The sequence below is a fragment of the Rhinatrema bivittatum genome, chromosome 18 (genome assembly GCF_901001135.1).
Source record: "Rhinatrema bivittatum chromosome 18, aRhiBiv1.1, whole genome shotgun sequence".
Taxonomy (NCBI): Eukaryota; Metazoa; Chordata; class Amphibia; order Gymnophiona; family Rhinatrematidae; genus Rhinatrema; species Rhinatrema bivittatum.
The window spans coordinates 58312510-58447515 of record NC_042632.1 but is presented as its reverse complement, the minus strand read 5'-3'; the positions used below and the strand labels follow the sequence as shown (position 1 = coordinate 58447515).

At 46.7% G+C, this 135006-nt stretch overlaps 2 protein-coding genes across 2 annotated transcripts; one reads left to right on the top strand and one right to left on the bottom strand.

The window, feature by feature from the left end:
* Window positions 1-42280: 42280 nt before the first annotated feature.
* GRK6 (G protein-coupled receptor kinase 6) lies at window positions 42281-94385 on the bottom strand. Its single transcript, XM_029583367.1, is given in 17 exon segments — window positions 42281-44466; window positions 45410-45544; window positions 45707-45844; window positions 45931-46068; window positions 46425-46633; window positions 48483-48572; window positions 48654-48691; window positions 49903-50093; window positions 51981-52121; window positions 54248-54311; window positions 64635-64727; window positions 72765-72865; window positions 73894-73971; window positions 74276-74388; window positions 86094-86189; window positions 94167-94187; window positions 94190-94385. Coding segments are annotated over 17 exon segments (1725 nt in total). The 5' UTR covers window positions 94218-94385; the 3' UTR covers window positions 42281-44415.
* A 5319-nt stretch (window positions 94386-99704) lies between these two features.
* F12 (coagulation factor XII) lies at window positions 99705-129781 on the top strand (the record flags this gene model as incomplete). The annotated part of the gene is given in 15 exon segments (XM_029583369.1): window positions 99705-100273; window positions 101875-101911; window positions 102009-102108; window positions 102769-102839; window positions 109866-109973; window positions 110143-110274; window positions 113027-113130; window positions 115917-116058; window positions 116061-116091; window positions 118628-118737; window positions 118828-119094; window positions 121990-122127; window positions 123435-123578; window positions 127638-127786; window positions 129746-129781. Coding segments are annotated over 15 exon segments (1623 nt in total), but the record flags the coding sequence as incomplete, so codon positions are not given.
* Window positions 129782-135006: the final 5225 nt, after the last annotated feature.

Sequence of the window (135006 nt, the reverse complement as noted above, 5' to 3'; positions counted from 1 at the left end):
ATACACAACAACACACACATATATAAATATATATATATACATACATATATATATACACACACACACATATATATATATACACAAACACATATATATATATATATACATATATACCTACATATATACATATATATATATACGCCTAGATGTTTAGAAAGACTTCATTCCTGAATGGTGAAGCATTCCATATATATATATATATATATATATATATATATATATATATATATATATATATATATGGAATGCTTCACCATTCAGGAATGAAGTCTTTCTAAACATCTAGGCGAGAATTCTAAGTTTTCTACTAACTTCAAGTATATATATATATATATATGGAATGCTTCACCATTCAGGAATGAAGTCTTTCTAAACATCTAGGAGAGAATTCTAAGTTTTCTACTAACTTCAAGTGACAACTGCAACAAGACCAGTTACTGGACCAGCACTCCCAGGCTTTGATGGAATTACTGTCATCTGTTTTGCAAGAGACCAATATTTCCCCAATCAGGACAAAAACCTAGGAAGTTTGAGAAAATCACAGGAAAGATTATTCATCTTCCTAAAGTTCAGATCTTGTCTCCTATTGAGCTGTTTAATAAACATCTTCAAGATGTCCTGAAGTTTCCAGGATGCTATTCTGGCTTGGGTTAAAGCTTATTATTTGCCAACTCAAGCCAAGAGGAAAATATGGCCTTAGGGGCACAGTGCTAGGACTCAGGCCCTGCTGGAGAAGCTGGTAGGGTTACGCTTGCTTTTGATATCTCTATTGGATATTTCTTCATCTTGTTTTGACTTTGATTTCTCATCCATACAGGGTGAGCTTACAAAAATTTACTCTAAAATACAATATAAAATATATTAGAACAAAGTTCTGGAAGGGTAGGTGATGCATGGTTAATGCGAAGTCTCATAATGAAGGGGAACACCATCTCCTTGGAATGTTAAGTTTGCAGTAGTAAAATGTGTTGGAAATATTGATAATGGTTAATAAAATAATCAATAAAATGGAAACAGATTTGAACTGCCTTATGTAAACAGGGAGCTGGTATAGCATTCTTACAAGAAACCCACCTATTGGGGAAGGAACATAAGAAATTAAAAGAGTAGGCTAGTGAATGCCCTAGGAGGGCTGGTGTGGCTATCTTATTACATAAATCCTTGGCAATTACAGAACAAAAGGTGATAAAACATAAACAATGAAAGATAGGTTTTCTGGGTGGGTCAGATATTTGGGGAATACATAGGAATTGGTTCAATTTATGTGTCTAATATGTATGATCAGTTTTTTCTCTGCATTAACTTCCGTAGTGAGGGACTTGGGGGAGGTCCCATTAATATTAGGAGGTGACTTTATTTTTTTAAAAGTATTTATATACCGTTTTTCAAAAGCAAAGTTTTTTGTCAAAATAGTTTACAGAACTAAAAATGAAAATAAAAAATTAATTAATTAAAATACATAAACTGGTATATACCTAGAAGGTAACAGTATTAACAAAAAAATCTACTAGTAATGGAGCTGGGCCGTAGGTCACTTTATAATCATGGGAAGGAGGGGGGGGGGGAGGATTGGAGATGGAAAAAAAGTATAAGCCTGCAGGAGTGCTAGGGAGGGGATAAGGGAGTGAAGTGATGTTGACTAATGGAGGTTGAATGGTTTAGAGGAATGTTGAATGCTAACTGAAAGAAATATGTTTTCAATGATTTTTTGAATTGTTGAGAATTGGATAGTAAACGAAGAGGATTAGGTATAGAATTCCAGAGGGAGGGTCCTGCTACTGAGAAGGCCCTTCCTTCTGGTGATATCTAGTCTGGCCTGTCACGATGAAGGAATATCTAATAGATTTTGGGTTAATGATCTTAAATGTTGAGCGGGTTTGTAAGTGCGAAGTAGAGAGCAAAGCCATGTGGAGGATGAATTATGTTTTAAACTGTGGATGATAGTGAGAACTTTATATTTTATCCTGTATTTTATAGGTAACCAATGGAGAGATTGAAGAATGGGAGTAATGTGTTTTCGAACGGGAGTACCTGATAAAATGCGAGCTGCACCTTTTTGAACAATTTGTAGAGGATGAATTACAGAATCAGGAAGTCCTAAATAAAGAGCATTGCAATAGTCTAAGCCAGAGAAGATTAAAGATTGGAGAATAATTAAAAAATCATGATAAAAGAGAAGAGGACGAAAACGTTTTAAGAGTTGTAGTTTGTAAAAGGATTTTTTTTATTAAGAAAGAAGTGTGTTGTTTCATTGATAGATCCGTGTTTATGATAACTCCTAAATTTGTGGCATATTGTGTTATTGGGATAGATATCCCGATTATTGTCAAATGTGAGGGTGGACCTATAGAGGTATCTGAGACAGATGATAGATGGACGATTTCAGTCTTGGATGGATTCAGTTTCAGACGGTTATGAGAGAGCCAGGAGTTGATGGTAGATAAGTAGAGAGAGACCATAGATAAAGTATTAGACCAGGATGTTTTATAGGGAACTAGGAACTGGGAACTTTAAGTATATAGCTGAAAATTTCCTGGAGAGGGGTAGTGCAGTGAGGGGACAAGAGCTAGGTCTGCACAAAGGGATTCCTTTCTTATGCAAACATTTGGATCTTGTGGATACTTGGTGCCTGCCTGCTGAATCCAGGAGTCAAGGAATTCACATACGTGTCTCAAGCATATTTGTGTCAGAACAGATGAGATTCTATGTTGCTATTGAGTGTTCATTTGGTTAAGACTGGGTCCATCACTAGATCTGATCATGCCCCAGTACAACTGGAATATATTTTCAGTAGATGGTATAGGACCTATAGATAGCGTCTAAACTCAGCACGCTCAACTAAATGTGGCAGCAAAATCTTTTTGCAGTAAAAATGGGAGAACTATGCACAAAAAAACCCAATATCAGAACAACCCACAGCTATCCTGGGAGGCAGCAAAAGCTGTTTCGGGGGGGGGGGGGGGCACAATATAATTTTCTATGCAATTAATAAGAAGAAACATGTGAATAAAGAATCAATCCTCAAAAACTATTGGAACAAGCAAGGAAAAAGTGGCTGACATAATAGATGAGAAAAGAGCCAACTTATTTAGTGTACAAGCTCAAATGAATTCCTTAATACATCAACACCTTATTGCATCAGAAACCTAGATTCTTTCGATATGGGAATAAGGTAGGAAGAGGCCATGCCTTTCTGGTAAAAACAATGGAGGAACCTCGGTTTCTACCAGTATTGTGCAATGACTTAGATGTTATTCTATTAAACAGATAAATGGATTTGACAACATTTTTATGCTCGGCTATACTCTAAAGAAAGCTTAGTCAACCTATAACTAAGGAAGAAATTCTCTATGCTATAAAAAATCTTCCAAATCTTAAAACTCCAGGTCCACATGGTTTTGTGGTGGAATTTTTCGAGATCCTGAAATTACAAGTAATGGGTCCACTTTTTGTTGAGAGTATAAAATTAGGATCTTTGCCAAGTTTGCTGACAAAAGCTTTTATAACCATCATTCAAAAAAAGGGGAAACATTTGGAATTATCTGCCTCTTATAGACCATATCAGTTCTAAATACAGGTGTGAAAATAAAGGCAAAGGTCCTGGTGAACAGGCTGTTGGATCTTTACCTGACCTTATTTCCCCAGAACAAGTGGGTTTTGTCAAAGGCAAATATGCCAAGGATATTGGCAAGTAGTTATAGAAACATAGAAATGACGGCAGATAAGATTCAAATGATCCATCCAGTCTGCCCAGTAAGTTTATGGTACTTTGTCCTGTGCTGTGTAGGTTTATTTATTTATTTATTTATTGTTTTTGTTATACCGAGTTTCATGATAGGCATCACATCAACCCGGTTTACAAATAACAAGGAGTGTAAAGCATAACGTAACGTAAAAAACAATATTTTCAATAAGAACCTTGAACTTTAAATACAGTGAATCAGAAAAGGGAGAGGGAAAGTTACAAAAAACAAGGAAAATAAACTTGGGATGGAAGGGGAGAAATTGAACAGCACAATATTTACATTTCAGCCTATTGATACATTAGAATAGCAAGTGAAAAAATAAAGACTATGAAACGGTACATAGGTAATCAAATGAATAAATATGACACAGTTGTGAATGGTAATAGTATGATAAATATTCAGCAGGAATTAGTGAGAGAGGGTTTGAGGTTGGTTGATTCGTGTTTACATTCCATGCCTATCTGTTTCTCAGGGCCCTCATTGGCTGTTGTTTGATGGAACTCAAACATTGCTCTCTGCTTCAATGGCAAGGCATAACAGCAATCAACCAGGGCTAACGTGGGAAACTGACAAGCACAGGGGTAGGGGAAATTTGGATTCAAAGTATCAGTCTTATTGCTTAAGGGTAGTAACTGCTGCATCAGCAAGTTACCCCCATACTTGCTTCCTCAGACCATAAAAGTTGGATCCCTCAGTTGCTAAATAAATCTAGACAAACTAGAAGAAAAACTTAAGATCTTGACTACAAAGACTGCAGTTCCGCAATGGAAGCATGGTTAGACACAACCAACAAAATAGCAAATTAATACGTAACAAAGAAACAAAACAAAACAATCCTTGGCACAACAAAAAGATAAAAGAAGCAAAGAGAAATCTCAGGAAAAAAGAAAGAGAATGGAGAAAGTACAAAACAACTGAAATGCTAACTAAATTTAGAAAACACCTAGCATTTTACAAACAATTAATCTTTGACGCAAAGAAAAAAGATACTACAGCAATAAAATAGAAAGGTTTGCTAATAATCCAAGAACCTTATTCACCATAGTATCAAATCTCACCAATGACAAAGCAGAATCACCTCAAAACCTACCAGAATAAAGATGCAACGAAATAGCAAAATTCTTCAGTGACAAAATTACAAACTTAAAAACCAAAATTACAAACACCACCAAGCAAGAAATTAAAATGCAAAAAAGAGACATAACACAATGGTCTTCATTTAATGAAATATCAGACCTGGAAGTAGAATCCATACTAAAAAACTTAAACCCTGCGCATCATATAATTGACTCACTACCAACCTTCAACATAAAAAAAAGCAGCCAACATTGTCTCCCCAATATTAGCTAAGATCGTAAACCTATCCTTAGAAGAAGGAACAATGCCAGATATATTGAAAGGAGCAATTATAAAACCAATTATAAAGAAAAAAAAACCAGTGATCCCCTTATCCTGAGCAACTATTGCCCGGTCTCAAATCTCCCCTTAATAGCTAAATTAATAGGAAAAAACCATACAGAAACAACTAGCTGAACACTTAGACAATAACAATATACTGTATCCATTGCAGCATGGCTTTTGCAAACACTATAGCACAGAGACAATGCTGCTCTCACTAACAGACAATATTCTAAGAGATTCGACAGCGGAAAACATTACATTCTTATAATGCTAGACATATCATCAGCCTTCAATACAGTAAATCACAAAATACTATTAAAAAGACTAGAAGAAATAGGACTACACAGCAACACAATAAACTGGTTCAGTTCATATCTAAACAATAGACTCTTTCAAGTTCAGATAAAAGACGTAATATCAGACAAATTTAATCTTGAAACAGGAGTACCGCAAGAATCAGCCTTGTCCACAACTCTCTTTAACATATACATGCTGCCTCTATGCCATCTATTAGCAGGACAGGGAATCACACACTACATATATGCAGATGACATTCAACTAATTCTACCGATTGATGACACAATTGAGAAAACATTAAACCTAGCTAATATGTACCTAGATATTATCAAACAGCTATTAAACCAAATGGAACTAGTTATTAACATTGAAAAAACAGAATTTATACACTTAGAACGGAAAAATATCGAGGTCATCCAAACCCCAATTATACTCAAAAACAACCAGAAAATAGAACTAGCCGAAAAGGTACGGAACCTCGGAATAATAATGGACAGAGAGCTCAGTCTAAAACAGCACATATCACTAAAAGGTTACGCAAAACTCATGATTCTCAGAAAACTAAGCCCTTACTAACACCTGCAAATTTTTGAACAGTGCTCCAGGCACTAATATTCTCTAGCACTGACTACTGTAATGCCCTCTTACTAGGACTCCCACATACAATGTTAAGACTACTTCAAATACTACAAAACACTGCAGCAAGAATATTGACTGGTAAAAGAAGAAGGGACCACATCACTGAAACTCTAGCAGAGTTACACTGGTTACCAATAAAACATAGAATACAATACAAAACTCTATGTACAGTACATAAATTAATACACGACAAAAAGGCAGACTGGCTGAACACAGTACTATGGGTACATGTCCCACACAGAAACCTGAGATCAGCCAACAAAGCACTCCTAACCATTCCTTCAGTCAGGACATCGAAACTAACCCAAGTTAGAGAGAGGGCATTATCCTTAGCAGGCCCTACACTGTGGAACACAATGCCACTAGAGATCAGATTACAAAGAGACCTCAAAACCTTTAAAAAGAGTTTAAAAACCTGGCTTTTTAAACAAGCTTTTTACAAAGAGAATGGAGATTAGAAAGTATGCAAGATCAGGCAGAAGATCACCAGCACACAGCATTGTTCTCAACATGTGCATTGTAGTAATTCACTAGTTTATCTCACAGCTAACTTAATATAATTAAACAGAGCATGAGAATTATACCTGTAAATAAGTAACTTACAGGTATATATGGTCAAGATTTACCTCACTCAACAAATAAGATTTATTACAACATGATGTAACCGTACCTTATTGGCACTCATTAGAATGTACCTCCGTACACATTTACCAACTTTAATTTATGTGCCTATATGTAAACCGTTGTGATGGTATATAACTTAACGACGGTATAGAAAAGATTTTAAATAAATAAATAAATCCGATTTCCTTTTCCTCCTGCCATTGAAGCAGAGAGCAATGATGGAGTTGTATCAACTGTATCAAGGTTTATTGGTTAAGAGTAATAATAACTGCTGCACCATCAAGTCACTCTATGCACTCTTTTCTTCATTGCCATCCTTTAGCCTTTAGGGATCCACAGTGTTTATCCCATGCCCTTTTGAATTCTTTCACTGTTTTGGTTTTCACCACCTCCTCCGGAAGGGCATTCCAGGCATCTACCACCCTCTCTGTGAAGAAATATTTTCTGACGCTGGTACTGAGGTGTCCTTGGAGTTTCATTTCATGACCCCTAGTTCTGACTTATTTCCAATGGAAAAAGTTTGTCATTTGCACATCATTAAAAGATTTTAGGTATCTGAAGGTCTGTATCATATCACTCCTGTGCCTCCTCTCTTCCAGGGTATGGTGTACATATTCATATCTTCAGTCTCTCCTCATAGGTCTTCTGATACAGACCCCACTCCATTTTGGTAGCCCGTCTCTGGACCACCTCCATCCTGTCTCTATCCCTTTTGAGATAAGGACTCCAGAACTGAACACATTACTCTTGGTGAGGCCTCACCAAGTACGTGTAAGAAGGGCACTTTCTTACTGGTTATTCCTCCCAGCATTTTTCTAGCTTTAGCTCTCGCCTTGTCACATTGCATCGCTATCTTCAGATCACAAGAAACTATCACCCCAAGATCCCGCTCTTGGTCCATGCACATTAGCCTCCCCCCCCCCCCCCCAATCTTATACTGTTCTTTTGGATTGCCGCATCCCAGATGCATGATTGCATTTCTTGGCATTGAATCCCAGCTGCCAAATCTTTGACCACTCTTCAAGCCTTCCTAAATCCCTTTTCATTCTCTCTACTCCTTCAGGTGTGTCCACTCTGTTGCAGATCTTGATATCATCAGCAAATAGACAAAATTTACCTTCTATCCCTTCTGCAATATTGATCACAATAGGTTCCATTCACCATTACACTCTGTCTCCTATCAGTCAACCAGTTTTTAATCCCCTCCACCACCTTGGCGCTCACTCCAAAGCTTCTCAGCTTTGGGTGTGAGCGCCAAGGTCAGACTAAGGGTCCATCTGCATGGCTTGATGGACCCTTAGTCTGACCCAGCATGGCCATTTCTTATGTTCTTATGATTGGTCAAATGCTGTTAGATACCCAAAATTAAAAGAAAAGTATGATTTGGATAATAAGGAATTTTAGTAGCAAGTATGCTATTATATAATGTCCTTGATGCAAGGGCACGAAAATATTTTTTGAGGAACGAAATTTTGAACAAAAAATTGTACAAGTTATCCTACAGTTTGGACTCTTGTCTCAGCTCTATCATAATTTAGTCAATGAATGGAGTGAAGATCCTCTGTTGGGATTAACGGATCTGGGTTTGACTTTGGAAGAGGATGACTTGAGGTTCCCTATAGAGCAGTGGTTCTCAACCTTTCTAATGCCGTGACCCCGCAATACAGTTCCTCATGTTGCGGTGACCCCTCGCCCCGCCCTCGCCCCGTGAGGGTGGGGTGAGGGCGGGGCTTTGGTCATATGGGGGCGGGGTTATGGATGGGGTTGGATTTTAGTGCACACTTATCATTTAATTATGACATTTATAATGTGAATGTAACTCAACTCACCATAGGTTCTCACATGCATGGCACACTGACCCATGATCGTCACTGGGCTACATGTAAAAGTACAGTTTGTATCCACAGGAACCCCCCTGACCCACAATAATGGATGTAAAGCAGAATTATGACATTCCCCATACAACTCACCCTACAAAAAAGATATTCTGGTTCTAGTGACATTTCAGTAACAGCAACTCAAACTCCTTCTATTTCCAGGCTCAATAGCCCTACTTATGAAAAGACAGCAGTTTACCACCAATGCATGTCCTCTGAGAAAACACAACAAATAAGACCGATACAAACGCTTACATGCTAGCAAAATATCTCATCTCGGTAACAGACACAGAACCGACCTAACATACTCCCAGGATCTGTAGTAATGCACATAAACTAATCCGCACACAGTTACACCTGTATTATGGAATACACTCAAACAGGAGCAACCCTATCTATGAAAAGGCAACACTACAAATATTAAATCAGGTCCTAAAAACCAATACACCTCTTATTAGGAAAACAGAACTAGCAAGCAGCTATAGATCTCCACACAGAAATAATTGTAAAACTATACTAATAAGCAGAATAAATGTTTCAAAACAGCTATGAACATCCAACAATTAAAAACGCATAAAAACTATTAAACATTCTCCAAACACCAATAAAATATTTCAAAAAAGCAGACATCACACAATTAAAATGGCAGTCAAGAAAAATAAACTTAAAAAGCCACCTTTACTTACCCCCTCCAGCAGCTCTCCTACTCCCCTTCCCTGCAGGCCGTGGCACTCACCAGAAGCAGCAGTAGAAGCTAAGCTCTATACTTATGGTCCTCTTCCTTAGTGCCCATGTCTCTCACACACACACACCATACCAGTCATGCCCCCATGACCAGTTTCTGTCTCTCACACACCAATCATCTCCCAAACAGTCTTTGGCACACACACACCAGTCACCTTCCTGAACAGTTTCTCTCATGCCATACACACACACAGGCTTCCCACTCCCGTGTTCTACTTACATATACGGGCTTCTCACTCTCATAATTACTTTCTCACACACACACACACCAGTCACCTTCCTGAACAGTTTCTCTCATGCCATACACACACACACACACACAGGCTTCCCACTCCCGTGTTCTACTTACATATATGGGCTTCTCACTCTCATAATCACTTTCTCTGTCTCTCTCTCTCTCTCTCTCACACACACACACTCACTCACTCACCAGTCTCTCACTCCCATGCTTGTTCTCTCCACATGCACAGGCTTCTCATTCCCATAATCACTTTCTCTCTGTTACACACACACCAGTCTCTCTCATTTCCATGCTCACTCTCCACGTGCACAGGCTTCTCATTCCCTGAATCACATTCTCTCACATTCACACACACACACCAGTCTTTTTCTCTCACACACACCATCACCTTACCAAGCAGTCTCTCTCTCTCATGCATGCACACTCACCCTGGTTTCTCACTCCCATGCTTTCTTTCACCCCCACAACACCAGGCTTCTTACCCCATGCTTTCTCACATACCCAGACTTCTCCCTTCCATGCTTTTTCTCTCTCTCACACACACACATCAGTCACCTCCCTGACTAATGTCTCACACTCTCACACACACATCAGTCACCTCCCTGACTAATGTCTCACACTCTCACATACACATCAGTCATCTCCCTGAGCAATCACTTTCATTGTCCCTCACATACACACACACATCAGCTCTCTGACCAGTCAATCACACACAGGCTGGCTGGCTGCTTCTCTCTCTTTCTCTGACTCACTTCCTCTTCTCCCCCGAGCACAAATGGGAGCTGCAGCAGCCTCCGCTAGCCAAGAAAGAAGAATCCCATCGGCCGCGGGAGGCTCGTGCTGCTCTCTCCTTTCTCCATTACCGGCTGCTTCAACTGCTCGGGGGCCGATGCTGCAGCCGCCGCTGCTACTTTTTCGCGCGGCGCGGCTCTCTCTCCTTCCCGCGCACCACGATTCACTTCCTGTTCCGGGTCACGGGAGGGGGGGGCAGGCGCAGGAAGAAGAAAAGGCCCAGCCGCGGGTGCAGAGCTTCTTCTAGCGCCGCTGCCGTTCCCGCTGGGCTTGAACGTGCTGACAGCCCGGCGGCAACGGTAGCGGGAGAGACCGGGAGCGCGTGACCCCTGCGTTTTGGGCGTTCGACCCCCGCCGGGGTCATGACCCATAGGTTGAGAACCGCTGCTATAGAGGGTACATGGAAGTTTCTGGTAAATGCCAGCTTGCAAGAAATGCAATTTAAGATCATGCACAGACTGTATTATTCCCTGCAAAGAGAAAAATGTTTTGGGATAACACTTAGATGGGAACTGTCCTAATTTAGATCTGTGGAGGGCACATTGATACATTGTTTATGGCAGCGGTTCTCAACCTATGGGTCGCGACCCCGGCGGGGGTCGCGTGCTCCGGGTCCCTCCCGCTGCCGTTGCCGCCGGGCTGTCAGCACGTTCAAGCCCAGCGGGAACGGCAGCGGCGCTAGAAGAAGCTGTGGCACTTGTGGCTGGGCCTTTTCTTCTTCCCGCGCACCCCCCCCCCCCCGTGACCCGGAACAGGAAGTGAGACGCGGTGCGCGGGAAGGAGAAAGAGCCGGCCCGTGCCGCGTGATAAAGCAGCAGCGTCATCGGGCCCCGGGCAATCGAAGCAGCCGGAAATCAAGAAAGGAGAGAGAGAGCAGCAGGAGCCTCCCGCGGCCGATGGGTTCTACTTTCTTGGCCTGCGGGGGCTGGAGGAGGAGGAGGCTGCAGTTTCCATTTGTGCTCCGGGGGGGGGGGAAGGAAGTGAGTGAGAGAAAGAAGCAGCCAGCCTGAGTGTGAGTGAGAGAAACTGGTCAGAGAGCTGATGTGTGTGTGTATGTGAGAGACAATGAAAGTGACTGCTCAGAGAGATGACTGATGTGTGTGTGAGACATTAGTCAGGGAGGTGACTGATGTGTGTGTGAGACATTAGTCAGGGAGGTGACTGGTGTGTGTGTGTGAGAGAGAGAGAAAAAGCATGGAAGGGAGAAGTCTGGGTATGTGAGAAAGCATGGGCGTAAGAAGCCTGGTGTTGTGGGGGTGAAAGAAAGCATGGGAGTGAGAAACCAGGGTGAGTGTGCATGCATGAGAGAGAGAGACTGCTTGGTAAGGTGATGGTGTGTGTGAGAGAAAAAGACTGGTGTGTGTGTGTGAATGTGAGAGAATGTGATTCAGGGAATGAGAAGCCTGTGCACGTGGAGAGTGAGCATGGAAATGAGAGAGACTGGTGTGTGTGTAACAGAGAGAAAGTGATTATGGGAATGAGAAGCCTGTGCATGTGGAGAGAACAAGCATGGGAGTGAGAGACTGGTGAGTGAGTGAGTGTGTGTGTGTGAGAGAGAGAGAGAGACAGAGAAAGTGATTATGAGAGTGAGAAGCCCATATATGTAAGGAGAACACTGGAGTGGGAAGCCTGTGTGTGTGTGTGTGTGTGTGTGTATGGCATGAGAGAAACTGTTCAGGAAGGTGACTGGTGTGTGTGTGTGTGTGTGAGAAAGTGATTATGAGAGTGAGAAGCCCGTATATGTAAGTAGAACACGGGAGTGGGAAGCCTGTGTGTGTATGGCATGAGAGAAACTGTTCAGGAAGGTGACTGGTGTGTGTGTGTGTGAGAAAGTAATTATGAGAGTGAGAAGCCCGTATATGTAAGTAGAACACGGGAGTGGGAAGCCTGTGTGTGTGTGTGTGTGTGTGTGTGTGTGTATGGCATGAGAGAAACTTCAGGAAGGTGACTGGTGTGTGTGTGCCAAAGACTGTTTGGGAGATGATTGGTGTGTGAGAGACAGAAACTGGTCATGGGGGCATGACTGGTATGGTGTGTGTGTGTGAGAGACATGGGCACTAAGGAAGAGGACCATAAGTATAGAGCTTAGCTTCTACTGCTGCTTCTGGTGAGTGCCACGGCCTGCAGGGAAGGAGAGTAGGAGAGCTGCTGGAGGGGGTAAGTAAAGGTGGTTTTTTAAGTTTATTTTTCTTGACTGCCATTTTAATTGTGTGATGTCTGCTTTTTTGAAATATTTTATTGGTGTTTGGAGAATGTTTAATAGTTTTTATGCGTTTTTAATTGTTGGATGTTCATAGCTGTTTTGAAACATTTATTCTGCTTATTAGTATAGTTTTACAATTATTTCTGTGTGGAGATCTATAGCTGCTTGCTAGTTCTGTTTTCCTAATAAGAGGTGTATTGGTTTTTAGGACCTGATTTAATATTTGTAGTGTTGCCTTTTCATAGATAGGGTTGCTCCTGTTTGAGTGTATTCCATAATACAGGTGTAACTGTGTGCGGATTAGTTTATGTGCATTACTACAGATCCTGGGAGTATGTTAGGTCGGTTCTGTGTCTGTTACCGAGATGAGATATTTTACTAGCATGTAAGCGTTTGTATCAGTCTTATTTGTTGTGTTTTCTCAGAGGACATGCATTGGTGGTAAACTGCTGTCTTTTCATAAGTAGGGCTATTGAGCCTGGAAATAGAAGGAGTTTGAGTTGCTGTTACTGAGATGTCACTAGAACCAGAATATCTTTTTTGTACGGTGAGTTGTATGGGGAATGTCATAATTCTGCTTTACATCCATTATTGTGGGTCAGGGGGGTTCCTGTGGATACAAACTGTACTTTTACATCTAGCCCCGTGACGATCATGGGTCAGTGTGCCATGCATGTGAGAACCTATGGTGAGTTGAGTTACATTCACATTATAAATGTCATAATTAAATGATAAGTGTGCACTAAAATCCAACCCCATCCATAACCCCACCCCCATATGACCAAAGCCCCGCCCTCACCCCACCCTCACGGGGCGAGGGCGGGGCGAGGGGTCACCGCAACATGAGGAACTGTATTGCGGGGTCACGGCATTAGAAAGGTTGAGAACCACTGGTTTATGGGCTTGTTGAGTGATAAAGCACTTTTGAGGGCAGGTTTTTTCAGCTATATCATCATGGGTAGAAGATACGGTCTCACTAAATACAGCTTGATTTATTGGATAACTGTGATGTGTCTGATAAACATTTGGTATTATTGGTGTGGAAATCAATGCTATATGGTAAAAAAAAAAAAAGTATTATGATGCAATGGTTAGCTGTAGATCCTCTCACATTAAAGATGTGGCACAGTCAAATGCATAATCTGTTGATAATGGAAAAACATGCTCAAGAGTATGGTAAATACACAAGAAAATACACAAAAGAGTATGGTAAAACATCAATAATGATTTTTGAAAATGTGGTGTCCATTTCTTAATTCATTGAGTACTTGACTCCATAGTATGATTATTAATTCCTTAAGGATATGAACTGACATGACCTTTCCAGTAAGGGGAGGGATATCAGAAGGGGGGAATATGCCGTGTGATGATCTATAGTTGTGCAGAATTTCTATACGATTGTTATAATTGAAGTTGCATTCAAGCAAAGATATGTTTTATGTTTTGAGATTACATGTATGCCTTGTGAAATGAATAAACAGATTTTCCCATAAAGGTCTGCATGAGCCATATGGTCATTTATTTATTTATTTATATCCTGCACCCTGCACAGTTCGAGACCAGTTACAATTATACATACAAAAATGTTTACAGAAGACAATGTTCTGTGTTTCTATAAAAGTACATACAATCATATACTTAGCACTCACTAATACAACTGTAACTAAAATATACCTCACTTTTTTTTTTTTTAACTTTCTGGTTGTTTGATTTTCAGATATTACATCTAGATCAAGAAACCTTGATATACAAGAGCATATCATAGTATATGATAAGCAAAACATATTAATATAAAAAACTAATATAAGCAAAACAAAATATATACCTGCCATTATTTGGGGGGGGGGGACAATAAAAAGAAATATAATATAGAAAAAGTATAAGAGACTGCTATTGCTACTATGGCAATTGCAAGAAGTCGTGTATGGTCCTATCCAATCCATTTCTATTCTGTAGAAAACCTTCCAGCTGTACTGGATGAAAAAAGAAATCTAGCAAAAGCCTCATCGCAACACTCCGATGCCGAGTTTTCTAAAATCCTAATCATTCTCCATCAAGCACAATTCCTCTTCCAGACATTAGGGCCTAACAAATGGAAAACTGTATCCCTGGTCTCAAATAATCAAATCTCTTTCACAGATTGCAATCCCTGTCCTACCTCCTCTAGGAAGTCTTTAAAATCTGTTTATATTTAAATGTCTTTATTAAGAGAGAAACGAGATCATGCCGGAAGCCAACATCTGGAATATAACATGAAACATGTTCTCTGAGACTGATAGAAATGAGGACAGTGAGCAGGGAATGTGTTTGTCCCACTTCAAATCAAGCTTTTTGGTTTTTTAACCCTTAGTTTTCACCCTGCCTTACCTAAACCCATAATACTCAGATTACCTTTACCTCCATATCCTAACCTGGATGGTTTCTTCTGGTCCAGCCAGACATCAATAAATATTCTAGTGCCCCAAGTTTTGAACTGTCCCATTCCCCCTCCAACCCATCCTTTAGTATCCAAGGGTCAAAATACCCAAGTGTCATTTCAAGTCTTTCCTATAAACTATTCAAGAGCAAACTCCTGCTTCTGCTAGGAAGACTCTGGATATATTTATCCCAAGTAGTCCAAACCTTTTTCTTCTCTATGAAAGATGTACGTGTGGACATGGATTCCATAAACATCTTTTCACATAAAGCATTCCTCCATTGCCAGAACGAGGGTGCTCCGGCCTCTTGCCAGACAAGCAAGACAGAATCTTCATGGGGCAGGAGGGCTCCCCTGTCATTCCTGCCTGCCACTGCCGTAGTTTCAAATGAGGCTGCGGCCAATATAACTTTCTTCTCTACAAGATGGTGCCAGCATGAGTGTGGGCTCTATATCCAGCCACTAGGGATCGCTCTTGCATAATGACTTGAGGATTAGGAGAAAAAGGAGAAATTACTATTTACCTGCTCATTTCCTTTCGTCTAATGAGAGCAGGCCAATCCCACCAGTGGGTTGTGCACCTCTGCCAGCAGATGGAGACTGAATAAAAAGCTGATGTCATGAACATATAGTCCTGCCCCGACATCCTCTGTGAAAGACAAAGTGTAGAGAGACTGATTATACTTGAACATTATCATTAACAATCAACCACTCATGTTTCCAACCCAACGAGAATACCAAGTTCAGACAACAGAAGTAACATATTCACTAAAATAAGGGGCTAGATAAGCCACTTACCAGTTTTCAAAGTTCCCCCTGAAGAGGCTAAGCAAAACAGAAAAACACCGGCAGCCCAGGGCAGGCCCTCATTACAGGAAAGGAAATTAGCAGCTATTCAGGCAAGCCAGTCCTCACCAGTGGGATGCACCAAACCTAATCCTGAATAGGGCGGGAGGTTGCCAGCAGCCCAGTCAATGCCACCCACATGAACACAGTGTCCTCCCTAGCCCAAACATTCAAGCAGTAATGCTTGGAAAAGGTGCACAAAGATGACCACTTCGCCACTCGGCAGATCTCGGCAGGCAACAACAAATGAAGTTCCTCCCAGCTGAGCCCTTGTAGTATGTGGTCCAATCTGTTTCAGCAAAGCAACCTCAGGAGCCACAAAGGCGGCTGTAATGACTTCTTTAACCCAACGGGCTTTCGTTGCCTTTGTCACTGGTGCTCCCTGCTTACCATCAGCATGGAACACAAACAGGCGATCCAACTTCCATACACTGAGGTGGATGCACAATGAGACGTGCAGGTGCGCGCTGACGACATAAAAAAAAATGTGCAAACTAACTGCCACGGCCTACCACGTGCCGAAGCCCGAGAGCAGGGCCTGGCCAAAAGGCTGCTCAACCTCCCTCCACACCTCACAGAACTCCCCAGAGACGTGAGCAGGAAAGTCAAACGCTGAGAAACAGACCCGCTAGGAAAACTCCTCACTAACGAGTCCATCTTCTTCTTCTTTCTTTATATTAAAAGAAAAAAGTAAAAATTTTACCTGAGCTCAACCCTTTCTGGCTGAGAGCAGGAATGGGTCCCAGTTACGGGAGGAGAAGGTGAAAGCTTTCACTGCTGAGCCTCTCTCAGCCTACAACTGATAAAAAAAAAAAAAAAAAAATTAACTCCACGCCACCCAAGGCTACTGGACTGAAGGTGCTCTACTGAGGCAGAGACCGCACTGTATCACCTCAGGAGACATCTTCTTCTACATGTCATCTTTTTCTTTTTCACAGGCAATCCCCCAAAGGGAAATGCATGTCCACCATCTGCTGGAGACTGAGGGGCATGTGTGTATATGTGAGGGGTGTATGTGAAGGAGACATGCGCATGTGTATGTGTGGAGGTGAGTATATGTGAGGTACTAGGCATGCATGTATATGTGAGGAGTATGTGTAGTGTATATGTGAGGGGGCATTTGCATTTATTTGAAGGGCATATGTGTGTGTGTACGTGAGGAGGCATTTATGTGTATATGTATGTGTGATTATGTGAAGGCATTTTTTTGTATGTGAGGGAGGCATGTGTGTATGTTTGTATATGTGAGGGGTGCGTGTGTATGTATGTGTATATGTGAGAGGGCATGCGTGTACTGTATGTATGTGTGATGGAAGCATTTGTGGGTGTACATTTGAGAGGCATAGATGTGTGTATATGTGATGGGGCATGTGTGTGTGTGGGGGGGAGAATGAGAGGATTGCGAGCGAGTATGTGTGAGTGAACATGCAAGTGTTTCAGGTTGTGCGTGTATGAAGGGGAAGAAAGCCTGAGCTCACACCTCTCTACCTGCCCCACTGATAGATGGGAACCTCAGGGTGACTGGAAATCAGACTGAAGGACCTCAATGATGATCATTGTTGGGTTTTCTATCTTGCTATTTTAATAATTTTATTTATGTTCTGTTACCCACCCAAAGCTCTCTGTTGGAAGTAAATAACTTTACCTAGAGGAGAGAGGAGGGTGGGAGGGGGCAGTATGACAGAGGAGTTCAGATGCCTCAGGCACCAGAAGAAAAATATTAGCAGTGATGTTCCAGGGGGAAGACTTAGGAGCAACACTGGGAAAAATGTCTTTGCAGAGAAAGTGGTGAATGGGCTCCTGCAGGAAGTGGTGGAAACGAGAATAGTAACAGAATTCAGAAAAGCCTGGAGTAAGCAGAAAGGATCCCTAGTGGCAAAGATGATGATAATCGGCCCTGGAGTAACCTGCATGCATACACAATCTAAAGCAGCGTAACCTGCATGCATACACAATCTAAAGCAGCCAGGGTAACCAGCAAAGAGGGATCACAGTTAAAACCAAACCTGCACAAGGAAGTTGGGTTTTTTGGAGAATAGCCTCCCTGTTTTATTGGCTGGGATAATTATTACAAAACTTGGTAATAAAACATGGAAGGGTTCATGAGTGCTGGATTTAGCCACACTCCTGGGGGCTGAGGCAACGGCCTCGCTTCCATGGGTGTATGAAGGAATAAGCATGTTCTGTGATTAAGCATGTATGTGTGTGTGTGAGAGTATGTGTGAGAGAGTGTTTGAGAGCGAGCACATGTATGTGTGAGAGAGAGAGCATGGGTGTATGAAGGAATGAGCATGTTCTGTGATTAAGCTGTATGTGTGTGAGAGAGAGGAGAAAGTTTAGCCAAATTTTCAAAGCCCTGCACTTGATAAAATCGGGGGTTACATGTCTGGTTGGGCCTTGTGCTCGCTGTACGCATTTTAGAACCCCTGATACATGCACACGTACCTAAAAGCACAAGTGTATCCTACAAACAAGGAAATTAATTATACACCAGAAAAAAAAATCAGATCAGCCAAAAAAGTCCACGTGTTATCGATATGTAAATTCAAAATAAAAATCAAGAATATGTGAGGAAAAACAATGTAAACTGAATATGGAAGACACGTCCTGGTCAGATATACTGAACTGGGTCCCAGGCTATTTTACACCAGGACCGGCACAAGGATATTAGGCGCCCTAGGTGAACCCTACAGCCTTGTGCTCCCCCTCCCCCTACCACATACAATTATTTATATAATAACAGATTTTATATGAAATTCAGAATCCAGTCTTCTGAGGTAAAGCTATCACTTACAACAACATGTACTCTATGTTTACTCTACACGCACTGCTCTGCTGCCAACCAGAAAACCCTACAGAAAGAACCCATATGCTGTTAGGCCTATTGTAACACGAGTTGGGTGTGAGTAAACTGAATTACAAGTATAATGTAGTATAGTATACCACTCATAGCAAAACAGTAACAAGGCAGCACCACCAATATTACACCAGGTCCCAAACACCAATACATCTTATATTAGGAAAACAGAACAAGCCAAGCTGCTATAGATCCCTTAGTGGTTTCAAAATGCAAAGAATGTGCTTTTAGGTATATTTTGAGAGAAGATGACTACAATTGTCTGTTAGAACAGTCCTTCAGATAACCATTCCCTCCCCGCAAATGCACCACATGCTAGCAGAATCCCTCATCTCAGTCACATGTACAGAACACAGACAGACCCTCACCAAATACAGAATAAAGAGACCATAAAAGTACAAATAGAAACGTGCAAACTGAAAAAAGCCAACACAGAAACATCACTATTCCTCATAAACCATCAAATAAAATCAAGAAATACAGAGCACAAATCATAACAGTAAAGCATATTAATAAATATTTCAAAACCACCAAAAAAAAATATTTCAAAACCACCAAAAAAAAATATTTCAAAGATGAATAGACACAACAAATAACACTCAATAATAAGAACTGATAAATATAAAAAAAAATTCCCCACTCTCCATATCTGGGAATTCTTTTTAGTTTCAGTCATCCCTGAAGTGTCATGGATTAGTTGTTATGATTCCCACCATAGCTGGTGCTACGGGAGGCCTCTCACCTTTCTCTGGAGGCCGCTCCGAAGCCGGGGCCTTGCCTGATCTGGTTGCCCAGGTTTTGCTCCATGGCCTGGGAGGCCTTCGACGTCCTCAGGGCCTGCCTGAGGCCTGCTTCAGTATTCGCCTGGACTTCCTGGTTTGAGCCCCGCCCTTCTCCCTAGGGGCCGGCCCACAGCTCTTCTCTTCAGTTATAGGGCTAGCCAGGTGTGAGCCATCTGAACTCCTCCCAGGGAGTTGCTTGTTTCCTATCCTATAAAAGGACTTCCTTTTCACTCAGTCCTGGCTTCAGCATTGGGGCTATTCTACCTAGGCTATGTCTCCCTTGGACTTCCTGATGCTCCAGGATGTGGGACCCATGCCTCCGAGAGTTCCTGCTTGTGTTCTGAGTTCCTAGACTCTTGCTTCTGATTCCTAGTTCCGACTCTGGAGGACCCAAGGGGTTTCCACTACCCTGTGCTGAGTGACTTCCCGAGCTCCTCCCGCTCTTCTTGTGATCTGCGACCAGCTTCTGGGCTGTGTAGGGCATGAAGGAGACAGTGTGGTCCGCGACCGCCCATTGGGGCCACCCGTTGGCAATGGAATGGTAGGGTGCGTGAGGGTCCTGCTCATCCCTCTTGTTCCTGTCTTCATCCTGAACTCCTCTGTGCTTTGCTCCAAGTTCCAAGGCCTTGCCTTATCCGCTTCAGTCCTGTGCAGCCTGACCTCCATCCAGCCTGCCACCTCTGCTGCTCCCTGCGGCAGGTCCAAATAGTGTGGTCTCCCGGGGCATGTAGGTCGGCGGAGTGGCCAGGGCTTGGACCGTCTTCACCACCGCAAGGGCACTCCTTCTTTCTCTATGACAAACCTCGAGTGCTTGCTCGAGACTGATGCTAGCCATAACATTAGTGGTAAGAGGGGATGTGCACAAACCTTCTTCTGTCTCTCGCATACAAACTCTCTCACACATCTCACACAAGTCCTTAAAAAGCTCAAACTGCTACTCTTCACTCACGACTATCAAACAGTACTCCAATCCCTCATATTTTCCAAACTGGACTACTGCAACTCCCTGCATCCTCCACCAAACCCCTCCAACTCCTGCAAAATGCAGCAGCCAAATCTCTCGCAAACAGCAAGCGCTCATCACATATCACACCCATACTGAGAGAACTCCACTGGCTCCCCATAACCTTCAGAACACAATACAAAATCCTAACACTCCTGCACAAAACCATAAACAACAAACTCGAATGGCTAAAGGAAACCCTCCACCATCATGACTCCCAGAGAAACCTCCAATCCCAAAACACCAGCCTGCTCTCCATCCCTCACACAAAACTAGCTCACCTCAACACAACCAGAAAACAATCCATTTCAGTTATTCCCCTCCCTATGGAACAAGCTCCCTGCTCAAATAAGACTGGAACCTTCTACCCAGTCATTCAAAAAAACCCCTGAAAACCTGGTTATTCCAAAAAGCATACACACCTACAACCTAATTCACCCCCTCAACCTTTCCCCCTTCTCCCCTCTCCCTGTGATAAATTGCCCCTGCCTAATAATGCTTGATTTAATTATATTCCTGTAAATTAGTTATCATGTTACAATGCTTATAATGTTTGTTACAATGCTGCTATCTATTAATAACTTCTCACCTTAGCCTTAAGTTATGTTATTTATGTTACAATGTATCAATGCTAAGACAACTTAGTCTTACCAGTTTGACATGAGTTAAAATGTAAACAGATGTGATAGTGCCCAATGAATGTCTGTATATAAAAACAAACAAATAAATAAAAAATATCCTCATTCACACACTCCCATGCTCTCTCTCTCACACACACTCATGCTCTCGCTCTCTCACACACACACTCATGCTCTCGCTCTCTCACACACACACTCATGCTCTCACACACACACACTCATGCTCTCTCTCACACACTCATGCTCTCTCTCGCTCTCTCTCACACACACTCATGCTCTCGCTCTCTCACACACACACTCATGCTCTCTCTCTCACACACTCATGCTCTCTCTCGCTCTCTCTCACACACACTCATGCTCTCACACACACTCATGCTCTCTATCTGAAAACCAGGCTCCTTCTCTCTCACTTACATATGCTGTCCCTCAGGCCCAGCCTCTCCCTCACGTCTTCGGTTACCAGCAGAATGGACTCTGATGCCCAGAGTCCTCTCTTTTTCTTTGCCCACCAGCAAGCTGGCATCTCCCTAATCTTCAGTCATTGAGTCTGGGCTTTGCCGGCAGCCCTAAAACCTCGCCTTCCCTTTGGGCACTGGCAGGAGCCCCAGGGCCTCTCCTTGGTTGCCGCTGGTGGGATGGGCTCAGCTGGCAGACTCAGGGTCTTTTCTTTTTGGCCACCATGGGTTGAGCCCCAGCAGCTACCTCAGGGCATCAGTCTGCTGCCCCCTCTTGAGCTGCCACCCTGTGGAAGTGCACAGCTTGAATGATGCGATGTGCCATCCCCAAGTTAGGGGGTTTCACAAATTGGAATAGGGGCCTAAGGGTTCTGTCATGAGAAACAGAGCAATGTGTACTAGAAAACAGAATATGCCCACTGTCAGGCCTAAGAAGAAATAATACATCTGTCCAACATTAAAACAGAAGAGAAAAATGCATCAATGCTGCTGAACAAACACTAGGCTAAGACAATTCCTGAACAAGATGAAATGCCAGCATGGTCTTTGCTTTGTGACTCAACTCCTGGCTTGTGGTTCTGAAGGTTTGGCTGTGGGAGGCATATGCAGTTATTAATATTCTGCTAATTACACAGTACAGGTTTATCTCGCTTGTTAGCCACCATAGTCCTTATAGGACTGGGCTAAACCTTAAAAAAAAAAAGCCTTAGAAATCCTCACTCAGGATTGTGCAGTGAGGGGACGAGACTTACAATAAGAAACGCACACCCTCAAGTGCAGACTTAGATGAATTATTTCCGTTTCCAATTCTTGTTTGAAAAGCTAATAAAAGTAGTGAATCAGTTCAGTTTTAATACTTGGACTTCAAAAACTTTTCATGCATTCAAATTTGGATGTATGCTCAGGTTTTTGGAAGCAAAAACAGTAACACCACAAACTCTTAAGACAAAAAATAATTTTTAATAAGAGGTGACCTGTTAATTAATGCGAAAAGTTAATTAATATGCAGCAGTAACAGTGCAAAATAACTCATACAGCAAGAGAGGAAAGAGAAACAGAGGAAGGCGTTACCTGCAGCGAGAGGATAGAGAGAAACAGAGGAAGGCGTGACCTGCAGCGAGAGGATAGAGAGAGGCCGAGGAAGGCGTGACCTGCAGCGAGAGGATAGAGAGAGGCCGAGGAAGGCGTGACCTGCAGCGAGAGGATAGAGAGAGAGGCCGAGGAAGGCGTGACCTGCAGCGAGAGGATAGAGAGAGAGGCCGAGGAAGGCGTGACCTGCAGCGAGAGGATAGAGAGAGAGGCCGAGGAAGGCGTGACCTGCAGCGAGAGGATAGAGAGAGAGGCCGAGGAAGGCGTGACCTGCAGCGAGAGGATAGAGAGAGAGGCCGAGGAAGGCGTGACCTGCAGCGAGAGGATAGAGAGAGAGGCCGAGGAAGGCGTGACCTGCAGCGAGAGGATAGAGAGAGAGGCCGAGGAAGGTATTACCTGCAGCGAGAGGATAGAGAGAGAGGCCGAGGAAGGCATTACCTGCAGCGAGAGGAGAGAGAGAGGCCGAGGAAGGCATTACCTGCAGCGAGAGAGGAGAGAGAGAGGCCGAGGAAGGCATTACCTGCAGCGAGAGGATAGAGAGAGGCCGAGGAAGGCGTTACCTGCAGCGAGAGGGGAGAGAGGATGAGGAAGGCGTTACTTGCAGCAAGAGGGGGGAGAGAACCTAAGGAATGCATCAGATGCAGCGAGAGGGGGGAGAGAACCTAAGGAATGCATCAGATGCAGCGAGAGGGGGGGAGAGAACCTAAGGAATGCATCAGATGCAGCGAGAGGGGGGAGAGAACCTAAGGAATGCATCAGATGCAGCGAGAGGGGGGAGAGAACCTAAGGAATGCATCAGATGCAGTGAGAGGGGGGAGGGAACCTAAGGAATGCATCAGATGCAGCGAGAGGGGAGAGAGGATGAGGAAGGCATTACCTGCAGCGAGAGGGGGGAGAAAACCTAAGGAATGCATCAGATGCAGTGAGAGGGGAGGAAGGGACAGAGGAAGGTATCAAATACAGTGAAAGGAGGAGGTCCTAAGGTAGATATCAGATATAGCAGGAAGGGAGGGAGAGGCAGAAGAAGCAGCGGGGAAGTTTATGGTTTCTTTTGCGATTTGAATTTCTCAGATGTTTGGGATTGTTACACTAACAGTATTAAAGTTACTTACTTGTAATGTTAGTCCTTCAGGGTAGTGGTTTGCCCATAAATGCAGTAAACATGCAGCGTGCCAGTAACAGGTGTCACTGAAATACTCGCTGTGTCTTACTGCACCAGCACTGACCACCTAAAACAGCCCCTCACATACAGCTCAGAGTTCAGACCTTGCTGGACTAAGCAACACAAGATTCTGCTTAGTTCAAAAGGATGGACAGAGCATCACGGGTTTGTTTATGGAGAAACCCCTTCCTCAGAGAACCAAAGCTACAGAGAAGAAACTGCCTTTCCTTCACAGATTCTCCCACTGTACAACAGGGTTTGCAAAGCCTACGCACTGAAGACCAGGTGGCTGCCTTACAGATGTCTTGGACAGAAACAGATCTGATAAAAGACAAGAGATGTAGCATTTGTCTTCCCTGATTGAACTGTGTGGCTTCTGGAGTATGGGAGGGCAGATAGCAATGCATCCAACAAGCTGTGTGGATTTCAGGTCCAATCTTGGACCTGAAACTCACCGTCAACAACCAACTGCAAGATTTCCTACACATTGGTTGGATCTAGGTAGCCTTCCTCAGGTATCCCACTGAATCTCTTCCTTGCTCATGGATAGGATTGTTTTTTCCAAGGCCTGGTTTTCCTGAAGGCAGGCTTTCAGTCAGCCCAAAAATAAAACAGTCTGGTGATCTCTTCGGCTTGAACTGTACATAGATAATGCTGCAACTATGGAGCCATGGCCTTAAATTTGACTGGGGTTGAAGTCTGGTCCATCTCAATTTAGCTGAAATGGTAGTGGTTGTCGTCTGTCCTTGGGAGCTCAGTAGTGAGCCACCGGGTGTGACCCACCGCATTTGGTACATGTGTGTCTAAATCTACAGTGAGCTCACGTCCAGTACCCAGCATACTGTGTATATTGTAGTTGCCTTACACATTTGGGACTTTTCAGCTTGGAGAAGAGATGACTGAGGGGGGATATGATAGAGGTGTTTAAAATCATGAGAGGTCTAGAACGGGTAGATGCGACTCGGTTATTTACTCTTTCAGATAGTAGAAAGACTAGGGGGCACTCCATGAAGTTAGCATGGGGCACATTTAAAACTAATCGGAGAAAGTTCATTTTTAATCAACGCACAATTAAACTCTGGAATTTGTTGCCAGAGGATGTGGTTAGTGCAGTTAGTGTAGCTGGGTTTAAAAAAGGATTGGATAAGTTCTTGGAGGAGAAGTCCATTACCTGCTATTAAGTTCACTTAGAGAATAGCCACTGCCATTAGCAATGGTTACATGGAATAGACTTAGTTTTTGGGTACTTGCCAGGTTCTTATGGCCTGGATTGGCCACTGTTGGAAACAGGATGCTGGGCTTGATGGACCCTTGGTCTGACCCAGTATGGCATTTTCTTATGTTCTTATGGATTGGTCTGATGGGTGGGGCCTAGGTGGAGTCATTCTTAGTTCTTTAACCATTGAGCCAAGTTTAGCTTGGTCACCTTAGCGTCCTTAACCTCTGAACAGGAAGTTTCATCTACATTCTAGCTGAGGCCATTCCTGCAACTTTCAGGTAACTGTCGCCACTATCAACCTCCACCTGTCTTTAATTGAACAGCTCTCAATCCATTCCTATTACCCACCAACCTGTGCATTCTATAATGAGTGTGCATGAGGTAGATTGGCTCCCCCATTACCTCCAGGACAATAATAAAGTTATTAGCAGAATGGATGATTGCTTTGTGCTTTGAACCCATTAAAGTAGTGGGTCTCAACAGCTTTCTTCCTCATACATAACAGATTCGGGTTTCAGGATGTCTGCAATGAATATACAAGAGCTAAACTTACATCTATTACTCTTAAAGCTCTTGTATATTCATTGCAGACATCCTGAAACCCGAATCTATTATGTATGGGGAGAGAACTGCTTTAAGGGGTAGAAAAGCAGTCATGCATTCTGCCAATAACCTTCTTCTGCATCTTACTGCCTTGAACATGGGAGTCTGGGAGGTAATGGGAAAACGACCTCACGTACTTACAAGTCCTCGTACTCATGGTCGCAGGTGCTGCACGTATCTAATGGCAAGGCAAGCGATGGGACTGACTAAGCTTGACCACCAAAGGCCAGCATGAGGGATAAGCCACCAAGTCTTGCTTGTCACCTTCTGTTTTCCATGCTACCAAATGTCCTTAGAAAATGTATATAGTGCGCCTTTTAATAACAAGGGGGGGGGGGGGGGGGGGGGCCTTCTCCTCTGCAGCCTGGGCCAGATAATTTTCAGCAGATGTTCTGCTTCTGTTTTGCTGTCAAAGGTGGATTGCTAGGCTTCTCAAGAGCTTTCAGACACATCAGTCTGGCCCAGAAGCACACAACTGGCAGCAGAGATTTCTTCTTCTGAAATAATGTCTTTCTGAAGGAGGATTTTGGGCCCTCATGCTACATCTGGAGGACTGCACTCTAGGGCCAAAAAACTCTATTTTTCATGAGGGTGACACTGCTGAAAGTGCACTGAGATCATTTTATGGAACGTCTCCTTGATTTACTTTTCAAATTATCCTAAAACAAGGGGACAGTCCATGAAAATAACAAGAAGATTTAAAACAGATAAAGCTGTGGAATCTGCTGCCAGAGGACGTGACAAAGGTGCTAGCATCGCGGGGTTTAAGGGAGGTTTGGAAAAGTCGGAGGCTAAAGAAATAGAAATTAGATCTACTTTATGGGATCGGCCGCTGTCAGAGCCTTTGATCAGACCCAGCAGGGCATGTCTTATGAGATCACTGGTAAAGTGGATGGGGAACAGGAAGTCCTGAAGGGTCAAAGAGCTGTAGAGAGACAGAACATGGTCCTAGGATGATGTGCAGAGCGTCGTCGTCATCATGGAGAAGGTACGACCATTTGAGAGATGCTCTCTGCTAATCCTCTGCCCTGTGGTCACTACTGTTTATTTTATTGTCTATTATATTGTATTGCACATTGCTGTGATAAGTGGTCAAGCTATGGGATATTAAGAAATAAACTAAACCACTGAAGTCTTCATCTCTCCATTAGTACCAGATCCAGGACGATGCCAAACCTTGAATGTATCGCAGCCCGGCTGATAAAGAGCCAGGTCATCCTGGAAGCTAAGCAGCCCAACCGCCTGCCCTGCTTCAAGGAACATACTCCAAGCCTTACGTGCACTTTCCTGGAAGGAAGGCATTTCACCTGCCCCCTTGGTTATGGACAGTCCTGTAATTTAGACAAAACTGAAACTGGAGGCTGGCTTGGCATATTCCCTTGAACCAGGCCAAAGATATAAAAGGAAGCTATTTCTTTTCCTTGCATATTCATGGACATACGCAGACAAGATTAGAGAAAAACAGGCCAGGAAGAGTAATTAAGAAGTCATCTAGTGCATTCTCCTGCAGCTAGGCAGATCAACCATACCTAACCCATCCCAAATGTCCAACCTGCTCTGGAAAACTTCCCAAGAGAGAGATTTTATCACCTCTCAAGCAATCTGTTCCAGTGCATGTCAACCCTTACACTTAATAAGATTGTGGGTCAGTCATGGCAATCTTGACAGAAAGGGCAGAGGTCACTTTTGTGACCCTTGTATGTAGTGAGAAGTATGAACAGAAGTCAGCAAGGTGGTTTATAAATAATCAACCTAAATGGTCACATGGCCTAATATGGCTGCCCAGGAGGACATCAGACCAGAGCAAGAAGGAAAGCTGCTCCCTGCCCAGTTCTGAGGGCCCATGGGGAAGCAGCCAGCAACTCAGCTTTGGCTCACTGCCAGCCTCCCTAAAATGTGAAATTGCAAGCTGCAGTAGTTACCACTGGTACACGTAGGGTGCATGCCCAGAAGGGTCTGTGGTGACTGGAAAGAGAAGGGTGCATGCAGTACACGTAGGGTGCATGCCCAGAAGGGTCTGTGGTGACTGGAAAGAGAAGGGTGCATGCAGTACATGTAGGGTGCATGCCCAGAAGGGTCTGTGGTGACTCTGGAAAGAGAAGGGTGCATGCAGTACACGTTGGGTGCATTCCCAGAAGGGTCTGTGGTGACTGGAAACAGAAGGGTGCATGCAGTACACGAAGGGTGCATGCCCAGAAGGGTCTGTGGTGACTGGAAACAGAAGGGTGCATGCAGTACATGTAGGGTGCATGCCCAGAAGGGTCTGTGGTGACTGGAAAGAGAAGGGTGCATGCAGTACACGTAGGGTGCATGCCCAGAAGGGTCTGTGGTGACTGGAAACAGAAGGATGCATGCAGTACATGTAGGGTGCATGCCCAGAAGGGTCTGTGGTGACTGGAAACAGAAGGGTGCATGCAGTACATGTAGGGTGCATGCCCAGAAGGGTCTGTGGTGACTGGAAAGAGAAGGGTGCATGCAGTACACGTAAGGTGCATGCCCAGAAGGGTCTGTGGAGACTCTGGAAAGAGAAGGGTGCATGCAGTACACGTAGGGTGCATGCCCAGAAGGGTCTGTGGTGACTCTGGAAAGAGAAGAGTGCATGCAGTACATGTAGGGTGCATGCCCAGAAGGGTCTGTGGTGACTCTGGAAAGAGAAGGGTGCATGCAGTACATGTAGGGTGCATGCCCAGAAGGGTCTGTGGTGACTGGAAACAGAAGGGTGCATGCAGTACATGTAGGGTGCATGCCCAGAAGGGTCTGTGGAGACTCTGGAAAGAGAAGGGTGCATGCAGTACACGTAGGGTGCATGCCCAGAAGGGTCTGTGGTGACTCTGGAAAGAGAAGAGTGCATGCAGTACATGTAGGGTGCATGCCCAGAAGGGTCTGTGGTGACTCTGGAAAGAGAAGGGTGCATGCAGTACATGTAGGGTGCATGCCCAGAAGGGTCTGTGGTGACTGGAAACAGAAGGGTGCATGCAGTACATGTAGGGTGCATGCCCAGAAGGGTCTGTGGTGACTCTGGAAAGAGAAGGGTGCATGCAGTACACGTAGGGTGCATGCCCAGAAGGGTCTGTGGTGACTGGAAACAGAAGGGTGCATGCAGTACACGTAGGGTGCATGCCCAGAAGGGTCTGTGGTGACTCTGGAAAGAGAAGGGTGCATGCAGTACATATAGGGTGCATGCCCAGAAGGGTCTGTGGTGACTGGAAAGAGAAGGGTGCATGCAGTACATGTAGGGTGCATGCCCAGAAGGGTCTGTGGTGACTGGAAACAGAAGGGTGCATGCAGTACATGTAAGGTGCATGCCCAGAAGAGTCTGTGGTGACTGGAAACAGAAGGGTGCATGCAGTACATGTAGGGTGCATGCCCAGAAGGGTCTGTGGTGACTCTGGAAAGAGAAGGGTGCATGCAGTACATGTAGGGTGCATGCCCAGAAGGGTCTGTGGTGACTCTGGAAAGAGAAGGGTGCATGCAGTACAGGTAGGGTGCATGCCCAGAAGGGTCTGTGGTGACTGGAAAGAGAAGGGTGCATGCAGTGCACGTAGGGTGCATGCCCAGAAGGGTCTGTGGTGACTGGAAACAGAAGGGTGCATGCAGTACATGTAGGGTGCATGCCCAGAAGGGTCTGTGGTGACTCTGGAAAGAGAAGGGTGCATGCAGTACATGTAGGGTGCATGCCCAGAAGGGTCTGTGGTGACTCTGGAAAGAGAAGGGTGCATGCAGTTCATGTAGGGTGCATCCCAGAAGGGTCTGTGGTGACTCTGGAAAGAGAAGGGTGCATGCAGTACACGTAGGGTGCATGCCCAGAAGGGTCTGTGGTGACTGGAAACAGAAGGGTGCATGCAGTACACGTAGGGTGCATGCCCAGAAGGGTCTGTGGTGACTCTGGAAAGAGAAGGGTGCATGCAGTACATATAGGGTGCATGCCCAGAAGGGTCTGTGGTGACTGGAAAGAGAAGGGTGCATGCAGTACATGTAGGGTGCATGCCCAGAAGGGTCTGTGGTGACTGGAAACAGAAGGGTGCATGCAGTACATGTAAGGTGCATGCCCAGAAGGGTCTGTGGTGACTGGAAACAGAAGGGTGCATGCAGTACATGTAGGGTGCATGCCCAGAAGGGTCTGTGGTGACTCTGGAAAGAGAAGGGTGCATGCAGTACATGTAGGGTGCATGCCCAGAAGGGTCTGTGGTGACTCTGGAAAGAGAAGGGTGCATGCAGTACAGGTAGGGTGCATGCCCAGAAGGGTCTGTGGTGACTGGAAAGAGAAGGGTGCATGCAGTGCACGTAGGGTGCATGCCCAGAAGGGTCTGTGGTGACTGGAAACAGAAGGGTGCATGCAGTACATGTAGGGTGCATGCCCAGAAGGGTCTGTGGTGACTCTGGAAAGAGAAGGGTGCATGCAGTACATGTAGGGTGCATGCCCAGAAGGGTCTGTGGTGACTCTGGAAAGAGAAGGGTGCATGCAGTTCATGTAGGGTGCATCCCAGAAGGGTCTGTGGTGACTCTGGAAAGAGAAGGGTGCATGCAGTACACGTAGGGTGCATGCCCAGAAGGGTCTGTGGTGACTGGAAACAGAAGGGTGCATGCAGTACATGTAGGGTGCATGCCCAGAAGGGTCTGTGGTGACTCTGGAAAGAGAAGGGTGCATGCAGTACATGTAGGGTGCATGCCCAGAAGGGTCTGTGGTGACTGGAAACAGAAGGGTGCATGCAGTACATGTAGGGTGCATGCCCAGAAGGGTCTGTGGTGACTCTGGAAAGAGAAGGGTGCATGCAGTACATGTAGGGTGCATGCCCAGAAGGGTCTGTGGTGACTCTGGAAAGAGAAGGGTGCATGCAGTACATGTAGGGTGCATGCCCAGAAGGGTCTGTGGTGACTGGAAAGAGAAGGGTGCATGCAGTACATGTAGGGTGCATGCCCAGAAGGGTCTGTGGTGACTCTGGAAAGAGAAGGGTGCATGCAGTACACGTAGGGTGCATGCCCAGAAGGGTCTGTGGTGACTGGAAAGAGAAGGGTGCATGCAGTACATGTAGGGTGCATGCCCAGAAGGGTCTGTGGTGACTCTGGAAAGAGAAGGGTGCATGCAGTACATGTAGGGTGCATGCCCAGAAGGGTCTGTGGTGACTCTGGAAAGAGAAGGGTGCATGCAGTACATATAGGGTGCATGCCCAGAAGGGTCTGTGGTGACTCTGGAAAGAGAAGGGTGCATGCAGTACATATAGGGTGCATGCCCAGAAGGGTCTGTGGTGACTCTGGAAAGAGAAGGGTGCATGCAGTACATGTAGGGTGCATGCCCAGAAGGGTCTGTGGTGACTGGAAAGAGAAGGGTGCATGCAGTACACGTAGGGTGCATGCCCAGAAGGGTCTGTGGTGACTCTGGAAAGAGAAGGGTGCATGCAGTACATGTAGGGTGCATGCCCAGAAGGGTCTGTGGTGACTCTGGAAAGAGAAGGGTGCATGCAGTACATGTAGGGTGCATGCCCAGAAGGGTCTGTGGTGACTCTGGAAAGAGAAGGGTGCATGCAGTACACGTAGGGTGCATGCCCAGAAGGGTCTGTGGTGACTCTGGAAAGAGAAGGGTGCATGCAGTACACGTACGGTGCATGCCCAGAAGGGTCTGTGGTGACTCTGGAAAGAGAAGGGTGCATGCAGTACACGTAGGGTGCATGCCCAGAAGGGTCTGTGGTGACTGGAAAGAGAAGGGTGCATGCAGTACACGTAGGGTGCATGCCCAGAAGGGTCTGTGGTGACTCTGGAAGAGAAGGGTGCATGCAGTACACGTAGGGTGCATGCCCAGAAGGGTCTGTGGTGACTGGAAAGAGAAGGGTGCATGCAGTACACGTAGGGTGCATGCCCAGAAGGGTCTGTGGTGACTGGAAAGAGAAGGGTGCATGCAGTACATGTAGGGTGCATGCCCAGAAGGGTCTGTGGTGACTGGAAACAGAAGGGTGCATGCAGTACATGTAGGGTGTATGCCCAGAAGGGTCTGTGGTGACTGGAAACAGAAGGGTGCATGCAGTACATGTAGGGTGCATGCCCAGAAGGGTCTGTGGTGACTCTGGAAAGAGAAGGGTGCATGCAGTACACGTAGGGTGCATGCCCAGAAGGGTCTGTGGTGACTCTGGAAAGAGAAGGGTGCATGCAGTACACGTAGGGTGCATGCCCAGAAGGGTCTGTGGTGACTCTGGAAAGAGAAGGGTGCATGCAGTACATGTAGGGTGCATGCCCAGAAGGGTCTGTGGTGACTCTGGAAAGAGAAGGGTGCATGCAGTACACGTAGGGTGCATGCCCAGAAGGGTCTGTGGTGACTCTGGAAAGAGAAGGGTGCATGCAGTACACGTAGGGTGCATGCCCAGAAGGGTCTGTGGTGACTCTGGAAAGAGAAGGGTGCATGCAGTACATGTAGGGTGCATGCCCAGAAGGGTCTGTGGTGACTCTGGAAAGAGAAGGGTGCATGCAGTACATGTAGGGTGCATGCCCAGAAGGGTCTGTGGTGACTCTGGAAAGAGAAGGGTGCATGCAGTACATGTAGGGTGCATGCCCAGAAGGGTCTGTGGTGACTCTGGAAAGAGAAGGGTGCATGCATGCAGGGGATGGGGGAATGGTTAGAGCAATGGACCGAGAACCAGGGAGGCCTCTTCCACTCATCCTCTATTGCCTCCAGTACCAATGTGCATTGCAAGCCCTCTTGTAACTTACCCCCAGCTTAGGTTGAGAAAGATAAGTAACTAAGTCCAGGATGTAAAGATCATGCATGGGCACCCAATTTTACTCGCCTCCATAATGTCTCTCTCTGTAAGAGTTCCATCCCCCCAGATCTATCTTCTACCCACATAGTGTCTCTCCCTATCGTTCCCTCTCAGTCACCCCCTCCCTGGTGTTTCTTTCCTTCGTCCTCCTCTTTCCCAATCTGTCCATCCTGCACAGGGTCCCCCCTCCCTTGCCTCCATCTGCCCTCCCCAGTCTCCCACACGACGTCCTGCTTCTTTCTTGCTCTCACCCAGTCTTCCCCCATTTGTCTCGCTCATAATCTTCCGTCCTTTCATTTCAGAAAGCCCCCGTCTCAGCTGCCTTTCTCAGTCTCCCCTCCTCGCCTGCATTTCCACTCCTCTTAGCCAGCAGAATGGGGGTGGGGATGATGAGTGATGGAAGCAGCTTGCTAAATTATTTTATAAAAGAAAGAGTGGACGCTCGCTGGCTGAGATCTTACCTGCATTCCTGCGCAGTGGTGGCCACAGCTGGTCCCAGGCAGCAGGGAATCGCCCGGTCCGTACAAGCCTGGAAGAGAGAAAGACACTGCATCTCCGGGCTGGGGCTTGCAAGTGTCTTACAGCCGCTCCCTCCTCCCTCTGGGTTTTTCCTCTCCGTATCCCACCCCTCCTAGCATTCCTTCCTCTGAATATCCCCCATCTATTCTCTCTCCTCTCTCTTGCTCTGTATCTGCTCTCCTTCCTCCTCCCCCACACCTTGCTCGCTTAGTAACAGCATCACAATTTGAGAGCAGAACCAGTGGCTTTCTGCTAGGTTTGTCTCATCCAGAGGTGATTAATATTAGGATTAAAGCGCTGCTGACAGATGCTCAGTTCTTCCTCTTCTGCTCATACCAACTAGCTTGGTCCCTCCTTTCCATTCATAAAATATTTTTGCAAACCCTTTTCAAACTAAGCAGAGGTTTAAAGGTTTGCCAACGGTGTAGAAAGCACCAGTGCCAGAGAACGGGAAGGAAGCTGATAATGCTCCACTGTTTGCATGGAGCAGAACCGGAAGGTTTCCTCCCTTCTTTACGCAGCTGCCATGTGCTATGCAAAGCATTCTTTTATTTAAAATGTCGCCCATGCTATCCTAGATCCTAGGCAGGGTGCACAAAATATTCCGAAAACTAACTCTAGCAGTAATAACGGGATTAAACACATCCGCACAATGCATAAAGCAGCTGTAAGCAATACTGCCTGGCTCTTAATGTCTTCCTAAAAATACCACCCAAGACTCCACCCTCAAAGCATCTGGAAGCAAATTCCAAATTCTTGGACCCACTACTGCCAAATCACACCCAGATGCAACAGTCGCACCAACAGGTTGTCTAGCTCTTTTTTTTTCCAATTGCAAGGGAATGCAAATTCTCACAACTGCACTAATACTGAATGCATTCTTGTTAAGTCACGACACACACAAGCCAAAACGTAGTGCTGCAGTTTGGATAACTCCTAGCACTAACACTGACACTGGTAATGCTCAACTTTCTCACTTATGCCAAAATCAGAACAGTCCATGCCTCAATCTGAAAAAAGGGAGGGATGTTAGGATGGGCAAACGTCACAAACGTCCATTGCTTAATACATTCTGCTAACTGAGTTAATGCCTCTAACAGAGGTGGTCACTGGGATGGAGATTTGTATCTCATCTGCATATAAACAATATTCTCCAGTAAAACTGCAAGCATCCTACAGATAGGTCTTAAATAAATATTAAACAGGGTAGCAAACAAATTTGCTTTTTCTTTTAAATAGATGACATTCACCTGCTTCAACTGTTCCAGAAATATACTCTTGGTAAGAGTCAACAAATTTAGCCAATGGTTCTCCAATCTCCTTTCCAATTACTGTGGAACATGGTTTAGAGGGCCAGAAAAAGCTATTCATTGTGGCCAAGTATTGGATTAGTTCATCTACATATACCCATGAAACACTGCACCAGTCTCTATGCTCATTTCAAACTACAGTATGTCCTTCCCAAGACTCATATCTGCTGGAAGCTGGGCACAGACCTTCAGATACTTGAAAGGTTTTAATGATGCACAATCGACAAACCTTTTTTGCTGGAAAGAAACCAATAGAACTAGGGGTCATGAAATGAAACTCCGGGGAGGACGACTCAGAATCAATGTCAGGAAGTATTTCTTCATGGAGATGGTGGTGGACGCCTGGAATGCCCTTCTGGAGGAAGTGGTGAAGACAAAAATGGTGCAAGATTTCAAAAGGGCATGGGATAAACACTGTGGATCCCTAAAGGCAAGGGAGAGGGGAATGAAGTAAGAGGCATGGGGGTAACTTGCTGGTGTGCAGATATTACCCTTACAAATAAACCTTCATACTGTGATGCAATCCATCATTGCTCACTGCTTCAACAGCAGGGAAAAAAAGAGGAAAAGAGGAATTGGATTTAGACAACAGCCAACAAGGACACTGAACTGTACAGTCTGGGAAAACAAATAATCATGGGGGTAACTTGCTTGATGCAGTGGTTATTTCTCTTAACCAAAAAGCCTGATGCTACACTTCTGATGCAACTCCAACATTGTTCTCTGCTTCAATGGCAGCTGGGGAAAGGAAATTGGACTCAAACTGTAACCAACAAGAGCCCTGACCTTGGCCGTCTGAGTAACTGATAAGTATGGGAGCTTGCTGGGCAGACTGGATGGGCCGCAGGGTCCTTTTCTGCCATCACTTTTCTGTTTAAGTTTCTTGTGGCAGTATCTGCAGCACTGTGCAGGTTACCCTATGTTTCTCTTAAGGGTAGCAACTGCCGCTCCATGCAGTTATTTGATGAGCCTTCTTGAAAATTCAGACAGTGCTGATCTGTTTTGCTTATGGACTTGGCATTAGAAACAGTCCTGTACTTTTTCACTTATATCTGCAAATTAGTTCCTCAGACCGTAAAAGTCAGGGCCTCTGTTAGTGGTCTTCCGAATCCAATTCCTCTTCCCCAACCCCCATCAAAGTGGAGAGTGATATTATAGTTGCATCAACATCATCAACGTTTATTACTTAAGGGTAGTAATCCCTTGCCTTCTGTTAAGGGTATTAATTGCTGCTCTGTGCAGATTACCCAATGCTTATCAGTTCCCCAGACCATAAAAGTCAGGGCACTCATTGGTTGATGTCTGAATCCAACTCCCCTTTTACCTCTGCTGTTGAAATGGAGAGCAATGTTGCAGTTCCATCAGAAGTATCAAGGCTTATTAATTAAAAGTAGTAATTGCTACACCAGCAAGTTACCCCCATCCACCCTTGTCTTCATTCCCATCCTTTAGCGATTCACAGTGTTTATCCCATGCCATGTTGAATTCTTTGACCATTTTCATCTTCCCCACATTTTCTGGAAGGACATTCCAGGCATCCACCACCTTCTCTTTGAAGAAATATTTTCTGGTGTTGGTTCTGAGTCATCCCCCTGGAGTATCAATTTGTGACCCCTAGTTCCACTGATTTCTTTACAACGGAAAAGGTTTGAAGTTTGTGCATCATTAATACCTTTCAGATATCTGAAGGTCTGTTATCATATCTCCCCAGCACTACCTCTCTTCCAGGGTATATATATTTGGATCCTTTGGCCTCACCTTATAAATCTTTTGATACTGACTCCACAATTTTGTTCATCCTTCTCTTGACCACCTCCATCCTCTCTCTATCCTTTTTGAGATATGGTCTCCAGAACTGAACACATTACTTTTGGTGAGGCCTCACCAAGGACCTGTACAAGGGGATTATTGCCTCCTCTTTCTTACTGGTTATTCCTCTCTCTCTATGCAGCCCAGCATTCTTCTGGCTTTAGCTATCACCTTGCCACATTGCTTCACCGTCTTCAGACTGCTAGACACTATCACCCCCAGATCCCTCTCTTGGTCCATGGACATTAGTCTTTTACCTCCCATCACATACAGATCTTTTGGGTTACTGCAACCTGATCCATGACTCTGCACTTCTTGGCATTGAATCCCAGCTCCCAAATCTTCGACCACTCTTCAAGCTTTCTTTAAACCACTTTTCATTCTCTCTACTCCTTCTGGCATGTCCACTCCATTGCAAATCTTAATATAATTCGCAAATAGACAAACTTTACCTTCTGTCCCTTCTGCAATGTTGCTCACAAAGATATTGAACAGAGCCGGTCCCAATATTGATCCTTATAGCACTCCACTTAACATAGTTTTCTCTTCCGAAGAGGTTCCAGTTACCATTACACAGTCTCCTGTCAGTCAATCAGTTTGTAATCCACTCCACTGCCTTTGCACCAACTTCCAAGCTTCTTATTTTATTCACAAGCCTCCTCTGTGGGACCATATCAAAAGCTTTGCTGAAATACAAGTAAATCATATTGAGCGCTCTTCCTTGATCCAAATCTCTAGTCATCCAATCAAAAAAATCAGATTTGTCTGAAAGGACCTTCCCCTGGTGAATCTATGCTTGCCTTGGATGCAGCAGCTTACTGGATAGAAAATAGTACAGAATTCTATCTTTTATCAGAGTCTCCATTAGTTTTCCCACCACCGAGGTGAGGCTAACTGGCCTGTAGTTTCCAGCCTCCTCTCTGCTCCCACTCTTGTGAAACGGGACCACCACCAATCCTTTTCCAATTTCGTGGCACCACTTCTGTTTCCAGGGATCTATAACAGGTCCTTCAGCAGACCCACCAGCACATCTCGGAGATCCACCTCACCTGGCCCCATAGCCTTGTCCGCTTTCAGTTTGCCCAGCTCTTCCCATACATTCTGTTCTGTAAATGGTCTCATCAACCAGCAATGGTCTTTCTCCAAGGTCTTTTTTAGTGAACAACGAAGTGAATTATTTGTTTAATATTTCTACCATTTCTTCATTACTCTCCACCCATTGCTCATCACCTTTCAGTCTCACTATACCACTTCTGTCCTCCCTTCTTTCTCTGAAAAATGTTTTGTCACCTCACTTTACCTCTTTGGCAATCCTGTCTTCTGCTTGACCTTTTGCTTTCGTGATTTCTTTCTTCGTCTGCTTCCAGTATGTTATGTTAATTTACATTTATATACAGCCCTTCTTCAAGTTATGTCATGAATGGAATGTGTAAGCATTATGAATGAGATGGGATAGACACCAAAATACTCCCAAAGTATAAATAATGCATAAGACGTGAACCATTTTCATCAGAAAGGACAATCTAGAAGAAGGGATCATGGCAGGAGGTGAAAGTAGACTTATGGAAATATTTCTTCATAGAAAGTATGGTGGATATATGGAACAGAACGGCCTCCCAGTGCAGGAGATGGAAGCAAAAACTCGAGTGCTCACCTTAACAAGCAGAGAGGATGAGTGGAGAAGGGAAGGGAATGAAAAGTAGGACACTGCGTGCAGTTTGCAATAAAGAAAACAAGAGGCAGATCTGGATGCAGTCGCGCTCAGTATATGGTGGGAGTGTGTGATGAAATGTGTGAATGTATTGTACACCGTATGCAAATAAGTATACAAGGTTAGCGCAACGACGGCATGTATGCATAGAGCATGCAGACGTGGACAGTAATACCCTGCATGCACACAGCAGCACCAGCACTAGGAATGCTTCTGGTGCCCCTTCCTGGTCAGGCTCATGCTCAGACTCACAGACTGACTCAAAAGGGCAGCACGGCACAACTTCCCCCAGCTGTTTACCCACTCTTTGCAATGGCTCTGATGTAGTGTGTGTGTTTTATTTGCAAGGCTCTAATCCATGACTCTGGAAGACTCTGATATGCAATTACAGTAATCAGCTCATCAAAACCAGGGTCATGTTTGCTGACAAATGGCGCGTTTCCCCTGAACAGCAAAGTCCCAGAGATAGCATCAGCCATGGTGAGAGCGGCCCTTCTGCCTCACTGCCCAGGTGCCATCCCCTCTGGTACCACTATATCCCTTTTTCAGAACAAGACTTACAGCATCAAAAGGACAGGATCCCAAGCCTGGTTGCACCCTCCTGAGGGGAAGGAGGGAAGTGGCCCAGATTAGTTTACCCCAGTGTATAGGCCTTTCTTCCAGGTACTCGAGCCCTATAGTGGAGCCTTTTCTATATATGGCTCCGTACGAAGTGATTTGCTTTTTCTTCCTTGTTTCTATCAACCGGTATGCCCAAGGAGGGGGGGGGGGGGGGGTACGCAGTGCGGAATGCTATCAATCCGAAGCTCTATAAGCCTGAGAAGCTTATACTCTTTTAGTTGCGCAATTGCAATTTAGATAGACAATGTTCAAATGTTGTTGTATTATGTGGAAGCACATGATGTTCTTGCTTGTTACATTCTGTTTCGGATTTTGTGACGGATGTAAAATGATATGATGGAAATCATAATAAAATTTTAATTACAAAAAAAAAAAAAAGGACAGGATCACCTGTACCCACTAGTCGAGGTCTGGAAGAGCCACAAACAAGCCTGGTTTTCAGGATAGCCACAATCTGCATGAAATGTCCTCTAGAGACAGTTTCAAAGGGTAAATAACCATTCCCTAGTAACTTGTTCCACCCCACTCATGCTTTTATAAACCTCTGTTGCTTCTGCAAGCTGAAGAGCGCTAATCTGTTTAGCCTTTCTTCAGACTGGAGCTGTTATAACTCGTTAACCATTTTTGTTCTTTTTATACCTTTTCTACTACTACTGATCACTTCTGTAACGTAATTCAATGTACGCTGTGTTGTACCAAAAAACATATGAGATATTAGATTGTAAGCTCTATAGAGCAGGGACTGTCTGTATGTTTGTATAGCGCTGCATAGGTATGTAGTGCTAAAGAAATGTTAAGTAGTAGTAGTAACATGAGAGACAGTCCCTGATCAGTAGCGCTTACAATCTAATCAAGATAAATGTTCAGGGCTAAAGATATTTGGGGAATTTCATTTATTAAGACAATGGTTGAAAAATAATGAGGTTATAAGGAGAACAATCATGGGTTAAGATTTAAAAGCAGCCTAAAAAAAGTGAATTTTTAGACAGGATTTAAATAAGTCAAGAGAGGGAGCCTGACGCACCAGCTCAGGAAATCTATTCCAAGCACATGGTGCAGCCAGGGGGAAAGCACGGAGTCAGGAACTGACAGCAGAGGACTTGCCTGATGAGCTGAGTGCACAAGGAGGGGTGGAGAGAGAGATAAGAGAGGAGAGGTAGTGAGGAGCTGCAGAGTGAAGGTGCTTGTGAGTAAAAGGAGCCTGAATTGTAGATAGGAACAGAGAAGGATTATATGGGTGTAGCCACTTTGGCGGAAGTCATACAGCTGAATTTTGGAAGGATTGTAGTGTGAGAGATGGAGACTTGTGAGAAGCAGGTTGCAGTAGTCTAAGTGGAAGGTGATGAGAGTTCTGGTAGTGTCTTCAGAAAGGAAGGGATGGATTTTGGCACATTTTAGCAGTGTGGGAAGATGGGTGTAATAAAGGAAGGGAAATACCCAGGTAATCTGAGAATGAAGTCTCAAGACCCCAGATTCCCAGCACTGGTCAAAAGAAAAACAAAATACTACAACCATTGTCCTCTATATAGAAAGATGAAGGTAGAAAAAGCCCAGATGCCCTACCTAGTGGGTCCATGCACAATGCTCAGCCCTACAATCCCTAGCACTCCCCGAGAGATCAGGAATCTTGAACAAAAACGTTACGAGGCCTAGGAGAGAAGGTAAAGAGATGCCTGAGGGGGTGACAGGACAGCATCCATCCCGTATGTGCGAAGGGGCGGCGAGTACGATGAGACGTGCTCTCCATCTCTACTGTGGAAAGAGCACCAAGCAATGACAAATTACATCAGCAGATAATCTGGCTTAGATATTAAGGGGCTGGTAAACACCGACAGAGGTTACCGATGGGAGGGTAAGGGCAGGGAGACAGATATTTCTCTGCAATGCTTTAGGTATAGCGGGGCACTCAAGGTCCCTACACCCAGCCTCCCCACTTACCCTCAGGCTTTCAAATAACCTAAGCAGCTATCAAAACTAACAAAGCTTTCCCCCAAACTTCCAGCTGCCATGCCCTTACTGGATAGTAATAGATCACCACAACCTGCTGCTACCAGCCCAGTTGCTTTCTGGAGAGTTGGCGCGTCCCGATTTTAACTTGGCTACCCTCTGATTCTTCTTCTATCCAAATCACCTGTGCTCGAGGAACTGAAGGATGAGTTATTTCAACTACTACCACCCAATCCTGTATCCGGTCCTCATCTCTTATGCTTCCCAGCGCCTCTGCTCATAGCCTGAACCAGACGACTACCACCCACTAAGGCAAAGATGTATTTACTCACGTCGTCTCCGTCTTCCTCACTTCTACTTCTTACGAAGGATAAACTCACAGATCTCTCCGATATACATACAATCATATTTTTATAGGCAACTATGACAGCAAATGCAAAGGGCTTGCTTTATGTAAGTTATACTGTTAGCTTCCTAGAGCACAATATACCATCCTGGAATATAGCCTATAGGCTGCATCTGTAGAGTGATACACAAACATCTGCATAATTTCATATTTGGTCTTACACCTACGTATGGATGGAATTACTTTTATACCTCTCCGTTAACTAAAAGTCAGTAGGGTCCTTTTTAAACTGTAGGTCTGAATGGTTGATCACAGAGCAGGAAAGCTCCTCACAGACATTAGGAAGAGCAGTGCAAACATCACGATGGAACCACTCAGATATAAATATATATATATATACGGTGCAGACACTGATGCACTAAGTGCAAGCTAAATTAGCAAATCTGTTTTTAAATTTTAGGGTCCTCATATGTGAGGCGGGTCAGTGTCCTTTCTTCTAGAGCAGAATCGCCTCTCTCAGCACTGTCAGCTAGGACAGTCTGCTTTCTGCAAAGCCGACTGTGAATGAAAATTCATGGAATTGTCCTGGTAGCGGAATTCCAGTCTCACAGGGCCGTCATGGCAACCGTAACCAGGAAAACCGATTCTTACTGAGACATCAAAGAGCTGCACGCCCACACATCCTCCCTCCGGCATGTTCTCCCACACACATGCACACATCGGAACTGACAACATGCATTCACCCGCAATGCGCACGTCACGCATTCTCACACGCTGAAGTCCCCCTGCATGTCCTGCAGCTTGGGCTTAAGGAGAAATGCACCTGACGTCTGTGCCTGTAGAATGCGTACATATGCAAGAAACACGTATGCTAAAGCTGTGCAGTGAGAACACACACATGTGCTTCACATGTGATAAACATGTCTTCATGTTCACAGCACAAACCAGGCCCTCCCCCCCTCCAGCATTATAAATACACCCAGCACAGCAGCTAAGGGGAAGGGCAGAGATGCAGCCTGCATTACAGGCATTTACCATAAAACGCTCTTACCTGTTTCACGCCACGGCTGTGGAGTCCAGTTGCTCTCCCTGTCACCTTTCAGTCCCAGCACACACACAGAGACAAAATGCATTTGTAATCTCTTCGCTCTCCTGTGCTGAACAGAAGCTAAGACATAATGGGGGATTATTCCCAGGGTATCAGGCTCTGCTTTTCAAAACTTTCCCCCACTGAGCAGCTAAGCTTATCTTCCTATATTCACAAACAGGCCAGAAATCGCAGCTCCCGAGGCGGCTTAGGACTTGATTTTCAGGGTTAGGCAGGCAAATGCAGCTGCACAATACCAGAGCCTACTCTAACCAGTCAAACGCTGACCAGTTCCCCCCAAAAATGAGCAGCTGTTGCAGGCTTCAACTGAACTAACGCCCAAGGCAAACACTGATGGACTTGGTTGAAAGGACGGCAGGAAAGCAGAAGAGGATTTGGGAATTTCTCAGATTTAGCACTGCCAGAGGCCCGTCTTTAACGGATAGTTAAACGTGCACCGGGAAGCAATCCCCTGCGGGTAGCGGGCAGACCCAGTCCTGCCAACCTCCTCTGAAGCATTAAGCACCTGTGAAGGATAACACCGAGCCACAATAGCAATCCTGTGTATTAGTTACAGTCCAAGCTTGGCTCAGAGATACAGTACAACTATACAATCCCCTTACAACCAAATATACAAGTTATTGCTAGAAACTTAAACAGACAATTTACAACTGTACAACACACCATGGAATGTGCACAACATAGAGAGAAACCAACAACTTGCAACCTGACGTGAGAGAGGGGAACACGAAGGAAGAGAGCAGTCAGCACCATGGCTCTGGCCACAGGCACCACCCCACCCAGCAATCATGAGGGGTCAGCGAAGGCGCCATCAGTAAGGGGCCCTCCGAGAAGTTACAGCAGGGAATCAGTGCTGGCAAAGCGAAGGGCAGCAGCTGCAACCTGAGCCCAGCATGGAAGCAGGGGTCATGAGCAGCGGTGTATTTAAGATGTAACCCCCAAAGGACTAGCTCGCTGCCAAGGGAGCCCCCCATTCCCTGCTTACTGGTGAGGCTATGCTTGCACCAGGTCCATTTGGCACTGCTGTGTGCCCTCCACCCTTGAAGATGATGTGCTTGGCACTGGGAGTTTTAATGCTCGTGGATTAGAGGCTGGCACTAAGAGACCTGAATGAATTTAATGGCACAACAGAATAGTATCCAAAGCCACTTAGAGCGATAACTGAATGTGATGAGGCAGGGGTCAATTAACTACAAATCATCACCCATGAATACCCCTTACCAAAATGCATTCAACTTAACAGCGTTTATTATCCTTAATAATAAACGCTGAGAAACGCCATGCCGGGAAATGAATTTCGCCCTTGAGGAAGGACGAGAGTCCGAAACATTGTACAGTGTCGGGCACGGAGAAGCAATGTGTGCAGTTTACACATTGCTGTTAATAGTTGGGCATGAAGATTTTGGTTGGAGAATAAAATAATAAGAAACATCATCATACAAGATTGACATCAAGATAAGTGGATGCTATTATATATAAGTATCATTTGAAAGAAAAAAGATATATGTTTTAGTTTCAATGCACAAGAGCACTTTAACATAAGCAACAAAAAAAACATATGGACTGACCAATGATTAAAAATAAGGCAGAGTGATTGAAGGTATAGATTACCACACAATGATGCCTATTATGAAGGTCATATATCAGTCGCGTCATTAAGTTGAATGCATTTTGGTAAGGGGTATTCATGGGTGATGAGAACAGAATAGTATTCAGGAATTTATGCTTTGCCATTACCCGTAAAGAATAATTCAGCAGAAGAAAGTTGCCATCATTTTGTGTGCTACCTGGCCTGCAGCTGAAACTGTAAATACCTACACACAGGTATCACAATGTGTAGGTGTGCATGTAGTTACTGCATGCACACAGGTATCCCAATGCGTGGGTGTGCATGTAGTTACTGCATGCACACAGGTATCCCAATGCGTGGGTGTGCATGTAGTTACTGCATGCACACAGGTATCCCAATGCGTGGGTGTGCATGTAGTTACTGCATGCACACAGGTATCCCAATGCGTGGGTGTGCATGTAGTTACTGCATGCACACAGGTATCCCAATGCGTGGGTGTGCATGTAGTTACTGCATGCACACAGGTATCCCAATGCGTGGGTGTGCATGTAGTTACTGCATGCACACAGGTATCCCAATGCGTGGGTGTGCATGTAGTTACTGCATGCACACAGGTATCCCAATGCGTGGGTGTGCATGTACTTACTGCATGCACACAGGTATCCCAATGCGTGGGTGTGCATGTACTTACTGCATGCACAGCTGTAGCTTCACAGTGTGATTACAGATTTAATACCTAAAGGGGATGAGAGAGCATAAACCTCTCTGCAGCACCTGCCCGGGCACTGCAAGGGACCCAAAGCTAAGACATTCTCTGATACAAACAATTAAACACAAGATTTATAACAATCTTTTACCAGATGTGAAAAGTAAATGACCTCTCACTGAATTCACAGAAAAGGGTACGATGGAGCTGGAAGTTAAAAAATACATTCCTATATTTATACTTTTGAATTTTTACATATAATAACATTTTAAAATACAAATGTGCAAAAGTGTAAACAATGCTGACGCCAGGCAGGAGCTGCTTCCTTAGCCGCAGGTGCCAGCCAGCTGTGTGCGTAGGGCTGCGCCGACTGCTCCCGTTCACGCTACAGGCGAGTCGGCTCCTCTTCGCTTTCGCTGCAGTTCCCACAACAGTCCTGAAAAGGTGGAGGAAGGGCGTGCAGGGACCGAGGACAGGAAGGCGGAGAGCGAGACCAGCAAGAAGGAGAAAGAACAGGAGAGAAGCCAGACGAGTCGATTGAGTCACAGGTATTGGGAGAAGCAGCATCTCTGGCTGTGCTAATGCACTTACCCTCCAAGACCCTTCCTGCATCATCGCCTGATTTGGGATTGGGACGTAATCTCTCTCACCTTCTCCTAGCTGAGCACCCCGAGAACTGGCAGGCAGTCGGTGTTTCTGTAACTTATTCTACGTGCCCACAGGATGGCTTCCTGCGAGGCTCCACCTCTGGCTCCCCCCCCCCCCCCCCCCCCCCCGAGCACAACAGGACAGCGAGGGAGACCTCTCATCCCAAAAGTGCACCCCCCGGATTCAGGGTCGGCAAGGTGACCTCTCCCTTGTCTCTGCACGCAGCAGCGATCGTGTGCGGCAGCCCTGGCCCCCAACATCTGGAGCTAAGAGAGGTGCTCACATCTGGAAAAAGAATAAAGCCAGAAGGGAACTTATGGGGCAGCACTGACTGCACCCATCAGATGTTTAGGGAGGCAGAGGGGCAGGCAGACCCCATCCAGCTGTGCACGCAGGGCAGATAAAACGAGGGCTCTTCACACTGGAAGGATTTCTGTGAAAAGCTGCCGCTCCCAGCAAGGGGCACTGCTCCTCCTGGCAGCACCGCTGCACGCTATTTACTCGGCTTTCTAGCGCACCCTTCTGACAGGATTAAGCGCACAGCTCTAGGAGGAGAAGTCCAGTAAAGGAAAAAGCCCTTTTGCTAATTTTTGCTCTTTTGGTGCTTGTGATCTGGATTCTCTTGCGTGGGCGGGGCAGCGCGCATGGAACCCGCTACCCGTCAGGTGGCGACACTGCCAGCACCGCTGCACCTCATCTAGTGCCAGGGCCTGCGCACGCAGCACCGATACCTGCCGGCTGAAGAGTCGCTGCAGCAGGCCCTTCTTCGGCTGGGCAGCCGGCTGACCCCTCCAGTCGAGGTCAGGGGGCAGACTGTCATCCACAGTAAACATGTTCAGCTCTTTGAAACATTCGGTTTCAATCATCTAAGCGAGGAAAGAGAGAAAGCAATAGGTTAGGATGCTCACAGCTGCACTCTTTGCATTCAGGTTAGAGAGCAGGCTCGGGCTGGTGCCATGGACCCTCCCTGTAAATGTGGGAAACCCCTGCAGCACTGCCTGCCTTCCTCTCGGCAGGGAGCGCCCTACCTCGTTTTGCCATGGAATAGAAACGCTCCCTGTAGCAAACTTCTGGTAGAAATCATCGTCTGTGGCCTCCAGCTGCACCCCCTTCACCGTGGAGAACTGCTCGATGTCCAGCACGTCCTTACAGTAAATGGCCTGTGGCTGCGCAGAGGAGAGAGGGCGCATTAAGTATCTTACTCTGCGCGGCCACCCCCGGATCTGGCACGCTCGGCAGCGTCGGGACTTACATCCGGCTTGAACGGAGGATCCAGCATCCCTGCTTCCAGTCTCCGGAAGTTCAGCTGCCTGAACAAACCCTGCTCCTTCACCTCCTGGGCGCCCCCACCTCGACATCCCAGGCGCTCCTTGGGGTCCTTGCACAAGAGCTGTAAGCAGAGGAGATGTTCAGGGCCCTGGCACCTGCATGAGAGCAGCGACGTCGCAGACTCCCACGGACGCTCTCATCCTCTTCTCTTTATTACAGCTCTCAGGACTCAGACTCGCAGGCCCCTAATCCCCCCCCCGGCGCCCACCATCGCAGGCCCCCTAATCCCCCCCCCAGCATCGCAGGCCCCTTAATCCCCCCCCACCATCGCGGGCCCCTTAATCCCCCCCGCCCCCACCATCGCGGGCCCCCTAATCCCCCCCCCCAGCATCGCAGGCCCCTTAATCCCCCCCCCCACCATCGCGGGCCCCTTAATCCCCCCCCGCCCGCCCCCTAATCCCCCCCCCCCAGCCCTACCATGCTGCAGAGCAAGCGGGACTCCGGGCAGAACTTGTCAGAATATTCCTCCTGCACCTCCTTCACCAGCCGTTCCACCTCTTCCCTCTTCATCTTCTTCTTCCTTTGCTGAAAGGGAGACTGCCCTTCGATCATCTCGTACAGCAGGCAGCCCAGGGCCCACCAGTCAGGGCTGAAAGTGTACCTCTCATTCCTCACCACCTCAGGAGCTGCAAGAGGGAAGAGCCAGGGTCAGCAAAAGCAGCGCCAGGGCCCCCACCAGAGGAAACAATCAGTTAGAGGTTGAAGCACCAGGCAGGGAGAAGAGATGTGCTGGGGAGAAAGGAGCCCTGCGGGCAAGGAGAGGGGGCGCGCGCTCGGGAGAGAGGGGGCGCGCGGGCAGCGAGAGGGGGCGCGCTCGGGAGAAAGGAGCCCCGCGGGCAGCGAGAGGGGGCGCGCTCGGGAGAGAGGAGCCCCGCGGGCAGGGAGAGGGGGCGCGCTCGGGAGAGAGGGGGGCGCGCTCGGGAGAAAGGGGGCCCCGCGAGCAGCGAGAGGGGGCGCGCTCGGGAGAGAGGGGGCGCGCTCGGGAGAGAGGAGGCGCGCTCGGGAGAAAGGAGCCCCGCGGGCAGCGAGAGTGGGCGCGCTCTGGAGAGAGGAGCCCCGCGGGCAGCGAGAGGGGGCGCGCTCGGGAGAAAGGAGCCCCGCGGGCAGCGAGAGGGGGCGCGCTCGGGAGAAAGGAGCCCCGCGGGCAGCGAGAGAGGGCGCGCTCGGGAGAGAGGGGGCGCGCTCGGGAGAGAGGAGCCCCGCGGGCAGCGAGAGGGGGCGCGCTCGGGCGAGAGGGGGCGCGCTCGGGAGAGAGGAGGCCCCGCGGGCAGCGAGAGGGGGCGCGCTCGGGAGAAAGGAGCCCCGCGGGCAGCGAGAGGGGACGCGCTCGGGAGAGAGGAGGCGCGCTCGGGAGAAAGGAGCCCCGCGGGCAGCAAGAGGGGACGCGCTCGGGAGAGAGGGGGCGTGCTCGGGAGAAAGGAGCCCCGCGGGCAGCGAGAGGGGGTGCGCTCGGGAGAAAGGAGCCCCGCGGGCAGCGAGAGAGGGCGCGCGCGGGAGAGAGGGGGCGCGCTCGGGAGAGAGGAGCCCCGCGGGCAGCGAGAGGGGGAGCGCTCGGGCGAGAGGGGGCGCACTCGGGAGAGAGGGGCCCCGCGGGCAGCGAGAGGGGGCGCGCTCGGGAGAAAGGAGCCCCGCGGGCAGCGAGAGGGGACGCGCTCGGGAGAGAGGAGGCGCGCTCGGGAGAAAGGAGCCCCGCGGGCAGCGAGAGGGGGCGCGCTCGGGAGAAAGGAGCCCGCGGGCAGCGAGAGGGGGCGCGCTCGGGAGAAAGGGGGCGCGCTCGGGAGAAAGGAGCCCCGCGAGCAGCGAGAGGGGGCGCGCTCGGGAGAAAGGAGCCCCGCGGGCAGCGAGAGGGGACGCGCTCGGGAGAGAGGAGGCGCGCTCGGGAGAAAGGAGCCCCGCGGGCAGCGAGAGGGGGCGCGCTCGGGAGAAAGCAGCCCCGCGGGCAGCGAGAGGGGGCGCGCTCGGGAGAAAGGAGCCCCGCGGGCAGCGAGAGGGGGCGCGCTCGGGAGAAAGGGGGCGCGCTCGGGAGAAAGGAGCCCCGCGGGCAGCGAGAGGGGGCGCGCTCGGGAGAGAGGAGGCGCGCTCGGGAGAAAGGAGCCCCGCGGGCAGCGAGAGGGGGTGCGCTCGGGAGAAAGCAGCCCCGCGGGCAGCGAGAGGGGGCGCGCTCGGGAGAAAGCAGCCCCGCGGGCAGCGAGAGGGGGCGCGCTCGGGAGAAAGGGGGCGCGCTCGGGAGAAAGGAGCCCCGCGAGCAGCGAGAGGGGGCGCGCTCGGGAGAAAGGAGCCCCGCGGGCACTGAGAGGGGGCGCGCTCGGGAGAGAGGGGGCGCGCTCGGGAGAAAGGAGCCCCGCGAGCAGCGAGAGGGGGCGCGCTCGGGAGAGAGGAGCCCCGCGGACAGCGAGAGGAGATTTGTTGGGGATCAGACTGGGTTGAATTCTCAGGCCCGAATGCGATTATTAAAGGAAGATCTGTTCCACTCACCCATGTATCCTACTGTGCCCACCCTGCCTTTGATGGTTTGCCCTTCGGGAATGTGTACAGCCAGCCCCAAATCAGAGATACGGATGTGACCTGTGGACAGAGTCAGAGGATGATCATCCATTCCCATTCCCTGTGCCCGGAGCATCCACACACTCAATACCAGGGACTCACCGTGGTCATCCAGCAAAATGTTTTCTGGCTTCAAGTCCCTGAGCAAAAGGAGAAAAGTTGGAAAAGTTTTAAATATTTTCACTAATCCTCTCATAAGCTCACTCAGTACAGGAAGTGAGACAAGAGCGCAGAAAAACCCATAGGCCCTGTTCCATCTGCCCGTAGCATGAGAGAGGAATCCCTGGCCCTGGGTCTCCTCAATCATGACAGCAAATGATGCGGGAGGGACCAGCAGGGCATAAGCACAACTTACACGCAGCGCCGCACCTAAAGTATCTGTACCCGGGGTGGATAATTCCTTTCACAACCCCCCCCCCCCCACAATGATCTCTGGTTCCCCTCACACACACACCCCTCTCACACGCACCCCTCTCACACACACACACACACACACCCCCCTCTCACACACACACCCACCCCTCTCACACACCCACCCCTCTCACACACACACCCACCCCTCTCACACACCCCTCTCACTTCCTTCCCCGCTCCCCATCAGAAGCAGAGCAGCAGCTTCCTCCTTCAGGCCCCGCGACAGACGGGGACTCTTCATTTTACTTCAGGCGGCACGTGGGCCTGTGCGGCTGTACTTCCTGCACCTGCAGGGAGGGGGGCAGTGCTATTGCTCTTCCTCCTCTTTGGGCCACAACTGCATGAACCTTTCCTTCTTCCAGCCCGTGCGGACCCACCACTTCCTCTTCCGGGCTGCGGGGGGTAGGAAGGCTATACAGTTTCCGGCTCCAGAGCCGTGGCACTCTAGGCGGCTGCAAGGTGATTCCACTGCTCACAGCCTGGAGGCCTCCGTCTTCTTCTAGCGCGAGTGGGATGGGCTGCACTCCCAGCTGGCACCCAGTCGGGCCGCGCCCACCCTTAGTGGTTACACGGACCAATGCATGCACTAGCACATGTAAGTAAAATATACACAGATAGTCACTTCAAGGGCATTTTTTGAACATGAAGGGCTTATGTTGGTTTCCCACTTGCCTAATAGTTTACCTTATAAAAACAGGTGCAAATCCACTGAAGCACAAAGCAAACAAACATATCTGTGGGCAGACAGCCAGATGGATAAACCACCAAAACCTAAAGGCAGTTTCATGCATTATGAAATGAGCAAACATATCCCAGAATATTTTTCATGCAGCAAAACCTTGGTTTATCATAAATCTTCAGATGTTACTAAAACCAGCCTTCTTCTTTCTTATGTGAACAGCTGCAGTGTCTGCAGGGCTGTGGGAGCCCCCATTACCTGTACACAATCCTTTCCCGGTGCAGGTCCTGCAGGCCACAGCAGATCTCAGCAGCATAGAATACAGCCCGGGTTACATCGAAGCCGGCTTCTCCCATGTGGTAAATGTGAAACTTCAGGTCCCCTCCATTCATCAGGGTCAAAACTAAACATAGCGCATCTTTACTTTCATAGGCATACGCCAAACTAACCTGCAGGGAGAGAAGCGGTGGCATCGGTCATCCCGCAACAGCCCGAAAAGTCAGCACAGATATCCCAATCCTAACACCCCCTAAAAGAAGCAGCTGTTTAGTGCAAGGGTCAGACTTTCACCAATGGCAGCTCGTTTAGGTCACACTTATTGCACATGGAAATATACCAATAGAAAGGGTCCAGTGACAAACATGTATCACCTGCTGGCATCGGGAGGAGTACGGGCAGGTGCGCACATCTAATGGCCTGAAAACTATTTATTTTTATATAAAATTGGTTGCAAGTAAAACCACTGTAACTAGATCTGCCAGGTACCTGGGATTCTGCGCTTGGAGGTCACTTAGTCTGGCATTTCTTATGTTCTTATGAAGCTGGGATACTGGAGATGCCAGAACTTTCAGTAGCAAACAAAAGCTCATAATGTTGACGAAGCCTTTAAAAATGAGCAGTGTGTAAATCTGGCCTGAATTCTGAGAAAAAGTGCTTATTTATTTGTCCTACACTGTCTGATAACTACATTAAAATATCTTTTCCACCATAATATATGTGTACCGAGACTTCGTTGCTAGAGGATGTGGTTCAGGCAACTAGTATAGCTGCATTTAAAAAAGGTTTGGATAAGTTTCCGGAGAAGTCCATAAACTACTATTAATCAGAGAATAGCCACTGCTTATTACAGGCACTAGTGGCATGGGATTTATTTAATGTTTGGGTACTTGCCAGGTACTTGGTAACTGGATTGGCCACTGTTGGAAACAGATACTGGGTTGATGGATCCTTGGTCTGATCCAGTATAGCATATCTTATGTTCTTAAGCCTAGTTTCATCGCAAAAAGGGCTGCAGATCAAATTCAGTTTTTTAAAAAAAAAGAAAATTTTCTACCCTAAAATTTTTTTTTCATACTTGCAAAAAGAAAGTAACAAAAAACTGAAAACAAAATGTAATAATACTGTGAAAACATGTGCAGGTTTTGAAAATAGCAGAAAACATTTGTTCCCTTTTCCCCAGGCAAAAGAAAGGTGATGTTTGCGTGGCAGCTCAGACGCTTTCTCCATCGCGGTGCCGTCCCCCACTTGTGTAATTCACCGTGTCCTTGTCCATGGAGAAAAAGCCCAAGCCCTGGAGAGATTACTCCATCCTGAAGTCAGTATAAAACAGCTGCAGCATCAGCCCATGCAAATATAAAGGTTGCAGAAAGACTTTGGTGCGCTCACATTGAGCTGGAGGGGAGAACATTATCTGAACCTGAATGGCAGAGATTCTACCATGGAAAAGAAAAAAAAACCTTCCCGTAGTGGATCAGAAGCACATTACAGAACTAACCCCCTTGGGACACATTTATTTATTTTATCTGATGCTTTTTTTTATACCGGCATTCATGACAGAGCCCTATCATGTCGGTTTGCATAAAACTGGGGAACGATAACCTTGAACACATTAACAGTACAGAAGTAAAAAAGTTACAATAAGACGGGGAAGGAGGAGACAGAGCACAGGTAACTAGATAAAGATAAAGCCGGTTACCGTATTTGAAGGTTCTACGAGTTTTAGAGATATTCATTGTGGTGAATCGGGGGCCTTCGCTCTGCTATTCATTGAATTTATGTTGAAATAACCAAGTCTTAAGCCTTTTTCTGGATCCAGGTCTCTTACTTCAGGGCTGAGAGCCTTGAGATTTCAACTGACCACCACCTGGGTTCCCGCGAGGGACTCTACCCCCGAGTTACAGAGCAGCTACCCTAACTAGCTACTAATAAAATCCTTTTTACTTTATAAAATTGCATGGGTCTGCCAAGATATTCTATGTAAATCAGAGCAGCAGGCGTCCAAGCTCCTGCCAGCAGGCTCTCCACTCACAGAGAGAAAAGAGCTGGAAGGTACTTACTACAAACCTACTGTTCACTTTCTCCAGGATGCGCTTCTCATTCAGCGTCATGGATTCTCCTTTCCGCTTCTTGATCCGCTTCTTCTCCAGCTTCTTACAAGCGTACATCTTACCTGTTGCTCGCACCTGGCATGCACACACCTGTGGCAGATAGAAAGAAAGGCACAATCCAAGCTCAGAGGTTAATGCAGATAACATGGAGAGAAGGAGCCCATGCAGTGGCCTAGCGAGGATCTCCAGCGTTTCTGCACCTCCCTCACCTCCATCCTTCTTACAGAAAGTCACACTAATACACCCCCCCTGTGCACAGCCCATGGGGCAAACGTTTCTCTGTGCCAGCTTTGGTGGTTTGTGGGCCTGGCAGCTAGAAAACTTGGTGGGGTCAGGTCCCGGGTGGTCTATGCCCTCCCCTCCCCCAGCACTGCACTCCCCACCACAATACCACAAGCCTCGGCCAAAACAGTTACCCGAGGCACAGAACGAGTCTCCCTCACTTCTCTTCAGCTCAAGCACATAAACAATAAGTCCTTTGCTGCCCAGCGGCGGAGCCAGAACTGAATTTATTTTTTTTTTTTTGGGGGGGGGGGGGGCAAGGTTAACATGGATGGGCAGCAGGCATACATTGCACTCTTATCAATAAAAACTGCCTTCGAGTGCACCTCAGAATGGATTTCAAGCATCATGAGGAATACTTTAAAATATTTTCATTAAATTATTTCAAGCACTTATAAATATTAAAAATGTCTTATTGATCTGTATTAAATTAGTTTATAAATACACAGAGTTGCTTACCTGTAACAGGTGATCCTCGAGGACAGCAGGATGTCCGTCCGTCACACATGGGGCCCGATGCAGAAACCTTATATCAAATCTTGTAAAACGTTGACTAGGCACCCCGAGCATGCCCTACGCTGCACATACATGATCTTATAACATAGAATTACGGAGAAACCCAACTCCACGAGTGAGAACTAACACCCTGCACCTGTTACAGGTAAGCAACTCTGCTTTCTCCAAGGACAAGCAGGAGGGTAGGGAATCCCTAGCTACAGGCTGCTCCCCAACATTATTAAAAGAGACCAACAGACACCTAAACCAGATGCCAATGGGCACAACAACAAAGGAGCTGTTGGTAACAGGTGGGGAGGCAGCCTGAACCCTTTCTCTCTGTTTTCCTAAATCCTTCCCCAGGGTCTTTTTTATTCTGTTTCTTGTTTCCTCATACAAATGCACACACACACACACATACTCACACACACTCACACAATCCCATTCACATGCAGACTCCCACTTTCTCATGCTCTTACATACAGGCTCTCTTATTTTTCTCTCTCTCCTCCTTCCTCGTACACACGCACAGGTTATTTCTCACATGCAGCCTCTTACACATGTGCTTTTTCTCCCATTGGCTCCCACTCTTGCATGTTCTACCTCACAGGCTCCGACTCACAGACACGGATTCTCACTCTCACACGCTCTTACACGCATGCTGCTATTCTCACAAACACACTCATACCCACAGACTCTCGCTTTCATTCATGCATGCTCTCTCAGAAAGGGTGAGTGAAGGGAGGAAGGCAGAAAGGACATGTGCCACCAATGAGACTTCTCCTTCCAGAGCTGCGGAAATCTTTTGTGTGTGTGTGTGGGGGGGGGGGGGGGGGTCATGGACCTTCTGCCTCTCCTTTCCGATTTTTAGGGACCCACCCATAGCCTCACCACTGCAGCCGTCATTTGAGGAAGTTGGAGGTTGTCGGGTGCGTGAATGCTGCAGGATCGCAGGCAGTGACAGCACACAGGATGGATTGAGTCAGAGACAGCTGGGCAGTCCTAGGGCAGGCGCCCACACAGCTCCAACCTTTTCTGACTTCCCCTACTGTGATGAGACACAGCCAGACAGAGCTCCAGCAGCACTGACTCAAGACAGATCTCCGCGCTCTGTGGCTTGCTTGCACGTGCAATGCGATTTTGCAAAAAAATGAGCTGAAAGACTTGAGCTGCTGCCCCCTCCCTTAAGCAGCTGCCCGGGGGGGGGGGGGGGGGCACTGGCCCCTCCCCGCACCACTCGCAATGCCACTGAACCTATGGTCAGAGATTACTGCAGGTCAGACACACCAAAGGCATGGAGACAAATGATCCAGGATCACACACACAGCATCCACCTGTCAGCAACACCGAGAGATGGTGACACACACACAGGAACAGCAGGAAACCAAAACTGGAGCGGGGGTGAAGTAGAGAAAGTGGGAGCATGAAAAGTTTCTCACCTCGCCAAAGCCACCTTTCCCCAAGACGCGGTATTGTCGAAAGGTGTTCTTAGTCACTGGCTGCCTGCAAGCAAAACAAAATGAAGCTGAACAGAAAGCAGACTTGCTTACCTGTAACAGGAGTTCTCCAAGGACAGCAGGATGGGTGACATCATCGGCTGGAGCCCAGAACTTTCACCGAGCCTCTCTGAGAATATTCACACATGTAAATTAGCACAGGGTCCTTTTCAGCCGCTATGTGCTGGATAAACATAACTGGCTAACCAGCAGTACAGTCGCACCGCTTACAGTTAAACTGGCTAACCAGCAGTACAGTCGCACCGCTTACAGTTATACTGGCTAACCAGCAGTACAGTCGCACCGCTTACAGTTAAACTGGCTAACCAGCAGTACAGTCGCACCGCTTACAGTTATACTGGCTAACCAGCAGTACAGTCGCACCGCTTACAGTTATACTGGCTAACCAGCAGTACAGTCGCACGGCTTACAGTTATACTGGCTAACCAGCAGTACAGTCGCACCGCTTACAGTTATACTGGCTAACCAGCAGTACAGTCGCACCGCTTACAGTTAAACTGGCTAACCAGCAGTACAGTCGCATGGCTTACAGTTATACTGGCTAACCAGCAGTACAGTCGCACCGCTTACAGTTATACTGGCTAACCAGCAGTACAGTCGCACCGCTTACAGTTAAACTGGCTAACCTTAGCACCGCCCTATGGCAGGCCAGAGTTAGCCGCAGAAGTTAAGTGGCTAACGCCACTCCTCCTCCGAAAACCTCTTGCCTGCCCACGGAACGCAGCTAGAATTTAGCCGGTTAAAGGTTAAATATAGCCGGGTGACTTTTACATTATCTGTCTAAATGGCTTTTGAATATGGACCTCCAAGTGTCCACGCGGGGTCTCCTCAATCTTATAACATATTCAAATAAGATAAATCAATATTACCCATGAAGTGGAAAGCCATCTCCACGGGGTGGCAGGCAGGTCTCGTAAGGACCAACATCCTGCTGTCCTCGGAGAACACCTATTACAGGTAAGCAACTCTGCTTTCCCTGAGGATGGCAGTCCTCACACGTGGGTGAATCCCTAGCTACAGACACCCCCCCCCCCCCAAAAAAAACCAACTAAAAAACATCAAAACAAGTGCCAACGAGCGTAACAATAACAAGTTTTGTTGGTAATAGGAGGTGGCAGCCTGAACGGAAAGAGCAGGCCCTAGGCGGGAACAGATTTGGTTCTAAACCTCCATAGAGTCGGCCATCTCTATCCATACAATAATGAGATGTGAATGAGTGAATGGAAGTCCACGTTGCAGCTCTGCAGATCTCCTCCATGGGGACTGCTCGCAAGTGGGCCACTGACGCTGCCATGGCTCAAAGTGACCCTTGACATGGCCCCCCAAGATGCAATCCTGCCTGGGCATAACAGAAGAAGAAGATGCAGTCTATATCAACACAGCCGATCTCTGAAAGCCCACAGTGCATACCTGATCGTCCCAAGTTCCAGGAAGTTCATTTGACACAGTTGTTCCTGGGTGGACCACAGACCTGGGGGCTGAGTCCATCAGCATGGGCCCCCTAGCCCAGGGTGGATGCAGCCTTTGTTAGCACAATTTGAACTGGAGGACTTTGGAAGCATGTCCCTGTTCCAGACTGGAATCTTCCCACCACTAGGACAAAGACTCCAAGGTGATGGCGTGACTTGGAATCAGTCCCCTAGATTCGGAGAGGCTTGTCGCAACGGGGACCTTAGGGTCCATTGGGCTTTCCGCACGTGTTAACGTGCCAAAGGAGTGACATGTATTGTTGCAGCCATGTGGCCCGGCAGCTGCTGAAACCTGCTGGCTTAATTGAATCTCCACCACGATCAAATTGAAGACCCATTGCCAGGACAGAAAGGCCTTAGCCTGAGCCATGATGAGCAGGGCTCTAATGAAGTCCAATTGCAGCGACGGGCTGAGATGGGACTTGGGGTAGAGTTGATCACAAAACCATAGTTACTCCAACACTCGGGTGGTTGAGCGCATGGACTCTTTGGCCCCTGCCCGAGAGATGCTCTTGACCAGGTAAGGGAAACAGACTCCTAGTCTGCGAAGGTGCCCCGCCACCATAGTTCCCTCTAAGCTGAGCGAACTCATACATTTCAGAGCATCGCTCACAGGTTTTACATGCTCGCTCACATACATTTCTCTTTGTACTATATACAGAAATGCAACGCTAATACTGGTACTCAAAAATCACCCCCTGGAGGGAACACTACACACCACCAGGGCTAAGCATTTCATGAAGACACACCAGACACACCAGAGACGTGATGGAACCGATAGTCTACCGATGTCGATGGCTCGACCTCCATCAGTGCAGCTTCAAGGTCCCTAAATGTCGATGCCTCCAATGCAGATAGTGGTGGATCGGTGTTATGTGGTCCGAAAAGGTGCTCAATCTTATCGATCTTACGCCCCTTAGGGATCATCTTGGCGTACTTGCTTCAACCCCGGACTTCATGCGAGGGCACATCTATCATGGGGATCCATGACAGACATGGTCCTCCTGCACCAAGGGTACCACTTAAAACCCAACAAGGACATGGTATCATGAAAGAAAAGGGATGCAATATCAAAATCAATGGCAACAACCTTTGATGGCCGGCAGTCACCGAGAGCACGACTGTGAAATGAAACTTACCTGAACTGTAGAAAACCCTGGCTAAGGCAAAAAGGGGAGAACCAGGCCGGGGGGGGGGGGGGGGGAGGGGGGGAGTCATCCATTGGCTGTGTGATCCCGATATCTGGAAAAAAATGAAATATGCCAAAAAGTTCTGAAAAGAAGATAGAAAAAAAGCAGGGAGACTCTAACCGCGAAACATGAGGCTCCGCAGAAAAGAAGAGATTGAGGGGACCCTACGTGGATGCGTGATATATTGCAGGCATGAGCATGCTCCGAGAGGCTCAGTCAAAGTTCTAAAAACTTTGACATAAGTTTTCTGTGCTGGGCTCAATCGGTGATGTCTCACCCCATGTATGAAGACTGCAATCCTGCTTGTCCTTGGAGAAAAACGTTTACCTGTAATAGATATTTCAGATCAACAGTTGTGCAACAAATCACACCATGTTTTATTTGCAAGACTTCCCTTGGGTAAATCCATGCTGGCTGTGTCCCATTAAACCATGTCTATATGTATATTCTTTAGATAGATTCCATGATTTTTCCTGGTACTGAATTCAGGCTCACTGGTCTATAGTTTCCTGGATCATACTTGGAGCCATTTTTAAAAATCAGGTTACACTGGCCACCCTCTAGGCTTCAGGTACAAGGGATGATTTTAAATGTTAGGTTACAAATTACTAGTAATAGATCTTAAATTTCATTTTTTAGTTCTCTCAGAACCCTGGAGCATATACCATTTGGTTGGTGTGATTTGCTACTCTTCAGTTTGTCAATCTGGCCTTCTTCATCTTCCAGGTTCAACATGATTTGGTTCAATTCATCTGAATTATCACCCTTGAAAATAATTTCCAGAATGGGTATTTTCCTCACATCCTCATTAGTAAACATAGAAGGAAATAATTCATTTAGTATTTCCACAATGGCCTTATCTTCCCTAAATGCCCCTTTAACCCCTCCATCATCTAACGGTCCAACCGACTCTCGCAGGCTTCCTGCTTCAGATATATATTTTTAAAGTTTTTATTATGAGTTTTTGCCTCTAGGGCAAACTTCTTTTCAAATTCTCTCTTAGCTTGTCTTATCAATGTTTTACATTTAATGGCAATGTTTATGCTTTTTCATATTTTCTTCAGATGGATTCTTCTCCCAACTTTTGAAGGAATATCTTTTGGCTAAAATAACATCTTACACCTCACCTTTTAACCATGCTGCAGTCGTTTGGCCTTCCTTCCACCTTTTTTTAAATGGTATTTTTAAACAATGCCTGTTATACACTTAACCTTTGTAGCTGCACCTTTTGAATTTTTCTATTTTCCTCATTTTATCAAAGTCTCCCTTTTAAAAGTTTAGTGCTAGAGCTGTAGATTTACTTATTTTCCCCCCTTCCAGTCATTAATTCAAATCTGATCATGTTATGATCACTATTGTCAAGTGGCCACACCACTGTTACTTCTTGCACCAAATCCTGAATTCCACTAAGCATTAAATCTAAAATAGCTCCCTCTCTCATCAGTTCCTGAACCAATTTCTCCATGAAGCAGTTTATTTCATCCAGAAGTTTTACCTCTCTAGTATGTCCTGATCTTACATTTACCCTATCAACATTGGAGTAATTGAAATCTCTCATTATTCCTCTTCTGCCAAATGTTAGCTTCCCTAAGTTCTCTTAGCATTTCATCATCCATCTGATCATTTTGGCCAGGTGCATGGTAGTATATTCCTTTCGCTATACTCTTCCCCAGCACACACGGGATTTCTACCCATAAAGATTCTACTATGCATTTAGTCTCCTGCAAGATCTTTATGCCATCCCAACCAAGTTGATCCACTGCGGTATTATTTGGACCCTGGTATGGCACAATCACATTGGTTATCCTCCTTCAACTAGGTTTCTGAGATGCCAATTATATCATCATCTTCTTCATTCTGTGCTATACACTCTAATTCTCCCATCTTAGTTCTTAGACTTCTGGCATTGGAATACAGACATTTCAAAATGCATTTTTTGTTTGTATTAATCTGCTTTTCAGTTGATAGGGATAATTGGGAATCCTTTAGATCAGGTGATTCTTTACTTACAGGCACATGGACTACTGTTGTTTTTATTGGAACTGCTCTATTAGAAATTCCTAACTTTCCTGTTTCATAAGTACCTTTCGAAGATACCACCCTCCCAACCACGCACTGCTGAGCGACTGTTGGCTTTCCCCCCTTGTTCTAGTTTAAAAGCTTCCCTATCTCCTTTTTAAAAGTTAGTGCCAGCAGCTTGGTTCCACTCTGGTTAAGGTGGAGCCCGTCCTTTCAAAAGAGATTCCATCATCCCCAAATGGTTGCCCAGTTCCTTACAAAACTGAATCCCTCTTCCCTCACCATTGTCTCATCCACGCATTGAGACTCCAGAGCTCTGCCCATCTCTGGGGACCTGTGCGTGCAACAGGGAGCATTTCAGAGAATGCTACCCTAGAAATTCTGGATTTCAACTTTCTACCTAAATGCCTAATTTGGTTTCCAGAAGCTCCCTCTCTCACCAACAACATAGGATATGTTGTTGGTGCCCACAAGTACCATGATAGCCAGCTCCTCCCCAGCTCAGACTAAAATCCTATCTAGGTGATGCATGAGATCCACCACCTTCGCACCAGGCAAGAAAATTACCAGGCGATCCTCACACCCACCAGCCACCCAGCTATCTACATTCCTAATAATCGAATCACTGACTATGACTGACATAACCCTTCCCTCCTGGGCAGTAGCCCTGGGAGACTAGTCCTTGGTGTGTGAGGATAATGCATCACCTAGAGAACAGGTCCTTGCTACAGGATCACTTCTTGCTATACTAGGATGATGCTTTCTAACCAGGTGATCTTTTTTCTCCAAGGCAACACCCTTGCTACCAGACTGGAGTTGGGACTTGGCTACTATGTCCCTGAAGGTCTCCTCTATATATCTCTCTATCTGCCTCAACTTCTTCAGGTCTGCCACTCTAGCCTCCAGAGAACGGACTCATTCTCTGAAAGCCAGAAGCTCTTTGCACCAGGTGCATACAACCTCTCACCAATTGGTAAAAATTTATACCTGTGATATTCAGTGCAAAAGAATGGAAGGCCCCTATCTCACTGCTGGACTGCTGCCTTCATCTTAATATTGTTGAGTTTTTAGTTAAGTTTAGATTGCTAAGAGAGTAGGGATGAATAAATTAGAGTCCTTCTAATTTATGTGGTGTACTCGTTAATCTGGTACTGGCCTGTAAGGCAATAATTAAACTCTTGATAAGGGCTGGGGCAATCCTGTGTTTTAGATAGAACCCCGATTGATTTCTAATGTAAAAGTGTCTCTTGCTTATAAATCAAAGAATGAGTTAGGGTGGGTGGGAAAGACACATTTAAATTACTTACCTTATACTAGCTTTTTATTTCAGGCACACACACTAAATAATATACCCTACTATTTCACCTCGCCCCAAACTTTTTAAGTCCTAAAATGTCCCAAAGCAAAGGAAGAGGAATGGACAGCAGAAAAAATGGTAATGTTACCCTGCATAAAACCCCTGATGAGACAGACAATTTGGAATACTGTGATCAGTTCTGGATATCACATCTTCAAAAGAATATAAACCGGTTGGAGTCGGGCCAGAAGGTGGCTACTAGAATGATCATTGGTCTTCATTGTAAAGTATATAGGGAGAGACTTAAAGATCTAAACATTTATATCTTTGAGAAAAGGGAAGATAGGAGAGAGATAATAGACTTTAAATACCTCCAAGGTTTTCATGCACAGGAAACAGGCCTCTTTCAAATGAAAGGAAACTCTAGAATGAGGGGATGAGGGTGAAATAGGGGAGACTCAGGAGTAATCTAAGGAAACATTTCTTTACAGCGAGGTTGGTGGATGCATGGAGCAGCCTCCCAGTTGAGGAGGAGACAAGGACAGGATCTGAATTCAAGAAAGCACGAGATGAGGACAGAGGATCTCTGAAGGAGTAGCAGGGATTGTAAAAGTAGAATATTAGTATGGATGAGCAGACTAGATAGGCCATAATGATCATTGTCTACTGTCCTGTTTCTATGTTTGCAATTGTTGAAAAATCATAAAAATTACATTTAGTATTAGTGTGGAGACGCAGTTTGGCATTTTTACTAAGAAGATTTGGGGATGATGGTCTCCATTTAGAGATTCATTTGTGTGTTGGTGCAGAGTGGTTTATTTTCATATTTGCATTATCTTTGGAATTCATTTGTGTGTTGGTGCAGAGTGGTTTATTTTCATATTTGCATTATCTTTGGAATTCATTTGTGTGTTGGTGTATAGTGGTTTATTTTCATATTTGCATTATCTTTGGAATTCATTTGTGTGTTGGTGCATAGTGGTTTATTTTCTAATTTGCATTATCTTTGGAATTCATTTGTGTGTTGGTGCACAGTGGTTTATTTTCATATTTGCATTATCTTTGGAATTCATTTGTGTGTTGGTGCACAGTGGTTTATTTTCATATTTGCATTATCTTTGGAATTCATTTGTGTGTTGGTGCATAGTGGTTTATTTTCTAATTTGCATTATCTTTGGAATTCATTTGTGTGTTGGTGCACAGTGGTTTATTTTCATATTTGCATTATCTTTGGAATTCATTTGTGTGTTGGTGTATAGTGGTTTATTTTCATATTTGCATTATCTTTGGAATTCATTTGTGTGTTGGTGCATAGTGGTTTATTTTCTAATTTGCATTATCTTTGGAATTCATTTGTGTGTTGGTGCACAGTGGTTTATTTTCATATTTGCATTATCTTTGGAATTCATTTGTGTGTTGGTGTATAGTGGTTTATTTTCATATTTGCATTATCTTTGGATAAGAAAACCCAAGTGGCCACAGGTCTGGCAGCAGATGAGAAACTATCATGCGTGGCTAGAAAGCTAAGTTCTGGAATGATCATTCACGTCGGCATGAGCTGGAGACAGGCAACCCATGAGTGTGGCTCACTGCATCTACTTGTCGTCAGAGTTTCATGAAATGTCTGCCACTGTTTCTGCAAGCTTTGGTCATCACTGACAGTAGGGCTCTTACATGTACAGTGGCTGCAGAAAGTCAACACCCTCTTCCAAAATGTCCACAGTCATTCACTGGCCAGACTGCACAGAAAGCCAAATAAACTTATCCAGCTAACTTTGGAGGGATACTCAGGAATGCAGCCATACTATGAAATACAGATGGCTACCTTAAAGCTAGCTGGATAAGTTTATCTGTCTAACTTTAGGACAGCTTTATGGCATGACAACAGTTAGCTGGATGTGTTATCCATCTAACTCTGACCTAACTCCTTCCAGAAATGGCCGCAGAACACCCCTAAGTTATCTGGCAAAGTTTAGCCGGATAATGAGATATTTGATTAAGGTTTAGCTGAATAAGTGGGGGAAATATTCAAAAGTGAGGTATCCAGCTAAGTGCCTCTGAAATCGGACCTCAAAATGCATTAACCCATGTTTGATGTAACCACAGATCCCATCTGCAACTGACAAGTGAAAAATATAATCCAGAAATAAAAAATGGAATAGCTTTGTTGGATAAGTATTCACCCCTTGTACTTCTGTAGTAATCCTAAATACTTAAAGCTCTGATGGAACCAATCACCTTCCAAAGCACACACAAAGGGGATAATTTTCAAAAGCATTTACATGCTTACAACTGGATTTTTCATGTGTAAATGCACTGTACTTAAGTTATTCTGTATAGTTACTAAGTTATTCTGTATAGTTACTTAAGAATGTTTATACTGTTACTAAGTTATTCTGTATAGTTACATAAGAATGTTTATACTGTTACTAAGTTATTCCATAAAAAATAAGACGCCTATGCCTTATTTTGTCCCATTCGTTTGCTGTAAACCGATGTGATATCTCGGATTGAATGCCCATATATAAAAATAAATAAGTGAGCTTTTGAAAATTGCTACAATAAATGCCATTGAATTGTCAACAGATTTTACACACTTTAAGCATATAAGTGGGCTTTTGAAAGTGACTATGATAGTATGTTACATTTACATGCATAACTGCTTTGAAAATTTCCTCCCAAGTGAATTGGTCCCACTTGTGTTAAATTCACATGATGCCAGGATAAGTTCAGCAGTTCCTTTTGCTTCTCTATGCTGGATAGTGCCTTTTAAAGCAAACATCCAACCATGAGTACTAAGAAGCTGTCAAAAGAACTCTTGGACAAAGTTGCGGAGAGGCACAGATCTGGAGATGGGATACAAGAATTGCAAGGTCCTTGAATATCCCTTGCAATGTTGGTCAAGATTATTAAGTATAAAGTGTAAGGCACCACCTCAGATGAGGCAGTCCCTCTAAATCAAGCAAGGACACTGATCAGGGAGGAAACCTGGAGGCCAATGGCAACTTTGAAACAGCTACAGACTGGTAAAAACATTCATGTGACAATAGTATCCCAAGCACTCCACAAATCTTGCCTGCATGGCAGGGTGGCAAGAATGAAGCCATGACACACAAAAGCCCATCCTGAATCCCGTTTGACGTAAACAAAGGAAGATGCAGGAGGTTCTGAGCCACGTGGCAGAAAGTTTTAAGGTCTGATGAACCTAAAACAGAATTTTGGTCTGAATGTAAAGCATTGGATTTGGTGCACACACAACCCAGAAAGCAGCATCATGGTGCTGAGAGCATCAGGTTATGGGAGATGCTTTTCGTTTGCAGGACAGAAGAGACAATGAATGGAGAACAGTGCAGAAAGTCCTCGAGGAAAGCTGAAACTGGGACGATGTTCACCTTTCAGCATGAGAACGACACAAAGCACAAGGTGGAAGCTACACTGCAGTGGCCAAGCACCAAAAAGAGAAATGTCCAGGAGTGATCTTATCAGAGCTCTGACCTGACGTGAAGATTGCTCCCCAAGGAACCCGACGAAGCCTGAATGGTCTACGCTGACAAACCTAGGAGTGCAAAGTTGGTGGTGCATCCCAACAGACTCTCAGCTATAACTGCTGTCAAAGGGTTTCCACCCAGCATTGGCTCGAGGAGGGAAGGGGCAGAGGTGGAGACCTATCCAATTGTTGGATTTCAGTTTTGTTTGCTTTGTCCCCCAAAAAACATTTTTGACGCGTAGGTTTCAATATCTACTGTCTCTCCCTTTGCCCTGTAATCTAACATATACACGTTTCTTCCAAGATGGTACGAGGATCTCATTATTACAAAGAATCCAGGATGTTTCAGCCGTGCCTACAATCAAGGACAGGAAGAGACGAGGAAAAGGAGCTGGATCAGCTCAGGATTACTGCAGCATCTCAGACACAACTGCCAAAATGGAAAAGTGTCACACAATAAGCTTTTAATCAGTGGGATTGGCATTATTTTAGAGTTTAGATGATTGCTCATAAAAATTAACCAATATTTCATAATTATTTTGCTTTCCTGAAACTCTGGGGTGCCCTGGAGAGGCTGTTGGCGCTCTTCATGAAATCGCATGCTCTCAGCAGTCATTACCTCCAAGACCAGTGACGAGGTGCGTATTGCACCAGTAATCCAGTGCTGCAGTGACGAGGTGTGGGTATTGCACCAGTAATCCAGTGCTGCAGTGACGAGGTGTGGGTATTGCACCAGTAATCCAGTGCTGCAGTGACGAGGTGTGGGTATTGCACCAGTAATCCAGTGCTGCAGATAAGCATCAGGAACCTGCTAATGACTACAGGAAGAAGGAGGCCTGGGCGTTACCTTTCCAGCCATTTCCATTGCAAGAAGCGGTTGAAGTAGATGCTGTCCAGATAATCCGCAAAGGGGGCCACGCTCAAGTAGTCGTGGATTAGCCTGGAAAAAAAAAAAAAAAGGTTTTGCCCAGTCAAGAAAGCACCAATACAATCAGCACGGAGGTCACACTAGCACCCGACATTGAGGCTGAAACATGAAAACCTTTGTGCAAGTACGTGGTGCTCAGCAAAATGCACGTCCTGTAAGCCATCGGCTACCTATTCCCGGCAGTAAGGAGACACATCCAACGCAAACCTCTCAGGGCTTTTTCTCAAACAGCCGCCAGTTTGTGGAATTCTAGTCCCTCGCAGCTACGCTTCTTTAAGGATTATAAATATTTTAGGAAAAAGATTAAAAGCGTACTTGTATGAAAATGCTTTTAATTGATATATCTGTGTTGCTGGTTTTAAGTTAAAATCGGATTTGATTATTTACTTTTGAACTGTTAAGATCCGCTTTGAACAATTATTTTGGTAATGACTGCGGAATCCAAGCGTCTGTAAGGTAAGTAAATAAATAAATAAATAAAACGCATGCCAGGGAGAGCAGATAATCTATGTGACTCCAGCACAGGGAGACTGCCATGTATCCAGTGCTGGATGTGGTAGGGAATCATCAAATATACAAACTGGCAGATCTGTATCTCTCCAAGAAGCAACAAAGGGATAGGCCTATTATCCTCCGTAGGTAGAAGCACTCAGGACCCCACTCATATGACTTCCCAAAGCTCTCTGAAGCTGGCACATCTCAAGTGAATGATAGTACAGGCTTTACATGAAAATAAACCTTTGAGAACTTACTAACAAATTTAATTCTTGTTTTACAAAGCCAATTAATGCAAGAATTGCTAACTTTGAACAGTGGGCTGTACCTAGATATACCAAGCATCAGATTAGAAATCGGAGGGTGTCCCGTGCATCAGAGCTCCAGGAGTTACCGAGCACATTTTGCACACACACTCAGTGACCCCACAGTACCTGCCCCCTGCCCTGGTACTCTCATCCTGTCTCCCCCTCTCCCAAAGGGACGCAGTTAACAGTTTGCCAATGGTGGGTTTGTTATTCCTGCTTCCCCCTATACTGATTCTCAGAGGCCAGAGAAATGGTGGCAATAGCACTGTAGGACTGCAGGGTCAGTGAGCATGCAACACACTCCAACAACCCCGTCACACTGGCAGAGGAGAACTGGGAAGGTCCGGCAGGAGGGTGCCCAGGAGGGGAGAGATAAGGAAATGAAGTCAGGAGAGAAAGGTGACGTTCGCTCACAGATAGTGGGAGACAGAAGATAGCGGAGCTTAGATGCAGGTGAGACAGGTTGAGAGGGAGAGAAGAGGCTAAAGAGGAGGAGGAGTCTGGGGGCGAGATAAAGATGAAAAGATAGGGAACGTGAAGAGGCACTGGAGAGCAGGAAAATAGAGGTGGAGCAGAGCAAAATGAGACATGATAAGAAGAAGGGGAAAAAGACGGGGAAAGAATGTCAGAAGAATTTATATAGAAATCTACTATAGGAAGACATTTTGGACGTGTATGCAAAACTCTTCTGTTGTGGTATATAATTCATAAGAACATAAGAAATTGCCATGCTGGGTCAGACCAAGGGTCCATCAAGCCCAGCATCTTGTTTCCAACAGTGGCCAATCCAGGCCATAAGAACCTGGCAAGTACCCAAACACTAAGAAGATCCCATGCTACTGATGCAATTAATAGCAGTGGCTATTCCCTAAGTAAACTTGATTAATAGCCGTCAATGGACTTCTCCTCCAAGAACTTATCCAATCCTTTTTTACAACCAGTTATACTAACTGCACTAATCACATCCTCTGGCAACAAATTCCAGAGTTTAATTGTGCATTGAGTGAGAAAATTTTCTCTGATTAGTTTTAAATGTGCCCCATGCTAACTTCATGGAATGCCCCCTCGACCCTGCCAATCCTGCCAACTTTCGCCCCATCTCCAATCTTCCCTTTATATCTAAAATCCTAGAAAAAACAATCAATAGTCAACTCACGGAATACTTAGATTAAAACCACATGCTCTTCCCTTCCCAATATGGATTCCGCAAACACCATAGCACTGAAACGCTCATCTCCCTTTCAGACAACATACTAAAAGCCCTAGACGAAGGCCAATCATATATGCTTGTCCTCTTGGATATATCTTCCGCATTTGACACAGTTAACCACAACTTCTTAATAAAACGCCTCCAAGAAATCGGCATTTCTGGCATCCCTCTCCGCTGGTTTCAGTCATACCTCTGCAATAGGCAATACAGAGTAAAAATTGGGAACAGTGAATCTAAACCATTTAACCTGACGCAAGGCGTCCCTCAAGGCTCCTCTCTTTCTTCCACTCTGTTCAATATATACCTCTTCCCCTTTGCCACCTCCTATCAGATCTTGGTCTTCCGCACTTCATATATGCGGACAACGTACAGATCCTCATACCCATCACAGACACACTGTCCAATGCCATGAAAACCTGGGAATCGGCCCTCGCCTCAATCGACTCCCTACTTTGACAACTACCTTGCCCTCAACACTGCTAAAACTGAGCTCTTAGCCATCTCACCCTGCAATATCAACTTTAACTTACCCTTACCCAACACACCACCATCTCCCATCACCTTCGCCCCCCACATTTGTAGCCTCGGCGTCATTCTAGACAATCAATTTAACTTAAAAAAGTTCATCAACGCTACCCTAAAAGACTGTTTCTTCAAACTTCATACACTAAAAAAACTCAAACCCCTACATCATCTCAATGACTTCTGCACTATTCTCCAAGCCACCATCCTGTCCATAGTTAACTATTGTAATGCCATCCTCCCAGGCCTTCCCAAAAATGCTATCCAACCCCTACAGATGCTCCAAAATGTGGCCGCCTGTATACTCACTAATGCCCACAGACATGATCATATCACCCCTGTACTCAAACATCTACAATGGCTGACCATTTAACCCCTCCATCATCTAATGGTCCAACTGACTCCCTCACAGGTTTCTTGCTTCGGATATATTTTTTAAAGTTTTTATTATGAGTTTTTGCCTCTACGGCCAACTTCATTTCAAATTCTCTCTTCGCTTGTCTTATCAATGTTTTATACTTAACTTGACAATGCTTATGCTTTTTCCTATTTTCTTCAGACGGGTCCTTTTTCCAATTTTTGAAGGATTTTTTTTTTTTGGTTAAAAATAGCCTCTTTCACCTCACCTTTTAACCATGACGGTAATCGTTTTACCTTCCTCTCACCTTTCTTAATGTGTGGAATACATATGGACTGCGCCTCTAGGATTGTATTTTTAAACAATGTCCAAGCCTGTTGTACATTTTTAACCTTTGCAGCTGCACCTTTCAGTTTTTTTTTCTATTTTCCTCATTTTATCAAAGTTTCCCTTTTGAAAATTTAGTGTTAGAGCTTCAGATTTACATATTGTTCCCCTTCCAGTCATTAGTTCAAATTTGATCATGTTATGATCACTATTGCCAAGTGGCCCCATCAACGTTACCTCTCTCACCAAATCCTACGCTCCACTAAGAATTAAATCTAAAATAGCTCCCTCTCTCGTTGGTTCCTGAACCAATTGCTCCATGAAGCAGTCATTTATTACATCCAGGAACTTTCTGTCTCTAGCTTGTCCTGATGTTACATTTACCCAGCCAATATTGGGGTAATTGAACAAGCTCCGAACAAAAATTCAATCAAATCCACGGATACCCGTTTTGTATATTCTACCTAAGATACATAAGGCATTAACTAACCCTCCGGGGAGACCCATTGTATCAGCTAACGAATCCGTTTTAGAATCTATTTCCATATTTTTGGATAAGATTCTACAGCCACATATTCCCACAGCAGCATCTTAAATTAAGGATAGTACAAGTATGCTGATGTTTTTGGATACTGTACAATTAAATCAAGATTGTCTTCTGGTTACCTTAGACATTGAATCTCTGAATACAGTCATCCCGCAGGACCAGGCCTTGTTAGCTGTCACCAAAACCTTGGAAACTTGTATGCATCCAAAAAGGATTCCGATCAGTTACATCATTGAATTGTTGGAATTGGCATTAAGCAAGAATTATTTCATGTTCGAAGATAAATTTTATCTTCAAGTTCGAGGTACAGCGATGGGCGCAGCGATGGCCCCAGATGTGGCAAACATTTTTGTAGCCGGCTTTGAGGCACAATATATTCATGGATGTCAGTGGTCTACATACTTGAAATGTTGGAAAAGATATATTGATGATATCTTTGTCATCTGGGAAGGCTCTATAGCAAGTTTACAAGAATTTCACACTTGGCTAAACTCTTTGGATTCCTGTTTGAAATTTACAATGAATTTTCATCAACATCAAATTTCATACCTGGACATTTTGATTTCTAAAAATGGTTCAGTTATTAACACAAGCATCTTTCGGAAGCCTCATGATCGTAATAACCTGTTATGCTTTGACAGTTTTCATCCTGTCACTTTCAATACCAACTTACCTGTGGGTCAATTTCTACGCTTAAGGAGACTATGCACTGACCGCAATGAATTTAAAGTTCAAGCTAAAAACATGGCCACTCGTTTTTTGCAGCGAGGATATCCATTACAATATGTAAAATCAGCATATCGAAGAGCCCTGTATTCCAACAGAGATCATCTATTTTTACCAAAAACGACACCTACACAGGATTCGAACCCGCAGACTGCGGTTTTGAAACACACATCGATGTCAGCCCCAATTAGTAGAGCCATGAGGAAGCATTGGGCAATCCTCCAATGAATTCACCCTCTATTCAATCAACCGCTAAGAATCGCTTACTCAGGAGGCAAGACCATTAGAGATCACGTAGTCTGCGCCAGCTGCTATAACCCTGAATTGGTGAAACCATGCACTAAATGCATGTACTGCCCTCTAAAAGCCACACAGAATACCATCACTACAGCCGCAGGCAAAGTGTTTACGTTACCAAATTTTACTTGTCATTCTACTTTTGTGATATATGCGATTTTTTGCCCATGTCTGCTTACATATGTGGGCATGACCAAACGACAAATTAAAACTTGCTTAACTGAGCACAAGTGTTGTTTAAACACAGATAGACTTGAGGAACCCTTAATCGCCCATTTCAAGGAATGTAACCATGAGTTCAAAGTTATCAAGTGGACAGTCCTGGAAATAGTCAAATCACATTGGAGGGGCGGTGACAGAATTTTACAGCTTCGGCAGTGTGAACAAAAGTGGATTTTTCTATTACAATCAGTGACCCCAGGTGGACAAAATAAGGAAATCGAGTGGCATCACTTTATGTGATTTCATGGTAAAATCATGGTCAATTCATTAAATCAGGTGAGATCAGGAAATCTATCCATAAAGTAAGCTCTTTTCAGCTGTATCTCTTGCTGATACGCCGAAACCATATGAGAAGGCAGGTCCGGTAAGTGTTGGCATTTTTTCCCACTGACAGCGATGTGTCCATTCATAAAAAGTTTGATGTTTGAGTTCAGTGTTTAAGTTTTTTAAGATGTTTTACCTTCAAAGTGGTATGTTTTCTAGAAATAACTAATGGGATCCCTGTGAATCTTTAAAGTGAAGCTTGTTCCCACAGCAGCACTACAGCATAGTGCGTCGAGCAACACAAGTTAGCCAGAACCAGCCCTGAAGCGGCGGATCGCGAAACACGCGCTTCGGACCCCTGACTCCGGCAAGAACTGAGTGCAAAACAGGGAAGTACTCCTGCCAATTTTACACTAACTAAAAATTGAAAAATATAAGACGAAAGTCTCAAAACGTATATAACTGTCTTTCTTCAATGAGCTAATGGACCAATGATTAAATATGATCCACAAAGGTGCAAAAGACAAATATTAACTTGCAGCACCGTAGATGTTATGAAGGTCCCTAATTTATAAATTTGTTACACCAAAGTGAATATTACAGTCTAAGTATTGATACATAATAAGTCAAACTTTTGCTACAACGTCTTTTCTGTGGTTCACATGATTTGTTGTACAGTGTTTTGAAGAATTTTGTACATTTTGGTAACTGAAATCTCCCATTATTACTGCACTGCCAAATTGGTTAGCTTCCCTGATTTCTCTTAGCATTTCATCATCTGTCTGACCATTTTGTCCAGGTGGATGGTAGTATACTCCTATCACTATACTCTTACCCAACACACATGGGATTTCTACCCATGTGGGTAGTGGGTAGAAATATACAGAAGTAGAGGAGTAGCCTAGTGGTTAGAGCAGTGGCTATGAACTAGGAGACTAGGGTTTGAGTCCCGCTGTTGCTCCTTGTGACCTTGGCAAGTCACTTTACCCTCCATTGCCTCAGATACAAACTTAGATTATAAGCCCTCTGGGAATAGGGAAATACCTACAGTACCTGAATGTAATCCACTTTGAAGCACTGAAAGAAGTGTGAAAAGCGGAATATAAAAATAAATATAGATTCTACTGAGCATTTAGTCTCTTGTATGATCTTTATCCTGCTGGATTTTATACCTTCCCGGACATAAAGTGCCACACCCCCACCAAGTTGATCCTCCCTATCACTGTGATATAATTTGTACCCTGATATAGCACTGTCCCATTGGTTATCCTCCTTCCACCATGTCTCTGAGATGCCAATTATGTCAATCTCATCATTTGCTGCTATACACTCTAACTCTCCCGCCTTACTTCTTAGACTTCTGGCATTGGCATACAGACATTTCAAAGTGCGTTTTTTGTTTGTATTAACTTCCTGCTTTTCAGGGATAATTTGGAATTCTTTAGCTCAGATGATCCTTTACTACTTTAGCTTTTAGTGGAACCTCTCTGTTGGGATGCCCTAACTCTCCTGTCACTAAGCCTTAAAGCTCACAGATTATTCTGGCACACGTGACTGCAATAGGGAACAAGACTTTCCAGGTTAAACACCCGAGATGACTCAAAAGGCAATCTGAAGAAGTGAAACCCCAAAGCAGTACAGGTGGGGGGAAGAGGCCGTTCATGAATTGCGTTAAAACATTGGCTTTCCTTCCTCCCGATTCTGATGAGCACTGTTCTAAGACTAAAGCTGACAATTTCTTGGAGGAGAGAGTCAGGAACACAACGAGAAAACCTCTTCCTCTTGATGTTTCGTTGATGCACAGATCACCTGAGAAAGAGCCAAAAGAAGAAACCCTGCCTCTTTCAGCATCCAAGCAGTCAGAGGTTTGCATGAAGCACAGTGCCTTGGTTCTGCGACACCAGTCTAACTGGATCCCTTATTTACAGTTGCATGAGACGAGGGACCCATGGCTGCCTGGGCTGGGAAGGAGCTATTAATATCATTAGTGCCTTGATCTTCCTTCTTTTCCAAGGCCTTGGAAGCTCGACTGCTCCTATCTGCTATCATAGTCTCTTTCAAACAGCACAAGAACTACTCCGCGTTTCATCCTATTTTATTTATTTATTTATTTTAAGCCAGCCCTGTCTAATCTGCTTCCAGAGGAAATAGCACTTGGTACACTTATGGTTATGTTTGTTACAAACGTTACACTTTGGCAGTCCCTTTATATGTTATTACCAGTTGATTTCAGCTAACTCTGCTTTAAAGAGTCAAGAAAGGCAGAATAAATATTTAAACAAACAAAAAAGAAGAAAAGATGCAATGCACAGCCTGCAAATCATGGCAGCACAGGAGCCTCTGCTTTCCAGTGAGAGAGGGACAGGCAGTCTCGCTTCAAGGCATTTTTACATGCGGTCTGTCAGATGAAGTGTGAGGCAGCCTCCACTTGTAAAGTGCAACGCTAGTGAAGAGAGGGCGGCGTAAACCCCAGGAGAACCCAAAGAGCCATCATTACAATGAGAAGCTGACAATTTAAAGCTCATGAAAGCAATTCTTTCTGCAAGAGACTCATTTTTTCCCTCTCCTGGATTACCCGACACAGCTGCAGAAGGCTCCACGTGCATTTTGGATGTCTCTTCAGTTTAATTTGCTGTGCGACGTGCATGGTATTGGCAGAGTTGGTAGGACGTCAGCTCCCTGATAACAGTGCATGCGAATCTCACGAAACGTAGAAGGGTGGGAGAACCTGAGTGCACACTCTGCAGACACCAGTGCCCCTGCTGTCACTCACCTAGCACAGTCTTCAAAGAGTTCCTTGCAGGGCTGCTGGTGCAGCCTGTCGGAGCACTCACTGGTCAGCTGAGGGGGTACGAGGGAGATGTAATCTTCACACTGTCAGAGTAACAGATAAAATTAGCTGAATAATAAACCTTCACCTGCTTCCCCCACTTCCATCACTGTGCCCCCTGCTACCACTGCTGTGTAGGGTGCTATTGCTAATTGTTCCATATCCTAGTGTATTTAATATGCTACCTTTACCCATTCATCATCATCATCCTCCCCTTCTATTACAGCATCTTCCTACCACTTTAAATCTCTTTCATAATGGTGTGTCCCTTCCATCCCTGCATGTACCCTACAATCCTGCTACTGTGTGCCCCCCTGCCTTCATCCTATTACTCTCTCTTCTAATAACCTACCCTCAACTACTCCGTCATTGTATTTCCTGAACTATCCAATAGTGTACACACTACCCCTTCCATCACTGTGTGCCCCGCCAGCCAGAAGAATCAGTGCGAGTGCCCCCAGTGCCTGATCTACAATGCTTCCTGTTCAATCTATCCCTAAAATCCTATATCACTTTGCCAATGTTAATCTAATCTATCCCTAAAATCCTATATCACTGTGCCAATGTTAATCTAATCTATCCCTAAAATCCTATATCACTCTCACATGTTCAATCTATCCCTAAAATCCTATATCACTGTGCCAATACTAATCTATCACATGTTCAATCCATCCCTAAAATCCTATATCACTCTATCACATGTTCAATCCATCCCTAAAATCCTATATCACATGTTCAATCTATCCCTAAAATCCTATATCACATGTTCAATCTATCCCTAAAATCCTATATCACTCTATCACATGTTTCCATTGGAGCAAGTCCCATAATTTCAGCCCTTCCATCACTGTGTGTCCCCTGCTACCATATCCCTAAAGTTTTCCATCACCGCGTGACCTACACATCCAATGCTATGAACTCTCCACGACACAGAACACTTCCCTAACTCAGTGCATGCCCCCTACCACCAAATCTTCACTCTGCCATCTCTACAGAAATCCAAAACCAAACCAGCCTTACCCCACCTTTTGCATGGCTTCCCCAAATCTGCTTTAGTGTGAATGCTGCCTACCAAGGAATTCAGATACGTATTAATCAGCTGCTCCCCGCATTCCTTCCGTCTCTCATCTGGGGTCACTTCATAGTCAGCCTGCATCAAGTAAGCAAGAAAAAGAATGAATGAGTGTCAAAAACGAAAACGAGAGACCAGCACCCTGGCCAAGGAATCAAAGAAGAGGAGGAGGGCAGATTGTGGGGAGGGGGGAAAGCCCCCAGCACCCTGGAATGCCGGGACCGTTGTGCTCGAGAGTAAACTATTCACCTCATGAACTACAAAGACAAAACTGCCGGGAGTCTTCTATCACCTTCAGTGCACACCAATGCCAGAATCTCCACAGCACCAACACTGAAATAGCCTGGGAGCTACTGAAAAGGCTTCTGTTTCGTTAACTTACGACAGCATCCAGGAACTTCACGCAGCGGGACAGCTCGAGCTGAGTTTCACAGAACTGACGGAAGAGCGTGCGCCCGATCGGCTGCCGCTCGCACAGGTTCTGGTAATCTCTGTCTGTTAGAATAGAAAGCACGATGTAGTTACACAGCTCAGGAAGAGCAAACCGACAGCAGAGCCACGCAAGGGCCCAAGCCAGCACAAAAACATTAAGCATGAAGCAGAAGCACAAATCAGAACGGTTTGAGGGGATTGAGGGCTCTCAAAACTCATCCCAGCACTCGTCTTCCAAACTCCAGCAAGCCAGCACATGGATGCACGAAAAGTCTCAATGCACAGCACAGAAAGCATCACAGACCCAGCACTCGCCTTCCAAACTCCAGCAAGCCAGCACTCGGATGCACGTAAAGTCTCAATGCAGCACAGAAAGCATCACGCCCCCGGCACTCGCCTTCCAAACTCCAGCAAGCCAGCACTCGGATGCACGTAAAGCCTCAATGCAGCACAGAAAGCATCGCAGCCCCCGGCACTCGCCTTCCAAACTCCAGCAAGCCAGCACACGGATGCACGTAAAGTCTCAATGCAGCACAGAAAGCATCGCAGCCCCCCGGCACTCGCCTTCCAAACTCCAGCAAGCCAGCACACGGATGCACGTAAAGTCTCAATGCAGCACAGAAAGCATCGCAGCCCCCGGCACTCGCCTTCAAAACTCCAGCAAGCCAGCACACGGATGCACGTAAAGTCTCAATGCAGCACAGAAAGCATCACAGACCCAGCACTCGCCTTCCAAACTCCAGCAAGCCAGCACACGGATGCACGTAAAGTCTCAATGCAGCACAGAAAGCATCGCAGCCCCCGGCACTCGCCTTCCAAACTCCAGCAAGCCAGCACACGGATGCACGAAAAGTCTCAATGCACAGCACAGAAAGCATCACAGCCCCCGGCACTCGCCTTCCAAACTCCATCAAGCCAGCACACGGATGCACGTAAAGTCTCAATGCAGCACAGAAAGCATCGCAGCCCCCGGCACTCGCCTTCCAAACTCCAGCAAGCCAGCACACGGATGCACGTAAAGTCTCAATGCAGCACAGAAAGCATCGCAGCCCCCCCCGGCACTCGCCTTCCAAACTCCAGCAAGCCAGCACACGGATGCACGTAAAGTCTCAATGCAGCACAGAAAGCATCACAGCCCCCGGCACTCGCCTTCCAAACTCCAGCAAGCCAGCACACGGATGCACGTAAAGTCTCAATGCAGCACAGAAAGCATCACAGACCCAGCACTCGCCTTCCAAACTCCAGCAAGCCAGCACACGGATGCACGTAAAGTCTCAATGCAGCACAGAAAGCATCGCAGCCCCCGGCACTCGCCTTCCAAACTCCAGCAAGCCAGCACACGGATGCACGTAAAGTCTCAATGCAGCACAGAAAGCATCTCAGCCCCCGGCACTCGCCTTCCAAACTCCAGCAAGCCAGCACACGGATGCACGAAAAGTCTCAATGCAGCACAGAAAGCATCGCAGCCCCCGGCACTCGCCTTCCAAACTCCAGCAAGCCAGCACACGGATGCACGTAAAGTCTCAATGCACAGCACAGAAAGCATCGCAGCCCCCGGCACTCGCCTTCCAAACTCCAGCAAGCCAGCACACGGATGCACGTAAAGTCTCAATGCAGCACAGAAAGCATCACAGACCCAGCACTCGCCTTCCAAAATCCAGCAAGCCAGCACACGGATGCACATAAAGTCTCAATGCAGCACAGAAAGCATCACAGCCCCCGGCACTCGCCTTCCAAACTCCAGCAAGCCAGCACACGGATGCACGAAAAGTCTCAATGCAGCACAGAAAGCATCACAGACCCAGCACTCGCCTTCCAAAATCCAGCAAGCCAGCACACGGATGCACGTAAAGTCTCAATGCAGCACAGAAAGCATCACAGCCCCCGGCACTCGCCTTCCAAACTCCATCAAGCCAGCACACGGATGCACGTAAAGTCTCAATGCAGCACAGAAAGCATCACAGCTCCCGGCACTCGCCTTCCAAACTCCATCAAGCCAGCACACGGATGCACGAAAAGTATCAATGCAGCACAGAAAGCATCACAGACCCAGCACTCGCCTTCCAAAATCCAGCAAGCCAGCACACGGATGCACGTAAAGTCTCAATGCAGCACAGAAAGCATCACAGACCCAGCACTCGCCTTCCAAAATCCAGCAAGCCAGCACACGGATGCACGTAAAGTCTCAATGCAGCACAGAAAGCATCGCAGCCCCCGGCACTCGCCTTCCAAACTCCATCAAGCCAGCACACGGATGCACGTAAAGTCTCAATGCAGCACAGAAACCATCGCAGCCCCCGGCACTCGCCTTCCAAACTCCATCAAGCCAGCACACGGATGCACGTAAAGTCTCAATGCAGCACAGAAAGCATCGCAGCCCCCGGCACTCGCCTTCCAAACTCCAGCAAGCCAGCACACGGATGCACGTAAAGTCTCAATGCAGCACAGAAAGCATCGCAGCCCCCCGGCACTCGCCTTCCAAACTCCAGCAAGCCAGCACACGGATGCACGAAAAGTCTCAATGCAGCACAGAAAGCATCGCAGCCCCCGGCACTCGCCTTCCAAACTCCATCAAGCCAGCACACGGATGCACGTAAAGTCTCAATGCAGCACAGAAAGCATCGCAGCCCCCGGCACTCGCCTTCCAAATACCTATGCGAAGCGCTAAGTTGTGGTATTTCCTACATACAACCACTGGGGGGAACATGTTTACCATCAAGGCCACTGAGGAGGGAGGGGGAGAGAGAGAAGCCATAATGCCCTGACACTAGATAGCTATTTATATCTCTATGGGAGGCCCACCTAGTAACTCGGGATGAGGTTTAGGTATTAGTGTAGGGGTTAGGGGCCACTTTGACATTCAACGTGAGACGTACGAACAGAACAGTGCTCTCTTGTGAAGATTCGATGACCCTCGGAGTGAGGAAACTCACCCAAAGATGAGATTTGTGCAATGTTCTCTCAACCTAGCTTGATGGACTCTCTACCTGGGTAACATCAAGCTGGGTTGAGAGAACATTGCACAAATCTCATCTTTGTCTGAGTTTCCTCACTCCGAGGGTCATCAAATCTTCACAAGAGAGCACTGTTCTGTTCGTACGTCTCACGTTGAATGTCAAAGTGGCCCCTAACCCCTACACTAATACCTAAACCTCACCCTGAGTTACTAGGTGAGCCTCCTCTTTTTCTGATGCTATCGCATGCGTTAAGGGTTTTTGCATGCGTTAAAGGTGCTTAACGCATGCGAAAATGCCACAATACTATTTGATAAATGAGCCTGTCTATGAGAAAATAATGGATAATTTTAGGTTCCTTGCTGAGGGATAGAAGTGGCAATCTCTTCCTGTTGCACGTGAGACAGTAAGTGCCTGCCATGGTGTTTACTATTCCCTGTGTTACTTCCTTCACTGGGACCTTATCATTCCCACTCATCAACTTAGACTAAGTCTAAGACTCACTGGAAGCTTCTGCGGCTTGGTCATAAGCAACCATCGCTCTAAGACAGTCTCCCTTATAGGGATGCCACACATCCCAGACGCTCTGCGTCAGCCACGCATCCCAGACGCTCTGCGTCAGCCACGCATCCCAGACGCTCTGCGTCAGCCTAGCATCCCAGACGCTCTGCGTCAGCCACGCATCACAGACGCTCTGCGTCAGCCACGCATCACAGACGCTCTGCGTCAGCCTCGCATCCCAGACGCTCTGCGTCAGCCTCGCATCCCAGACGCTCTGCGTCAGCCTCGCATCCCAGACGCTCTGCGTCAGCCTCATATTAGAGATACTTTGTGTCAGTTATTTTTCCTTTGTTCCCCTTTTCAAATGTAGCCACTCTCACGTATGCAACTCAGTTACACGTTTGGTGCAGCCACAGGTTCCTGTCCAAGCTGATACCAGTGCCCAGGAGGGAGCTGAAATTTTAATAACCCTTACCTTCTCCCTATTCTTTTCCTTACCTTAATCGGATACCTCTTACCTCACTCATTCTTTTCCCACATGGCCCGGGTCAGCTTTGTACTGTTTTTGTACATTTAAGACCAAAACTCTCATAAGAAATTTCCATACTGGGTCAGCATTCTGTTTCCAACAGTGGCCGATCCAGGCCATCTTCAGGCTACTGCTACACGTTCTAAACCGGCAGAGATTTTCTACCCTCAGATTCCTGCTCCTCCTGATATGACGGCGGCGAATAGCCCCGGAGGTTAGGTAGCTCACTCATTAAACGATGTTTTATACGTCTGCTTCTTATTTGAAGCTTCTGGCACTGATATTAACTCATTTTTGGTAATTTTGTATTTTCTTGGCACTTCCCCTGTTTTTCTATAATTTTTGGTGCTTTGCACGTTGCTTATTGTGCAAGCCCTCTCTCCAGTAACTGGGGAAGCCGTCACTAAGTATCCCAGGGTAAGGCTTCGAAATACTACCAGGTCACCATGGCAGGGCCCAGGCGTCCCCGCTGACATTAGTGATCCCAGCGAGATGAGGCCCAGCTGCAGTCACTGCTCTGAGGCTTCCACGCGTCCCCGCTGACATTAGTGATCCCAGCGAGATGAGGCCCAGCTGCAGTCACTGCTCTGAGGCTTCCACGCGTCCCCGCTGACATTAGTGATCCCAGCGAGATGAGGCCCAGCTGCAGTCACTGCTCTGAGGCTTCCACGCGTCCCCGCTGACATTAGTGATCCCAGCGAGATGAGGCCCAGCTGCAGTCACTGCTCTGAGGCTTCCACGCGTCCCCGCTGACATTAGTGATCCCAGCGAGATGAGGCCCAGCTGCAGTCACTGCTCTGAGGCTTCCACGCGTCCCCGCTGACATTAGTGATCCCAGCGAGATGAGGCCCAGCTGCAGTCACTGCTCTGAGGCTTCCACGCGTCCCCGCTGACATTAGTGATCCCAGCGAGATGAGGCCCAGCTGCAGTCACTGCTCTGAGGCTTCCACGCGTCCCCGCTGACATTAGTGATCCCAGCGAGATGAGGCCCAGCTGCAGTCACTGCTCTGAGGCTTCCACGCGTCCCCGCTGACATTAGTGATCCCAGCGAGATGAGGCCCAGCTGCAGTCACTGCTCTGAGGCTTCCACGCGTCCCCGCTGACATTAGTGATCCCAGCGAGATGAGGCCCAGCTGCAGAAACTGCTCTGAGGCTTCCACGCGTCCCCGCTGACATTAGTGATCCCAGCGAGATGAGGCCCAGCTGCAGTCACTGCTCTGAGGCTTCCACGCGTCCCCGCTGACATTAGTGATCCCAGCGAGATGAGGCCCAGCTGCAGTCACTGCTCTGAGGCTTCCACGCGTCCCCGCTGACATTAGTGATCCCAGCGAGATGAGGCCCAGCTGCAGAAACTGCTCTGAGGCTTCCACGCGTCCCCGCTGACATTAGTGATCCCAGCGAGATGAGGCCCAGCTGCAGTCACTGCTCTGAGGCTTCCACGCGTCCCCGCTGACATTAGTGATCCCAGCGAGATGAGGCCCAGCTGCAGTCACTGCTCTGAGGCTTCCACGCGTCCCCGCTGACATTACTGATCCCAGCGAGATGAGGCCCAGCTGCAGTCACTGCTCTGAGGCTTCCACGCGTCCCCGCTGACATTAGTGATCCCAGCGAGATGAGGCCCAGCTGCAGTCACTGCTCTGAGGCTTCCACGCGTCCCCGCTGACATTAGTGATCCCAGCGAGATGAGGCCCAGGTGCAGTCACTGCTCTGAGGCTTCCACGCGTCCCCGCTGACATTAGTGATCCCAGCGAGATGAGGCCCAGCTGCAGTCACTACTATGAGGCTTCCACGCGTCCCCGCTGACATTAGTGATCCCAGCGAGATGAGGCCCAGCTGCAGTCACTGCTCTGAGGCTTCCACGCGTCCCCGCTGACATTAGTGATCCCAGCGAGATGAGGCCCAGCTGCAGTCACTGCTCTGAGGCTTCCACGCGTCCCCGCTGACATTAGTGATCCCAGCGAGATGAGGCCCAGCTGCAGTCACTGCTCTGAGGCTTCCACGCGTCCCCGCTGACATTAGTGATCCCAGCGAGATGAGGCCCAGCTGCAGTCACTGCTCTGAGGCTTCCACGCGTCCCCGCTGACATTAGTGATCCCAGCGAGATGAGGCCCAGCTGCAGTCACTGCTCTGAGGCTTCCACGCGTCCCCGCTGACATTAGTGATCCCAGCGAGATGAGGCCCAGCTGCAGTCACCGCTCTGAGGCTTCCACGCGTCCCCGCTGACATTAGTGATCCCAGCGAGATGAGGCCCAGCTGCAGTCACTACTCTGAGGCTTCCACGCGTCCCCGCTGACATTAGTGATCCCAGCGAGATGAGGCCCAGCTGCAGTCACTGCTCTGAGGCTTCCACGCGTCCCCGCTGACATTACTGATCCCAGCGAGATGAGGCCCAGCTGCAGTCACTGCTCTAAGGCTTCCACGCGTCCCCGCTGACATTAGTGATCCCAGCGAGATGAGGCCCAGCTGCAGTCACTGCTCTGAGGCTTCCACGCGTCCCCGCTGACATTACTGATCCCAGCGAGATGAGGCCCAGCTGCAGTCACTGCTCTGAGGCTTCCACGCGTCCCCGCTGACATTAGTGATCCCAGCGAGATGAGGCCCAGCTGCAGTCACTACTCTGAGGCTTCCACGCGTCCCCGCTGACATTAGTGATCCCAGCGAGATGAGGCCCAGCTGCAGTCACTGCTCTGAGGCTTCCACGCGTCCCCGCTGACATTAGTGATCCCAGCGAGATGAGGCCCAGCTGCAGTCACTGCTCTGAGGCTTCCACGCGTCCCCGCTGACATTAGTGATCCCAGCGAGATGAGGCCCAGCTGCAGTCACTGCTCTGAGGCTTCCACAAGGCCCTCCAACACCAACTGCACCCCCTTTTCTTATTTAACAAATGTCTCTAATCCACATACTCTGTAGTTTGTAGCAGGTTACAAATTGTACATGGATAATAAAAGACGACTATATATTAAACAAACATTGCCATGTACCTCCTTTTAATCAAACTGTGGTGGTGCTAGGTCTGGGCACTCACTCCCATCAGCTCTGCCCTCGGTAACGGCAGTGGCTCGGTCAGATGATCCTTTCAGCAGATTCCTCTGTCTTTTTGCTGCTCAGCTCCGGCCTCATATCACCACTTCTAGCACCAGTAATCTCAGCCTCTCTGTCCATGCCAGACACTGCCCTCATCCGTGGGAAATCTGGGGGCCACCAATCACTGCTCCTACGCAGGCCACAGCTGCCATCTCTCTCTCATCGCAGCCGGCCCCTTCTCTCACTGCTGCAGTACGAGCTTCATTGCACGATTCCTCGCGGTTTCAGCAATGTAACCTGCACCTATCCCCTGCAGTCCATCACTGCTCTTCCTGCCTCTCTCACTGTGGCCCACGGCTCCTGCTGTCTTTCCTCCATCAGCTATGCCAGGCCTCCTCCTCACCACTGTATGGCCGACCCCTTCAGCCACTCAGGTAATTTTATTTATTATTATCAGATATCCTATTTACACTTGATGATATTCACCTTAAGAACATAAGAAATTGCCATACTGGGTCAGACCAAGGGTCCATCAAGCCCAGCATCCTGTTTCCAACAGAGGCCAATCCAGGCCACAAGAACCTGGCAAGTACCCAAACACTGAGAAGATCCCATGCTACTGATGCAATTAATAGCAGTGGCTATTCCCTAAGTAAACTTGATTAATAGTCGTTAATGGACTTCTCCTCCAAGAACTTATCCAATCCTTTTTTAAACACAGCTACACTAACTGCTCTAACCACATCCTCTGGCAACAAATTCCAGAGTTTGATTGTGCGTTGAGTAAAAAAGAACTTTCTCCGATTAGTTTTAAATGTGCCCCATGCTAACTTCATGGAGTGCCCCCTAGTCCTTCTATTATCCGAAAGAGTAAATAACCGATTCACATCTACCCGTTCTAGACCTCTCATGATCTTAAACACCTCTATCATATCCCCCCTCAGTCGTCTCTTCTCCAAGCTGAAAAGTCCTAACCTCTTTAGTCTTTCCTCATAGGGGAGCTGTTCCATTCCCTTTATCATTTTGGTTGCCCTTCTCTGTACCTTCTCCATCACAACTATATCTTTTTTGAGATGCGGTGACCAGAATTGTACACAGTATTCAAGGTGCGGTCTCACCATGGAGCGATATAGAGGCTTTATCTGGATCCATCTGCAGCATTCCTCAGTGCCTGGGACTTCCACTCTGACTTGTGCTTCAAGCAAAGAGGATTATACTCTCATTAGGCAGCTAATTCAAAAGAGCTATGCTGCTGCCTTGGCTAAATTCTCTAGGTCCTCTTCTCCCAAAGGCAAGGAGCAAGGAGCGACGGAGGGGTCTTCAGTGGCCAATCTCTCTAGCCCTAGTCCGGGATGCCCCAGTAACTAAAGCAGACCTGGCAGCTCTGATCCAAGAGATTAAATTAACGTGTGCTGACATAGCCACCACGATCTTAACTAATACAGAAAGATATTAATGAGATTAAGGGCAGACACGACATCAACGAGGTGCATATGGGAGAGCAGACAGCAGTGCTGCTTGCTATTTCAAGAGAAAGGATACTAACGAAGGTTGTGGCAGTTCCTCTCTAAGAGAAGTGCCCATTCTAATGGCAACTGATTAATAATCTTTTAATTGCAAAAAAAATTCTTAAAACATAAAATTATTGGGGCCTATGATTAAGAAGTTGAGCTAAATATTTGTGTGAGTGGAGTGATTTATAAGCTTCATTGTGCAAAGTCCCAATGCCTGTTTCTCACATGGCTCTATAGGACGATGGTCTCCTTATGGTCTACATAAGCCCAATTCTGGGTATTTTGTGGACACTTGGGCCACTTCATTGCAAGGTGATTCAAGTTCTGTTTTGCCAGCATTTTCAGGTTACTCGTGCTGGGAAGAGACCAATTTACGCAGGATGGTAATTTACCTTTAGTTCTCTGGATATGAGCTCTGAAAGAGGGGGGTATAAACACCTGCACCAGTGAGATAAGCTGGAGTGCAGATGTCATTCAACCTCTTTCCAAGCAACCCAACGTTAAGTTCATGTTTTGCATTTTTATTTTTTAGATAAATTGCACAGACTTGATATTCTGCTAGATTTGCATACAGAACTTGCTCGGGGTGTCAGAACATTCGTCGGAATGATTTCATTTATACTAAATTCTCTCTGTTCTGCTGCAATGCAGACGTGACTTGGTAGGTCACCAGAATAGATTTTGTCATTCCCCTGCAGGCCCCATCGGCTTCCCTTGCAACACTGCACTTCCCTTTGCACTCTCCAAGCTCCCACATGTGCTGTTGCTAGAAGATACCTTCCTTCCCCTAGCCCTGCAGGAAGTGGTGATCTGCGCAAGCAGCTCGGCTCAGGGACACAGCAGAGAGGCGGCATTAAAGTGACAAGCTGAGTTTAGTGTGCCATCAGGTCCTTAGCAGTGTTGGGTGGTGCCTAGGGTGGCCAACTGACCGGTTTTGAACCAGACAGCCCGGTTTTAAAGCCTGGTCAAGCTAGCTGGGCATCTTAAGAACCAATCAGCTATGCTTCAGGCATAGCGCCAATCAGCTGGCTTAAACAGGGCCTGGCAACCCAGCTGCAGAATTGAAAATAGAGAAGCGTTCTTTGCCTTCCCTGACCGCGTGCTTCTCGTGCCGACTCCGCTGCTGCTGCAGTTATCTCTGCTCTGCGCTCCAGCTCCTGCAGTGTCCCTCTCCCTCCCAGTCCATTCCTCTGCTCCTGGCTCTTTCCTTGCTGCGGTTTAGCAGGGCTGCTGCAGCCCGCGATTGTTTCCGTCCAGGAGATGCAGCAGGCCCTGCAAACTGCTTCATTGCCTGCCCTGTGTCCTGATGCTGCTACCAGAGCCTTCCAGGCCTTTCCAGAATAAGAGACCAGCCCCGGCCTCTGGCGGTGGTTGTTGCTGTGCGCCTGGGGCACTGATCTGGATCGCCTCAGCCTGCCACCGTCGTCCTTCCCAGCTCCACTCCTCTTCCTAGCGGGTAAAATGTTGCTACTGCTATTGTTTTATTTTTTTGGAGGAGGGGGGTGTAATATTTCCACAGGGTCTGCAGACTTAGTGTTGCCAACAGCTGATTCAGTCTTGGTTTTGCCCAGTGCATGCATAGATTTGTACAATCATAACTAGAAAGTCTTGCATGCAATGAAACAAAACCAGAACTGGATCAGCCCGCATAGGATTTTAGTGATCCTGGTGCCAAGACCCTTGCCAGGCACATTGGTACCCTCTTTCCTCTGGACCCTGTTCACCCTGGACAGTTGTCTGCCCCTTTCAACAGCTCTGGCTCCCCTCTGTTCACCCCTCTCTGCCCAGCATCCCTCTGGTCCCCTCCCCGACATCTCCCTCCCAGAATTTACTTTACCCCCTTTCTATCAAAGGGAAACATTACACCCCCCCCCCCCATCTGAATCAACACACACCACATGCACACAACCCTTGAGCAACTGATGTCTCCCATCCCTCTCTCTCCCATGCAACTCATACATGTGCACACTAAAACAACCTATCCTTCATCCTCCCCATCTGGACCAATTCATCCCCCCCCAGCCTGAGTATGTCAGTCAGTGAGCATAAACTTGTGTGAGTGTGTCAGCATGCATATGCATGAAAGAGCATGTGAGAGTCAATAAGCATGTGCATGAGAGAAAGCATGTGAGAGTCAGTGAGCATGTGCATGAGAGAGAGCATGGGAGAGTCAGTGAGCATGAGTCAGTGAGCATGTGCATGAAAGAGCATATAAGAGTCAGTGAGCATATGTGCATGAGAGAGCCAGTGTACATGTGACTGAGAGAGTGTGAGGGTCAGTGTGTGTGAGCATGCCCACTCCTTAATCCAGCCTTGAGTTAACATGCGTGTGAGAATGATCATGTATGTTAGAGAGTGTGGGGGTGTGTATATGACAGCAAGAGAGTCTGTGCATGCCTTCCACCCCCGACTAATGTTGTTAACTTATAAAATCAGACAAAATAAATATTCCACCTTTCAGCCATTTCAAAGTGGATTTCATTCCCAGGATGACTGGAAAAAAGCTCCCAGGTATGGGGAGAGGGGGATTATTTTTAATCATTAGTAGTTTTAATTAATACGTCTGCTGTTTTGAAGTATGTTATTGATGTTTGGGATTTTTTAAGAAATTAGTTTTTAATTATTGGATGTTCTATTTGTCAGTATTGAAATATTATTTTGAAATATTCTTATTAGTATGATTTTACTATTATGATTGATTTATTTTTCTTGATTTTATGGTTTGATGTTTTATGGGGAATGGTGATATTTCCATTTTTCCTTTGTTGCACTGCATGCAGAGTCCGGCTTGTTGTGGTTTCCAGTTCACTTTCTGTCAGTACAATTTCTATTTATACCTCATGGTCTCTTTGTATCTGGTGAGGGTCTGTCTGTGTTGTGCATGTGTGATCAAGGTGATGTATTTTTCTAGTTTAGTTTATTTACCTTTTAAATTGCTTTTCTGATGTACGGCAGTAGTTGCCTGGCTTAGTCTGTTGTCCATATAGGAGGTGTATTGCTGTCTTAGGGCCTGGGTGCAGTGTTGCTTTCTGATAGGTAGGATTGTTACTGTTTGAATGCTGGACGTTATTCGGTTTTGGTATGGTAATGAATTTCTGAGGGCCAATGCATAATATAATAGGCCTAATAGCACATGTGCGCCAAGCTGCAAGATATGAAATATATACAAATTTATGCAAAAGAGGAGGAGGGAATAAACAGCGCCTTGGTCTGTGCACATGCGAGTTCCTCGGGTCTTGCACTCACCCATGTTTGACCGAAGGTCTTCGCAGAGGCTGATGTGAGGGAATTGCAACATCTGCTGCCATTTCTTACTCTTCCCTTTCCTGTTCCCTCCACCACCTACGAGACAGAAAGAGCAGATCTCAGGAAAGGCAGCAAGAATGAGAGGGGGACTACGAGAACTAACGCTAAGGCAGGGCTTCCAAAATCCCTCAGATTTTCAGCTTATCCGCAATAAATATGCGGGAGATCAATTAATTACAGATCTAAGGAAACCCTGTAGAGTGGCCAGGGACTGAATCCTGGGGAGAAGGAAAATGCTACACCACCAATATCACAAGCACCGAATCGGTCACGTAACAGTAACGGAGACGATCCCTCAGCGGGACCCGCAGCGCATTCCCGTTTCCGGGTCACGTAACAGTAACGGAGACGATCCCTCAGCGGGACCCGCAGCGCATTCCCGTTTCCGGGTCACGTAACAGTAACGGAGACGATCCCTCAGCGGTACCGGCAGCGCATTCCCGTTTCCGGGTCACGTAACAGTAACGGAGACGATCCCTCAGCGGTACCGGCAGCGCATTCCCGTTTCCGGGTCACGTAACAGTAACGGAGACGATCCCTCAGCGGTACCGGCAGCGCATTCCCGTTTCCGGGTCACGTAACAGTAACGGAGACGATCCCTCAGCGGGACCCGCAGCGCATTCCCGTTTCCGGGTCACGTAACAGTAACGGAGACGATCCCTCAGCGGTACCGGCAGCGCACTCCCGTTTCCGGGTCACGTAACAGTAACGGAGACGATCCCTCAGCGGTACCGGCAGCGCATTCCCGTTTCCGGGTCACGTAACAGTAACGGAGACGATCCCTCAGCGGGACCCGCAGCGCATTCCCGTTTCCGGGTCACGTAACAGTAACGGAGACGATCCCTCAGCGGTACCGGCAGCGCATTCCCGTTTCCGGGTCACGTAACAGTAACGGAGACGATCCCTCAGCGGTACCGGCAGCGCATTCCCGTTTCCGGGTCACGTAACAGAGACGATCCCTCAGCAGGACCCGCAGCGCATTCCCATTTCCTGACAAGCTGGGCCAGCAGTTCACACAGCGCATACGTAAGAAAAAGCCATGACAAAGCTAGGGAACAGGCGAAAAGACAACAAATAAGTTTTATATGAAACCTTTTTTATTAGACTAACTTAATACTTTTGTGGTTGCATCATCAGGTCAGAAAGAGCAGAGGATGCTACTCCCTGAAGTTAGGTCGCAGTTTGCCCTGCAATGAAAGCCTTTCCAGAGCCCCAAAGAGTGAGCGATGGGAGGATGTGTGAGAGAGAGAAACCCTCTGTGTCCACGACCTCATGGTAAGGCCAGGAAACAGCTCTGTATCTGTGCACACAACCATGAGAAGACGGTGCTGCTTCTTTCACTTTCTCTGCTATCAGGACCCACTCTTTTCACATTCTGTTTTTTAAGTGGTTTATCTTCCCCTCTGTCAGGAGCTGAGCTGATAACTTTGGGGCCGATGCAATACATTTTGCTGACTTTTCAGCGCTCGCTTTCTTACGCACGCCTGGCGCCTGCAAGGGAATCACCCTGCAATATGTAAATGAGGGGGGTCGCACTAGGGTTGCTTGCGCGACCTTAGCGCCTCCTCGCTAACGCGACCCGCCGTGGCTGCCGGTTATGAAGCCTGACGCCGGTAAACGCGACCTCGGTTTTAATAACCTGCCTGTCTGCCAGTAATGAAAACGGCCATCGAGGTTACCAGCGTCGGACTTCATAACTCGGCGGTCTGACGAGTTATTTTTCTGTACTTCTCTTACCTGCGCTCAGCTCTTAACTCCTGCTCCAGACAACTGCAGGGAAGAGAGCAGAGCGACAACACCTCCCTCCCACGTGGTCACTCCCCTCCCCTCCATGTGCTGCCTTTTCCCTAAGCATAGAAACCAGGGGCTGGAACGGATAGAGCAATAGACCTGGGCTGCCTGTACTCCGAGAGGGCCATATTCAGAAGCTTTTAGCCAGATAACTGAATATTTGGGCACTTTTCTGACTAAGTTCTAGCTGGATAACTTTCTATGTGGCTAACATTTAGCTGGAGATAGCAGGGGCCTTCCAGGGAGTAACAGGGAGGAGCTGAGTGAGCCAGATAAGTTACCTGGCTAAGCCACTTCACATATAGGCTAAGTTATCCAGATCAGTTTATCTGCCTCCCAGTACCCAGGACTCAGCTGCACAGGGGTGAGCTCTCAAACTTTTAGGAGGGAGACCCCATGCAGAATATTAACTTTCTGTAAAATATAAATCATCAAACACAAAGGGACGTCACTCACTGTCCACCTTCCCACAGCTGTAAATTCTGCAGTTTGTCTTTATCCTCTCTCTCTACCCTCCCCGCTGCACTGAACTGACCCGATGAAGGGGACAGAGCTGTATTTAGTGTGATAAAAAGGTCCCACTTACAGCTTTCCTCTTGACCCTTATTTCTACTAAATAAGTGAACTAACAAAACCACAATGCTTCTTTCAAAAGAGGAAATGGCTGTGCAAAGCAGGAGTCAACCCTAAGTGCAGACAGGAACAAGATCTGCACAGAAAACAACTCTGCCCTCATCACCTTGGCTGTGTGTGATTGTGCTGGCAGAAGCACTGCCATGCATGGGTGTGTGTGTGCGCACGTGTGTATAGGCTAGCAAAACCGTGCATGCGTGTGTATGTGTCCAGGAACAACAGAAGGTGCTGCAGGGCAGGAGTGAGGTGCATTGGTAGAGCTGTGTGTGGGGGTCTCAGTACTGGAATAGCAGGAGGTGCTGCAGGGCAGGAGTGAGGTGCATTGGTAGAGCTGTGTGTGAGGGTCTCAGTACTGGAATAGCAGGGGGTGCTGCAGAGCAGGAGTGAGGTGCATTGGTAGAGCTGTGTGTGCGGGTCTCAGTACTGGAATAGCAGGGGTGCTGCAGAGCAGGAGTGAGGTGCATTGGTAGAGCTGTGTGTGGGGTCTCAGTACTGGAATAGCAGGGGTTGCTGCAGGGCAGGAGTGAGGTGCATTGGTAGAGCTGCGTGTGAGGGTCTCAGTACTGGAATAGCAGGGGGTGCTGCAGGGCAGGAGTGAGGTGCATTGGCAGAGCTGTGTGTGAGGGTCTCAGTACTGGAATAGCAGGGGGTGCTGCAGGGCAGGAGTGAGGTGCATTGGCAGAGCTGTGTGTGGGGTCTCAGTACTGGAATAGCGGGGGGTGCTGCAGGGCAGGAGTGAGGTGCATTGGTAGAGCTGTGTGTGAGGGTCTCAGTACTGGAATAGCAGGGGGTGCTGCAGGGCAGGAGTGAGGTGCATTGGCAGAGCTGTGTGTGGGGTCTCAGTACTGGAATAGCAGGGGGTGCTGCAGGGCAGGAGTGAGGTGCATTGGCAGAGCTGTGTGTGAGGGTCTCAGTACTGGAATTGCAGGGGGTGCTGCAGGGCAGGAGTGAGGTGCATTGGCAGAGCTGTGTGTGGGGTCTCAGTACTGGAATAGCAGGGGGTGCTGCAGGGCAGGAGTGAGGTGCATTGGCAGAGCTGTGTGTGAGGGTCTCAGTACTGGAATAGCAGGGGGTGCTGCAGGGCAGGAGTGAGGTGCATTGCAGAGCTGTGTGTGGGGTCTCTGTACTGGAATAGCAGGGGGTGCTGCAGGGCAGGAGTGAGGTGCATTGGCAAAGCTGTGTGTGTGTGGGGGGTCTCAGTACTGGAATAGCAGGGGGTGCTGCAGGGCAGGAGTGAGGTGCATTGGTAGAGCTGTGTGTGAGGGTCTCAGTACTGGAATAGCAGGGGGTGCTGCGGGGCAGGAGTGAGGTGCATTGGTAGAGCTGTGTGTGAGGGTCTCAGTACTGGAATAGCAGGGGGTGCTGCAGAGCAGGAGTGAGGAGCATTGGCAGAGCTGTGTGTGGGGTCTCAGTACTGGAATAGCAGGGGGTGCTGCAGGGCAGGAGTGAGGTGCATTGGTAGAGCTGTGTGTGAGGGTCTCAGTACTGGAATAGCAGGGGGTGCTGCAGGGCAGGAGTGAGGTGCATTGGCAGAGCTGTGTGTGAGGGTCTCAGTACTGGAATAGCAGGGGGTGCTGCAGGGCAGGAGTGAGGTGCATTGGCAGAGCTGTGTGTGAGGGTCTCAGTACTGGAATAGCAGGGGGTGCTGCAGGGCAGGAGTGAGGTGCATTGGCAGAGCTGTGTGTGAGGGTCTCAGTACTGGAATAGCAGGGGGTGCTGCAGGGCAGGAGTGAGGTGCATTGGTAGAGCTGTGTGTGGGGGTCTCAGTACTGGAATAGCAGGAGGTGCTGCAGGGCAGGAGTGAGGTGCATTACAGAGCTGTGTGTGAGGGTCTCAGTACTGGAATAGCAGGGGGTGCTGCAGGGCAGGAGTGAGGTGCATTGGCAGAGCTGTGTGTGAGGGTCTCAGTACTGGAATAGCAGGGGGTGCTGCAGGGCAGGAGTGAGGTGCATTGGCAGAGCTGTGTGTGAGGGTCTCAGTACTGGAATAGCAGGGGGTGCTGCAGGGCAGGAGGGAGGTGCATTGGTAGAGTTTTGTCCCCCAGAATTGTATCTTCTGCCCCATTCTGCTACACCACTGAGGCTCTCATCTACAGTAAGGCCCCCCCCCCCCCCCCCGACTGCTGTTGCATGAACCTTTGGGTGAATAGCGCAGGCTACAGAGAGAAACACGGCTGCGCTAGCATTGCTTAGAAACAAAATATACAAATAAACGTATCAAAAAGAGCGCAGTCCCTTCTGCGTGTGCATCACCACAGCCATATGTTTACTGTTTCCTTCTCTAAATATGCAACTAAAGAAGACTTCATCAAGTGGATGAGAACCATAAAACCAGCCGAACCAATAATAACATGGTACAATTATATTCCTCAAAGAGACACAGAAACATAGAAGATGAGAGCAGCTGAAGAGCCTCCACGTGTCCCGCTCAGCGCGATAGATCCTGGGTCCTGTCCCCTGCTCGCTGGAATTCTGATTCTATCCTTGTCTCTGCCATCTCCTCTGGGTGGTGGTGGAGTTACCCCCATGCACTTCCCTCCTCATCTCCATCCTCTAACCTATAACCTCTGCCACACCAGCAAGTTACCCCCATGCACTTCCCTCCTCATCTCCATCCTCTAACCCAGTGGTTCTCAACCTTTCTAATGCCGTGACCCCGCAATACAGTTCCTCATGTTGCGGTGACCCCAAACCAAAAAATAATTTTGGTGGCTACTTCAAAACTGTAATTTTGCTACAGTTATGATTCGGAATGTAAATACCTGATATGCATTATGTATTCTCATTGCTACAAATCAAACATAATTTAAACATAGTGATTAATCACAAAAACATATTTAATTATATGTTGAGAAATATTTATTACTAATTCCAATAAATAACATTTCACCATGGCATAGCATGGGTTTAAATATAACAACAATTCCAAATAAATAACATTTCACCATGGCATAGCATGGGTTTAAATATAACAACAGTAATATAACAGTAAACAACAGTGCAATGTTTTGCAACAGTATGCTGCCAAATTCAGTGAGATGGTTGTGGTTGCTTCTTGCTTACCAATTCAGAAATGATTACACACAAAGCACCTTACACTTACACAGTATTGTGTGCATGGTGTGTGTACTGTTTTTACATTATTAACCTTTTTTACACCAGCAGGCTGTCTCGCAGGCTCTCTTGCCTCTCCGCCTCCTAGGCTTCTGTCCTCCGGCGCTTGCTGCGTCCGCCCACAAGCGCCGGACACATGTAATGCGCTGCTATGGACTGTGGAGCGTTCCCCCCGCCCCTTAGGCCCCGGACGGATGATGCAATCATGTCTGCGCATGCACGCAGGCATTCAGTTTGGAACGCGCATCCATAACGGCGTGCGTTCCAGCTGAATAGCGCTGCTGCAGATGGTAGCGCGACTTCTCAGCGGCTAAAGCCATCAGAAATATGTATTTTCTGATGGCTTTAGGCGACCCCTGTGTTTTGGTCGTTCGACCTCCGCCGGGGTCGCGACCCACAGGTTGAGAACCGCTGCCCTAGGGGATTCAAAGGAAGTGGGGGTTGCCTGCAAAACCAAGGCCCCTGGAGCCACCCATGTCTGCTCTGGAGCAGAGCCAGAGATGGGCAGCAGGAATGGAACCTACGCCGAGCCCTGAGACTGCTGATAAACCGCTCCCATCAGGGCTCTGCACTGCACAGAAGGATTTGTGCATAATCACCACAAATGCCAGGGAAAATATACCCTGGGGGAGACTGGGACCTCCCAGAGAGTGGGCTGAAGACAGAGGCCTCACATCCCCTGCCATGCCTGCAGCTGCCCGAAGGCCTGAGTACTGAGAGGCAATCCCAGTGTCAGCACCGTGTGTGGGGCATTTTGGGAATGCAGTGGCCTCTGCAGGCAGCTAGTAACAGTTCATTGCGGTGGTGAGTTAATTGCTCTTTTTTACAGGAGAGGCAGAGGCAGGCCAGGAATGAGGACCCCAGGAGGGGGGCTCCTGATGCAGCTCGTCATTGCTGTGCAGTGCCCCTTCAGAAGTGGCCAGGCCCTGCACATGCTCATGAACACGCTCGCTCATGCACTGCTGCTCCCAGAATTCCAGTTCTCCTCTTTTTTTTTCCAGTAAAAACTTTATGGAGGGCTTAGCCACAAACAAAGGAAGGAGAAAGAAAGGACAGTGGAGGTGAATTGCTGGAAATTCACTGAGGAACTCTCCTTCTCCCCAGAAGCCTCAACCAGGCAGAAATGCCCAAGTGCCGCCTACAAGAGGTGATCAAGCAGACCCACCCTCGAGGCCCACTCCACACGGGAAAAACCAAAAGACCCTGTGAGGTAAAGTTGCTAAACAGTGGGAATCTGCAGAAAGACGGGCCCAAGGCACAATCCAAAGCACTAATTCACACATATCCACCATCTGCTAGAGACAGAGACTGCTGGCAAGGGCCCAGCCGAACCTCCCTTCATGGTCAAAACGTTGTGTCCTCTCTCCACATCAGCAAAATAAAACCCACTTGTCTGGACTGGTCTAGCAGGAAGATAAGGGAACGGGCTTTATCAGGTGGGCCACCTCTCTGGCAGGAGCTCCCTTCCTATTCATGAAAGAGAAGCTGGAACTCTGGGCCTCTGCGTGAACTATCAAACCCTAAAGGATCACATTCCAGAACCGGTATCCACTGCCCTTAATCCCAGAATTCACTTTCTCTAAAACGTGATCTATGGGGGACCTACAACCTGATTTGTATTAGAACTGCTTTTATGTATGTTTTACTTTGTACATCCATTTGGTTAACTTGCTTTACAAGCAGCATATTAAATGTAAATAAATAAAATAAATATCCCCTAGAAGAAATCAAAATAAGCAGATGTAGCCAGGAGACTGGGATGGTTATGGCCCAGAACACCACTCCTGAGAATCAGTGGATAAGAGAGCCCAGCAAAGATGCATGAGTCCCACAAGAAATACCCCCACAAGTCATGCCCCAGAGGTGGCACCTGGACAGCAGGGTAATGTCAGTGCAAGATCTAGATGGGGGCTTAAACCAGGGTCACACCTAGAGCTCAATCCTAATCTTCAGACCAGCTAGAACCTAAAACAAGTAATCTCCATGGTGCAAGGCCAGTCTCTCCTACCTACTTGTATAGTGCTGCGTATATGTATAGTGTGGAGTAGCACTATAGAAATTAAAAGCAGAAGCAGGCTACGGTTAAAACCTCCATAAACACTGGAAAGCATTCAGCATAGAAAACTGAGCATAGTTAGGGTTCTACATCAGCAGTTCTCAACCTGGTCCTCAAATCCCCCTAACCAGTCTTGTCTCATGCGTATCTGAGGACCTGCTGCAGAACAAAAGAAGTGCAATGCTGGGTCAGACCAGGGTCCTGTCTCCGAGAGTGGATCAAAAGCACCCGGCAGATCCCCAATACTTGATGCATTTCTTGTATCTCACTCCCAGGGATAAGCGCCGGCTTTCCCAAGTCTGCCTGGCTAATAACTGCTCATGGACTTTTCCCCCAGGAACTTGCCCAACCCTGGCCCGCGACCTCCGGTAACAGATTTCACAGCTGATTGTGCAATCGGACGGCAGGGGCCGCACTCACCTTCCCGGGCCTTCAGGAGCACGTATTAGCCACGATGTTCTCGAGCTCCATAGGGCCGGCGCGCGCTCCGAACCCCGGGCAACCGTCACGCTCTGCTCGGCCCAGACCGGGCTACACTCCGCCCCGCCTCTCGCGCGTGGCCAATCAGCGTGCGGTTGCACGCCCCCTCCAGCATGCCATTGAGCGGCATTCGGCAGCGGGCACGCCCCGTGACGACACAGTGCCCCGATGGAAGAGAGAGGGGAAATACCCGCCTGTGTCGTCACCTGGTCCAACCAATCCAAAAAACCCGATTCAAAGCGGAAGCACGTGTTTGATTGACGGATGAACTGTCACTCAGTTCCGGATTGTATGCGAGCAACTTTGACAGCTTTGGTAGAAAGGTTACCCGTCAATCACTTCTACGGCGCATTCTGATTGGCTGTTTTATCGTCTTTCCGCGTTACGTTTTTGTGTCTCTGGTCACGTATTAAGATATTCAAACGGTATGTACGGAACTCCACAGTGAGAAAATTGATGTTGTGATTTGATAGCTTCTGCTGTCAGTCATGAAATGTTCTTGCTGATTGGATACAGGTAGTGAGGCTTTGAATACGGACCGCCCCTTCATGCTTTCTCTTCCCCCATAGGGTAAGGGGAGAGCCCGCCCGGGGGACTCTCAGGGGCACGTGACCAGTTAAAGTCCCAGGGGCGGAAGAAGCAGCTCTGTGTTATGGTTGGCTGTAAGCATTGACACGTGACAGCTCCAAAAAAGCTTGGTGCATAGAAGTCGGGCTTCTAAGAGTTTGACTCGTGACTGCAGCCGCTTGGTTGCAGAGGGCTGTGGAGTTTTTAGCTGCCTAAGAATGTTTCGGGATGGGGAGATGTTGTGCATACATTAATACATTTACACATCGCCTGCACTGTCCATGTGGAAGGGAGTCACAAGTGTTTCTTCACGGACAGTGGAGTAGGAGGTCAGAGGTAATCGCACTCCCTAGTGGAAGGTGTGTGTTTCTACAAACCTCATGAGTTCACCTTGGCTGGTGGTCTCTTCCATCCTATTCTAGGAAAGAGAAGGTGGCTGGGATTCCAGTTTCTCGGCCTCCAGAAGAAGCGTTAACTCCGTTTTCCTTGTCTAGACTGAAGACTTGCCTTAAGTATTTAAAGACGAATTAACTGTTTTTATTTATTTATTATGTATGTATGTATGTATGTGATTTATATTCCACCTTTCAGGCAGTTCAAAGTGGATTACATTCAGAGGGCTCGCAATCTAAATTGGTTGGAGTCAAAGGGAGAATTCACACCTCTGGATCTGCTACAGAGGTGCTGTTTGAGAGGGAATCAGCAGGAACTCATCCCTAAATGTAGTTTCCCTTCCTGCTGCTCAAAGAGATACACACACTGCCTATATCCAGCATCCCTACAAAGAAATTCTCATGCGTTCTTGCAGATTTCAGTGACTATAACTAGCAAACTGTACTGGATTTTTATTTTCTGTCCGGATTGCATCAGACTTAAATGTACTGTCTACAAAAGTATACTGTAAATGGCTTTATCTTCTAGAACAGCACAGCTTGGTATGGACAGTATTTTTATTTTATTTTACTGAGAGGTGCCTGTGTCCTAATTTTGTTAGCCCCAGAGCTTTTGTTTTTTCCTACTGAAGAACCACCAGGGGCTGCAACAATCTAGCTGAGAATATACAGCACCCAAAATGCTTGTTTGCCAGGTGTTGGACAGCTATTACAGATAGATATAGCAGATGAGGGATATGCAAATACTTAAATTTTAGTAACTTTTTTTTTTAAGGAAAACTACCTGCTTATGCTTAATATGGCCCATCCTTAAATGCCCCTACTCTTGACTGCTTGCAAAAGGGGCAGGCTCAGGGTAGGGAAGTAAAAAGAGGCCCATTCAATTTAAAAGCTTCACGTGTATTCTGCACTGGTAGGAAAGAAGCAGTAAAACTGGCTCACCCAAATTATCATCAGTAAACTCTATAGAGCTTTCAGGAATAACCGTGAACCTGCAAGCTCCCCATAAGCTGTCAGAGCTCTGCTGGAGCCTGGGGTTATAATGTGCAAGCAATGGACAAAGTAAAATGTACTTTGCTTAACTGGACCTTTTAAGTAAAAACATCATCAAAATGTAAAATAATCAGGTTTAATATTCATGGTAATTTAAATAACTGGAGTGTGACAATTATTGGATATCAATAATGCTGCCAGTGGACTTTGCCTGTCTGGACTTCGGGAAGGCTTTTGACACTGTTCCACATGGAAGACTGGTAAGTGAGGCGGACAGCATGGGATCAGGACAGAAAGTTGTAAACTGAATCAGACACTGATTCAACAACACAGCACAGAAGGTAGTGGTCAATTAAGTCCATTGTGCTGAAGGTAAAGAAACCTGTGGAGTTTCCCAGGGGAGTGGGACTGGTTCTTCTCAATAGCTTTATTAGTGGCAACACTGAGGAAGGGGAGGGAAAAAGATCCTTCTTTGCAGATGATACAAAATCAGTAACAGAGCAGCAATGAGGAAAGGAGTGAAAAAAAAACCCCAAAACAAAAGAAGAACAGTCCAGAGTGTAGAAAATGATCTTCAATGAAAAAAGAGAAAATCAGAAAAACCCATCAGCCACACATGAGCTGGAAACTATTAGACAAGAAAGAGATCTGGGAGTAATGTCAGATGACTCCCAGGATGCCAGAATATGTAATAAATAGCTGGAAAAGCTGACAGTATTCTTTGCTCAGAAAGAGAAGTGTTGCCTCATATTTCCTGTTGGTAATATTGCTTTTGTACTGCTCATTTGCAAGGCACCACATTGAGCACTGTGTTCTATTCTGGAGGCCATAACTTGATAAGGATAGGATGGAGGTAGTTCAGAGAAGGGCATCGAAAAGGACACAAGACTGTAACACAAACTCTATAAAGAGAGGCTTAAGACATTCAAAATGTAATTGCTGGAGAAAGAAAGGATGCAAAAGAAGCAATCAAACCTTTAGCAATAAATGATAGGATGTGAAAATTTCCATAGAAAAGGAAATTGAAAGACCAGAGGTCATGGTATGAATTTACAAGGTCGGAAGTTTAGAAAAACATGAGAAAATCCTTCTTTACCAAGAGTGGCAGATTCCAGGAATTGCAACCAAAAATCTGGCAGAAGCCAGAGAGCTGAGTGGTAAGAGAGTGTAGGGAGAGTGGCAGTACGACTGCATCAGCCTGTGCTTACAGTCTGCTTCCTGATGCCATGCCAAGGATCTCTGGCATCTCTGCAGGAGTAGCCTAGTGATTACAGCTCTGGGCTACAAACCAGGAAAGCCAGGGTTCAAATCGCTCTATTGTCTCAGCTACAACCTTACCCCTAGGTTCATCAAAACGCTATAAGTTTCCAAAATCAATACATGGAAGCAAAGGTCTCAGCAGAACTGTAAAAGGGGACACTGAAATCGGGGAGGGAGTGCTTTTACATACACAGAGGAATTAACTGCAAATTTGATATGACTCAATTTCTATCATTTGAATCAATGAAAGGTATCAACTAGAGGAGATGATTATACAAAGCAGTCTCTACTGCATTTAGATTTTCAGAAGGTGTTTGACAAAGTCCCTCTTGTGAGGCTTCTAAGAAAATTAAGAGTAGGAGAGTAGGATTAAATGGTTTGTTTTCACAGTGGAAAGAGGTAAACAGTGGAGTGCCTCAAGGATCGGTGCTTTTCAATATATTTATAAATGATCTGGAAAGGGATACGACGAGTGAGGTGATCAAATTTGCAGATGATACAAAACTATTCAGAGTAGTTAAATCACAAGCAGACTGTGATACATTACAGGAGGACCTTGTGAGACTGGAAGATTGGGCATCCAAATGGCAGATGAAATTTAATGTGGACAAGTGCAAGGTGTTGCATGTAGGGAAAAATAACCATTGCTGTAGTTACACAATGTTAGGTTCCATAGTAGGAGCTACCACCCAAGAAAGAGATCTAGGTGTCATAGTGGATAATACATTGAAATCGTCAGCTCAATGTGCTGCAGCAGTCAAAAAAGCAAACAGAATGTTAGGAATTATTAGGAAGGGAATGGTGAATAAAACGGAAAATGGCATAATGCCTCTATATCGCTCCATGGTGAGACCTCACCTTGAATACTGTGTACAATTCTGGTCGCTGCATCTCAAAAAAGATATAGTTGTGATGGAGAAGGTACAGAGAAGGGCGACCAAAATGATAAAAGGGATGGAACAGCTCCCCTATGAGGAAAGGCTGAAGAGGTTAGGGCTATTTAGCTTGGAGAAGAGACGGCTGGGGGGGGATATGATAGAGGTGTTTAAAATCATGAGCAGTCTTGAACGAGTAGATGTGAATCGGTTATTTACTCGTTCAGATACTAGATGGACTAGGGAGCATTCCATGAAGTTAGCAAGTAGCATTTAAGACTAATCGGAGAAAATTCTTTTCACTCAACGCACAATAAAGCTCTGGAATTTGTTGCCAGAGGATGTGGTTAGTGCAGTTAGTGTAGCTGGGTTCAAAAAGGTTTGGATAAGTTATTGGAGGAGAAGTCCATTAATTGCTATTATCAAGTTTACTTAGGGAATAGCCACTGCTATTAATTGCATCAGTAGCATGGGATCTTCTTAGAGTTTGGGTAATTGCCTGGTTCTTGTGGCCTGGTTTTTGGCCTCTGTTGGAAACAGGATGCTGGGCTTGATGGACCCTTGGTCTGACTCAGCATGGCAATTTCTTTTGTTCTTATGTTCATGCAGTGTCCCCCTTGTTTTATTATTATTTGAAAGGGTAAATAAACGTCCTTTATTTACCTGTTCCACCCTACTCCTGATTTTATAAACTTCTGTTCTCTGTCAGCCGTCTCTTTTCTAAGCTGAAGAGTCCTCACCTGTGTAGTCTCTCATCATAGGGGAGCTGTCCCATCCCTGTTGTTATTTTTGTTGCCCTTCTCTGCACCTTTTCCAGTTCCGCTGTGTTTTTCTTGCGATTGGGCGACCAGAACTGCACACAGTTCTCAAGATGCGGTTGCCCCATGGATCAATACAGAGCAATTTGATATTTTCTGTTTTATTCTCCATTCCAAAAATTCTGTTGGCTCTTTTGACTGCTGCATGCTGTGCCAAGGATTTCAATGTGTTGTCCACAAGTACTCCCAGGTCCTTTCCTGCGTGGTTATTCCCAGCATTATGTACATGTTAGGGGACTGTCTTTCCCTATGTGCATCACCTTGCACTTTTCCACATTAAATTTCACAACTGCCAGTTACTACCCGTCTCCAAGTCTCACCAGGTCCATCTGCAGTATTTATTTTATTTAAAAGAGTTGCTTGACCACCCTATCCACACTTCTAGGTGGCTTCCAATAAAAACATTTATGATAAAATTAAACAAATCATAATACAAACACTGCCATCTCTCAGCAACCTCCTAAGAGATTCAACGATCATTGACCATGTTTTTACCAATAGTTAACAAGTCTGGAAACACCAGTGCATGATGTTACTGAACATTATATGCTTCTGTAAACAAGCAGGAGCTCGCAACCTGCTGCTCTTCCAACAACTTGGTTGATCTGCAAACCTAATCAGGTATGATTTCTCTCTGTCTTCCGGTTCCTTTTGGGCTTTTCTCTCCCATCTCCAGCCCTGTCCTGAGGTCTTCAGTGGACTCAATAGCAAAGAAGAGTGAGCGTGGGATGCAGAGCCAGCATTGTGTGCACTCACAGGCCCCTCACATGGCTACTAATAGCTTTTCCGAGGCTCCGGGACCCTCTCTGATTTCTTTTGCTATTATGCATCCTGAAGATCTCGACCAGCTGGCACAGCACTCGTTTTCCGTTTGGGCAGACCTGTGAGGTGGATCTGAATCCAAAGTGGGTGGGATGCATCAAGACCCACCCATGCTGCACGAGGAGTGAGGCCCGTCCCAGGCTCCTACAAAAACTCTGCGGTCAGTTCTGCTGAGACCTTTGCTTCCATGTATTGATTTTGGAAAGTTTGCTGTGCTCTTCGTGTCTTTGCTTTTGCTTTGCAGCAGGCTGGAGGTGCACCTCAGCATGGAGTTATTACTGCTGGCTCTCAACGTTTTCCTCTGCTGTACGTCTCATCTGGTAAGGTCTGAGCCTGCTGGCAGCCTCTGCTCTCAGGTGAAAGCTTGGGAGCTGTAACGGAAGTGGCCTTCTGTCCTACCGTCAGGGACCTCTGGGAGGAGGAAGGGGAGGCTCCTGAGAGTGGGGGATCTCTGTGACCTTTCTTCCAGGGATACTTCCTGCAGGCTCGCAGGGTCCTGTGTGGGCTCATTCAGAAACAGCCTTAGGTGCTGCTAAAGAGTTTCCATTCCTGCCATCACACACAAGAAGATTAACATCGCTCTCTGTTCAGCTAAATTAGGGTCCTATTTCAAGCTGAGGGACTATAAAGCTGAGCAGACTGGAAGGGCCGTGCCCATCTGACCTCATGTTTTCTGTTTCTATGTTTACAGAGAGGAAAATGTTTTACAGGCCCCTAAGCTGAAGGAGGAAAAGACCTCAGAAATGAACTTAAGCTGCCAAGGCTTGACTAAAGCTCAACAATTCAATCATTGGTCTAAAAAGCCTCCTGTCATTTTTATTTGTAGACTGTATATCTTTATTACTCTAACTGAAAAACATTTTTTATCTTAAGGGTTTTTGTTTAATTTAAAAAAAATAAAATGAGCTTAAATATTTTTCAAGACCACAACAGTTGAGATACGATTGTGCCTGGGCTATTAATGAATCCCATAAGAGATACCGTTAATCTTAATATTTAAACAGTACCAAAGTTTAGATGACTTCTCTATAGCTCTTCTTTGCTTTTAAACTTCATACCCAAAGTCTCTTAGTTTATAAAAATAAATGTTGAGATGTTTAAACATTTTTTTCCAAAAGACCATAGAAAAACACTTATCTGGTAGCTCTTAATATTGACAGAAATAAAGGGAAATCTTCTTCAGGAGAACAGTGAACTACCTGAATACTCAGTTTTACTACCTTTCCACTCCAATTATTGTTATCTACCACTTCTGATTACCCGCTAACCCCGTGAATGCTACCTCGATATATTCCATTACCTAACTTTCCGATACCTGCTCCCGTACTTACCTTGTAATCTTCTATAACCTTGATCTTTGTATTTCCAATGTAAATTGTCTGTCTTGGATCGAAACTTGCAAACCGTTGTGATGGCGAAACAGAACGACGGTGTATAAAAATCAATCAATCAATAAATAAGAGCACCAGGATGCTGGGCTTGGTGGACCCTCGGTCTGACCCAGTATGGCAGTTCTTATGTTCTTAGTTCTATTGATATGAGGGTAAAGCCACAGATCTAAAGCATCGCATCAGGAAGTAGATTGGGTAGATTGGATGGGTCCTCATATTCTCTTTCTGTGTAAGAGGGTCGGTATTGAGTTTGCAAAATGTTTTCCAGGAGAGATTCTGTTGATGTCAGACTGACACTGTCTGTAAGGAGAAAGTATGTTGGAAAATGTCTCTGCAGAGATGCTTGGGGTTGGGAGCAGTCTACAGGGAGGACCTAAGTGCTGGGAGGTGTTCCTGATGCTGTGACTGCCATCTCCACCTTGGGAGTTGTGTCCGAGAATTGAGGTCTTGTTGGGAGGTGGCTCTCTCTGGGTTCACATTTCTGTGACTTGATTCAGCATGTCCTGGTTTTAACTTCATTTCTTTTTAAGGGTCATTCCCATAAAGCAGAGAAGGCATCTGCCTCGGGTGAGTGTCTGTCTCTTTATGGTTAGGGGTACCTCCTACCTCCATGCACTGGGTACAAGACCTGCCCAAACTGTCCATCTCTCTCTCTCTCTTGCAGTTGTCACCGAGAGCGGGCAGCTCTGCCACTTTCCATTCCAGTACAACAGAAAGCTGTATTCTAGCTGCACTAACAAGGGGAGGCCTGGAGGGCGGCGCTGGTGAGACTCTCCTCACTCAATGTCCCCACATCGCCCGTGCTATATCAGAGAGTACTCCGGCTGTATCCAGCTTAATGTCAGTGGTCAGCAGCCCAATCTGTACTCAGTGTTGTTTGGCTCCAGCCAGGGGAGGTGCAATGGTCCCAGACACAGCCCCACCAAAAGTGCACGTGTGAGGTGGAGGGGCAAGAACAATAGGGGAGCAAAGGGCAATATGTGGGAGGAGAGGACAGACAGCCGTAGGGGATATGTTTGTTTAGTTTCTATTGTTTTTGTTGCTAGTACAATTAATTTGCTATAAATGGGATACAAATATTTTAAATAAATATATGAAGGAGAGTGCATGAAAACCCACAATCATTGTGTACTGGTCTGTTTATTTAAGCTAAAACCTGAGGAGTTTAGTATTTATTTATATAAATCACTTTCTCTTTAACCAACCCAAAGTGATTTACAGTCATGGTCAAAAATCAAACCTAGATCAAGCAAGTACAACTCGCATAATATGTTAAGCCACAATCATGAAGCGGGAATCGCAGAGCTGAAAGATGCTTTGTGCGGGCTACAGTTCTTTCCCATTGCAGCTTTTGGACTCTTCGTGTCCCTTCTTCTCGCACCTGCTTTAGTTTGTCCTCATCTCTGTGATGTCTCTGGTTTCAGGTGTGCCCTCACGCAGAACTATGATCAGGACCAGCTCTGGTCCTACTGTAAGGAGCAAATTAAAGTAAAAGGTACAGTACTGCAGGCAATGCTAGTGGTGAATGAATCCAGCCAGTGCTATGATTGCCCAACCCAAGGGGAGCTGAACCCAGCGTTAGACAGATGTTGGCTGAATTGTCGTCTATAGAGCTCTAGCACTTCTTGTTGCTTTTCTCAGGTAGCCCCACAAGCCCTGGGTTACACGTTGCACTACATTTGTGTGTGGTAGGCTGCACAAGAACATTGCTCTGTGTATGTGTCCATGTGTTCAGGGAAGTTATCTTGGGATAATTTAGGGTCCTTCTGGGGTGTAACTATCGGGATGACTTATCTGGTTAACTCTGATTAGCCCGTAGACCTGTCCCAAAGTTAGCCGAAAATACTTATCTGGCTAACTTTAAGATAGCCAAGTATTTTCAAGGGTGCGGCCACAGTGCTAATTAAGCAGAGAAGTTTATCTGGCTAACTAGCCAAGCTGCACAGCAGCTGAATATATGAACCTCGGTATTTATTATGAGAATACAGAAGTAAAATAAGCACCAACAAGTTAAGCTTCAAATATTCAGAAGAAAATAATTCAAGGAAATCAATCCAGGGTGCAATACATGAGGTTGCAGCTAGGATCCCTGAGCATGGGAGAACAGTACAGAACCACGTGCTCATGCCCAGATCTGGCGTCTGTCTTAGAAAGAAAAGTTTGCTTTTTTTGTGCATGACATAGACACCCAGCGGGAGTAGACTGAATGGTAAGTGATCTAAGAAAATGTGAGGGGGCGCTTGAGTGTGTGGCAGTTAATATTCAATGCAAAAATGTGCAGAGTTGGTCATTTAGAATGCAACAATTCAAGTAAGTGATAGACGATGTGGGTTTTGTTGCTGATGTGCATTGACCTGGCGATAAGGTGATGGCCGAAGCCAGTGGTATGCCGGGGTGCAGAAGTAGCAGAGAAAAGATAATAAGGTAATAGCTCGCTAGCTGGTTATGTGATAATGTTGCATCCCAGCAATGCTTTATTTTGAGGGGTTTGCTGGGTATATTATGTACCATCAGGGGCATCCCTGCCACATACTATAGTCTAAGTTCCTTCACATCCAGAGCTGCCTTTCCTCCCATGTGACTTTAGTATCAAAATGCTTGCAAAGTGCTCTTTATTGGAATATTTCCAGCCTCACTGGATGCCCTGCATGGGATTCTCCAGCTATTTCAGAGCGCCACAGCCTCTGTGGAGCAAGCCTATATGTGCCTTCAGTTCAGTATCATCCAGCTGCTTCATGGCTTTGTGATATAAAGAGAAACCTTCCTTCTGCACCCCTGTTACTTTCTCTCACAATGATTGACAAAATATTGTCAGACATAAATAGGGCAAATGTTTCTGACACAATGTCCCTCCATCTTATTCATGCCAATAGCTGAGGATGCCCTTTTGCTACAACTTGACATTTCTCGCCTTTTGTGGTGGCAGCATTTGGGAGACGGTGACAAGAGAGCTAGCGACTAGGCTGGGAGAAGGGAAACAGCCAGAGGAGGGCTGGGAGAGAGAGCTACAAATAGATTAGTGAGGTTTTTTGTGCACTAAGCCTGTTTGTTGTGCACATTTTCTGGTTTGTACAGTTTTAACTCCTGATGCATTAGCATATCATTAATATGCCGTATTGGAAGTTAAAATTAGCTTGTGCATTAAGAAACTGTGCAGTGAATTTCAGCTCTCACAGTTTTAACACGCAGCTAATTGCTGTCTGGTTCCCTCAGTCTCTCCAGGGCTCAGGTCCCTCCTGCCTTTTCCCTCTGGAAGAAAGTGAAGAGCTTATCTCTTGCTGTTTTGCTCATTGCTGTGAAAATATCACTGGCTCAGTGTTTGACCCTGTAATCCATGTATGATCAGCCAGCTTGATTAGGATAGTGTTGTGCAAGACGTAAGCACCCGCCGTGTGCAGGACGTAAGCACCCCGCCCTGCAGGACGTAAGCACCCGCCTGTGCAGGACGTAAGCACCCCCTGTGCAGGACGTAAGCACCCGCCTGTGCAGGACGTAAGCACCCCGCCTTGTGCAGGACGTAAGCACCCGCCTTTGCAGACGTAAGCACCGCCTTGCAGGACGTAAGCACCCCGCCTTGTGCAGGACGTAAGCACCCCGCCTTGTGCAGACGTAAGCACCCGCCTTGTGCAAGACGTAAGCACCCCGCCTTGTGCAGGACGTAAGCACCCCGCCTGTGCACGTAAGCATCCGCCTTGTGCAGACGTAAGCACCCGCCTTGTGCAGGACGTAAGCACCCCGCCTTGTGCAAGACGTAACATCCCGCCTTGTGCAGGACGTAAGCACCCGCCTTGTGCAGGACGTAAGCACCCCGCCTTGTGCAGGACGTAAGCACCCCGCCTTGTGCAGGACGTAAGCATCCCGCCTTGTGCAGGACGTAAGCACCCGCCTTGTGCAAGACGTAAGCACCCCGCCTTGTGCAGGACGTAAGCACCCGCCTTGTGCAGGACGTAAGCATCCCGCCTTGTGCAGGACGTAAGCACCCGCCTTGTGCAGGACGTAAGCACCCCGCCCTGTGCAGGACGTAAGCACCCCGCCTTGTGCAGGACGTAAGCATCCCGCCTTGTGCAGGACGTAAGCACCCGCCTTGTGCAGGACGTAAGCACCCGCCTTGTGCAGGACGTAAGCATCCCGCCTTGTGCAGGACGTAAGCACCCGCCTTGTGCACGACGTAAGCATCCCGCCTTGTGCAAGACGTAAGCACCCCGCCTTGTGCAGGACGTAAGCACCCCGCCTTGTGCAGGACGTAAGCACCCCGCCCTGTGCAGGACGTAAGCACCCCGCCTTGTGCAAGACGTAAGCACCCCGCCTTGTGCAGGACGTAAGCACCCGCCTTGTGCAGGACGTAAGCACCCCGCCTTGTGCAGGACGTAAGCACCCGCCTTGTGCAGGACGTAAGCACCCGCCTTGTGCAGGACGTAAGCACCCCGCCTTGTGCAGGACGTAAGCACCCCGCCTTGTGCAGGACGTAAGCATCCCGCCTTGCACCCCGCCTTGTGCAGGACGTAAGCACCCCGCCTTGTGCAGGACGTAAGCACCCCGCCTTGTGCAGGACGTAAGCATCCCGCCTTGTGCAGGACGTAAGCATCCCGCCTTGCCCCCGCCTTGTGCAGGACGTAAGCACCCCGCCTTGTGCAGGACGTAAGCACCCCGCCTTGTGCAGGACGTAAGCACCCCGCCTTGTGCAGGACGTAAGCATCCCGCCTTGTGCAGGACGTAAGCACCCCGCCTTGTGCAGGACGTAAGCATCCCGCCTTGCACCCCGCCTTGTGCAGGACGTAAGCACCCCGCCTTGTGCAGGACGTAAGCATCCCGCCTTGACCCCGCCTTGTGCAGGACGTAAGCATCCCGCCTTGTGCAGGACGTAAGCACCCGCCTGTGCAGGACGTAAGCACCCCGCCTTGTGCAGGACGTAAGCACCCCGCCCTGTGCAGGACGTAAGCACCCCGCCTTGTGCAGGACGTAAGCACCCGCCTTGTGCAGGACGTAAGCATCCCGCCTTGCACCCCGCCTTGTGCAGGACGTAAGCACCCGCCTTGTGCAGGACGTAAGCATCCCGCCTTGCACCCCGCCTTGTGCAGGACGTAAGCATCCCGCCTTGTGCAGGACGTAAGCACCCGCCCTGTGCAGGACGTAAGCACCCCGCCTTGTGCAGGACGTAAGCACCCCGCCTTGTGCAGGACGTAAGCATCCCGCCTTGTGCAGGACGTAAGCACCCCGCCTTGTGCAGGACGTAAGCACCCGCCTTGTGCAGGACGTAAGCACCCCGCCTTGTGCACCCCGCCTTGTGCAGGACGTAAGCATCCCGCCTTGTGCAGGACGTAAGCACCCCGCCTTGTGCAGGACGTAAGCACCCGCCTTGTGCAGGACGTAAGCACCCCGCCTTGTGCAGGACGTAAGCACCCGCCTTGTGCAAGACGTAAGCACCCCGCCTTGTGCACGACGTAAGCACCCCGCCTTGTGCAGGACGTAAGCACCCCGCCTTGTGCAGGACGTAAGCACCCGCCTTGTGCAGGACGTAAGCACCCCCGCCTTGTGCAGGACGTAAGCACCCGCCTTGTGCAGGACGTAAGCACCCCGCCTTGTGCAGGACGTAACCCCGCCTTGTGCAAGACGTAAGCACCCGCCTTGTGCAGGACGTAAGCATCCCGCCTTGTGCAGGACGTAAGAATCCCGCCTTGTGCAGGACGTAAGCACCCCGCCTTGTGCACCCCGCCTTGTGCAGGACGTAAGCACCCCGCCTTGTGCAAGACGTAAGCACCCGCCTTGTGCAGGACGTAAGCACCCCGCCTTGTGCACCCCGCCTTGTGCAGGACGTAAGCATCCCGCCTTGTGCACGACGTAAGCACCCCGCCTTCTGCCAGCAGAGCAGTATGGGGGATCAGGTTGTATGAACAACTGGGGGTCTCAGCAGCCTGGGGTCCTGGGGTGGGAGATCAGCAACGGCAGCGCTGTTGTATTGGGCAGAGTGAGAGGAGAGTTGCTCTGATGCAAGCCCCACACAGGAGCCTTTTTTACCTTCTCCTCCATGTTGTTAATTTTATCTGAACTATGTGGTCGTGTATATAGGATACGAGGTTACAAACTTATCCTCCCCCTTATTTAAATAATTAGCATGTGCTTAATGTATTTTTGAGGCACATGGCCAGCAAACCTTTGGTGCACCACCAAGTTAAGTAGTCACCCTATGCCCTTGTCTCAGGCCTTTTGGTACAATCCTATACCATTTTGATTGCCTCTAGCCTCTCTATATCCAGTACTGCAGGCGAGCCCTCACCAACAACCTGTAAAGATGCTTAATTGCTTCTCTTTGTCTACTGGTTATGCATTTCCCCAAGCAGGTCTGCTTCCTCCAGCTCACACTGTGGCTACCTGGAGATCTTTGACACCGACACCCAAGGTCCCTTTCCTGGTTGGTGCATATCAGCCTTTCGCCAACTACCAACCCCACCCCCATTGATTTCTGCACCCCAAGTGCATGGATCTGCACTTTTGGCATTGATATTAACTACCAAGTATTAGACACTCAAGAAACTTCCTTACATCACTTTTCATTCTCTCTACTCCACCCGGTCGCAGATCTTAGTATCATCTGCAGAAAGGTAAGCTTTCCCTTTAACTTCTCCATATATCATGGCGAAGATAGTGACCAGAACCGCCACTCTCTCCTCCCATTTACTACCAGCCTCTGTCGTCCATCTCTCAGCCACTTTCTAATCTCTTATCTCAAGCAGCCTCTGCTACCAGTGTAGGTTACAATTTGCCTTTAAAAATAGGGAGTCAGTTTTCAAAGCGTTTAGGCACCCAATTTAGGGGAATTACACACCTAAATTGGCCCCTTTTGAAAAATAACTAGAGCTGAGCATCTTTTTAGGAACCTGGGAGAGGGGAGATCTACATGAGAGAAGGTGGAGTAAGGGCAGGGACAAAATTTGGTGGCTGCAGCTCATTTCAGCACTAGCAGGTCAAAGGATGCTGCATGACCTCCATTTTAGGCATCTAAGTTTGGATGAAATTTCAGCTAGAATGGGCACCTACGTTTACGAAGAAAATGTGTATAGCTTAGGTGCCTAATTTTAGGCCTGTTAGTCACTCATTTTTCCCACCCTTGCCTACATCATAGACACCTAATGTAGGAACTAGCCCTCATCAGTTTCCAACAGGACAAAATCAGAAGTTTAGCTGCTAAACCTTTTGAACACCGACCACAGGAGTGATTGTAGCAAAGTGAGATATTTCTTGCACGTGCTAACAGCCAATGCTAATGACATGCAAATGAGGCAGCCTGTAAAGGATGTGCATGCCTTGCACATGGATGATATTACACAAACCTAACTACCCTTCCCTGAGGCAGAGCTAAGCTTTTTGCTTTGAAGCATCTACGAGAAGGTTGCGTCTGAGTTAATAGGGAATGAGCTCTCTCATTAGCATAGTTTTGCATTAAAGTTGTTGCAAGCTGATTTACCCACAGCATTCCTGTTAGCAGACATTAAGAGCTTGCAATAATGTTTAACACACTTTAGTATTTTGGGATCTGTGATCTAGGGCCCTAAATGTAAGTACATTTTCAGTGCCATAAATTGAACAGAAAATCTCTTTGATTTCTTGGAGGGGAGCTGAATGTCTGAGAGCTCTATGTCTGAGAGCTCTGCGTGTGCAGATAGCACAGGATTAGAGGCCAGGCCTCCAGAGGAGACGCATTCCTAGTCGCTGCTTTCTGAGAGCTCTGCGTGTGCAGATAGCACAGGATTAGAGGCCAGGCCTCCAGAGGAGACGCATTCCTAGTCGCTGCTTTTCTGAGAGCTCTGCGTGTGCAGATAGCACAGGATTAGAGGCCAGGCCTCCAGAGGAGACGCATTCCTAGTCGCTGCTTTTCTGAGAGCTGTGCGTGTGCAGATAGCACAGGATTAGAGGCCAGGCCTCCAGAGGAGACGCATTCCTATTTGCTGCTTTTCTGAGAGCTGTGCGTGTGCAGATAGCACAGGATTAGAGGCCAGGCCTCCAGAGGAGATGCATTCCTATTCGCTGCTTTTCTGAGAGCTGTGCGTGTGCAGATAGCACAGGATTAGAGGCCAGGCCTTCAGAGGAGACGCATTCCTATTTGCTGCTTTTCTGAGAGCTGTGCGTGTGCAGATAGCACAGGATTAGAGGCCAGGCCTCCAGGAGACGCATTCCTATTTGCTGCTTTTCTGAGAGCTGTGCGTGTGCAGATAGCACAGGATTAGAGGCCAGGCCTCCAGCGGAGACGCATTCCTATTTGCTGCTTTTCTGAGAGCTGTGCGTGTGCAGATAGCACAGGATTAGAGGCCAGGCCTCCAGCGGAGACGCATTCCTATTTGCTGCTTTTCTGAGAGCTGTGCGTGTGCAGATAGCACAGGATTAGAGGCCAGGCCTCCAGAGGAGACGCATTCCTATTTGCTGCTTTTCTGAGAGCTGTGCGTGTGCAGATAGCACAGGATTAGAGGCCAGGCCTCCAGAGGAGACGCATTCCTATTCCTGTTCACTGCTTTTCTGTTTTTGGTAGATCACTGTGAGAAGAAGGCTTGCAGAAACGGAGGCACCTGTGTGAACACCTTGAAGAATTATGAATGTATTTGTGAGACCCGCTATACTGGGAGAAACTGCCATAAAGGTGAAGGGTCACAAGAGGGATGGGGAAAGTGGTGGGGGGGGCCCCTCCTTGGATGGGAGCCTCTCGAGGGCCCCTAGATCCCAGCTCATAGGGAGGGCAACCCAAAGTGTCTTGTTCAGCGAGGGGGACACTGCTGCTCTCTCTCTCTCTCTCTCTCTCTTTGCTGCAGAAAAGTGCTTTGATTCTCAGCTCCTGCAGTATTTCAGTGAAGGCGAGCACTGGCTGCGATTCAGGCCCCCGACCCTGGAGCAGTGTCAGTGCAGTGAGAGGGGCACAGCCTGCCACCCCGTACCTGCCACAGGTAGGAGCTCCAGCCTCTCCTAATCCCACCTCATTTACTTCTGTTTCATTTATTGTTTTCATATTTCTTCTAACACTGCCTTCAAAGTGGTTTACAAATTAAAATGCACAAATAATAAAGTACACAATCTAAGAGGCTATAAAGGATTGTGATCTCCATGCAATGTAAGCAGCTCGTTCCTAGTCTTACTGAGCCATCTCCAGTCATTCATGTTCCCTTCCCAATGCCTGCTAATACAACCGAGTTTGTTTAATTTCCTTAATTTCAGGTAATTGCATTCTTTATGAGCCTCCAATGGTAAAGAATTCCATAGTAATGGACCTTGATAAGTAAAACAAGAATCCCAATTCCTGCTACGTTACAGTCTGATTTGTGTTGCCCATGGTAAGAGTTGATCTGAAGGATCTTTTAACAGAGTACGATATCAACAATTAAGACAAATAAATAGGCAGCCCTGTGTAAAATGCCGAAAAACTAAGCATAAACCTTCTGCTCACAATAGGCAGCCAATGTAAATCCATGAAACAGGGCGTTGCATGATCCCATCCATCGCCAGCTCCCCAAGAACAGCATTAGGATCTGGACCAGAAATTGAAATCTTCAGCTCACGGGGTGGCAGCGGCTGCCAGAAAAAGCAAATAGATTGCTCAGAATGATCTGGAAAGGAAAGGAGAATAAAGCAAAAGAAAATCACATTCCCTACGCAGTGATCCTTGGTGCAAGCGCACCTCGAGTATTGTGGGCAGTTCTGGTCACCGCGTCTCAAGAAAGACAGAGGAGAGCTAGAAAAGGTGCAGAGGAGGGAGACAAAAAAGCTCCCCTATGAAAAGAAGTTACACAAGATAGGGAAAGAGATGGCTGAGAGGAGATGGGATTGAGAATTATAAAATCATGAGTATATAGGGAATAGGTATATAGGGAACAAGTATGGATCTATAGGGAATGGGTGTATAGGGAACAAGTATGGATATAGGGAATAGGTATATATGGAACGAGTGTATAGGGAATGGGTGTGGATATATAGGGAACAGGTGTATAGGGAATAGGTGTAAAGGGAATGAGTATGGATATATAGGGAATAGGTATATAGGGAATGGATATATAGGGAACAGGTATATAGGAAATGGGTGTATAGGGAATGAGTGTGGATATATAGTGAACAAGTATATAGGGAATAGGTGTAAAGGGAACGAGTATGGATATATAGGGAATGGGTATATATAAAATGAGTGTATAGGGAATGGGTATATGGGGAACAGGTATATAGGAAATGGGTACAGGTGTATGGGAAGGGTATGGGTGTATAGGGAACAAATATATAGAGAATGGGTATATATGGGATGAGTATATAGGGAACAGGTGAGTATATAGGGAATGGATATGGGTATATAGGGAATGGATATGGGTATATAGGGTATGGGTACATAGAGTATATAGGGAGCAGTTATTTACCTTTTCAAGCAACACTAGGACTAGGGGATGCTCCTAAAAACTAACTACAGGGAGATTTCAAGCAAATCAGCAGTTCTGTCGCCAGCCAGCGATATTTACAGCACAAATGAATGCTTTGGTTCTGGTTGATGACTGTTTGGAGGAGGCAAGCTGAGAAAAGTGCTCCTGCCAGCTCATTTCCCCAGTGTGATGGGCGGTACTGCCATCCTTTCCCCCTCAGCACAGGGATACTGGCATGTGGGCCAGGCCTCTCTGGAGAGAGGGTTGACTGATGCAATCCTCTGGAAGGAGCCAATAACCAAATAATTCAACATAATCATTTCATCTCAACAGACAAGGCTGAGAGTTGTGGATAGGGGGAGACCAGGTCTGTTCCAGGAGAGATGTAAAAGAGCTGCCAGAGAGACAATGGCCTGAATAAGTCTTCTTCTCTGGGAGGCCTCGCTGTCTCTTTGCTGCGCTCTTAAAGCCAGTGAGGTGCAGCTCGGAAGCACATCCATCTCAGCTAGACAGCATCACTCTCTTCCTTCCTTTTCTGATGAAGACCGAGACAAATCATCACCAGATGTATTTCAGGTGCTTCCCTTGAGACTGCACATCATTGCCTGACAGAGAGCAGGCCATCACGTAGAGCTCTCCTTGTGGCCCCATGCTCCACCATGGTAGCCACATCCCAACAGTATAAGTTCAGTGCTTGCAACTACGCTTCACCCTCCAACTGCGCCAGGTCTGGGACACAGGCTGCATGTGAAAAACTGCCTGATTGCTGCCTTGCTTCTGGGTTTAGTATAAAATCGTTGTTTTGAGTGCTTCCATCTATTGCAGAATGCGGGTAATAAATCTGAACAAATGATGCTCCAATACAAGAGGTCAAACCTGCAAACCTGGCAACAAACCCTTCCATTTGCAAATTCTTCATTGCTCAGAAATGTTTGGAGCCATCTTGCTGGCTCAGTGGCCGTCTACAGCGACTTGGATTCAATTCTCAGTTAGAAATATTTCTGTGGAGCAGCCATAACCTCTGGAGGGAAAGAGTCCCAGTCCTTTATCCAACAGTGACACATGGTGGCAGGACTCACAGTGCCCAGATGCAGAAGGAGCTGCAGTTTGTGGCCTCTGGCCAAGGCTTGTTGCTCTGTGTGGGAGGACGGGGATATAAAATGAACGCTGTTGCTTGTGGCACTGTGAATGCTAATAACCAGTTCTGCTCCTCACTCGAGCTGCCCTTCCACCTCTCTATCTTGGAAGGCAGTAAGAGCATTAGTGGTGCTGGTGGTAAACGTCCTGCTCTAATCTGCAGAATGTGCCAGGAACCCGTGCCTGAACGGAGGAAGCTGCGCTGAGTGGAAGAAGACGTCGGTCTGTGCTGTGCAGAGGAATACGCAGGGCAGTTCTGTGACACAGGTAGCGTATCCTCCTGAGGAGCACGGGATGCTACTGACCCTGGCTCAGACATGATCACATCAGTACAATTAAGTCAATTAAAGTTACAAGTGAGGGAAAGCACAGCATCAGGTTCTGGTGCTGGTCCGTGTTGCCCCTGGTTAGATTGTGGTTCTGGCCTGGTGGGAGGATCCCACAGATCTGCTGCCCTGGCTGCTGATCCTCCTCTTTCCTCCAGGATTATTGGAGTTTCTCTTGCTCGTTCCTCTGTGGGAAGGCTTGGGGAGGTTCTAATAGATTCACAGTAATATAACATCACTAAACATTTGTAGTCATTATAATGATGAAAAGTAGAAGAAGAGTCATTGACAGCCCAAGACTCCTCCCAATTGCAATACTCAATGAGGAATTTGCATTGTGTTAATCATCACGTGCTCTATACAGAGGCTCGCTCGCGCTCTCTCTCATTTATAGTATTTTGATAACTCTAGGGGCAAGTAAGCTCAGAGCAGTCCTAAAGTTATCTGGTGCGTATACCCGGATAACGCAGGACTTAACCCTTATTCAGAATATACAGCTAATTATATTAAAAAAAACCTTCTGAGCCTTCAGGCCTAATGCCTCACCCCATAAAAAGTAGTGAAAGGTGCCCGATTTCCCTCCCAAAGCTGCTCCCCACGACCCTCGTTTATCTGTGGAAATGCTGCTGTGTGGGATGGGATTTGCAAACGCTGCCATTTCTCCCCTTAAGTCACTGCTTATACATCCTTTCAACAGTTTTGTGAGCGACATAATGGAAGGGATGTCGGGACAGATTTATCTTTTTGCCGATGATACCAAATGTGTAATAGGGCGGTCAGGCAGGAAGGAGAGGAAGACATGAGGAGGGACCTAGCGAAGCTCGAGGAATGCTCCAAGTCTGCAGCCAAGATTTAGTGCTAAAAATTGCAGAGTAACGCAGTTAGGATGCAAATCCCAAGGAAAGCTGAGTATCAGAGGTGGAAATTACTTTAAGCCCAAAGGAAAGCAGGATCTGGGTCAGAGGGATAAAGAGGATGGATGAAATGGAGGAGGAAAGATGAAGATAAGAAACTGAAGAGAGGGAAAAAGAAGAAGGGATTCTAGCATGGAGGGAAGGAGGAGAGAAGGCAGGAAAGGGGGAGAGGTGGAGATAAGAAGTGAGCAGAGGGAAAGAGGAAAGAGGACACTGGTGTGGAGGTATAAACAGGGAGAAGGAGGAGATAAGGAGGAAGGGAGAGAGGGAAAGAGAAGGAGGACATTGGTGTGGAGGGTAATAAAACAGGGAGAAGGAGGAGAGAAGAGGACATTTGTGGGGAGGTATAAAACAGGAGAAGGAGGAGAGAAGGAGGAAAGGGAGAGGGAAAGAGAAGGAGGGCACTAGTGTGGAAGTATAAAAATGGAGAGAGAAGGAGGAAAGGGGGAAAGAGAAGGAGGACATTGGTGTGGAGGTATAAAACGGGAGAAGGAGGAGGAGAGAAGGAGGAAAGGGAGAGAGGGAAAGAGAAGGAGGACATTGGTGTGGAGGTATACGGGAGAGGAGGGGGGGAGAGGGGAAGAGAAGGAGACTTGGTGTGGAGGTATAAAACAGGGAGAAGGAGGAAGAAGGGGAGGAGGGGGAGAGAGGGAAGAGAGGAGGACATTGGTGTGGAGGTATAAAACAGGGAGAGAGGAGGAGAGAAGGAGGAAAGGGGAGAGAGGGGAGAGAAGAGGAGGAAAGGAGGAAGGAGGAAAGGGTGGAGGTATAAAACAGGGAGAAGGAGGAGAGGAAGGAAAAGGGGGAGAGAGGGGAAGAGAAGAGAGGAAACTAGTGTGGAGGTATAAAACAGGGAGAAGGAGGAGAGAAGGAGGAAAGGAGAAGGAGAGAGGGGAAAAGAGAAGGAGGGCCTGTGTGGAGGTATAAAACAGGGAGAGAGGAGGAGAGAAGGAGGAAAGGGGAGAGAGAGGGAAAGAGAAGGAGGCACTAGTGTGGAGGATACAAACAGGGAGAAGGAGGAGAGAAGAGGAAAGGGGAGAGAGGGAAAGAGAAGGAGGACATTGGTGTGGAGGTATAACAAGGGAGAAGGAGGAGAGAAGGAGGAAGGGGGAGAGAGGGGAAGAGAAGGAGGAGGAACTAGTGTGGAGGTATAAAAAAGGGGAGAAGGAGGAGAGAAGGAGGAAAGGGGAGAGAGGGAAAGAGAAGGAGGGCACTAGTGTGGAAGTATAAAAATGGAGAGAGAAGGGAGGAAAGGGAGAGAGGGGAAGAGAAGGGGACACTAGTGTGGGAGGTATAAAAACAGGAGAAGGAGGAGAGGAAGGAGGAAACGGGGGGGAGTAGAAGAGGGGAAGAGAAGGAGGAAACTAGTGTGGAGGTATAAACAGGGAGAAGGAGGTAGAGAATGAGGAGAAGAGAGAAGGAGGAAAGGGGGAGAGAGGAAAGAGAAGGAGGGCACTAGAGTAGAGATGTAATATATATATTATTTTTTATTTTGTAAAATTTCTAACTCACACTCTTCAATTTTCACTTGAGGCGGTTTACATGATTACAACATTTATTGAGTTACACAGTATAAAGGAAAGTATTTCAAAGCCCTGGATTTAGATTCCATTATCTAAAGATAAAATATTTTCGTGCTTTGGATGTACATAAGGCTCATTGAAGGCTGCAGAGAACAGAAAGGTCATTAGAGCCTTCTTAAACAAAATATAGAAGAGAGGAGGAAAGGGAAGAAGAGATGTGAGGAAGGAGGGAACCTTCCATCAGTGATATACCCATAATGCTTCTGTAAATTTACTGATTTGTTTCCAAGATCTCCGGGCGTTCTGCTACCAGGAGGATGGTGCCCAGTACAGGGGCACTGCAGACAAGACCATCTCTGGGATGGACTGCCTCCCCTGGTCCTCAGGCATTGTACAGCAAGAGCTTGCCTTGCACAACCAGAACCAGCAACAGAGCCTGGGGCTAGGCAGGCATGCATACTGCAGGTGAGTAATACTGCAGGGAGTACTACAGTGTGTAAATACTGCAGGCGAGCAATACTGCAGGGAGTAATACTGCAGATTATCAATACTACAGAGAGTACTACAGTGTGTAAATACTGCAGGTGAGTAATACTGCAGGGAGTAATACTGCAGGGAGTATTACAGTGTGTAAATACTGCAGGCGAGCAATACTACAGGGAGTACTACAGTGTGTAAATACTGCAAGCAAACAATACTGCAGGGAGTAATACTGCAGATTATCAATACTACAGAGAGTACTACAGTGTGTAAATACTGCAGGCGAGCAATACTGCAGGGAGTACTACAGTGTGTAAATACTGCAGGTGAGCAATACTGCAGATTATCAATACTACAGGGAGTACTACAGTGTGTAAATACTGCAGGCGAGCAATACTGCAGGGAGTAATACTGCAGATTATCAATACTACAGGGAGTACTACAGTGTGTAAGTACTGCAGGCGAGCAATACTGCAGATTATCAATACTACAGGGAGTACTACAGTGTGTAAATACTGCAGGTGAGCAATACTGCAGGGAGCAATACTGCAGGGAGTAATACTGCGGGGAGTACTACAGTGTGTAAATACTGCAGGTGAGCAATACTACAGGGAGTACTACAGTGTGTAAATACTGCAGGTGAGCAATACTGCAGATTATCAATTTTACAGGGAGTAATATAGTGTGTAAATACTGCAGGCAAGCAATACTGCAGGGAGTACTACAGTGTGTAAATACTGCAGGTGAGCAATACTGCAGGGAGTACTACAGTGTGTAAATACTGCAGGTGAGCAATATTTATTTATTTAAAAACTTTTCTATACCGTCGTTTAGTGGTGTACCATCACAACGGTTTACAGATAGGCACATAAATAAGTCTGGTTAGGATTATAAATTAGCTAGTAGGTGCCAATAAATTTTTGGTTACATGATTCAAATAATATACGCTATCTGGATCGTGGATTGGAAACACCATTTATATGACTAATAGAATATCCATATATGAGATATACTGTGCTCTCCTATATTAATCTTTAGGTATGAGAAAAAATAATAAAGGAGGGATAACTGCTATTTATAAACTTTTAAACCGTGTGCCGGAGGTCTCTTTCTTGTCCGCTAGTATTCCTTACCCCCACTCTCACTGGGAAAAGCTTTTTTGAAGAGCCAGGTTTTTAAACTTTTTTTTGCAGAGTTTTAGATCTTTCATTAGTCTTATTTCGAGTGGCATTGTGTTCCACAATATTGGACCGGCCAGGGATAGTGCTCTCTCTCTTACTTGCGTCAGCTTAGCTGTCTTTACAGAGGGAATGGCTGATCTGAGATTTCTCTGGGGGACGTGTAGTCGTAGTGCAGTGTTTAGCCAGTCAGCATTTCCTCATTGATTAGTTTGTGAATCTTATTTATTTTTAACTTTTACATACTGATGTTCCTGTATAGGATACATATCGCACCGGTTTACATAGGAACTGAACTGTCGCCTTGGGGCGAGTACAAGGAACATGAAATACAAAACATTATAATTTCGTATAATCAAACGAAGGGCTTATACATGAAATTACTTCAAATAAAGGAACATGTAATACAAATAAATTATAATAAAGTAAATCAAGAACATAGGGCTATACATGATATCACTTCAGATACATTTTTGGTGAACGCAATAAATAATGGGGAAGCTAGAGTAAGCTGATGGGTAACACAAACTAGCAGGCAAGTTACAAGGGACTGGGCGACTTCTAGCTTATGGGTTAATGTAATCTCTGGCTCACGGGTAGAAGAGAGCTAGAGGGTGCATGGGTTGCAGGGTAAGTTCAAATTAAGTTAAAAGGGCTCAGAGTCAGTATGCTAGTCTGTGGATGTGGATTGTGCATAGGGTTTTAAATTGCACTCTTTGTTCAATTGGCAGCCAGTGTAATTCGGTGAGTGTTTGAGTGATGTGATCCCTTCTGCTTTTTCCCGTTAGAATTCTGGCAGCCGAGTTCTGTAAGATTTGGAGTGGTCTTAGTGTTGTATATGGTAAACCCATATGGTAAACCCAGGAAAAGTGTATTACAATAGTCTGAGCTAGTGAATATAAGTGCTTGAAGAACAATTCGAAAGTGTGCTTGGGTTAAAGCCTTCTAAGGACCATTAATTTGGCATAGCCTTCCGTAACTTTCACTGATATGTGTTGCTTAAGATTGAGTTCATTGTGAATTATTACACCTAGGTTTCTGGCTTTTTCGGTTAGTTCCACTATCTGATCATTTTTAAGTTGATGGGATTCTGTATTAATTCAGTGGTTTTTCTTTCAAGGTGTATGAATTCTGTTTTTTCAATATTAATTACCAGTTCCATTTTACTTAGTAGTTGTTTAATTCTATCTAGGTACAACATTGCTAAGTTTAGTGTTTTTCAATTTGTTTTCCTCTACTGGTAGAATAGTTGTAATTGGGAATGTACCCTTCAAGTGAGCTTGTGTCCTGAGCCTGTGTAGGTGATTGGTAGATGTTACTGAGAAGGTGCATTGTACTTGTAGAAATCCTGATAATGACCCTCGGCCATGGTGTTACATTCTGAGGGAGCACCATCTCAGCTGGGAATATTGCAGAATCCCACCGTGCAATGGGACGCAGGACAGCGGGAGAGGTAATATTAATATACCAGGAGCAGTTCGGGATGAATGCACTCCCAGCCCTGACAGGAACCTGACAGCTTCTCTCTGACGTTCCTCTCCAGTGCAAAGCACAGGCAAACCAGAGGAGCTGAATGAGGAAGGCAGAAAGCCAGAGGACGCTAAGGATGGGAGCAGCATGCCGCCTGAGCAGTGTGGGAAGAGGTACAGGAAGAGCGCTTCCCTTACCCCTCGAATTGTTGGTGGCCTGGTGGCCCTTCCCGCCTCTCACCCGTATATTGCAGCAATCTACATGGGGAAGAAGTTCTGTGGAGGAAGCCTGATTGCGTCCTGCTGGGTGGTGACGGGCTGCTCACTGCTTGCAAACACAGGTAGGGCCACCTCACTTCCCGTCTGGGCAACTTACTGCCGTGTCAGTGCGGAAAGCTGTGCACGGGTTGCCTGCTGCTTGTAAGTCCTTGGATTTGTAGTTCTGTCCTTTCTTTTCCAGGGTCAGTTATGGAGCAGAGTGAAAGCTGCTCTTCTCGTTAGGTTACATATCACATATAGGGACATTTTATTGCCTCTCAGCCTGAGTGTTTGTACAGGATACCGAGTTAATAATTTAAGTCCACCCACATCCTGTGACATGACATCACTACATTGATCTAATATTGACTGGAAATGGATGCAACTTCCTCACAGGGATTCAGTCTATGGTGTCTTCTAAGAAATGAGAGCTACTTCTCACAGGAGATAAATTGCAATAAACCTTTTCAGTTCCCAGACCTTGAAATGAGCCAATGACTTTCCACTTTTTGCACATCCGCCTTCATTCTCATGGCTCATAATGGAGCCGATGCAATAAACTTGTGCAGAAAGTCGGCACTAAACAGTCAGCGCCCGCTTTCTAAATTTAAATTAGGGGGTGACGTTAGTAAGGAGGCGCTAGGGATGCTTGCACGAGAACCCGATAGTCATCGGCGATCCGCCCGTTAGGAAAACAGACGCTGAGTTTATCAACATCGGTTTTTCTAAACGCCGCTCAGCTAGGGGCGCTTGTCATCTGAGCGTCTGTTTCCTGCACCCGACTGCCAGGTTTTTTTTCTATTTTTTAACTTTATTTATTTTGTCACAATGATATTAAGTAGGAGGCAGTACAGAAAAGCAGTTTTTTCCAGGCAGGCGTTAATTGCTGAGTGCTAAATGTGCATCCTAGACACACGTTTTTTTTTTTTTGCATCTGGAATGAATGCCTAATAGCCTCAGGCACATGCATTTGCATGTGATTAGTGCTATTAGACTCGCGCTAATCCTCTTATTGCATTAGGGTATTCATTAGCGCCTATTGAACCTGCATCCATCTGCAGGTTATACAGTGCCCTTGGCTGAGTGCATTGTATTGCATCGGCCCCCACCCAATGAGAGTTCAGTGTCCTTACCTTAACCAAAGCAAGATCTTCCCTTTAGATTTTTGTCTCCAGCTTTCAAGGCTCTGCAGAGTCCTGGAACTTGCTCTGATCCTTATCCAGCTCTGCAGAGAGAGAGAAACAGGCACCAGAAGTCACAGATCCCAGCCATTGCCTCAGAGAAGAGAAAAACCCCACTTTCATGATGTTCAGGACTATTTCTGTCTGCCTCTCTTATATCCAGTGAGCAGCTCACCCAGAAAGCACAGAAAGGTCCCCTAGGAAATACCAGGGCAGTTAGGAAGGTCCATTTAAAGTCAGCCTTAAATATTGTGAACTGGATTGCCCAGGAAGATGCTGTGATGGATACCACCATAGTCCTATAAGAGCATAAGAAAAGTTCCTAAAATTTCCCCAAAACAGTACTTACTGATTCTTTTCAGCACCAGCAAGGTGCTCCCAAGGATCCAGGCTGGACATAAGGGAGCTTCCAGCCATGACTGTAAAAAGGATAAACACAGATGCCATGCAATACAGGTTCTGGAGTGTGACTTTTTGCTGTTTATGAAACACTTTCTCTTCAATCTTTTACATGGTTTTGAGTCCTCAGAGGATACTAAAATAATAGGTTATTAACATATGAATGGCATCTCTGGAGAGAAACTCAGATTGACCTGTCCAGAAGTAGCAGAGAAGGGAGACAGAGGTAGACACCTTGCTGACACAGTGCCTCAGCCACAGGACCCCTGAAACCCTGCAGTGCACGTTGCTTCTCTGGATTCCTCCCTCTCCGGTTCCTGTTCCAGCCTGCCCTGCCCCAGCTCCATCATCCTGCCTTGCCTCCTTTTAGCCCACCTAGTATTGACCACTGCTATGAACCCAGACCTCGCTTTTGCCTGTGGCCTGCACTGATCATTGCTACCAATCCCGATTCTGCCTTGAACTCTGCTTGTCAGACTCTTGGCCCGAACCGGGTAAACTGTCTGATTGCTGCCTGCCCTGACCCTAGCTCAACTCTGGACTCTCATTCTGACTGCCCCTTGGGACATTTACTTTAAGTCCTGCTGACCCCCTGGGAATGGGCTGGGTGTATGTGAAGGTCAACTCAGTCCCAGGCAAAAGGCGTCTGCGCCAGCTGTTTGGCATGGGCCTGGTCAGTTTGTTTGCTAGGCTACGTCAAACGTGCCACATCACAAAGGTTCACCACCGTGACACCGTGATCTAACAAGTAGTAGTAATGTGCTGGGAAGCAGCTTCCGGGAGATGGCAAAGAACAGCAGCAGTGACAGCAAAAACAAGAGGTCCTGGACCGGCACATAAACGCAGAAGCATCAGCAGTTTTACAGGGAAAATGTTCACAGGGTCACATACATGTGCATAGGCAGCGTGTTTGTGCATATCGGGTATTTTATAAACCTGGGCAGTGTGTGCATGTGCTTGCAGCATCACAAGTACATTTTAATGGGGAAAAAGGGGATGGTCTAGGAGTGAGCCAGGGTGCACACATGCATTACACCTGCTAATTGATTCCCCACTGCCTTTGGTCAGCAGTTTTTTGGGTGGGGGTGCAGCAGGGGAGGGACTGGGAGAGCTGCTGATTCCAAGGATGCACACAAATAAGTATTTTCAGAACAGTGCACGTGCTGCCTCTCAGGGCCATCACCCACACATGATTCGGTTTTCCGCAGCTGGATAGAGCAATATGCAGGGGTACTTTCAGGAGAGAAATAGGCAGTATTTTATAAACTAATGTGGGATGGGTCTGTGCTGCCCTGGGTACTGCCCTCTCTGTTTACCCTATTGGGAAGGAAATTGATTTCACTTGTAAACTCTTGAGGGGCCAAACACTTTATAGGCAAATGTGCTGTTGGTCCCCAGGCCAGACGTCTCCCAGATTAGCGTCGTGCTGGGGACAGAGCAGCTTCAACAGGAGCAGCCCGGAGTCGGCAGAGTTTGCGGTGGACAGATACCTTCTCCATGAGCAATTCTCCGCCCTGACCTTCAGACATGACATCGGTAAGCCACATCTTCAGCCTGCCAGCCGCACCTTCCTGCCTTGTTTCTTTATTTTATCTAAAATTCTTACATCCCAAGCCCGGTAATTCATAATAGAAGAAGAAATTGTTCCCAACACTCATTCTGCTCCAATCTTAACAGAGCACATCCTCCCTCCATCTCTTTGGAAAACAGCCATGGTTTTAGCTTTCTACGAAGGTGAGGGACGTATTACAGAAAGCGCTAAGCTCGTGCTCGGGCCAATCTTCCCAGAAGGAACTTCTTTCACTGCAGCACAACCTGACTTCTCCCCTCAACACTTTAAAAGCCACAATTTATTTTATAGTGAACATCTTTAATACAACGGCTCTCTCTTCCCTCCCAAAACCTCAGTTCCAAACTCTTCCCTAGGAACTGCAAAACACTTGTGTAATCCTACGGTTCTTCCACTAATTCAATAGTCATTAAGGACTAAGCTGCTAGCCCTGGGCAGCAGAGATTGCAGAGAAACTCCTTTTCCTCATCGTCCATCTGCCCCACATACTTTTCATAAACACACGCACTCTGTGGATTTGATTCCTTAATTACGTCACATTCAGAGGGTCTTCCCCAACCAACACTGCAATATAGGGTTTGGGGTTTTTTTTTAGCAAATATTAATTCTTTCTGAATCCACAATCTTACAGATTTCTGACCCATAACCAGTCCATGCAGGTTGTCAAACAGTACCTTGGCCTTGATTGGCAGCAATATTTTAGTGACAAATATAATGTGCAACTGACTTCCGAAAAGCAGGTATCTTAGGTGAAGCCTGAGCTTTAACGGGTAACTGGTATAAAACTTTCAACATCAAATTCACAGACATCCTTTTACAGCAACCTGACGCCAATCTAGCAAGCACATTTTTTTATATATATTTTTCTTTTAAGTTTTTAAGAAAAAACGTGTTGAAAAACGTTTGCTATTTAACAAATCTCAGTCCCGCATACCCCCCTGTCCTCCACAATCCAATTCCCGGCTCCCAGATCCCACCCCCTGTTCCACCCTGGCTCCAGGCTCTCTGTCCCCAGTTTCCTGTCCCCTGCCTGTTTCTCCTTTGTCTAGGCAGCTGCTTGTGGGATCCCATCTTGGGGTATTGTAGTGCACAGAGGTAGATTTTGCATTATTGCTTTCTTCTGATGTTTTATTTTAGGCCCTGTGTTTACCAAAAGCCTTGTGATAGTTACGAAATGACTTATTATTCAGCTCCTTTGTGCTGTTCTAAACGTTGAATTAAGAATGAGGGTGAAATATGTTAAACGGCTTTGCTGTCTTTGGTGTGTTCTCAGCACTTATACGTTTAAAGGCAACAGAGAATGAGCAATGTGCCGAGTTCTCCCGCTTCATCGTGCCCGTGTGCCTCCCCAACCCTTCTGAAGCCGTCAGCCCAGGCTCGCCTTGTGAGGTCGCTGGATGGGGCTTCCAGTATGAAGGTAGGAAACTATGGGAAGTGCAGGTGAAAGAGACCCTCAAAGCCTAGGAAAGGGGGAGAAAGGAAGACTTGCCCTCCAACCTGAAGCATTCTCATTCTCTCTCTTAAAAAAGAACAAATCCTGGCCTGTGTGTGCACTCGGCAGCTTCTTACTGAGGCAGTAAAGAAGAGGTAACTGGAGGACGCTCGGTCCTCCTGCTCAGCAGCCATGCTGGTGAGCTCTCCCCATGTCTCCAGGCCCCAGTAACAAACTAGTGCCAGGTGATCTTCCTCATTCCAGTTATTAGGAGACAACTGTAACCTTATGGCAGCCATGCACATATCACATGAAGCAATGGGTAATGGTAATATTTATTTGGTATACGATAAAACATACCACAACTTATAAATCATAATAGCATAAAATAAAACATACCACAACTTATAAAATCATAAACAAACATCAAAATAAAACACCATCCACAACCAGTTCAATAGAAAATGTCACTGGCAGCTCATCAAAAACTTGTTTGAACAGCAAGGATTTAACCAATTTCCTAAATTTCAAAAAATTGAGGCTGGTGAGGTCAGCGACAGATAGAAGCCTAACTGCAGAGCTTTCGCTCCTCATCTACTGACTCCATCAGGGCTTTTTTTTTTTTTGAGCACTTCAGCAATTATTTTGCTTCACTTTTTCTATTGATGTCTGCAAAAAGGAAAACAGCAGATCTGAGGCAATTTTCTTATACAAAACATTCCTCCGAGGACGGGGGAAAGATGGGGTGCAGGCCGCGGCAGGCCCAGCCAGTAAAGAGCTGGATACAGAGCTGTGCTCCTTACTTTGTGGACCGGGGTCTTCTGAGCTTCCCACGAGGGATGAAACGTGCAGCTGGTTCATGGAACTGCGTGCTGATATGAAGAAGCACAAAAATGATTACTGGCTCAAGTTCCGAAGCGTGGGAAGACACGGCTGCAGCCGCGCCCGTGTGGATGAAACAGAAATTCACCTGGATGGAAGAACAGAGAGCCCTACAAACTGAACATGCGTCCCTGGCACATAAACTGGAAGACCTGGGTGTCCGTGGATGCTAAAGCTTTGTGAATTACTGCTGGCCACAGCCACTCGTGGTGCAGAGGCAGCTGAGCAGGATCCACAAAGCATTGATATTGATAATCAGGCCCGAGACATCATTTTCTGCCTGCGCAGCTCTGCTTTAAAATCTTGTATCTCTATGAAGCGGCGAGGTGAAAGACCAACTAGTGCTGGGAAGGCCTCGCTATCGCAATCTTTAGCGATTTAGCCCCAACAACCCTTTGCAAACGCTGTTAATTAAAAGACGTAAGCGGGGCTTTGAGAGCTGAGAATGTGCGTTACCCATGGACCTTCCCCCTTCGGCTGAAGGTCATCACATATTGGCTTAAAATTCTCTCCGAGGCAGCTGAAAATTTCCAAAAAGCCAATCTTCCGGTGAATTTTGCAGTCCCTGTGCCAACAAATCCCACACTGAAGATCAATGCTCTTCCAAAATGGCGGTGGGAGGAAAGGGGGCAGATATCAGAGGACTCCCGTTCCATTCTCTCGGATCAGGGCTGAGACTGCAGACAATATCAGTGCTCATGACATGCGTATCTTGCATCTAATTGCCTTTTTTCCTTGCTTCCAGAAGAAGCCGGGGTTAGTACTCACCGTCCTTTTGATTAGATGCGCGACCTGTACTCTTATAATGGTGTTTATGCTGTGCCTATTTCTGTATTTACTACAATGGTATTTTTTCCTGACATCTTGAGGGTGAGTGCAGCTGGGTATTCATTTCTCCCTATTTGACCCAGCCCACTGTGGTTGGAGAGATCTACTGAAGGGATATGGTAGATTATAACTTAGGGGGAGGCGAAATGGAGTTGAGGGGATTACAGTTTTACAGTACAATACATTGGGGATTACAGTTACAATACATTGTTGGATTGAAGGTTTCCTTCTGGTTATTCCAATCTTTATAATGGGACATTTGTAAAGGATTCAACTTTCTTTTTTTTCTGAATGGCTATCCGTATCCTATCCTTTAATGTCAAGGGCCTTAACCCCCATGGCAAGCATAGACTACTTTATCAGGAATTAACTTCTCATGAAGTCTCCATTGCACTGCTACAGGCGACTCACTTGAGAAAAAGACACAAACGGATTTTATTTCTAAGGATTTCCCTTATCAGTATCTAGCAGCGAGCTCTTGAGGGGAGAAATACATGAGAGTAGGCATTTTAATTTCATGCCACCTTGTATTTGATTTTCTGTTACAACTGGCAGACCCTCATGGCAGATTTCGATTGATTAAGCTGAGAATTGGTAGAGATATATTTACGTTTGTTACAATAGCGATCAACTGTCTTTTTTACGTTCCCTGGGGGATACCCTATTGAACCATGTAGAAGGATTCCTATTGCTTGGTGGGGACTTTAATTTTATCAAGGATACAAATCTTGATACCTCTTCTCAGGCACCTAGACCCTTGCAGAAGTTAAGGAACATGCTCTCTGCTATGATGACTCAGTGGAGTTTGGTAGATATTTAGAGACAGCGAAACTCAAAATCACACACCTATACTTTTTATTCCTTACCTCATAATTCTTATTCTTTATTCCAGCAACGAGTTACGCTAGCACCAGTCAATCGGGAAGCTTTGACAAGATCAGCTATGCTGGACCATCTCTTTAAATAGTTGCACACGGTGGTGCGCAGTCGAAGCTGCACGCCAATGGGGCATACCTTAGTATCATTTTTGTGCTGAGTACCCTTCGACCTCTTGTCTTTTGCTCATAAGTCCATTATGGGGAAGAAGAAAAAGGGGACAATACGGCCCCTCCCACCTGGGACTGTTACTTCTGCCCTGCTCCTACAACCCAAAGTACAATCCTTAATGTCCTTGGCTAATCAAGGTTCAGGGGAAGAGATGCTTGGAGGTTTTCCTCTGCCCAGAGTGAAACTGTCGTCTCCTTGAGTCCTGCTGCTTGTTTAGTACCTCAGCCAGGAGTTGATAATTCTGCTGGCTCTTCGTTTGAAGAGATAATGGTCCACAGTGCACATATCTCCTTACCCATTCATGGAAAAAACCTGCAGATGGGGCAGTAATTGGTTGGTGAAGACTTCTATCCCTCATGGTTCCATCAAAGGTCCTCCTGTTGGACCAGCACTGATTATCCTTGAAATACTACGGACAACAATTCTTCAATGGACTTCTCCTATTACTAGAATTGATAATATTTTGTCCTCAGCAAACGATTTGTTGTTACTGTTACTTCTCAGTCTCAAAAACATATTTAGAATGATCAGGAAATGCCCTGTCAGATTAAGGAGCTTCAAGAAAGTAATCTAGCTCTAATTAAAGATAAGGAATATTCTCATCACAGAATGGAAATTTGAGAATTATAACAGAAGATTTCATTTGTGATTTATTGACTTCCCTAGATCTTCTTTAATCGCTTAAGATTTACTATTCTGAGGTGTTGCAGATCCTGGCTGAGTCTTTTCCTCCCTTAATGAAGTTATATCCGATTCTCAGGTGCAGCACGTAGTGAGGGAGGAGGATCAACCAGGAGGTGCAGATTGGCCAGATTTTCGGCAAGATTCAATTATTCATTCCAGAGCTGAGAATGGACACAATATTTTTTCAAGTCACAGAGTTGCCGTATTACTGATGTATCCAGGGAATCTAAAAAAGAAGAACATTTTTCCTGACATTTAAAGAGAGCGTGATTGCTTTAGCTTTTACTTTTAGGCTGAGATTTCCTTGTTAATGTTTACTTAAGTCCAGGAATGAGAGGGTTTGAAGTATTTCTTCAGTCGGGAGTCTCTTCAGCAGCTTCTGTCCATGTTTTTCAGAGAATCCCTAAGTCAGCCCATTATTAACAAACTCTCTCTGTCCTCTCCCCCATGTGCAGGACTCATTTATGTTAACTTTACCTTTGTTTTATTTACATTGTTCTATTTTCTGTAATTCTGATGTGTATTGGAAATATTTTAATAAAGAGATATTTAAAGAAAATGGATATTCCTCTAACACTCTCTCTCCTCTCCTTCTTCCTGCAGGAGCTGGAGTTCATTCAGTTTACCTGCAGGAAGCTCTGGTTCCTATCCTCTCCCAGGAACAATGCATGTCCCCCGAGCTTCATGGGAGCCGGCTCAGTGAAGGCATGCTGTGTGCTGGATACCTCCAGGGAGCTATAGATGCCTGCCAGGTGACTCTTTGCAGATGCAGGTTGAGGGCTGGGGGATGGGCTGGAACCACAAATAAGCAGGACATCTATACAAATTACAGGATAATTTTCAAAGCCATTTATGCAAGCAAATAGGCCACTCTGAATATTGCTCTCCCTCAATCCAGCTGAATATGTGCAGTGGAGTTCCAGCTGATAGCGTACAGTGTAGGTCCAGCTGAATGTATGCAGTGGGATTTCCAGCTGATAGCGGTGCGTTGTAGGTCCAGCTGAATGTGTGCGTTGGAGTTCCAGCTGATAGCGTACAGTGAGTAGGTCAGCTGAATGTATGCAGTGGATTTCCAACTGATAGCGTACGGTGTAGGTCCAGCTGATTGTGTGCAGTGGAGGTCCAGCTGATAGCGTGCGTTGTAGGTCCAGCTGAATGTGTGCGTTGGAGTTCCAGCTAATAGCATACAGTGTAGGTCAGCTGATGTATGCAGTGGATTTCCAGCTGATAGCGTGCATTGTAGGTCCAGCTGAATGGTGCGTTGGAGTTCCAGCTGATGGCGTACAGTGTAGGTCCAGCTGAATGTATGCAGTGGATTTCCAACTGATAGCGTACAGTGTAGGTCCAGCTGATTGTGTGCAGTGGAGGTCCAGCTGATAGCATACAGTAGAGATCCAGTTGATAGCGTACAGTGTAGTTTCCAGTTGAATAGTGTGCGGTGGAGGTCCAGTTGATAGAATATGGTGGAGGTCCAGCTGATAGCGTAATGTGGAGTTCTAGCTGATAGCATGCGATGGAGGTCCAGTTATAGCGCATGGTGGAGTTCCAGTTGATAGCGCATGGTGGAGGTCCAGTTGATAGCGTACGGTGGAGTTCCAGCTGAATGTATGCAGTGGAGTTCCAGCTGATAGCATACGGTGGAGTTCTAGCTGATAGCATGCGGTGGAGGTCCAGTTGATAGCGCGCGGTGGAGGTCCAGTTGATAGCGCATGGTGGAGGTCCAGTTGATAGCGTATGGTGGAGTTCCAGCTGATAGCATACGGTGGAGTTCCAGCTGATAGCGTGCGGTGGAGGTCCAGTTGATAGCATGCGGTGGAGTTCCAGCTGATAGCATGCGGTGGAGTTCCAGTTGATAGCGTGCAGTGGAGTTCCAGTTGATAGCGTACCGTGGAGTTTCAGTTGATAGCGTGCGGTGGAGGTCCAGTTGATTGTGTGCGGTGGAGTTCCAGCTGATAGCGTACAGTGGAGATCCAGCTGATAGAGTACGGTGGAGGTCCAGTTGATTGTGTGCGGTGGAGTTCCAGCTGATAGCATGCGGTGGAGGTCCAGTTGATAGCATGCGGTGGAGTTCCAGCTGATAGCATGCGGTGGAGGTCCAGTTGATAGCATGCGGTGGAGTTCCAGCTGATAGCATGCGGTGGAGTTCCAGTTGATAGCGTGCAGTGGAGTTCCAGTTGATAGCGTACGGTGGAGTTCCAGTTGATAGCGTGCGGTGGAGGTCCAGCTGAATGTGTGCGGTGGAGTTCCAGCTGATAGCGTACAGTGGAGGTCCAGCTGATAGAGTACGGTGGAGGTCCAGTTGATAGCGTACGGTGGAGTTCCAGTTGATAGCGTACGGTGTAGGTCCAGCTGATTGTGTGCGGTGGAGGTCCAGCTGATAGCATAATGTGGAGGTCCAGCTGAATTGTGGCGGTGTGAGTTTCCAGTTGATAGCGTACGGTGGAGTTCCAGCTGAATGTGTGTGAGGGAGTTCCACTGTCCTAAAGTTAGCCATATTATTTGGAGGTGTGGCTGCACCCTGATATATATCCGGCTAACTAGCTGAGCCACACAGTGGCTGAATATGGACCTCTAAGTTTTTAATGTGCTCTCAGGCACTTGATATGTCTTTACCTGAGAATTAATATTCTGCCTCAGTCATTCCTTCATTAAAATCTGCCATTGCTCCTAGTACAGAGCCTGTGAATTACTTTTGTCTTCTATTTATGTAGGGTGATTCGGGTGGGCCGCTGGTGTGTGAAGATGCAAGGCAATGTGTGGTGCTGCACGGAAGTGGTGAGCTGGGGCACGGGATGCGCCACAGAGAAACAAGCCTGGCGTGTACATCAATGTTACCAGCTACATGATTGGATAAAAGGGAAAATGAGTTAGGACCAAGTCCTATTTGGTAAGCTCTGGACCAGTACCGCACTGCACAATACTAATCCACCTTACATTCATGTATTTTTGGAAATGGAATTAGCCCAAAATATCCCACAGACCAGAATCATGATCATTATTACCTTCTTCCATAGCAGGAACCTTGAAGCCCAGTAGGAAAGTAGATGTAACTGGGAGGCACCGACACCTCCAGTGCAGAAATGAGAGGGAGGTGCTACCATGTGCTGGACTTTGGCCCTTGGGCTGCCCTTTTCCCCATCAGTGGACTGAGGGCAGGGCCTGCCGCTGGCATTCACATAGCTATGCGTTTCACTTTCCAGTTCCACCAGCAGGATAATGAGTGTTTCCGGGCCAGGAGGGAGCTGCATCACTCATTTCAGTTGAAGGATGGATGAAATTGTTAACTCTAAGGTGCTGGAAATCATTGAGATGAAAAGAGCTTAGAAGTTGTCCATCCATTGAGTCACAGAGGGTTAGGAATCTGGGCCTTGAACTCTGAAGTAATTCTTGCAACCAGACCTGCTCTACCAACAATATTTTATTCTGTTTTTATAGAGGAAAGATATTCAGTGCTGGATTCCTCGCCATGGATTGTGTTAACCTGACAGTGAAGTCCTGTCCATGTGGAAGTTATCTCTGAAAAATAAACCGATGTTATTAGAACTCCCAGCTTTGCTTTCAGCAGAGTGTTTCCTGGCCTGAAAATTAAAGTCTGGGTTATTCTAGCAGTTAGTTATTCTGTTACAGAGGAGTTAGGTCATCTTCATCCAGGGCGGCTAAATCTCAGGCTAGTTCACTATACCACTTACTGAACCATAACAACATAAGAATCCTAGTAACCACAGAGGGGATTGGAACCCCTCAGTGAAGCTCTGGTTACACAAAAACATCTAATAAGATGTTTTTAAAATGTTTATTTATATATATGGAGCACAAACATGAAGCAGTGTATACAGAAACATAAAAAAATAAAATCTAATCACTATACAATAATCATGTTCATAAGGACATACACAAAACAGATAATCTGCAGCTCAGTACAATGAGAAAGAAGAATTACCCTGATCACAATACTCAGACATTATACCAGGGGAACTAGTCCCAATAACGATGGCCTTACATCACCCCATGTGTCCTCCAAATCTTATATCTTAACTCCCCCCAAAAAACCGCAAGATGCAACATTACCCACCAAAGCACCAATCCACCCATGCACTCACACAGCACATCATCCACATTCATAGCCAAAGAAACATACAGGATCCCTTCCTCATCTATAATACATACATAAAACTAGTCCCCCACAGCAAGAGAGTGATCAAGGGAATACAGAAAGGAAAAGAAACCCATTCTCCTGGAATAAGTGCCGTACGTATATTATCTGGCATCGCCCTAAGGTCTCTTGCCATAAATGCGCACACTCAGTGGACATCTGTCTGTTGGTAAGGATCTACCTGCATCCAATACCATTCAGCAACACTGGGACTCTTGTTCTGAATCCAACCAGCAAGAATAATGACTTTAGGCAGAAGAACCATAATTTGAACATATTTAACTCTATATTTAGAAGTGTCATATAACAAACACTGAACCTAGCACTACAAAGGAGCCAAGAAATGGTGGTTTTTGGCACAGAATATTCCCAAGAAAGGACAATATCCCCCCTCCCCCAAAGAAAACAAAGCAGGACACATTGCTGGCTGATATACAAATGTACTTCTGTGTATTTTACATTTATCACATAATCACCACCCGCATTTTATATGTCCGAGCCTTATCTATCTGCGCCATATGCAAGACCTTAAACTCCATTCCTATACCATGCGTGAAATAAGTGATTCTGTATGCCAGGTAGAAACGCAGGGTTCCCCACAAACTCTATTAAATCTGTTGCATAGGGATTGTCTCCCCACCCTCATATACACATAAATCTCCAAGCAAGTATCACTGGTCTTAGATATACATGCCGAGAAATCTTAACATCTATCTTTATCAACTAGATGGAGACATTTATGGTTTCAATGGAAAAAGAAGTTCATTGACTAATTTAGGCACCTGAGACTTGAAACATTGCTTATACCATTCCCAACTAAACCAAAGGTGGCATGCAACATTGTAGGAACGAAAGTGAGGGAGCTGAAGACCCCAGAAGCTTTAGAGCACATAAGAGTCTTATAGCTTATCTTTCCTACTTTCCCCCTCCAAATAAATTGTTTGACCAAGGACTGCAAATGAGCAATATCTCTAGATTTCAACCATATAGGGAGCATCTGTAATGTCTATAACAACGTGGGTAGCAAGACATTTTAAACGGGCTCATCTTCCCAAAAATGAAATTGGAAAGTTTTTCCAAAGGCGCATTCGTTCATCCATGGATTCTATCAATTTATGTATATTTAAAGAATACAAAAGATTTAGGTTCCGAGGTATCCAGACCCCTAGGTATTTCAAGGTGCCAGCGGACCATGCCAAGTCTTCTGAACTCTATCCTGTATTGGTAAGGTCTCAGATGTGGAGAAATGTATCTTCAAACCTGCAAAAGCCGCAAACTGCTTAATCAAATCCAAGGTTTTCCCCCAAAGAAAGGGATGGGTCACGCAGAAATACGAGCATTTCATCTGCAGGAGAGGTAGACAGTAACCTAATCCTCTGAATAAAGGAATCCGATATCCCATACTTAGGCAAAAGCCAAAACGTATATTCCCATTGCACATTATCAAAGGCTTTCTCCGCATCTAAACTGTTTTTGTAGCATCTGTTCCTGCACCACCGATATTCAAGGTAAGGGGAGCTCCTCAAAGAACTCCTCACATTGGGAGAGAGTCGCCGGTTTCTGGGCACACAGTTCCTTGTAAAGTTGTAGCATAATATTGGTTATACTCGCCGTAGTAGTAGATTAGCTTCCCCTGGTCATTATACAGACCGGTAATATATTGCTTCGGTTTATTATTGCGTACTAAGCACGCCATGAGCTTACTAGCTTTATTTCCTTGGCAGAACAAGACAGACTTATAGCGCAAAATATTTTGCACTTCACGCTGAGAAAGGAAGGTGTTCAGTGATCTCCGAATGGTATTCATGTGCTGCAACACTTCTGGCTACATAGTGGCTATATGTGAGAGTTTGCACTTGTTCACCTATATGTAATATCTCTTTGTCCCTCTGTTTATTTTTATGCGCCCTTTAATTACCACCTTCCCAGCATTGCAGAAGGTCTCAGCACATACATCTGAAGAAGCATTCAATGCTACATATTCATCCCAGTGCTTTTTCAAATACATTTTGAAGTTCGGGTCATAATACAAGAACGGTTGCAACTTCCAGATAAAGGGGAAGGCCATTTATTGGTAACATTCAGTCCCAAACGAATGGGTGCATGATCCGATATCGTGAATGCACCAACGCGTATAAAACCAACCTTGGGGAACAGCACCAAAGATATTAAAAAAAAAAATCTTTCCTAGGAGTCGTGAACTAATGAATAAAATAGTCTCTCTCTAAAGCAGCGGGAGAGACCCGGAGCACGCGACACCCTAGGGTCGCGTGCTCCGGGTCTCTCTCTAAAGCAGCGGGAGAGACCCGGAGCACGCGACCCTAGTGGGTCGCGTGCTCCGGGTCTCTCTCTAAGCAGCGGGAGAGACCCGGAGCACGCGACACCCGGGGGTCGCGTGCTCCGGGTCTCTCCGCTGCCGTTGCCGCACGTTCAAGCCCAGCGGGAACGGCAGCGGCGCTAGAAGAAGCTGTGGCACTTGTGGCTGGGCCTTTTCTTCTTCCCGCGCCCCCCCCCTCTCGTGACCCGGAACAGGAAGTGAGACGCGGTGCCAGGAGGAAGGAGAAAGAGCCGGCCCGTGCCGCGTGATAAAGCAGCAGCGGCAGGCAGCAGCAGCGTCATCGGGCCCCGGGCAATCGAAGCAGCCGGAAATCAAGAAAGGAGAGAGAGAGCAGCAGGAGCCTCCCGCGGCCGATGGGTTCTACTTTCTTGGCCTGCGGGGGCTGGAGGAGGAGGAGGCTGCAGTTTCCATTTGTGCTCCGGGGGGGGGGGAAGGAAGTGAGTGACAGAAAGAAGCAGCCAGCCTGCGTGTGAGTGAGAGAAACTGGTCAGAGAGCTGATGTGGTGTTTATGTGAGAGACAATGAAAGTGACTGCTCAGGGATGTGACTGATGTGTGTGTGAGAGTGTGAGACATTAGTCAAGGAAGTGACTGATGTGTGTGTGTGAGTGTGAGAGAGAGAAAAAGCATGGAAGTGAGAGGTCTGGGTATGTGAGAAAGCAAGGGCGTAAGAAGCCTGGTGTTGGGGGGGAGGGTGTGTGTGTGGAAAAAAGCATGGGAGTGAGAAGCCTGATTATGTGAGAGAAGAGCATGGGCGTGGGAAGCCTGTGTGTGTGTGCATGCATGAGAGAGAGACTGGTTGGTAAGGTGACGGGTGTGTGAGAGAAAGAGACTGTTGGTGTGAATGTGAGAGAGAGAATCATTCAGAGAATAAGAAGCCTGTGAGGAGAGCGAGCATGGAAATGGAGAGAGACTGGTGTGTGTGTTAAACAGAGAAAGTGATTATGGAATGAGAAGCCTGTGCATGTGAAGAGTGAACATGGGAGTGAGAAACCTGGGTGTGTGTGAGACACAGCATGGGAGTGAGAAGCCTGTATCTGAAAGAACATGGGAGTGGGAAGCCTGTGTGTGTGTATGCATGAGAGAGATCAGGTGACTGGTGGTGTGTGAGAGAGAGACAGAAAGAAAGTGATTATAGAAATGAGAAGCCTGTGCATGTGGAGAGAACAAGCATGGGAGACTGGTGAGTGTGTGTGAGACAGAGAAGTGATTATGAGAGTGAGAAGCCCGTATATGTAAGTAGAACACGGGAGTGGGAAGCCTGTGTGTGTGTATGGCATGAGAGAAAACTGTTCAGGAAGGTGACTGGTGTGTGTGTCAAAGACTGGGAGATGATTAGTGTGTGAGAGACAGAAACTGGTCATGGGGGCATGACTGGTATGGTGGTGTGTGTTGAGAGACATGGGCATTAAGGAAGAGGACCATGAGTATAGAGCTTAGCTTCTACTGCTGCTTCTGGTGTTGCTACGGCCTGCGTGGAAG